Raw genomic sequence first — 117500 nt, forward strand, 5'->3', positions numbered from 1 at the left:
GAAAGCACCGTGGGGATCAGGTAACCGCCGACATCCACGTGAGCTCCAGCGGAATTCGGCTCGGCCATCGAACCGGGCGCCGTCGTGCGGCGCTTCCGGACGCGCCACGCCCCGGCCGTCTGGAACGCTCTCTTCCGTTCCGACGCTACGAAGCGCGCCGGGGGCTGTGCGACTCATCAGCTAGATTGACAAACGGCGTTTTGTGTTGAGTTTAGTTTGTCGTCATTCCCCCGCACCTCTCGATTAGCACGGTTGTCGACATATACGGTGGCGCCTATGTACGTACGTACATAAGCGCGGAGATGCTAACTACACCTGACTCTGCTCTTCGTCGTCGTCGTCGTCATCATCCCTCTGAGGTCGATACAATCGGTACCGCTTTGCGGGAGGTCAACAGCGACGGGAAATGTTTCACCAGCGGCCCGGCGGAAACCCGACGTGCATTTCAACGGTGGGGCGAGTTCACCGTCAGCGGCGCGGTTCTGATCTTTGGCCATTGCCGCGGCGTCAACAAACCGCTCGGCGCAGAGAAACCACTTCGCGTTGGCCGCTTCGATGTCCTGGGAAGCGGCACGGGCGGCACTACGGGGTCCGCTGTGGTCACGAGCTTTGATCGGAGAGCGCAGAGGCCCCGCTCCGAACGCAGAACATCGGCCGACGCGGCTTCTCCGCGCGAATCACGCGTCGTTATGAAGCCTCTTCTTGGTTCTTTCGGTAAAGTCACGTAGAATGGAAATAATAAAATAATAAAAATAAAACAAAATAAAATACAATTCTCACGACGTTTCGGCCACAACGCAAGCAGCCGTCCTCAGGTGAAGAACAGGTCTGTCGGAAAGACAGCGTCTGACAGACCTGTTCTTCACCTGAGGACGGCTGCTTGCGTTGTGGCCGAAACGTCGTGAGAATTTCATTTTGTTATATTTTTATTATTTTATTACTTCCCTTCTACGTGACTTTACCGAAAGAACCAAGAAGAAGATGAATCCCTGCGGTCACGAAAGAAGCTTTCGATGGTTATGAAGCCGTTCGCTTCGGCTGATGGTGCAGATCATGGTGGGCGGGTGTGGTGGGGGGTGGGTGAGAGTGCGAGGGGTGGACATGTGTGTAAAGTGTTGTTGTAGTTTGCAAAAGCAAGCTTTACCACCGCCACCATCACCACCACGAGGAGGATGAGGATGATGAGGAGGGGGAGGAGATTCCACTTTAATCCGGCACGGGAAGAAGCGGCTGGAGCCCATGTTCGAAGTCTTCGGGCTCAACGCCGGCTCATCTGAGTAAAGCAAGTCTACAGCCCCTTGAGCGTCGGTCATCGTGCCGGGCTGCATTCTCGTTTAGCTCCCCGGGGTGGGCGAAAAGTTCTCTAGATTTGAAGCTTTCGTGACGGCAAGGATTCATATTCTTAGGTGTTTTTTCGGTAAAGTCACGTAGGTAAAAAAGTTAAAATGAAATTTAATAAAAGTAAAATGAAATGTAAAAAAATATATATAAAAAAAAAAGCTTGTGTTGCCTCCGAAACGTCGTGATTTAGATTTAGATTTTTATTTTATTTTACTTTTATTCATTTTAATTTTTTACCTACGTGACTTTACCGAAAAAACCTAAGAATATGAAAAGTTCTCTCTCAAGGCTGATCCCCGGGGGGGGTGTGAGTTGTGAGTTGGGCGACAATAATCCCCTCCGTTCGTACGGATTAACAACGACAGATTAAAGATGCAACTTTTGCATTTGTTATCCATTCACTCGCTTGTTCGAAAGGCTGAGCGGATGTCGTCCGCTCCTCCTTAAAAGGAGTCAAGGATGGTGGCAGCAGCAGTAAGCAGCAGCAGCAGCAGGTGAGTGTTTGCGATGCGGGCCGACGAATCTTCGAAGCGCCGTTTCGCGCAAAGACGTCGTCGCCCGTTCCGCGAACGCCGCTCGCCAAAGCGGCCCGACTCACCGCACGGACGCTCATCGCCGTCCTCCGCAAGTCCACCCGCGTCTCCCGCGCCGGGCGCACCCGCGTCCGAGGGAGAAGCCGCCGCATATATCCCATCGTCCCCCAGCCTCCGCGCGCACAGCAGCAGCTCCCGGCTCAGGCCGCTGAACAGAGCGAGCAGCGCGTCCACCAGCCCTCCCAGCGTCACGTCGCCAGGGTAGGAGGCGGCCGCATCATCGTCGTGGTGGTGCCCGTCGCCCCGCAGGGCCTTCACCACCTGCCGCAGCACGGCGTAGAAGCCGAAGGGCAGGCGGTCGCGCGCCGCGGCCAGCAGCTCGGCACGCACGAGGCCGTCCCCGACGCAGGCGCGCAGGACCCCGTAGTCCCGGATGCCCAGCTCCGAGTCCATGGCCCGGGCCACCTCCTCGTTCACGCCCTGCGCCTCCAGCCACGCCGGGAAGTCGTCCGTCGGCTCGGGGGGCACCGGGGCGGACACCGCGCACGCCATGCTGGCGGTGATGCTGCGGGGAGATGATGGGTTTACACTATAGAGCGGTAGTTGGATGTGAGAACGTCTTGCGTGCGAGATGCTGTCGCCAAAGTTGCTCACGGTGACATTGGAAGATACATTTGCACACGGCGTTGGTGTACGGTGATTTTCCTGCAATATTTTGCTGTCTTTTCTTGGATTTTCTATTTGCGCTCAGTCACATATTCACTTTAAGATGTTTTTTTGTTCGTGTTTTAGTTTTTTGTTTGTTGCGGTTGCACCCGATTCAAGAGCCAAATGGCTCACAGGGCTACACCTAATAAATGAAACTTGAAACTTGAACAAGGCTGAGGCATGAATATTATTGGAGACATCTTCTTGGTTCTTTCGGTAAAGTCACGTAGAAGGGAAGTAAAGTAGCCGAAACGTCGTGAGAAATGTATTTTATTATGTTTTATTTTTATTATGTTATTACTTCCCTTCTACGTGACTTTACCGAAAGAACCAAGAAGATGAATCCCTGCAGTCACGAAAGCAGCTTTAAATCGAAATTATTGGAGACATCGGTCATCTTAGATGTGCGCATGTATGTGCACGCCATGCTGGCGTAGAGGCGGACCGACGAATTTAGGGGGGAGAAGAATGAAACGGCAAGTGGATTTTCACCGCTATCGCCTCGTCCGAGGGTTTTTTTTATCTTGGGCAACGCAGCCCGACGAAGAGAGATTGCGAGGGTTCGTGACCGGCTGGGCGGATCTGTCGGACACGAACTTTCTGTTTTTTTTTCTTGGTTCTTTCGGTAAAGTCATCACGTAGAATGGAAATAATAAAATAATAAAAATAAAACATTAAATAATTCTCACGACGACGTTCCGGCCACAACGCAAGCAGCCGTCCTCAGGTGAAGAACAGGTCTGTCGGAAAGACAGCGTCTGAATGAATAAATATACGCTGCCAAGCTTGGTGGTGTTTCATTCAGACGCCGTCTTTCCGACAGACCTGTTCTTCACCTGAGGACGGCTGCTTGCGTTGTGGCCGAAACGTCGTGAGAATTGTATTTTATTATGTTTTATTTTCATTATTTTATTATTTCCCTTCTACGTGACTTTACCGAAAGAACCAAGAAGATGAATCCATGCTGCAGTCACGAAAGCTTTACATCGAAATTTGTTCTGTTTCGATTAAGACATTTTAATAAATACGTGTTGGGAGCAATTCATGTCTTTTAAGTTTTCATCGTACATCGTGCTACTCATTGACATGCTAATTTCTCTAACCCCTCCCTCTCTCCCCGCCCCCGCCCCCCCCCTTTCTCTATTTAAGGCCTCGACACAGAGGCAAGTTTCTCTGTGTGCCTATGTTTGCTCTCTCTCTATGTATCTCTGTGATATCTGTTTCTGCTTATATGTCTGTCTATATGTCTCTGGTTCTAGCATTCTCAGGAAGGACGTAATCAACCAGGTAGGGTGTTGACTGTTATGTTATCCAAATCTCTCTGTTGTATTACATTACATTTCTAAGTACACTAGATTTGTGTTTCTATTTCATTTATACCTGATAATGATGATGATTGCTTGTGTTGCAATCGAAACGTCGCATGCTAGAATTTAATTTAATTTATTATTTTCTCTTTATACGTCACTTTACCGAAAGAACCAAAGAATACTCCCTTGCACAGATTCATTCAATTCTGTCACAGGCAGGAGGAGAGGGGGGGGCTCCTACAGCAATGCCTCACACGCCCCAGCAGGGGCGTGTAGCGAGCAGTTGCAGGGGCTGCGCCTTCAACCCTTGAACTCTCATCGCAGAGCCACTCATGTCTCTCACCTGGCGAAGGGTGGGGGGTGAGGGGGTGGGGGGTGGGGGGGTGAGGGTGGAGGGGGGACGGGGGGTGGGGGCTCGTGCTGCAGTTGGCCACCTCGCCTCACCTCCTCTCCTCCCCTCTGCAGATTCCACACGGGAGGGACCGCGCGCATTTGACTCGCGCGGAGGAGCGGGCGGGGGGGGGGTGACGTGAGCTGAGGCTGCAGGGTCCGCGGCGATGTCCCCGCTCAGTGGGCACTCGCGAGCCCCGGTCCATGATTGACAGCGCGGACAAGCGGCGATGTCTCATCATCATCATCATCACTCATCATCACTCATCATCATCACTCATCATCATCATCACTCATCATCATCACTCATCATCATCATCAGTGATGATGATCATCATCATCACTCATCATCACTCATCATCATCACTCATCATCATCACTCATCATCATCATCAGTGATGATGATCATCATCATCATCACTCATCATCATCACTCATCATCATCACTCATCATCATCACTCATCATCATCATCACTCATCATCATCACTCATCATCATCATCAGTGATGATGATCATCATCATCATCACTGATCATCATCATCACTCATCATCATCACTCATCATCATCATCAGTGATGATGATCATCATCATCATCATCATCACTCATCATCACTCATCATCATCACTCATCATCATCACTCATCATCATCATCAGTGATGATGATCATCATCATCATCATCACTCATCATCACTCATCATCATCACTCATCATCATCACTCATCATCATCACTCATCATCATCACTCATCATCATCATCAGTGATGATGATCATCATCATCATCATCACTCATCATCACTCATCATCATCACTCATCATCATCACTCATCATCATCATCAGTGATGATGATCATCATCATCATCATCACTCATCATCACTCATCATCATCACTCATCATCATCACTCATCATCATCACTCATCATCATCACTCATCATCATCATCAGTGATGATGATCATCATCATCATCATCATCACTCATCATCATCACTCATCATCATCACTCATCATCATCATCAGTGATGATGATCATCATCATCACTCATCATCACTCATCATCATCACTCATCATCATCACTCATCATCATCATCAGTGATGATGATCATCATCATCATCATTACTCATCATCACTCATCATCATCACTCATCATCATCACTCATCATCATCACTCATCATCATCATCACTCATCATCATCACTCATCATCATCATCAGTGATGATGATCATCATCATCATCACTGATCATCATCATCACTCATCATCATCACTCATCATCATCATCAGTGATGATGATCATCATCATCACTCATCATCACTCATCATCATCACTCATCATCATCACTCATCATCATCATCATCAGTGATGATGATCATCATCATCACTCATCATCACTCATCATCATCACTCATCATCATCACTCATCATCATCACTCATCATCATCATCACTCATCATCATCACTCATCATCATCATCAGTGATGATGATGATCATCATCATCATCACTCATCATCATCATCAGTGATGATGATCATCATCATCATCATCACTCATCATCACTCATCATCATCACTCATCATCATCACTCATCATCATCATCAGTGATGATGATCATCATCATCATCATCACTCATCATCACTCATCATCATCACTCATCATCATCACTCATCATCATCACTCATCATCATCACTCATCATCATCATCAGTGATGATGATCATCATCATCATCATCATCACTCATCATCACTCATCATCATCACTCATCATCATCACTCATCATCATCATCAGTGATGATGATCATCATCATCATCATCACTCATCATCATCACTCATCATCATCACTCATCATCATCATCAGTGATGATGATCATCATCATCACTCATCATCACTCATCATCATCACTCATCATCATCACTCATCATCATCATCAGTGATGATGATCATCATCATCATCATCACTCATCATCACTCATCATCATCACTCATCATCATCACTCATCATCATCACTCATCATCATCATCACTCATCATCATCACTCATCATCATCATCAGTGATGATGATCATCATCATCATCACTGATCATCATCATCACTCATCATCATCACTCATCATCATCATCAGTGATGATGATCATCATCATCATCACTGATCATCATCATCATCACTCATCATCACTCATCATCATCACTCATCATCATCACTCATCATCATCATCAGTGATGATCATCATCATCACTCATCATCATCAGTGATCATCATCATCACTCATCATCACTGATTATCATCATCACTCATCATCACTGATGATCATCATCATCACTGATCAACATTGATCATCATCATCATCACTCATCATCATTGATCATCATCATCACTGATGATCATCATCATAAATCATCATCACTGATAAGCATCACTGATTATCATCATCACTCATCATCACTGATGATGATAATCATCATCACTGATCATCATCATCATTGATCATCATCACTCATCATCACTCATCATCATCACTGATGATGATCATCATCATCAACATCATCTCTGATGATCGTCATCATCATCATCATCATCATCTCTGATCATCACTGATCATCATCATCATCACTGATCATCATCATCATCTCTGATCATCAGTGATCATCATCACTGATGATCATCATCATCAACATCATCATCATCATCACTGATCATCATCACTGATGATCATCAACATCATTGATCATCATCATCACTGATGATCATCATCATCAACATTGATCATCAACATCATCACTCATCATCATCACTGATGATCATCATCATCACTCATCATCACTCATCATCATCACTGATCATCATCACTCATCATCATCACACTCATCATCACTCATCATCATCACACTCATCATCACTCATCATCATCATCAGTGGTGATCATCATCATCATCATCAGTGATCATCATCATCACTCATCATCATCATCAACATTATCATCATCATCACTGATCATCAGTGATCATCATCACTGATGATCATCATCATCAACATCATCATCATCACTGATCATCATCATCACTCATCATCACTCATCATCATCACTGATGATGATCATCATCATCAACATCATCTCTGATGATCGTCATCATCATCATCATCATCTCTGATCATCACTAATCATCATCATCATCACTGATCATCATCACTGATCATCATCATCACTGATGATAATCGGCTATCATTTGTGACGGACGGGTCACTGCTGAGAAAGAGCTAAATAGGCTCAGTTGAGCCTTAATTGATCAAATTACAAAAAAAAAGTTTAGTTTCGTGAGCAGTGTCAGCGCTTGTAGAGGAAAGGCCGTCGTACCGGGTCGTACCGGAGCACGTACCGTTCAGATCATGGGCTTTGAACGTGAACGGCCTCGCCTGGCACGCAGAGAAAGGAGGTCGTGGGGCAGAGGTCGCAAATGGGTTTTGATTCCTTACCCGTACCCGTACCCGGCCGCACCAGGGTCGCAAACGGGTACCCGTACCCTACCCGTACCCTACCCGTACCCTACCCCTACCGTACCCTACCCGTACCCTACCCGTACCCGTACCCTACCCGTACCTTACCCGTACCCTACCCGTACCCGTCCCCGCACCCCTACCCGTACCCTACCCGTACCCTACCCGTACCCTACCCGATACCCGTACCCTACCCGTACCCGGCCGGGTTTGCTTTGCAACCTCTGGGATGAAGCCATGTTGCAGGCGCGGGTGGGTTGATTCTAGGAACTTGAATTGTGAGAAGAGACAAGACGTTGGGAGATGAGTGACAAACGGTGACTCACCAGTGACTCACGGCCTACCCGTACCCGTACCCGGCCGCACCAGGGTCGCAAACCGGCCGGGTACGGGTAGCCGGGTATCGGGTAGGGTACGGGTAATCGGGTACCCGGTTGCGACCTCTGTGACGTAGGGTTTAAATTTTGTTCACAAAGCGCCGCAAGTTCCTAGTTGGGCCACGGGGAGGCGCTGTGGTGGCGGTTTCAACGCAGTGGGGCCTCCATAGGAGTATTATTCTAGGGTTTTGTCGGTAAAGTCACGTAGGTAAAAAATAAAAATAAATAAAAGTAAAATAAATAAAATACAATAAAAATAAAAATCACGACGTTTCGGAGGCAACACAAGCTTCCGTCTTCAGGTGGAACCGTCACAGCACAATTGCTGTATCAAGTAAATGAGAAATCCCAGGAGACCCGACCCCGTATATATACTGGTTGAGGTGTGGCTGAAACTACGGCTAGTCTACATCGGAGGAGGGCTGAGCGATGAATCGATCTCAAATCGAAATCGCAATTTGAAACGAATGCGATCAGCAAATCTCGCAAAGGCTGCGATTTTTTTTGGCGATTTTAAATTGTCTTCATTACTTTTCTTATTGGAATTGTTTTACTTTTTTGTTGTTATAACTTTATTAATTTGACTTGTTTCGATTTAAAGCGTTCGTGACTGCAAGGATTCATGTTCTTGATTCTTTCGGTAAAGTCACGTAGAAGGGAAATAATAACAGAGCTGTCGGAAAGACAGCGTCTGTTTTTCACCTGAGGACGGCTGCTTGCGTTGTGGCCGAAACGTCGTGAGAATTTTTATTATGTTTTATTTGTATTATTTTATTATTTCCCTTCTACGTAACTTTACCGAAAGAAGCAATTATATTAACAATTGTTCTATGTTTGATTGTTCTATGTCAATTTAGACATTTTAATGAATGCATCTTGGAAACAATTCAAATCTTTTAAGTTCTTATCCTTGCATTAGAATAGAAATAGCGGTTCATATTTTGATGGTATCACGTGGTAATGCTCCATCACGTGTTTTAAATCTGTGACACAGCGAATATTGAACTGCAACTTGACTTTAAAAAAGATGTAATCGCAAATTAAATTGCATCGCAATGTCGGTCTGAAACATCGCAACTAGGGGACTGTCCATAAATGACGTCACGCACCTAGGGGGTGGGGGTCAGACATTTGTGACGATGTGTGACGAGGGGGGGAGGAGGTTTGAGAAATGTGACGTCACATCAAAATGCGCAACTTTAAATAAATATAAACAACACGTTCTACTTAATTAAATAGAGTTGTTATAACAACACAAATTTGGATTAATTTTCACTATTAACTATTTGATTATTAAAATTTACTAAGGTCACCTTTCATTTATTCCATGAAGGAGCATCTTGCTTTTCCATGGGAGAATGGAGAAGCTTACATTTTGTAAATGTTTTGAATGATTGTTACACTGGTCAACACACTTTTTCTGGCATAAGGTATTCCAACGGTTTTAAGGTAATTTTGGGGGTGCCGACTCCGAATCATCTGGCATCAGTTTTAGTCTATCACATCAGGTTTTTGAGATATCAAATATTGCATTTTCAATGAAAACTGCAGAAGAAAAATATTAAATAAATGTGGATATCTACATTAAATTATATTATAAACACACTATCCTAAACATACAGCGCCATATTTTTTTAACACTAAAGCAGTCACTGACTCGCAACAACTTGCAATCATAAGTGACAGAGTCAATTTCGGGGGAAATCAATGAAAATGGGATATGCCGATAGCATAAAAATGAGATGTGATAGAGAAAATTTGAGATCAGATTTGGAATCGGCACCCTGAAATTAGTCTAAAACAGCTGCAAAAGTCCAGGCCAGAATTTTTTGTTTGTTGACCAGTGTTATTAAACATTTTAATTTTAATGATTCTACCAGGGCTTTTCATTCTGTGGAATGAATATGCGATTGTTATAATTATACTCTCCATTTTGCTTTGTTCTACTACAAAGTTTCAAGTGTTTTTGTTATAGTTATAATTACTTTAATGTTATATAATTATAAGAGAATTTCAATGTAATATTCTGAACATCTGCAGTTTTAGTTAGACGTTGAATATTTTCAAGTGAATTTTATGCTAAATTTCAGCTTTCCAACGCCTCCTTTTTAATACATTTTTTCTCCTACAACATCAGAGTGCAGCGCCACATTAAATACGCACTACAATGACAATAGTTTCGATTTAAAGCTTTCGTGACTGCAGGGATTCATCTTCTTGGTTCTTTCGGTAAAGTCACGTAGAAGGGAAATAATGAAATAAATAAATAATAATATAATAATTCTCACGACGTTTCGGCCACAACGCAAGCAGCCGTCCTCATGTGTAGAGGCAGACGCTGTCTTTCGACAGCTCTGTTATTATTTCCATTCTACGTGACTTTACCGAAAGAACCAAGAAAATGACAATAGTTTAAAGCGATTTGAAGCATGTTTATTTATTTTGGGGGGGGGGGGGGCGGCAGAGAGCTTTGTGACGTCATATTTGAGGGGGGGGGGTCTGACTTTTTGTGACGCCGTGTGACGAGGGGGGGTTGGGGGGGGGGTCAAAAATCGTCCAAAATCGCGTGACGTCATTTATGGACGGCCCCTTAAACATTTCCCCCATTATCGTTCAGCCCCTACTGCAGAGGGACAAGTCATCTTCGCTTCACCCAAGACATCCACAAGGTTTCATCTTCTTGGCTCTTTCGGTAAAGTCACGTAGAAGGGAAATAATAAAATAAGAAAAATAAAACATAATAAAATTAAATTCTCACGACGTTTCGGCCACAACGCAAGCAGCCGTCCTCAGGCGAAGAACAAGTCTGTCGGAAAGACAGCGTCTGAATATGAATCCCTGCAAGACAGCGTCTGAATATGAATCCCTGCAGTCATTTCAGACGCTGTCTTTCCGACAGACCTGTTCTTCACCTGAGGACGGCTGCTTGCCTTGTGGCCGAAACGTCGTGATAATTATTTTACTATGTTTTATTTTTATTATTTTATTATTTCCCTTCTACGTGACTTTACCGAAAGAACCAAGAAGATGAATCCCTGCAGTCACGAAAGCTTTAAATCGAAACATGCACACGGCTCGAAAACAACTCCAGCCTCCAACTCTGAATATCCAGCACGCTGTCTCCCCTCTCTGTCTCTCTCTCTCTCTGTGGCGTCTCTGTTCAACGCCGAGAGTAGTAGTAGCAGGCCTCTCGCGACCAATAGCACATTCCTGCAGAGGGAGCTGGTAGGAACGTCGGGTTGCTCGGTCAATGGCCTGCAGGGTCAACGGCCAGGGCGTGGTGTATTCCGCAAATATGGCCGACTGTGAGGGCGGGCACAAGCCGGCGTGAGTAGGTTAAACGTTGAGTTTTATAAGGGCACCACGGGGTGACCAGCCCCCTCCACCCAGCCCCACCCTTCCCACCCAGCCCCTCCCCACCCTCCCCACCCAGCCCCACCCTCCCCACGCAGCCCCTCCCCACCCTCCCCACCCAGCCCCTCCCCACCCAGCTTCACCCCTCCCCACCTAGCCCCTCCCTGCACGACGGACACAATAATCCCGTGGGCTGGTGTAACCAGGAGGTTCCGACCAGTATTATCCATCAATATCGATATTTTTACATAGTGTAAGGGGCCATCCATAAATGACGTCACGCGATTTTGGACGATTTTTGACCACCCCCCTTGTCACACGGCGTCACAAAAAGTCAGACCCCTCCCCCTCAAATATGACGTCACAAAGCTCTGCCCCCCCCCCTCCCCAAAAATATAAAACATGCTTCAAATCCTTTTAAACTATTGTCATTGTAGTGCGTATTTAATATGGCGCTGCACTCTGATGTTGTAGGAGAAAACATTTATACTGGTAGGAACCTCCTGGTTACACCAGCCCACAGGAGATTATTGTGTCCGTCCGTCCGTCCGTCAGTCGTGCATCCAAAAATGGGAGGGGTGGGGCTGGGTGGGGAGGGGCTGGTCACCCCGTGGTGCCCTTATAAAACTCAACGTTTAACCTACTCACGCCGGCTTGTGCCCGCCCTCACAGTCGGCCATATTTGCGGAATACACCACGCCGCCGTTGACCCTGGCCATTGACCGAGCAGCAATCCAACGTTCCTACCAGCTCCCTCCGCAGGAATGTGTTTAAAAAGTCTATTTAATTAAGTAGAACGTGTTGTCTATATTTATTTCAAGTTGCGCATTTTGATGTGACGTCTCATTTCTCAAACCCCCCCCCCCCCCCCCCCCATTACCCCCCCCCACTCCTCCTCCCTCTCCCACACCCCATTACCCCCCTCACTCTCCCACACCCACTCCCCCCCCCACACTCCCCCCACTCCCCCCCCACTCTCCTACACCCCATTACCCCCCCCCACACCCCCCCCCACTCCCCCCCATTCTCCTACGCCCCATTACCCCCCCCCCACACCCCCCTCCACACCCCCCCCCACTCCCCCCCCACTCTCCCACACTCCATTACCCCCCCCCACACACCCCCCCCCACTCTCCCACACCCCATTCCCCCCCTCACCCCATTACCCCCCCCCACCCCCCCCACTCTTCCACACCCCATTACCCCCCCCACACCCCCCCCCCACTTCCCCCCCCCCACTCCCCCCCCCCCACTCTCCCACACCCATTACCCCCCCCACACCCCCCCCCACTCTCCCACACCCCATTACCCCCCCCACACCCCCCCACTCCCCCCCCCCCCACTCTCCCACACCCCATTACCCCCCCCCCCACACCCCCCCCCACCCCCCCCCACTCTCCCACACCCCACTCCCCCCCTCACCCCATTACCCCACCCCCCACCCCCCCACTCCCCCCCCCCACCCCCCCACTCCCCCCCCCCACCCCCCCACTCTCCCACACCCCATTACCCCCCCCACCCCCCCACTCCCCCCCCCACTCTCCCACACCCCATTACCCCCCCCCCACCCCCCCATTTCCCCCCCCCCACTCTCCCACACCCCACTCCCCCCCCAGTCCCCCCCCTCCCCCCCCCAGTAAGTGACACAGCGGAGTAGAATTGACAACAACAACAGCAGCAGCAGGAGAAGGAGGAGAAGAAGGATGATTGTTGTGGATGGACGCACGTGTCACTTTAATTATTTTAACAAAACAAATCAACGCGAACGACGCTCCTCGCCGGACCGGGGGGCGGGGGGGGCACGGGGTGAAAGTGAGACGATACAAAAATACGAAAAATCTCGACCAAAACAACAACAACAAAAATCGTTTACTGCTGAATGTCACGTCAACACACAACAACAACAAGAACAAGAAAACGAGCGATTCGCTTGCACGCAAAGAGGGGAAGGATGACCCAGGTGACCCCTTAAGACGCGAACGCACACATCCACTCGTTCCGTGCGTGCGCGCACCCCGAACGATGCTTCTGGTGTGTGTGTGTGTGGGGGGAAGACAAAGGCGGCCGGGCGTGGTCGCTGGCCACCCACCCACCCACCCATCCCTCTTCGTGTGCCACAATGCCGGCCGTCATAGGCGCTGCTACCCGCTAACGGCGCGTGCCCCCAACCATCTGCTGTACGGGGGGGGGGGGGGGGGGGATCTTTGTCTTGTGTTTAGGTCGGCTCAGCCTGAAACGAGTACCCGGTGCGGTGGTGTGCGTAGCAAACATCGCCACTGGGAGAGACAAAGGCGGCCGGGCGTGGTTGCTGACCACCCACAGGGGTGCTGCTACTCGCTAACACCAGCGATCCCTAACCCCCGGGTCGCGGAACCGGTACCGATCCGCGGCCTGTGAGGAACCGGTCCCATGACCTGGGGTAGGATCTTATAAAAGGTGGACGCACAATGCCCCCACACACCACCCCCCTTGGGGCTACCGGTTAGCGTGGGGGGGGGAAGGGGAGGTGAGGGGTGAGGGGTGAGGGATTTTACACCGAGGGGGGGGGGGGGGTGAGTAGGTACGTGGGTGAGAGGAGCGTTACGCGGATGATGAGACGTAAGAGACATCGCAGCGACTGTGGGGGAGAGTTAAGTGAGCGGGGGCTCGTTCGGGACGCGTCGCGGTCAGGAGGGGATGACGATGACGATGACGATGATGACAACAATGACGACGACGATGGTGATGACAATGACGATGATGACGACGACGACAATTACGATGACGACGATGGTGATGACAATGACGATGATGACGACGACGACGACAATTACGATGACGCACGATGGTGATGACAATGACGATGATGACGACAACGATGATGATGACGACAACGATGATGATGACGACAACGATGATGATGACGACAACGATGATGATGACGACAACGACAATTACGATGACGACGATGGTGATGACAATGACGATCATGACAACGACGATGATGATGACGACAACGACGACGATGACGACGACAACGACGATGATGACAACGACGACGGCGGGTGGATGGCCGTCGACCGCTCAAGACGATTCAAAGGCGTCCAAAACGCGTCCCCAGGTGGGAACGTCCGGCCCCTCGGGAGATGGAGCGGATTGAATCGGCCCGCGTGGCAGGCGGATCGTCGGGGTGAGAGGTGACAGCGGTCAGGGAAGGTCTCCATCCAGCAGCGGATCGACCGTGGCTCAATGTCGTGGCGGTAAATGCCAATGGACGAGGGGTACAGTGGCATTGTCACGATGACCTTTTGACCTTGGAGACTGGCAGAGGGAAGGAAGCGATGCCCTTAGGGTGGGGTACAGTGGCATTGATGACCTTTTGACCCTGGAAACTGGCAGAGGGAAGGAAGCGATGCCAATGGCGGGGGGTACAGTGGCATTGTCCACGATGACCTTTTGACCCTGGAAACTGGCAGAGGGAAGGAAACGACCCCAATGGCGGGGGGTACAGTGGCATTGTCCACGATGACCTTTTGACCCTGGAAACTGGCAGAGGGAAGGAAGCGATGCCAATGGACGGGGGGTACAGTGGCATTGATGACCTTTTGACCCTTGGTGACAGACCGTACGTAAAATACAATTCGGTAACGGGATTACAGTCTACGGTACAGTACGTCACAGTCCTACGGTATATGTACAATGCAGTACAGTTGTATATGGAATATTGACATTGTAACAAACAAAAAATGTACATGGTACCGAAAGGTGAGAGACGGGTTTCAAAAAGCTCACGTTTAAAATTATACAAAACGGATTTCTCATTATCAACAGTACAAAATAATTATTTTTTGGTAAAAAAAAAATGTAGTGAATAACACGATCGTAATACTGATACGCCGGCAATACTGAAATTATAGTGCGAGGAGGATGATGATGACGACGATGATGACGATAATGATGGTGACAATGATGATGACGACGATGATGACAATGATGATGACGATGATGATGACGACGATGATGATAACAACGACAATGATGACGATGATGACGACAATGATGACGACAATGATGATGATGATGACGATGATGATGACGATGATAATGATGACGACAATGATGACGATGATGACGACAATGATGACGACAATGATGATGATGATGATGACGAAAATGATGATGATGACAATGATGATGACGACAATGATGATGACGACGACGATGATGATGACGATGATGACGACGACGACGACGATGACGACCTCGTGCTGCTGATGATGTACTCCTTAATTCACTTCCTGATGATGACGACGACGACAATGATGACGACGATGACGACAATGATGATGACGATGATGACAACAATGATGACGATGATGATGACGACGACGTTGAAGCAGCTGCTGATGACGTGTGTGCGTACGTAGGTCGAACCTCCTTCACACCGCACGTAGCTAAACGTGCCGCCGATGATGATGATGATGACGATGATGACCGCATGCTGCTTCTGCTGCTGCTGTACTCCTGGAGTCCACTTGCTGCTGACGATGATGGTGTTGCTGATGATGATAATGCTGATGATGCTCATGCTGATGCTGTTAATGCTCAAGATGATATCGAAGCTGCTGCTGCCGCTAACGCTAAAGATGATATGGACTCCGCTAACGCTAAAGATGATATGGACTCCGCTAATGCTGCGGCTGCTAAAAATTCCACCAACGGCACTGCCGCTTCGTACGCCACAACCGCCGCAACCGTCGCAACCGCCGCAACCATCGCAACCGTCGCAACCGCCACCGCCATCATCGCCGCCACAACCGCCACAACTCGCCGCCGCCATCTCCACGGGGTCTGAGCGTGGAGCTGGGGGTGGAGCTGGGGGTGGAGCTAGGGGTGGAGCTGGGGGTGGAGCTGGGGGTGGAGCTGGGGGGGTTCTCACACGAAGGAGTGCTCCTTGCTCAGCGCGGCGGCTGCGGCGGCGGCGGCGGCGTTGACATTGACGGGCGCCACGAACGAGTGGTTGGTGACCGCCGAGGAGGAGACGGATCGCTCCGCCTTGTCGGCCGCCCCGTTGTTGGCGGCGACGCTGGCGACGCTGGCGGCGCTGGCGGCGTTGACGCTTGTGCTGTTGGCGTTGGAGGCGTCGACGCGTCGGCAGCAGAGCAGCCGCTTGAAGGTGGAGAGCATCTCCTTGTCGCGGAACGAGTAGATGACGGGGTTCATGGCCGAGTTGAACTCGGCCAGGAGCAGGAAGAACTTCTCGTAGGCGAGGATCTCGCACGACGGGCAGAACACGTCTAGCAGCAGGATCACGAGGCCCGGGGTCCAGCACACGATGAAGGCGCCTGTGGGGGGGGGGGGGGGGAGTGGGGGGGGGCGGTGGTGGAGGGGGGGTGGGGGGTGGAGGAGGAGGAGTGGTGGGGGGGGTGCGGTGGGGGGGGTGCGGTGGGGGGGGCGGTGGGGGGGGGTGGAGTGGGGGGGGAGGTGGGGTGGAGTGGGGGGGGGCGGTGGGGGGGAGGAGTGGGGGGGGCGGTGGGGGGGGGCGGTGGGGTGGGGTACGGTGGGGGGAGGAGTGGGGTACGGTGGGGGGGGGGGAGGGTGGAGGAGTGGGGGGGGGGCGGTGGGGTGGAGGAGTGGGGGGGGGGTGGAGGAGTGGGGGGGGGCGGTGGGGTGGAGGGGTGGGGGGGGAGGAGTGGGGGGGGGAGTGGGGGGGGGCAAAATAAAACAGCCGAAAGTTAACAAAAGGCGACCGAGACGGACGAAGTAAGGGGGGAAACGCTCGATCCCACACGGGCACTTACAAAAGAAGTAATATATAAATATAAAAATTATGAACACGCTTTTTAAGATATACTGGTAATGGAAGAACTCCACGACTCCAGTAAGTGGCCCCGAAGCTTGCCATCTGAACAGTTTGTGTTCAGACGTTCAAACATGAAGCTGAATCCTTTTTGCAAGGGATCACGTCTGCATTCACCGCAATGCATTGTGGTGAACATGCCAACAAACTGAACGCTCTGGTAGTGTGTGTGGTGATGGCATTGTCTTTGAAACTGATTGGTGGTGTCCACACCAGAAACAGCTTCGCCTGTTGACCTCTGGTCTAACACCGAGACGTGGCTCTAAAGAAAGCTGTCTTTGGTGTGGGCCAATGAGTCTCAAAGACAATGCCATCATACATTCATTACACTGGTCAACACACCTTTTCTGGCTTAAGGTATTCCGACGATTTTAAGGTAATTTTTTTACAGAGTTAGACTGATGGCCTTAATCTAAGTTGTCTTGTGCTTGTTGTTGTTTGACTTGCATCCCACTGGGATTTTTGCACACAGTGTTGGTGTACGGTGTTTTTTTCCTGCAATATTTTGCTGTCTTTTCTTGGATTTTCTGTTTGCACTCAGTCACATATTCACTTTAAGATGTTTTCTTGTTCATGTTTTAGTTTTTTGTTTGTTGCGGTTGCACCCGATTCAAGAGCCGAATGGCTCACAGGGCTATACCTAATAAATGAACTTTGATGAACTTTGAACTTTGGGTGCTGATTTCAAATCTGACATCAGTTTTTTTCTATCACATCAGGTTTTTGAGATATCAAATATTGCATTTTAATTAAAAACTGCAGAAGAAAAACATTAAATAAATGTGGATATCTACATAAAATGATATTATAAACACACTATCCTAAAAATACAGCGCCATATTTTAACACTAAAGCAGTCACTGACTCGCAACAACTTGCAATCATAAGTGACGGAGTTAATTTCGGGTAAAATCAATGATGATAGAGAAACACCACAAACTACAAACATACAGCAGCAGGCGTCGTCAGGGTCGGGATCGAACCCACGATCTCCTGCGTACCAGGCGAGGTAGTCAACATCTCGGTGGGTGGGGGGAGGGGCAGAGGAGTGGGGGGCACAAACCGTCGGCACGCCCCCCCGAACCAACATTCCCCCCGCCCACCTCCTACGCATTCCACAAGTAGTGACTAATCCCATATCTGCATTTCCCATAAATATGTTAAATTCCTCTTGATATGAAAATTCATTTGTCAAGGCGCTCTTCCCCCTCCAACCCAGCAGCTTAAATATAAGCTTGGTGGTGTTCATTCAGACGCTGTCTTTCCGACAGACCTGTTTCTTCACCTGAGGACGGCTGCTTGCGTTGTGGCCGAAACGTCGTGAGAATTTAATTTTATAGTGTTTTATTTTTATTATTTTATTATTTCCCTTCTACGTGACTTTACCGAAAGAACCAAGAAGATGAATCCCTGCAGTCACGAAAGCTTTAAATCGAAAAGTAGTGACTAATCCCATATCTGCATTTCCCATAAATATGTTAAATTCCTCTTGATATGCAAATTTCTTTGTCAAGGCGCTTTTCCCCCTCCAACCCAGCTTAAATATACGCTCCAAGTCTGGTGGTGTTCGTTCAGACGCTGCCTTTCCGACAGACCTGTTTCTTCACCTGAGGACGGCTGCTTGCGTTGTGGCCGAAACGTCGTGAGAATTGAATTTTATAGTGTTTTATTTTTATTATTTTATTATTTCCCTTCTACGTGACTTTACCGAAAGAACCAAGAAGATGAATCCCTGCAGTCACGAAAGCTTTAAATCGAAAAGTAGTGACTAATCCCATATCTGCATTTCCCATAAATATGCTAAATTCCTCTTGATATGCAAATTCCTTTGTCAAGGCGCTCTTCCCCCTCCAACCCAGCTTAAATATACGCTGCCAAGCCTGGTGGTGCTCATTCAGACGCTGTCTTTCCGACAGACCTGTTTCTTCACCTGAGGACGGCTGCTTGCGTTGTGGCCGAAACGTCGTGAGAATTGTATCGTATTATGTTTTATTTTTATCATTTTATTATTTCCCTTCTATGTGACTTTACCGAAAGAACCAAGAAGATGGATCCCGTCTGTCCGTCCCACGACACCCCCCCTCCAACCTCACGCCCGCCCAGGTCAATGGAGCATTAACGGACCACGTGCTCCCTCGCCCACCACGGCGTCTCGTTAGCAGGAGACGGCTGCTGCCGCTGCTGCTGCCGCCCGAGATAGCGAGGCACAGATGTTGGTTGGTTGGTGGTGGTGGTGGTGATGGCGGTGGCTCGTGTGGTAGCAATTAGGTCCCGCGTCGCACAGACGGACAGACGCGATCCGCTGGGAGCTCTCTCTCTCTTCTCTCTCTGCTCTATTTTTTTTTTTACGATCGGAGGAAACAAGAAGATGCTCTTTAAATTTCGATTTAAAGCTTTTCGCGACTGCAGGGATTCATATTCTTGGTTCTTTCGGTAAAGTCGCGTAGAAGGGATAAAATAATACAAATATAAAACGATAAAAATATTCTCACGACGTTTCGACCGCAACACAAGCAATCATCGTCAGGTGTGAAATCCACAGCAAGAAAATGTGAAAAATTTGAAAAGCCACTTTTTTCAAATTTTATTGCCGTGGATTTCACACCTGATGACGATTGCTTGCGTTGCAGTCGAAACGTCGTGAGAATTTTTATCGTTTTATATTTTTATTATTTTATTATTTCCCTTCTACGTGGCTTTACCGAAAAAAACAAGAATATTAATAAGAAGATGCTCGTTTTATTCAGCACTTTGCTTCGTTCATCATTTCGTTTTTTTTCCCCATTGCTTTGCTCAATGTGCTCCCCTACCCCCCACCCCACACCGTGTTTAATTGGAAGATTTTAGCTATTTTGCCATTATGCAACAACATCAATCTGTGCTACTTTCTTCGTAGACACAAAACATCAACACGGAGAATCACGCCAGAGGTCGCAACCGGGTACCCGATACCCGTACCCTACCCGATACCCGGCTACCCGTACCCGGCCGGGTACGGGTAGACCGTGAGTCACTGGTGAGTCACCGTTTGTCACTCATTTCCCAACGTCTTGTCTCTTCTCACAATTCAAGTTCCTAGAATCAACCCACCCGCGCCTGCAACATGGCTTCATCCCAGAGGTCGCAATCAGGTACCCGTTACCCGTACCCTACCCGTACCTAGCCGGGTACGGCCGGGTACGGGTACGGGTACCCGTTTGCGACCCTGGTGCGGCCGGGTACGGGTACGGGTAAGGAATCAAAACCCGTCTGCGACCTCTGCATCATGCTCTGCTCCTCTCGCTTACCCCTTCCCTCTTACAAGTCTCCCCCGTAGCCAAACGCTGCGGTGACCTCCAGTGGAGGTTGGCACACTGCGCGTTGCCATCGGCCGCGTGGCTCAGCCGAATCTCGCCAGGGGTAACAGACTCGTGCATTTCCCGCGGTGCCAGGGAGGATCTGCCCCACCGGTACTTACGCTGCCAGCGGCTCAAACCAATGTTCCGCCTTTTGGGGGACATCTTCAGGAAACTGGAGGTGCCCTTCTACAATAGCAGCAGCTTCGTATATGGGTTGGTGCCTTACCTGGCTAACAAGCGCCATGACTTCGCCATCTTCACCTGTGCTCAGGCGAAGATGGCGGTGTACAGAACGAGGAACAAGTATAAACCGTAAAAACAAAGTTTTTCACTATAAATCCTTTATATGCGTGGCGGTTAGAGTCCTCTCGTCCTCTGGCTTGAGATGGCTGCCACCTATGGTCAGATGATTGCATGGCACCATTAAGCAATTGGTAATTAAATATAATATTTTTGTCCTAAAAAGTGTAAAATTTTGGAATTTTTTTTTTCACGAACATTAATTGTCACGCACAACGAGTCTGTGTGCAAAATGTCAGCTCGATTGGATCACGGGAAGTGGGTTAAAAAACGACCGAAAGATTTGCACGGTCCTAAGTAAGCAAGCAAGTGAACTTAATATAAAGGATTTAAAAAGATGCTGGAGGGTGACACTGACGGCTGCTCTGTGCTTCCAGTGTTCAGGGGCCTGCTCAAGGCGCGGCTCCGGCTGGAGCACGCCATGTACCACACACATGCCGGTGATGTGCGCGTCTTCTTCGAACGCTGGGGAGCCGGACAAGCCCCTCTCTGCACCAGCGTGGACGGCACCCTCGTGGTGTTCACCTTCTGAAGCGCTCGCTCGTCACCGTGGCGTGCGCGATGACCACCACCACCACCACAACCACCACCACAACCACCACCACCACCACCACAACCACAACCACCACCACAACCACCACCACAACTACCACCACAACTACCACCACAACCACCACAACCACCACCACAACTACCACCACCACCACCACAACCACCACCACCACCACGTGGCTTTTCTTTCGTGTTGTGCGCGGTGCTTTTAGCGTCATGACAGCGCGTGGATTTATTACATCGTTTGTTTATTTGGTTGCTGGTGACTTTGTGTATTTCGTATCGGATCTCCTCCACTGCTGTTGCTGCTGGCGGCAATAAAAGTTGTTTAAAAGTCAAAAGTCTCCCGCCCCCCTCCCCGTGTCTCTCTGTCTCCCCCTCCCTCTCCCACCTCTCGCTCCTCCACCCCCCACTCCTCCACTCCCCACTCCTCTACTACACATGTACGACTACATGTGTAGTAGCTACTACACAAGTAGTAGCTACTACACAAGTATCTACTACTACACGTGCAGTAGCTACACAAGTAGCTACTACAGTGTAGTAGCTACTTCACAAGTAGCTACTACACGTGTAGCTACTACTACACGTGCAGTAGCTACACAAGTAGCTACTACACAAGTAGCTGCTACTACACGTGCAGTAGCTACACAAGTAGCTACTACACAAGTAGTAGCTACTACACGTGTAGCTACTACACGTGTAGCTACTACTACACGTGCAGTAGCTACACAAGTAGCTACTGCACGTGTAGTAGCTACTTCACAAGTAGCTACTACACGTGTAGCTACTACTACACGTGCAGTAGCTACACAAGTAGCTACTACACAAGTAGCTGCTACTACACGTGCAGTAGCTACACAAGTAGCTACTACAGTGTAGTAGCTACTTCACAAGTAGCTACTACACGTGTAGCTACTACTACACGTGCAGTAGCTACACAAGTAGTAGCTACTACACAAGTAGTAGCTACTACACAAGTAGTAGCTACTACACGTGTAGCTACTACACGTGTAGCTACTACTACACGTGCAGTAGCTACACAAGTAGCTACTACACGTGCAGTAGCTACACAAGTAGCTACTACACAAGTAGTAGCTACTACACAAGTAGTAGCTACTACACAAGTAGTAGCTACTACACAAGTAGCTACTACACGTGTAGCTACGACTACATGTGTAGTCGTAGCTACGGGCCCCGAACTTTCAAGGCTCCCCCTCCGCACGCTAAATGCTTCCAAGCTATCAATTCCGGTTCAGTGATCCTGCACTTGCTCTATCACTACAGTACTATACCGCCTTCGACTTTTACGAACGACCGGGTTGTTAAAGCGTCGCGATTTGTCGTGTTACCTGGCTGTGGAGAAAATAGAAAAAAATACAATTACTTTACTGCGCAAGTGGAAGTGAAAAATGCACGTGTTTTAATATTTACGTGTTTTTTTTATTTTTTATTCAGGGCCCCTTTCTAACATAACGCTACAGGCACCTGCACCAGCTTCACCCGGCACTGGTACCACCTCCACCGCCGTAGCCGCCCGGCGGCTCCTCCGCCAGAGGTCGCAAACGGGTTTTGATTCCTTACCCGTACCCGGCCGCACCAGGGTCGCAAACGGGTTCCCGTACCCGTACCCGGCCGGGTAGAATACTCTTGATGATTCCAATTTTACACGCTTGTTATTGTTATCGTTGTTGTTGTTGTCGCTGTCGTATCCTCAAATCTTGTAACTAAATTTTAACCCACTTCCTAATGTGGTATCGACTGCAAACTTGGTATACTTACATCATACTGATGACAATACTATATTCTATCATAAAAATGTATATTTTTTTAACATTCTTCTTTATATGTTATGTTTCGGCTTGGGTCTAATTGTCCACGCTCAACTGACGTTGGCTGTAAATCACCACGGCCCCTTACGTTATACCAAGCTTCGGGGGCCACTTCCTGGAGTCGTGGAGTTCTGCCATTACAAGTACATTTCATAAAAGCGTGTTCAAAAAAAAAGTTTTTAAAAATATTACTTATTAAATGGAGGCCACGGACTGCGCCACGGAGCTTTTAGCGGTAAACAAGGCACCGTATTTACCGGGTAAAACTTCGCGCTACCTTTACCCTACCGGGTAATTCTTCCGAGCTACGTTTACCCTACCCTTTACCTTACCCCTTGGCATGTCGACACCTTTACCCTTTACCTTAACCCTTTTACCCGGTAAAAAGGGTATATTAACCTTACTTGGCCGAGACCTACCACCAATGTCAGAACAGAGAATGACGCCCAAAAGTGAACAGCACAGAGACAATGCCACACGTATCGGAGCATTTATAGCTCAGAGTGAGCAGCTGTATCGTGAGATACATTACATTTTTTGCCAGTGGTACGAAAAATGAGAATAGCCTGTTTTACCCTTTGCTGGAAATAGAACGGCCGTTGTGTTTAGATGTTCAGACAACCAAATAAACGATACCTTTTTGCAAAGAATCGAAGACTGCACATTAACCACGCACAGTACTAATGGTGACCATCCAAAGAAACCCTGATAATAATGTATGGTAAAAAAGTGAAATAAATTAAAAATGAAAACAACTAAATTAAATCACGACGTTTCGGGCGCAACACAAGCGCCCTTCTTCAGGTGAATTATATAGTTGTAGGGGAGGGGCATGCTGAGTGTGGGGGCGGGGTGTGGGCTGGGAGGTAAGGCATGGAGTTCAAACTGAAGCTTTGTGATGCAGGGGCGTAAGTAGATAAGAAAGCGAAGCTAAGCCATTTACATCCTTCCAATGTTTTGATGCTTTCGTGACTGCAGGGATTCATCTTTTTGGTTCTTTCGGTAAAGTCACGTAGAAGGGAAATAATAAAATATTAAAAATAAAACCTCAGGTGAGGACGGCTGCTTGCGTTGTGGCCGAAACGTCGTGATAATTGTATTTTATTATGTTTTATTTTTATTATTTTATTATTTCCCTTCTACGTGACTTTACCGAAAGAACCAAGAAGATCCTTCCAATGATTGCTCAATTTGAATCCATCCTCTCGGTTGAAGTTGTGCCTATGTTTGTGTATCTGGATGGCTTCATGGACAAATCTTTGGTGGTATCCAGGAGGCTTGCAGAGTACTTTGGTATCGGAGAACACGATATCACGAGAGCCCGCAGTATTATAACAGTGGTCAGCTACGGCCGAAGAATTAGTTCTACCATGTTTCAGATCTGACTTGTGCTCGCGAATGCGGTCAGAAAAATGTCATTTCGTTTCCCCGATATAACAATCGCCACAGGTGCAACTCAGTTTGTAGACATCAGGGTACTGTAAGTCAGGAATGACATCCTTTACGGATGGGATTAGATCACGGATTTTGTGTACTGTACTGAATCGGACCTGGATCTTGTGTTTGTTTAGAATTTTGGAAATCTCTTTGGTAACGCCTGCTATGTGTGGCAACGTAATGATTTTGATCGGAGACGACTCACACAGAGACCCATAGACTACTCGCACAGAGACCCATAGACTCACACAGAGACCCATAGCCTACTCACACAGAGACTCAGATTCACACAGAGACCCATAGACTACTCACACAGAGACACATAGACTCACACAGAGACCCATAGAATACTCACACAGAGACCCATAGAATACTCACACAGAGGCCCATAGACTACTCACACAGAGACCCATAGACTACTCACACAGAGACCCACAGACTACTCACACAGAGACCCATAGACTACTCACACAGAGACTGATAGACCACTCACACAGAGACCCCTAGACCACTCACACAGAGACCCATAGACTACTCACACAGAGACCCATAGACCACTCACACAGAGACCCATAGACTACTCACACAGAGACCCATAGGCTACTCACACAGAGACCGATAGACCACTCACACAGAAACCGATATACTCATCACATAGAGACCCATAGACTACTCACACAGATACCCATAGACTACTCACAGAGACCCATAGACTACTCACACAGAGACCCACAGACTACTCACACAGAGACCCATAGACTACTCACACAAAGACCCATAGACTACTCACACAGAGACCCACAGACTCACGCAGAGACCCATAGACTACTCACAAAGTGACCCACAGACTACTCACACAGAGACTCAGACTCACACAGAGACCCATAGACTACTCGCACAGAGACCCATCGTGTGTTGTCCTTCCCCCGCACCTCCGATACGCTGGCCACGTACGGTGCGAGAAAACAAAAAGTTCAACGCACGTACGAGCCCTCGGCTCCGGAGAGCAACACGCGGCGTGAGAATGCGGATTTTAAATCGTGTTCGACCCAAAAAAAAGACAACCATCGGAATCTCGGCAATGCCAGCCGGGCTTTAGTGGGTCCGTCACGGCCGTCGTGAACTCCCCCATGCCTCACTTCGGCAGCCAGCGTGTGCCTTGACCCCGAGCCTTCAACATCTGTCGCTGGAAAATTGTCTTTTTGTTCCGGAGGCTTTGGTAGTCGAAAAAAACACAACAACCCATTCCTGGCGTGCCAACGGGTGCAGCGCTGTTCTTCCCGTGGCGTGTTTAACATTTTGTTTACAGATAGGGCCCCGGGTCTCTCTCCCCCCCCTCCCCACACTCCACCCCACACTCCACCCCACACTCCACCCCGCCACCGCTTGTGTCGTGCAAACCCGCGTCCCACTTTCTGTTGCTTTATTTGTTCCCGTTGGGGCGGGGATTTCATCCGCAAGTTCCGCCATCTGAAAATTGCGCCCTCGCGTTTGGATGAGGAAGCTCCCAGGATCGTGGCCGGACAGCCGTGAGCACGCGAACTCGCTAACACGCGGACTTCGCAAACTCGCTGACTCGCTGACTCGCGAACTCGCGACCTCACGAACTCGCGACGTCGCGAACTCGCGAACTCGCTAACACGTGAACTTTGTGAACTCGTGAACTTCGCGACCTCGCAACCTCGCGACCTGGTGACCTCACGACCTCGCGACCTCATGAACTCACGACCTCACGAACTCGCGACCTCACGAACTCACGACCTCACGAACTCGCGACCTCACGAACTCGCGACCTCACGAACTCACAAACTCACGACCTCGCGAACTCGCGACCTCACAAACTCACGACCTCGCGAACTCGCGACCTCACAAACTCACGACCTCGCGAACTCGCGACCTCTTGAACTCGCGAACTCACAAACTCGCGACCTCACGAACTCGCGACCTCACAAACTTGCGACCTCACGAACTCGCGACCTCACAAACTCGCGACCTCACGAACTCACGAACTCGCGACCTCACGACCTCGCGACCTCACGACCTCGCGACCTCGCTAACTCACGAACCCGCGAACTCGTGCAAACGTGCGCCCTCCGCACGGCCTTCCCGGTCCCCAGAAGTTGACACCGCAGAACAACCTCATGGGCCCTCACTTTGCGCACCGACAGTGTCAATCAGAACTCCGTTCGGTGACTCCGCATATAAATGTAAACAAATACACGTACACGTTTACAGTAGCATGAAGTCGTTGGAACCCATTGATGAATATCCACATCGATTCACCCGCATCGATTCACCCCAAACTCCGGAGCCGGATTTGACCTTCTGAGTCTCAACGACAGAGTCGTGCGCATTCGGTCAATAACTGCTGCTGCTGCATTGCCAGATGTTATTGGCAAAAATGGGCTGCATGTAATCTCCGGCGCCCTGGTGGCTGTCGACATTGGGACGCAGGAACCAAACGCTCTCTGAACGCGTGGATGTCGATTCGAAATGTGGAGGGAAAACCGGAGAAAAATCCATGCAACCACGGGGACAGAGAGAGACACCGCAAACTTCAAATACACAGCAGGTGTCGTCAGGTTTGGGATCGAACCCACGACACCTCCTGTACACCAGGCGAGGTAGTTAACATCTCCTAGCCACCGTGATGATGATTAGAAAGAGACACCACAAACTCCAAATATACAGCAGTAGGCGTCGTCAGGGTCGGGATCGAACCCACGACACCTCCAGCACACCAGGCGAGGTAGTCAACATCTCCTAGCCACCATGATGATGATGATTAGAGAGAGACACCGCAAACTCCAAACATACAGCAGTAGGCGTCGTCAGGGTCGGGATCGAACCCACGACACCTCCAGCACACCAGGCGAGGTAGTCAACATCTCCTAGCCACCGTGATGATGATGATTAGAGAGAGACACCGCAAACTCCAAACATACAGCAGCAGGCGTCGTCAGGGTCGGGATCGAACCCACGACACCTCCCGCACACCAGGCGAGGTAGTCAACATCTCCTAGCCACCGTGATGATGATTAGAGAAAGACACCACAAACTCCAAATTTACATCAGCAGGCATCGTCAGGGTCGGGATCGAACCCACGACACCTCCCGCACACCAGGCGAGGCAGTCAACATCAGTATAACACGTGGTCAGCTCTCGCTCGTGACCGATACGATCATCCGCAGCGCAGGATTTTTGTTCTTCGTGAGTCGACATCTCCTAAGCCACCGTGGCGCTCCATGTAGAAGAGTGAGCAACAGGGCTCCCCCCCCCCCCCATTGCACCCCCCTCCCTGCCCCCCCCCCCCCATTGCACCCCCCTCCCTGCCCCCCCCCCCCGGGAAAGGCTCGTGCCTTGAGACAGCTGTTTGGTTGCGTGCGAAGGAACCATCTTCACTGTCGGTGCAGCCGCTGCAAGACGCTGACCCCCCACCCCCCACAAGTCCACCCCACCACACCACACCCACAAATGACAACCAGATGTAGCAGCAGAAAGCCCTCCCCCATCATACCCCAATACTATACAATTCTACACAATCCTACACAATTCTACACCATCATACACAATCCTACACATCATACCCCCAATCCTACACAACACTACACAATCCTACACAATCCTACACAATCCTACCCCAAATCCTACACAATCCTACACAATCCTACACAATCATACCCCAATCCTACCCCATCATACCCCATCATACCCAAATCCTACACAATCATACCCCAATCCTATCCAATCCTACACAATCCTACCCCCAATCCTATACAATCCTACCCCCAATCCTACCCCCAATCCTACACAATCCTACACAATCCTACCCCCAATCCTACACAATCCTACCCCCAATCCTACACAATTCTACCCCATCCTACACAATCCTACCCGATCATACCCCAATCCTACACAATACTACCAATCCTACCCCCAATCCTACCCCCAATCCTACACAATCCTACCCAATCCTACCCTACCCTACCCAATCCTACCCAATCCTACCCAATCCTAGACAATTTTACTCCATCCTACCCAATCCTACCCCAATCCTACCCCATCATACCCCCAATCCTACACCATCCTACCCAATCCTACCCAATCCTACACAATCATACCTCAATCCTACCCCATCCTACCCAAGCATACCCCATCATACCCAAATCCTACACAATCATACCCCAATCCTATCCAATCCTACACAATCCTACTCCATCCTACACAATCCTACCCAATCCTACCCCATCCTACACAATCCTACCCCACCCTACCCAATCCTACCCCATTCTACCCAATCCTACCCAATCCTACACCATCCTACCCCATCCTACCCAATGGAGGGCGACTGCTTCCAACTGCCCAGTAGCGTCCTTCACGAGCCTCCTCCACAGAGGCCGATCTTGACACCGCTGGTACCAGTCATCGGCAAGTCCACTCAGCTCCACATCCTCCTGTACCACATCACTCCATCTCTTCTCTAGCCCGTGCCGCGCCCGTTTAGCCCCCTCGATTCGGCCAAACAAAAGCTGTTTGGGCATGCGGTGATTGGGCATGTGGGCTACATGGCCCAGGCAACGCAGCCTTGCCTGCATGAGGAGCTCACCGATGGGACTTTGCCCAGATCGTTCAAGGATTTGTGAGCTCCTCACACAATCCAGCCTGGTTAAACCCAGGATGGATCGTAGGCAGGCCAGCCTAAATGTTTCTAACCAGCGAAGATGCTCCATTAGGGGGGGGGGGTCCACGTTTCGCAAGCGTAGAGAAGGGAGGGAATGACCGTGGCCGAGAAGACCCGAAGCTTCGTGCGGAGCGACAGACCAGGTAGCTTCCACACAGCGTTACGCAACCGATGAAAAGATAATGCCGCTCGACTGATTCGGAGCGAAACCTCTGCTGTCAAACCGGAGCCGGTCATGAGTACACTGCCCAGGTATGGGAAACTCTCCACTCTCTCCACAACTACCCTATCACCAATTGGGAGTTTTGGGGGTGGAGACACACACAACCACCACACACACACACAACCACACACACACACGTACGTACGATATAAGAATCGGTTTTACCCTTTGTGGCAATCAAACACTTGTGTTATGATGTTAAAACGCCAAACTGAAACCTTTGACAAGGAATCAAGTCTGCATCGACCACGCGTCCTTGTGGTGAACATGCAAACTTACAACACGCTCAGGCAGTGTATGATGACATTGTCTTTGAAACGGATTGGTCCACACCAAAGACAGCTTTCTTTAGAGCCACCTCTCGGTGCTAGACCAGAGGTCAACAGGTCAAGCTGTCTCTGGTGTGGACCACCAATCAGTTTCAAAGACAATGCCGGATAAAATAATACCAATTATAGATTTGAAGTTTCCATACTCTTTGGTTTTTTTCGGTAAAGTCACGTAGGAGAAAAATAAAATAAATAAAAATGAAAACAACTAAATAATAATAGTGATGCAATTCAGGATTATAACAATAATTATGGATTATAACAATGATTATGGATTAAAACAATGATTATGGATTATAACAATGATTATGGATCATAGAGCCATCGTCTCAGTGTTAGACCAGAGGTCAACGTCAACAGGTCAAGCTGTTTCTGCTGTGGACACCACCAATCAGTTTCAAAGACGATGCCATCATCACACACTAGCAGAGCGTTCAGTTTGTTGGCATGTTCATCACAAGCATTGCTCAGTCCCTCCAGAAAAACGCGGAGTTTTTTGGTGATTGTTGCGGGCAAAAATCGTTGATTATGCGGCACGTTTTCTTAAAAAATGCGATGGAATATGCGGGATATTTATGCAATTTTATGCGATTAAATTGCGGGAACTTGCAAAAATTGCGGGAACTTGCAAAAACTGCGGGAACTTGCAAAAACTGCGGTTTAATGAAAAAGAGAAAAAAAAGTGATTCCCCCAACACCCTATTCACTAGGCTACTACTTTAATGTAAAGAGTCATTTCTTATTACTTCCTATGATAAGCAAGCATACTACATCACAGAAAGTGCTGGGAATATTTAAGTTCTCATCTTGTTTTATTTCAGACCTTAACAGATGGCTCAAACTTACAAAACATTGAGTCGAACAAGTTCTCTAGCTTTACAAAATGAATATGCTACAACTTCTGTAAAAATGAATAAATAAAATATTAAAAAATAAAATGTGTGCTTCCTGTTTTACAGAGGTAGCTATACAAAACAGACATCTTCTGTTAAAATAAGTGTTTTCAGTGCACAGTAACGTCAGCAATACAGTAACAGTACAGTCTTACAGTAATGTAAATTTACATACTACTAACAAAAAAGTGCAATCTTACAACTGCTTTGCGCGGTCTTTTGCGCTTATGTTTGTTGGCAAATGAGAAAGATTTGCGGGCTTCATCATGGTTTCATTGGCATCGCGGGGTTTGCAGCTTTTCAATGATGTCGCGTAATGAGTGACATCACTTCATAACGTTCCCATGGCAACAGGGGAAATGGCTGCGCTTGTGTGAAGTAAACGCAACATTTTTCAACTTTCTGCTAAGATATATGTGACTTTTTGCAACGAAAATGCGGGGATTATGAAATCATGCAAGCCCGCATATTTTGCGCGCGGAAATCTGCAATTTATGCGGCGAAAGTGCGGCGTATTTGAAAAAACGCGCCCCCCGCATAAATATGCGGACTTTGGCTGATTTTGCGTGGAATCATGCGATCGCATAATCGCGTTTTTCTGGAGGGACTGATTGCTGTGAATGCAGACGTGATCCCTTGCAAAAAGGGTTCATCTTCTTGGTTCTTTCGGTAAAGTCACGTAGAAGAGAAATAATAAAATACAAAAAATGAAACATAATGAATATTTTTTTTATTCAGTTATTTTATTATTTCGATTTAAAGCTTTCGTGACTGCAGGGATTCATCTTCTTGGTTCTTTCGGTAAAGTCACGTAGAAGGGAAATAATAAAAGAATAAAAATAAAACATAATAAAATAATTCTTTTATTTTTTTTTACTATATTACTTCTCTTCTACGTGACATTACCGAAAGAACCAAGAAGATTTATTATTATTATTTTATTATTTCCCTTCTACGTGACGTTACCGAAAGAACCAAGAAGATGAATCCCTGCAGTCACGAAAGCTTTACATCGAAAAAAGGGTTCAGTTTGGTGTTTGAACATCTTACCACAAACTGTTTTATTGCCACAAAGGGTTCGAAACCCACTCGTATATTTCGATGCACTGCCATTCTCCCTCTCTCCCTGCCTCTCTCCCTCTCTCCCCTTCCCTCCTCACGCACCCCACGAGTACCAGAGGGATGTATCTGACGGTCTGGAAGAGGTAGGGGGGGGTAGAGGTTGTGGCCAAACTTTTGGTGAACTGGGGGGGGAGAGAGGGCGTGGGTGCAGAGCCTTGGACTGAGAGTGTGTGTGTGTAGTGTGTGTAGTGTGTGTGTGTAGTGTGTGTGGTGTGTGTGTGGTGTGTGTGTAGTGTGTGTGTGTAGTGTGTGTGTGGTGTGTGTGTAGTAGTGTGTGTGTGTGTAGTGTATGTGTAGTGTGTGTGTGTGGTGTGTGTGTGTAGTGTGTTTGTGTAATGTGTGGGTGTAGTGTGTGTGTGTAGTGTGTGTAGTGTGTGTGTGTAGTGTGTGTAGCGTGTGTGTGTAGTGTGTGTAGTGTGTGTAGTGTGTGTGTAGTGTGTGTAGCGTGTGTGTGTGTAGTGTGTGTGTAGTGTGTGTGTAGTGTGTGTGTAGTGTGTGTGTAGTGTGTGTAGTGTGTGTGTCTAGTGTGTGTGTAGTGTGTGTAGTGTGTGTGTCTAGTGTGTGTGTAGTGTGTGTGTAGTGTGTGTGTAGTAGTGTGTGTGTAGTGTGTGTAGCGTGTGTGTGTATTAGTGTGTGTGTGTGTAGTGTGTGTAGTGTGTGTAGTGTGTGTGTGTAGTAGTGTGTGTGTGTAGTGTGCAGGGATTTGTGTGTGTGAGTTCTGGTCTATGTGCTGGTTTGTGTGTGTGTGTAGAGGTGTGTGTGTGTTGAGGTGTGTGTGTGTGTAGAGGTGTGTGTGTGTGTTCTGGTGTGCGGGGAGCGGTGGTGTAGTGGTTAGCGCGCTGCGCTACGAACCCGGCGACCCAGGTAAAGAACAGGGCTGTCATTCGGACGCTGTCTTTCCGACAGACCTGTTCTTCACCTGAGGACGGCTGCTTGCGTTGTGGCCGAAACGTCGTGAGAATTGTATTATTTTATTACGTTTCATTTTTATCATGTTATTATTTCCCTTCTACGTGACTTTACCGAAAGAACCAAGAAGATGAATCCCTGCAGTCACGAAAGCTTTAAATCGAAAAATAAAACTGTTGTTTAAAAAAAAAACCCCTATTTTTAAGGAGTTTATTTTTAGAATGCATCTCACCGTGGGTCTCATTTGTTAATACTCGTCATTGTTATTGTTACCCGGCCAAGATAACTTTCCCGAACCGATGATTACGCAGTGCTTGTTTTTTCTTCCAAAAATCAAATCTCCCGGTTGTTGTTGTTGTGATGATGATGATAACAACGAAGACGCTGTACGCGACCTGACGAAATTGGAGCTAGTAATAGGTTTTTACCCTTTCAGACTGGTACAAAACTGACACCTTTATAAAAGGCATCATGTTTGCAATAACCACAACACAAGCAGTCAAAATGCAAACAAAAAGAAACAACTCTGATAATGGTAATGATAAAGGTGTCAGTTTTGCCACTGGTAAAGGAGGTCTCATAGTGTAAATGCTTACCCCGGGCTCTCAATACTCTGAGAGTGCGCTGTTTTTTGAGTTGTACGCCTTTTGGCGTCATCTGGTCCAACACCAATGGAGACTAGGCTCTAAGAAAAGATGTCTCGGGTGTGGACCAATCAACTTCAAGGACAGTGCATATCATTACCATTATCAGAGTTGTTTCTTTTTGTTTGCATTTTGACTGCTTGTGCTGCGGTTATTGCAAACATGATGCCTTGTATAAAGGTGTCAGTTTTGTACCAGTTTAAAGGGTAAAAACCTACTACTATATTTTGCCACTGGTAAAAGAGGTCTCATAGTGAAATCGGAGCTTTTAGGTAATAAACCCCAACGGAAAATTACGTTCGTTTTCACGCAAGAATTGGGTTTTTTCTTTTGTAACCTTTTTCTGTCCCATCAAACAGTCGCGTTAAGTCTCGACTCAAAGCTTTCGTGACTGCAGGAATTCTTATTCTGTCCTGATGACGATCGCTCGCGTTGAGATCGAAACGTCGAAATTGTTTTTGTTATTTCCTTTGAACCTTTCTACACGTGACTTTGCCGAAAGACCCAAAGAATATATCGTTAAGATGTTTAAAAACCACCAAACAGAAACGCGCTTTGCAAGGAATCACCGCATGCACCGATGGCGAACATTCAAACAACAAGATACCTTTGCATCATGGGACCTCCTTTGCCAGTACCAAAATATACTAATAGGGGTTTTCCCCTTTTTTCTGGCTACAAAACTGATACCTTTTGCAAGGAATCATGCTTACATTAACCACAATACTTGCAGTCAAATGCAAAAAAAAAAATCAGAGTATTGTTTTTTTGTTTGCATTTGACTGCAAGTATTGTGGTTAATGTAAGCATGGTTCCTTGCAAAATGTATCAGTTTTGTATCCAGAAAAAAGGGGAAACCCCCTATTAGTATTAAGATACCTCTGGGCTGAGAATATGGGTTTCCCCTTTTTATCTGGCAACAAAAACAGTTGTGTTGAGTTGATCAAACGCCAAACTGAAACCTTCTTACGAGGAATCGTGTCTGCATTAAGCACAATGCTTGTGGTCAGAATGCAAAAAAAAACATACTCTGTCATTCAGACCCTGTCTTTCCGACAGACCTGTTCTTCACCTGAGGACGGCTGCTTGCGTTGTGGCCGAAACGTCGTGAGAATTGTATTATTTTATTACGTTTCATTTTTATCATGTTATTATTTCCCTTCTACGTGACTTTACCGAAAGAACCAAGAAGATGAATCCCTGCAGTCACGAAAGCTTTAAATCGAAAAATAAAACTGTTGTTTAAAAAAAAAAACCCTATTTTTAAGGAGTTTATTTTTAGAATGCATCTCACCGTGGGTCTCATTTGTTAATACTCGTCATTGTTATTGTTACCCGGCCAAGATAACTTTCCCGAACCGATGATTACGCAGTGCTTGTTTTTTCTTCCAAAAATCAAATCTCCCGGTTGTTGTTGTTGTGATGATGATGATAACAACGAAGACGCTGTACGCGACCTGACGAAATTGGAGCTAGTAATAGGTTTTTACCCTTTCAGACTGGTACAAAACTGACACCTTTATAAAAGGCATCATGTTTGCAATAACCACAACACAAGCAGTCAAAATGCAAACAAAAAGAAACAACTCTGATAATGGTAATGATAAAGGTGTCAGTTTTGCCACTGGTAAAGGAGGTCTCATAGTGTAAATGCTTACCCCGGGCTCTCAATACTCTGAGAGTGCGCTGTTTTTTGAGTTGTACGCCTTTTGGCGTCATCTGGTCCAACACCAATGGAGACTAGGCTCTAAGAAAAGCTGTCTCGGGTGTGGACCAATCAACTTCAAGGACAGTGCATATCATTACCATTATCAGAGTTGTTTCTTTTTGTTTGCATTTTGACTGCTTGTGTTGCGGTTATTGCAAACATGATGCCTTGTATAAAGGTGTCAGTTTTGTACCAGTTTAAAGGGTAAAAACCTACTACTATATTTTGCCACTGGTAAAAGAGGTCTCATAGTGAAATCGGAGCTTTTAGGTAATAAACCCCAACGGAAAATTACGTTCGTTTTCACGCAAGAATTGGGTTTTTTCTTTCGTAACCTTTTTCTGTCCCATCAAACAGTCGCGTTAAGTCTCGACTCAAAGCTTTCGTGACTGCAGGAATTCTTATTCTGTCCTGATGACGATCGCTCGCGTTGAGATCGAAACGTCGAAATTGTTTTTGTTATTTCCTTTGAACCTTTCTACACGTGACTTTGCCGAAAGACCCAAAGAATATATCGTTAAGATGTTTAAAAACCACCAAACAGAAACGCGCTTTGCAAGGAATCACCGCATGCACCGATGGCGAACATTCAAACAACACGATACCTTTGCATCATGGGACCTCCTTTGCCAGTACCAAAATATACTAATAGGGGTTTTCCCCTTTTTTCTGGCTACAAAACTGATACCTTTTGCAAGGAATCATGCTTACATTAACCACAATACTTGCAGTCAAATGCAAAAAAAAAAATCAGAGTATTGTTTTGATTCCAAATCTGGCATCAGTTTTTGTCTATCACATTAGGTTTTTGAGATATAAAATATTGCATTTTCAATAAAAACTGGAGAAGAAAAATATTAAATAAACGTGTCTGCATTAAGCACAATGCTTGTGGTCAGAATGCATAAAAAACACACTCTGTCATTCAGACGCTGTCTTTCCGACAGACCTGTTCTTCACCTGAGGACGGCTGCTTGCGTTGTGGCCGAAACGTCGTGAAAATAATTTTATTTTGTTTTATTTTTATTATTTTCATTATTTTATTATTTCCCTTATACGTGACTTTACCGAAAGAACCAAGAAGATGAATCCCTGTAGTCACGAAAGCTTTAAATCGAAATTTATACTCTGATAATGAATGCATTGTCATTGAGACTGATTGGTCCACACCAGAGACAGCTTTCTTTTGAGCCTAGTCTCAAACGGTGTTAGACGCCAAAAGGCGCACACAGCACAAAGACAACAGCACTACCAGAGTAATGAGAGCTCGGGGTGAGAAGCTACATCATGGGACCTCCTTTGCCGGTACCAAAATATGAGAATAGGTTTTCCCCCTTTTATCTGGCAACAAAAATAGTTGTGTTGAGTTGATTAAACGCCAAACTGAAACCTTCTTACGAGGAATCGTGTCTGCATTAAGCACAATACTTGTGGTCAGAATGCAAACAAAAAAAACACGCTCTGATAACACCGGTCAACAAAAAAAAAGTGTTATTCTGGCCTGGACTTTTGCAGCTGTTTTAGACTAATTTGAGGGTGCTGATTCCAAATCTGATCTCAGATTTGCTCTATCACATCTCATTTTTATGCTATCGGCATACCCCATTTTCATTGATTTTACCCGAAATTAACTGTGTCACTTATGATTGCAAGTTGTTGCGAGTCAGTGACTGCTTTAGTGTTAAAATACGGTGCTGTATTTTTAGGATAGTGTGTTTATAATATCATTTTATGTAGATATCCCCATTTATTTAATATTTTCTTCTCCAGTTTTTATTAAAAATGCAATATTTTATATCTCAAAAACCTGTTGCCAGATTTGGAATCAGCGCCACAAAATTACGTTAAAACCGTTGGAATACCTTATGCCAAAAAAAGTGTGTTGACCAGTGTAATTGATGCAATGTCCTTGAAACTGATTGGTCCACACTAGAGACAGCTTTCTTTTGAGCCGAGACTCAAAACGGTGTTAGACCAGAGGACGCTAAAAGGCGCACACAGCACACCGCTGGTAGTATACGTGAACAATTCTTACATTTCGAAAACTATCAAGAAAGAAAGGTCCCGCGATTAGTTTATATTTGTTACCAGCTTGACTAGCCGGCTTAGATCAGAGGTCGCAACCGGGTACCCGATACCCGTACCCTACCCGATACCCGGCTACCCATACCCGGCCGGGTACGGGTACCCGTTTGCGACCCTGGTGCGGCCGGGTACGGGTACGGGTAGGCCGTGAGTCACTGGTGAGTCACCGTTTGTCACTCATTTCCCAACGTCTTGTCTCTTCTCACAATTCAAGTTCCTAGAATCAACCCACCCGCGCCTGCAACATGGCTTCATCCCAGAGGTCGCAATCGGGTACCCGGTACCCTACCCGTACCTGGCCGGGTAGGGTACGGGTACGGCCGGGTACGGGTACCTGATTGCGACCCTGGTGCGGCCGGGTACGGGTAGGCCGTGAGTCACTGGTGAGTCACCGTTTGTCACTCATCTCCCAACGTCTTGTCTCTTCTCACAATTCAAGTTCCTGGAATCAACCCACCCGCGCCTGCAACATGGCTTCATCCCAGAGGTCGCAATCGGGTACCTGATACCCGTACCCTACCCGATACCCGGCCGGGTACGGGTAGCCGGGTATCGGGTAGGGTACGGGTGTACGGGTACCCGTTTGCGACCCTGGTGCGGCCGGGTACGGGTACGGGTAAGGAATCAAAACCCGTTTGCGACCTCTGGCGTGACGTCAGCAGGCACACTGCGTGACGTCAGCAGGCACACTGCGTGACGCTGCCGCATGCGGGTGACGTCACATCACAGATATGACGTCACCGCTCACTTTCCCGTGCAAAATATATATCCATTATTGCGGCCCTCCCCCAAAAAAATATTTACAAAAGTCTATTTTTATATTTAGATTTAAAGCTTTCGTGACTGCAGGGATTCATCTTCTTGGTTCTTTCGGTAAAGTCACGTAGAAGGGAAGTAATAAAATAAATAAAAATAAAACACAATAAAATAATTCTCACGACGTTTCGGCCACAACGCAAGCAGCCGTCCTCAGGTGGTAGTATATTCTATTACGTTTTATTTGTACTATTTTATTATTTCCATTCTATTTTTATACTTTTTTATGCATTGTGTAGAGTGTGGAAGCTACGCACATGGCAAATTTCAAGTTTGTTGCACGCCGGGAAGTACGCTAAACATGTCGAACAGACACACGCACATTCACAAATTTCCCTTTTATTCCCGTAGATTTCAGAAACCTATCGCCGTGCGTTCTGACGAAATGACCACCACGACGACGACGACGATGATGATGATGACGCTGGCGATGATTATTATTATTTACGATGGGTAATTCATGGAGCGGCAGGAAGTTAGATGTTGTGGGAGTGGATGGGTGGGTGGTTTACATCTGGCTGGATTGGAGTACGTGCCACAACTCTCGCACACAGAGCGCGCGCGTGTGTGTGTCTGTGTGTGTGTGTGTCTGTGTGTGTCAGTGTGTGTGTGTCAGTGTGTGTCAGTGTCTGTGTGTGTGTGTGTCTGTGTGTGTGTGTGTCTGTGTGTGTGTGTGTCTGTGTGTGTGTGTGTCTGTGTGTGTGTCACTGTGTGTGTGTGTCTGTGTGTCTGTGTGTGTGTCTGTGTGTGTGTGTCTGTGTGTGTGTGTCTGTGTGTGTGTGTCTGTGTGTGTGTATGTGTGTCTGTGTGTGTCTGTGTGTGTGTGTCTGTGTGTGTGTCTATGTGTGTGTCACTGTGTGTGTCTGTGTGTGTCTGTGTCTGTGTGTGTCTGTGCCTGTGTGTGTGTCTGTGTGTCTGTGTGTGTGTGTCTGTGTGTCTGTGTGTGTCTGTGTGTGTCTGTGTGTGTCTGTGTGTGTCTGTGTGTGTGTATGTGTGTATGTATGTGTGTCTGTGTGTGTCTGTGTGCGTCTGTGTGTGTGTGTCTGTGTGTGTGTGTCTGTGTCTGTGTGTGTCTGTGCCTGTGTGTGTGTCTGTGTGTCTGTGTGTGTGTCTGTGTGTGTGTGTCTGTGTGTGTCTGTGTGTCTGTGTGTGTCTGTGTGTGTGTCTGTGTGTGTGTATGTGTGTATGTGTGTCTGTATGTGTGTGTGTCACTGTGTCTGTGTGTGTCTGTGTGTGTGTGTCTGTGTGTGTGTGTCTGTGTGTGTGTCTGTGTGTGTGTGTGTCTGTGTCTGTGTGTGTCTGTGCCTGTGTGTGTGTCTGTGTGTGTGTGTCTGTGTGTGTGTGTGTGTCTGTGTGTCTGTATGTGTGTCTGTGTGTCTGTGTGTGTCTGTGTGTGTGTCTGTGTGTGTGTGTCTGTGTGTCTGTGTGTGTGTGTCTGTGTCTGTGTGTGTGTATGTGTGTCTGTGTGTCTGTGTGTGTGTATGTGTGTCTGTGTGTCTGTGTGTGTGTCTGTGTGTGTCTGTGTCTGTGTGTGTGTCTGTGTGTGTGTCTGTGTGTGTGTGTCTGTGTGTGTGTGTCTGTGTGTGTGTGTCTGTGTGTGTGTGTCTGTGTGTGTGTGTCTGTGTGTGTGTGTCTGTGTGTGTGTGTCTGTGTGTGTGTCTGTGTGTGTGTCTGTGTCTGTGTGTGTCTGTGTCTGTGTGTGTCTGTGTGTGTGTGTGTCTGTGTGTGTGTGTGTGTCTGTGTGTGTGTCTGTGTCTGTGTGTGTCTGTGTGTGTGTGTGTCTGTGTGTGTGTGTGTCTGTGTGTGTGTCTGTGTGTGTGTGTGTCTGTGTGTCTGTGTGTGTGTCTGTGTGTGTGTGTCTGTGTGTGTGTCTGTGTGTGTGTGTCTGTGTGTGTCTGTGTGTGTGTGTGTCTGTGTGTGTGTCACTGTGTGTGTCTGTGTGTGTGTGTCTGTGTGTGTGTGTCTGTGTGTGTGTGTCTGTCTGTGTATCTGTGTGTGTGTCTGTCTGTGTGTGTATCTGTGTGTATGTGTGTGTCTGTGTGTGTGTGTCTGTGTGTGTGTGTACAGCTGTCTGTGTGTGTGTGGTAGTGTAGCGGTCAGCGCGCTGCGCTATGAACCTGGCGACCCGGGTTCGATTCCCGCTCACGGCCAACACCAGTGACGATTATCTGAACCGGTCCTGGGCCTCCCCTAGGTCGACTCAGCCTTAAATGAGTACCTGGTGCGGTGTGTAGTAAACATCGCCACTGGGGAGACAAAGGCGGTCGGGCGTGGTGCTGGCCACCCACCCCCCTCGTTCGTGTACCGTGCCGGCCTTCATAGGTGCTCGCTAACAGCACTTGCCCCCTACAGTCTGTTAAGGCTATACGGGGATCTTTGTCTTTTGTATGTGTGTACACACACAGACACACACACACGTGTAAACACGCACGCACGCACACGCGTCATCATAGAGTAGACGATGCTCACACGCACACCACATGCATTACACACGGACACACAAAGACAAAGATCCCCCGTGTAGCCTGTAACAGGCTGCTGGGGAAAGTGCTGTTAGCCAGCTCCCCACACACTCTCACACTCACTCACTCACACACACTCTCACACACTCAGTCACAGTCACACACTCACACACACTCGCTCACACACACTCACACCCACACGCACTCACAACTACTCACTCACACTCACTCACACACACTCACTCACACACACTCACACACTCACACACTCACACTCACTCACTCACACACTCACACACACACACTCACTCACACGCTCACACACTCACACACACTCACACACTCACACACACACTCAGTCACACACACACACTCACACACACTCACACGCTCACACACACTCACACGCTCACACACACTCACACACACTCTCTCACTCACACACACACTCAGTCACACTCACACACTCACACACACTCACACACACACACTCACAGACTCACACACACTCACACACTCACACACACGCTCACACACACTCTCACACTCACTCACACACTCACACGCTCACACACACTCACACATTCACACAAACACACTCACAGACTCACACACACACTCACACACACTCAAACACACTCACACACTCACACACACACTCACTCACACACTCACACACACACACACACTCACTCACACACTCACGCTCACACACACACACTCACACACACACTCACACACTCACACGCTCACACACACACACTCACACACACACTCACACACACTCACACGCTCACACACACTCACTCACACTCACACACACTCACACGCTCACACACACTCACTCACACACTCACACGCTCACACACGCTCACACACACTCTCTTACACTCACTCACACTCTCACACACACACTCACACACTCACTCACAGACTCACACACACACTCACACGCTCACACACACTCTCTCACACTCACTCACTCACACTCACTCCCACTCACTCACACGCTCACACACACTCTCTCACACTCACTCACTCACACTCACTCCCACTCACTCACACGCTCACACACACTCTCTCACACTCACTCACACTCACTCACACTCACACGCTCACACACACACTCACACACTCACTCACACGCTCACACACTCACTCACACACACTCGCTCACACACTCACACACACTCGCTCACACACTCACACACACTCACTCACACACTCACACACACTCACTCACACACACACTCACACACACACACTCACACGCTCACACACACTCATTCACAAGACTCACACGCTCACACACGCTCACACACGCTCTCTCACTCACACACACACTCAGTCACACTCACACACTCTCTCACTCACACACTCACACACACAGACTCACACACTCACACACACTCACACGCTCACACACACTCACTCACACACTCACACGCTCACACACGCTCACACACACACTCACACACACACTCACACGCTCACGCTCACACACTCTCACACTCACTCACACGCTCACATGCTCACACACACTCACTCACACACTCACACGCTCACACACACTCTCTCACACTCACTCACACACTCACACGCTCACACACACACTCACTCACACGCTCACACGCTCACACACACACTCACTCACACACTCACACACACTCAGTCACACACTCACACGCTCACACACACTCACACACACACTCACACACACACGCTCACACACACGCTCACACACACTCACACGCTCACACACACTCACTCACACGCTCACACGCTCACACACACTCACTCACACCCTCACACGCTCACACACACTCACACACTCACACACTCACACGCTCACACACACTCTCACACACTCACACGCTCACACACACTCTCTCACACTCACACGCTCACACACTCACACACACTCACACGCTCACACTCTCTCTCACACACACTCACACACTCTCTCACTCACACACTCACACACACGCTCACGCACGCAGCACCCTGACCGTGTTTATTGTGAGAAGTTGTTGGTAGCTAGCAATTAACTTGTCGGGATGCGGCGCGCGGACACACAACGCCCTCCCTGAATCACGCCGCACACCCACACCCACCATACACACACTCACCATACACACCATACACACACACACTCACCATACACACACTCACCATACACACACACAACGCCCTACACACACACACTCACCCTACACACACACAACGCCCTCCCTGAAGCACCCCGCACACCCCACACCCACCATACACACACTCACCATACACACCATACACACACACTCACACCATACACACACACACCATACACACACACACACCACACACACACTCACCCACTCACTCACCCTACACACACACACCCTACACACACCCACTCGCTGACCCTACACACACACCATACACACACACACACTCACCCTACACACACCCACACTCACCCTACACACACTCACCCTACACACACCCACTCACTCACCCTACACACACACCATACACACACACACCCTACACACACACACTCACCCTACACCCTCACCAACCATACACACACACACTCACCCTACACTCACCCTCCACACACTCACCATACACACACACACACTCACCCTACACACACACACACACATCCTACACACACACACACACCCTACACACACACACACACCCTACACACACACACCATACACACACACACACCATACACACACACACACTCACCCTACACACACACTCACCATACACACACACACCCTACACACACACACCATACACACACACACACACTCACCCTACACACACACTCACCATACACACACACACCCTACACACACACACACACCATACACACACACTCACCATACACACACACCCTACACACACACACCATACACACACTCACCCTACACACACACACCATACACACACTCACCCTACACACACACTCACCATACACACACCCTACACACACACACCATACACACTCACTTTACACACACACACACTCACCCTACACACACACTCACCATACAGCATACACACACACACTCACCATACACACTCACCCTACACACACACACACTCACCCTACACACACAAACACTCACCCTACACACACACACCCTACACACACACACCATACACACACTCACTTTACACACACACACACTCACCCTACACACACACTCACAATACACACACTCACTCACTCACCATACACACACACACTCACTCACCCACCCTACACACACCCACTCTCCACACACTCACCCACTCACTCACTCACCCTACACACACACTCACTCACCCTACACACACACACTCACTCACCGACTCACTCACTCACCCTGCACCCACTCACCCTACACACACACACTCACTCACCCTACACACACACTCACTCACCATACACACACACTCACTCACCATACACACTCACCCTACACACACACTCACTCACCCTACACACCCACCCACTCACCATACACACACTCACTCACCCTACACACACTCACTCACCCTACACACACACACACTCACCCACTCACTCACTCACCCTACTCACACACACACTCACCCTACACACACACACTCACCCTACACCCACTCACCCTACACACACACACTCACTCACCCTACACCCTCACCCACCCTACACACACACACTCACCCTACACCCTCACCCACCATACACACACACCATACACACACACACCATACACACACTCACTTTACACACACACACACACTCACCCTACACACACACTCACCATACACACTCACTTACTCACCATACACACACACACTCACTCACCGACTCACTCACTCACCCTGCACCCACTCACCCTACACACACACCCACTCACTCACTCCCCTACACACCCACCCACTCACCATACACACACTCACTCACCCTACACACACACCATACACACACACCATACACACACTCACCCTACACACACACCCTACACACACACCCTACACACACACCATACACACACCCACACTCACCCTACACCCCCACCCACCATACACACACTCACTCACTCACCCTACACCCTCACCCACCCTACACACACACACTCACTCTACACCCTCACCCACCCTACACACACACACTCACTCACCCTACACCCTCACCCACCATACACACACACACTCACCCACTCACTCACCCTACACACCCACCCACCATACACACACTCACTCACCCTATACACCCACCCACCATACACACACACACTCACTCACTAACCCTACACACCCACCCACCATACACACACCCACCCACTCACCCACTCACTCACTCACCCTACACCCACTCACTCACCCTCCACTCACTCACCCACTCACTCACTCACCCTACACACCCACCCACCCTCCACCCACCCACACTCACCCTCCACTCACTCACCCACTCACTCACTCACTCTACACACCCACCATACACACACCCACCCACTCACTCACCCTACACCCACTCACTCACCCTCCACTCACTCACTCACCCACTCACTCACTCACCCTACACACCCACCCACCCTCCACCCACTCACCCTACACATCCACCCACTCACCCACTCACTCACCCTACACCCCCACCCCCCATACACACACTCACCCACCCTGCACCCACCCACCCTGCACCCACTCACCCTGCACCCTCACCCTCCATACACCCTACACAGCCACCCACCATACACCCACCCACTCACCCTCCACCCACCCACCATATACCCCCACACACTCACCCTCCACCCACTCACCCTCCACCCACCCTCCACCCACCCACTCACCCTCCACCCCCACCCACTATACACCCACTCACTCACCCTACACCCCCACCCAACCTACACCCCCACACACTCACCCTACATCCACCCTCTACGCACTCACCCTCCACCCACCCACTCACCCTCTACCCACCCAACATACACTCACTCACTCACCTGACACCCCCACCCACCATACACCCCCACCCACTCACCCTATACCCCCCCACCCACTCACCCTCCACACCCACCCACTCACCCTCTACCCACCCACCATACACTCACTCACCTTACACCCCCACCCACCATACACACCCACCCACTCACCTTCCACCCACTCACCCTATACCCCTATACACTCACCCTCCACCCACTCACCCTACACCCCCACACACTCACCCTCCACCTACCCTACACCCACTCACCCACCCAACCACTCACTCACCCAGGCAGCCACTCACTCACTCACCCAACCACTCACTCACCCAACCACTCACTCACCCACCCAACCACTCACTCACCCAACCACTCACTCACCCAACCACCCACCCACCCACCCACTCACCCAACCACCCACCCACTCACCCACCCAACCACTCACTCACCCAACCACTCACTCACCCAACCACTCACTCACCAAACCACTCACTCACCCAACCACCCACTCACCCAACCACCCACCAACCCACTCACTCACCCAACCACTCACTCACCCAACCACTCACTCACTCACTCACCCAACCACTCACTCACCCAACCACCCACCCACTCACCCACCCAACAAACTAAAAGTGAAGTGTCCGCTGGAAGTGCTGTTTGTTGTTGTTGGGGGTTCGATGGCTTCAAGTATGAACGTGGTCGTTAAGCCCGTTGCCGCAAAACCCACCACAGCCAATCAGTAGTCAAGGTTTCGTCACGTGAGCAACACGCGGGGAGCGGTGGTGTAGTGGTCAGCGCCCTGCACTACGGACCTGGTCACCCGAGTTCGATTCCCGCTCACGGCAAACACCCGGTGACGATTATCTGAACCGGTCCTGGGCCTCCCCTAGGTCGACTCAGCCTCAAATGAGTACCTGGTGCGGTGTGTAAACATCGCCACTAGGGAGACAAAGGCGGTCGGGCGTGGTGCTGGCCACCCACCCCCTCGTGTACCGTTCAGGCCTTCATAGGTGCTACTCGCTAACAGCACTTGCCCCTACAGTCTGTTAAGGCTAAACGGGGGATCTTTGTATCTTTGTGTTGGAGAGTTCAACCCACGACCTTTAGAATTCAATCTCCAGCACACACACACAGACAAGTCGTGTGTGTGTGTGTTGGAGAATTCAACCCACGACCTTTACAATTCACTCTCCAGCACACACACACACAGAGATGTCGTGTGTGTGTGTGTTGGAGAATTCAACCCACGACCTTTACAATTCAATCTCCAGCACACACACACACAGAGAGGTCGTGTGTGTGTGTGTGTTGGAGAATTCAACCCACGACCTTTACAATTCACTCTCCAGCACACAACCTCCTCCACGATGTCTCTGCCGCTTCTCAGCCGCTTCGACGAATCGTGCCGGGTAAGGCAGACAGATGCTGAAGGTTCAATCCGCTCGAGATTCTGCTCGAGATTCCGCACATTCACACCGGGGCGGCGCTTTGATTGCCGAGAGGACAGAGTCGGGATCAGAGGTCGCAAACGGGTTTTGATTCCTTACCCCCCGTACCCGTACCCTACCCGATACCCGGCTACCCGTACGAGTACCCGATTGCGACCTCTGGGATGAAGCCACGTTGCAGGCGCGGGTGGGTTGATTCTAGGAACTTGAATTGTGAGAAGAGACAAGACGTTGGGAAATGAGCGACAATCACGGTGACTCACCAGTGACTCACGGCCTACCCGTACCCGGCCGCACCAGGGTCGCAAACGGCTACCCGTACCCGGCCGGGTACGGGTAGCCGGGTATCGGGTAGGGTACGGGTATCGGGTACCCGGTTGCGACCTCTGGTCGGGATTGATTCGCGGCAAATGAAGTCCAAACCGCCGATTTCGCATTTAAACAAAAAGAGAATCAATGCCACGCGCAGCGGCCCGTCGTAATTCGAGTCAAATGCGAGAAACAGCTGAGTTGCGGATGTTGCCAGAGGCTGCATGGGCAGATGGAGAAAGGCCGACGGACAAATGAAATAATAGAATCCAGAGACTCACAAGCAGATCTGTAGATTCACACAGAGACCCATTGACTCGCATAGAGACCCACAGACTCACACAGAGACCCATAAACTCGCATAGAGAGCCATAGACTACTCACACAGAGACCCATAGACTCACACAGCGACCCATCATAAACTCACAATGAGACCCATAGAGTCACAATGAGACCCATAAACTCACAATGAGACCCATAAACTCACACAGAGACCCATAAACTCACAATGAGACCCATAAACTCACAATGAGACCCATAGACTCGCACTGTGACCCATAGACTCGCATAGAGACTCATAGACTCACACAGAGACCGATAGACTCACACTAGGACCCATAGACTCACGCAGAGACCCATAGACTCACACAGAGACCCATAGACTCACACAGAGACCCATAAACTCACAATGAGACCCATAAACTCACACAGAGACCCATAAACTCACAATGAGACCAATAGACTCACACAGAGACTGATCGACTCACACAGAGACCCATAAACTCACAATGAGAGCCATAAACTCACACAGAGACCCATAGCCTCACACTGAGACCCAGAGACTCGCATAGAGACCCATAGACTCGCACAGAGACCCATAGACTCATACAGAGACCCATAGACGCAAACAGAGACCCATAGATTCCCACAAAGATCTACAGATTCACACTGTGACCCATAGACTCACTCTGAGACCCATAGACTCACACAGAGACCCATAGACTCACACTGAGACTCACACGAAGATTTCTCGATTCACAGACAGACGTACACGATAGACAATCGTGACGACAGCCGGGCCCACCGGCCCGGTTAGTGATTCCAGTGTTTAAAAAAAAAATTGGTGCGCGAATTATATTTCACAAAAAAAGAGTTCACCCAAAAAAATATTGTTCACGACGAACTTATAATCCACCAAAAAAATTCTGCTGACCAAATAAATAACACTGGTCAACAGAAAAAAAACATTTTTTTCTGGCCTGGACTTTTGCAGCTGTTCTAGACTAATTTCACAGGGTGCTGATTCCAAATCTGATCTCAGATTTGCTCTATCACATCTCATTTTTATGCTATCGGCATACCCCATTTTCATTGATTTTACCCGAAATTAACTCGGTCACTTATGATTGCAAGTTGTGGAAGGAACGTTTGGACGAAAACGGGATGAGGTTCAACATCAAAAAGACGGAGTATATGGAGTGTGGCCCCCAAACCGACGGCACCATCAGTATTGACGGAGAAGATCTGAAGAAAGTGACGGACTTTAAGTACCTGGGCTCCACCATCAGCTCAGATGGTAGCATCACGACTGATGTGAGGTCACGAGTCAATGCGGCGTGGATGAAATGGAGGCAAGTCACCGGAGTCCTCTGTGATCGGAAAATTCCGGATAGGCTGAAGGGAAAAATATACAAGACCATCGTCCGACCGGTGGCACTCTATGGATCCGAGTGCTGGCCAGCCACAACTGTACACGAACAAGCTCTCCACACCATGGAGATGAGGATGCTCAGATGGAGCCTCGGGCTCACTCGATGGGATCGTGTCAGGAACGAAGACGTTCGGAAGCGACTTGGTGTGGCCCCCATTGCGGACAAGATGCTTGAGGCAAGGCTTCGGTGGTACGGCCATGTGATGCGAAGTGAAGAGTCATCAGTGGCCAAGACTGCCATGCGTATTGAGCCAGAGGGCCGCCGTCCACGCGGGCGTCCGAAGAAGCGATGGATGGACCGAATAAAGGAAGACATGAAGACGGTCAACGCATCCCCTGAAGATGCCCTGGACCGAGCCAAATGGAGAAGACAATGCCGAAAAGCGGACCCTGCGCCACAGCGGGAACAACGCTAGGAAGAAGAAGAAGACTTATGATTGCAAGTTGTTGCGAGTCAGTGACTGCTTTAGTGTTAAATATGGTGCTGTATTTTTAGGATAGTGTGTTTATAATATAATTTTATGTAGATATCCACATTTATTTAATGTTTCTTCTGCCGTTTTTAATGAAAATGCAATATTTGATATCTCAAAAACCTGATGTGCTAGACAAAAACTGATGCCAGATTGGGAATCAGCACCCCCAAAATTACCTTAAACCCGTTGGAATACCTTATGCCAGAAAAAGTGTGTTGACCAGTGTAATAAATGCATTGTCATCTTCTTGGTTCTTTCGGTAAAGTCACGTAGAATGGTAATAATAAAATAATAAATATAAAACAATACCATGGCTTTCGTGTGAGAATAATTTTATTATGTTGTATTTTTATTGATAATTGGTTCTTTACCCTTCTATCTGGCAACAAAACTGACACCTTTTTACAAGGAGTCATGTTTGCATAGACCGCAATACCTGCAGCCATAATGCAAACAAAAGAAGATAACTCTGATAATGTGCACTGTCTTTGAGTGCATTGTCTTTGAGTTGTGCGCCTTTTGGCGTCATCTGGTCCAACCCATATGAGACTAGGCTCTAAGGAAAGCTGTCTCGGGTGTGGATCAATCAACTTTAAGGACAGTGCACATTATCAGAGTTATGTTCTTTTGTTTGTATTATGACTGCAGGTATTGCGGTCTATGCAAACATGACTCCTTGTAAAAAGGTGTCAGTTTTGTTGCCAGATAGAAGGGTAAAGAACCAATTATCATATTTTTACTGGCAAATGAGGTTCCCATAGTGTATTTTTATTATTTTATTATTTCCATTCTACGTGACTTTACCGAAAGAACCAAGAAGACGAATCCCTGCAGTCACGAATGCTTTAAATCGAAAAAATGCATTGTCCTTGAAACTGATTGGTCCACACTAGAGACAGCTTTCTTTTGAGCCAAGTCTCAAAACGGTGTTAGACCAGAGGACGCAAAAAAAAAAAATCACCAAAAAATAAAAGTTCACCCAAAAAAAAAATGTACGTGGACAAAATTTCGAATTTCCACGTCAACTTTTTTGGCTTTCCCCAAATCTGTCGGCGGTAAAAAACCAAAAAAAAAAATCCCTCGCTCGGTGCGGCCTCACCGCAACACCTCCGCGTCACCGCAACCGCCGTATCACTGCTCAGCCGCGCGGCTCGAGAAAGTAGATCCGCGCTGCTACGGGGGGAGGGGAGGGGGGAATTCCGGTGACGTGTGTACACACGTCAACAAATTAGGGACCGTCCATAAATGACGTCACGCGATTTTGGACGATTGATTTTTGACCCCCCCCCCCCTTCGTCACACGGCGTCACAAAAAGTCACTCCCCCCCCCCCTCAAATATGACGTCACAAAGCTCTGCCCCCCCCTCCCCCCCAAAATAAAAAAACATGCTTCCAATTGCTTTAAACTATTGTCATTGTAGTGCGTATTTAATGTGGCGCTGTACTCTGATGTTGTCGGAGTGTTGTTCTAACAATTAGTGTTGTTATAACAATTCAATATTTATTTAAAGTTGCGCATTTTGACGTGACGTCACATTTCTCAAACCCCCCCCCTCTCGTCACACATCGTCACAAATGTCTGACCCCCCTCCCTCCCTAGGTGCGTGACGTCATTTATGGACGGCCCCTTAGACGCAAGAAGCAGTTCTGAAGACGTGAGTTTGTCGCTCGAGATGATGATTTCAAAGTTGCGTCGCTCCGGTGTGCTTCCGAATATCGGCAGGAAAGAGCGTTCCAGACGGCCCCATCATCGACATCACCATCACCACCATCAACGTCACCATCCCTCACTTCCTCATCACGCAGCTACCACCCCTCAGCATCACCACCATCAACATCACCACCATCAACATCACCACCATCAACATCATCACCATCAACATCACCACCATCAACATCATCACCATCAACATCACCACCATCATCATCATCATCACCACCATCAACATCACCACCATCATCATCATCACCACCATCATCATCATCACCACCATCAACATCACCACCATCAACATCACCACCATCATCATCATCATCACCACCATCAGCATCACCACCATCAACATCACCACCATCAACATCATCACCATCAACATCACCACCACCATCAACATCACCACCATCATCATCATCACCACCATCAACATCACCACCATCAACATCATCACCATCAACATCACCACCATCAACATCACCACCATCAACATCACCACCATCACCACCATCAACGTCACCATCCCTCACTTCCTCATCTTGCAGATACCACCCCTCAACATCACCACCATCAACATCACCACCATCACCACCATCAACATCACCACCATCAACATCACCACCATCAACATCACCACCATCAACATCACCACCATCAACATCACCACCATCAACATCACCACCATCACCACCATCAACGTCACCACCATCAACGTCACCACCATCAACGTCACCACCATCAACGTCACCACCATCAACATCACCACCATCAACATCACCACCATCAACATCACCACCATCAACATCACCACCATCAACATCACCACCATCAACATCACCACCACCATCATCATCACCACCATCAACATCACCACCATCAACATCACCGCCGCCGCCATGACCACCGTCATGTACGTGTGTACGCTAAACTTCTTTCGCACCGTACGTAGCCAACCGCGGCTAATCGGAGGTGTGTGGAGTGAAGGGTTACAAACTAACACGCAAGAAGCAGATCTAAAGACGTGAGTTTGTCAATCTAAACGATGATTTCAAACACACTCGAGTGGTTTCTTCGGTAAAATCACGTAGGTAAAAAAATACAAATGAAAACAACTAAATTAAATCACACGTTTTTTTCGTGATTTAATTTTAAAATGAGAACAACTAAATAAAATCACATTTTTTTAAATATTTTTTTCGTGATTGAATTTAGCTGTTTTCATTTTATTTTTTTTACCTAAGCGACTTTACCGAAAAAACCAAAGAGTATGGATCCTTGCAGTCACGAAAACTTCAAATCTAGGATGATTTCAAAGTTGCGTAGATCCGGTGGGCTTCCGAATATCAGAAGAAAAGAGCAATCCAGACGGCCCCATCATCATCATCGACATCACTAACACACAAAAAAGTGTTGTAAAGATATCAGTTTTCAGTCCAGATGATGTAAAAGTTGCATAGCTCCAACGGGCGTCCGAATATCGGAAGGAAAGAGCGTTCCAGACGGCCCCATCGTCGTCATCATCGACATCACTAACACACAAAAAGTGTTGTAAAGAAATCAGTTTTCAGTCCAGATGATTTAAAAGTTGCATAGCTCCAAAGGGCTTCCGAATATCGGAAGGAAAGAGCGTTCCAGACGGCCCCATCATCATCATCGACATCACTAACACACAAAAAAGTGTTGTAAAGAAATCAGTTTTCAGTCCAGATGATGTAAAAGTTGCATAGCTCCAACGGGCTTCCGAATATCGGAAGAAAAGAGCATTCCAGACGGCCCCATCATCGTCATCATCGACATCACTAACACACAAAAAAGTGTTGTAAAGAAATCAGTTTTCAGTCCAGATGATGTAAAAGTTGCTTAGCTCCAACGGGCTTCCGAATATCGGAAGGAAAGAGCGTTCCAGACGGCCCCATCATCATCAACGACATCACTAACACACAAAAAAGTGTTGTAAAGAAATCAGTTTTCAGTCCAGATGATGTAAAAGTTGCATAGCTCCAACGGGCTTCCGAATATCGGAAAGAAAGAGCGTTCCAGACGGCCCCATCATCATCATCATCGACATCACTAACACACAAAAAAGTGTTGTAAAGAAATCAGTTTTCAGTCCAGATGATGTAAAAGTTGCATAGCTCCAACGGGCTTCCGAACATCGGAAAGAAAGAGCGTTCCAGACGGCCCCATCATCATCGTCATCGACATCACTAACACACAAAAAAGTGTTGTAAAGAAATCAGTTTTCAGTCCAGATGATGTAAAAGTTGCATAGCTCCAACGGGCTTCCGAATATCGGAAAGAAAGAGCGTTCCAGACGGCCCCATCATCATCATCATCGACATCACTAACACACAAAAAAGTGTTGTAAAGAAATCAGTTTTCAGTCCAGATGATGTAAAAGTTGCATAGCTCCAACGGGCTTCCGAATATCGGAAAGAAAGAGCGTTCCAGACGGCCCCATCATCATCATCATCGACATCACTAACACACAAAAAAGTGTTGTAAAGAAATCAGTTTTCAGTCCAGATGATGTAAAAGTTGCATAGCTCCAACGGGCTTCCGAATATCGGAAGGAAAGAGCGTTCCAGACGGCCCCATCATCATCATCATCGACATCACTAACACACAAAAAGTGTTGTAAAGAAATTAGTTTTCAGTCCAGATGATGTAAAAGTTGCATAGCTTCAACGGGCTTCCGAATATCGGAAGGAAAGAGCGTTCCAGACGGCCCCATCGTCGTCATCATCGACATCACTAACACACAAAAAAGTGTTGTAAAGAAATCAGTTTTCAGTCCAGATGATGTAAAAGTTGCATAGCTCCAACGGGCTTCCGAATATCGGAAGGAAAGAGCGTTCCAGACGGCCCCATCATCGTCATCATCGACATCACTAACACACAAAAGTGTTGTAAAGAAATCAGTTTTCAGTCCAGATGATGTAAAAGTTGCATAGCTCCAACGGGCTTCCGAATATCGGAAGGAAAGAGCGTTCCAGACGGCCCCATCATCATCATCATCGACATCACTAACACACAAAAAGTGTTGTAAAGAAATTAGTTTTCAGTCCAGATGATGTAAAAGTTGCATAGCTTCAACGGGCTTCCGAATATCGGAAGGAAAGAGCGTTCCAGACGGCCCCATCGTCATCATCATCGACATCACTAACACACAAAAAAGTGTTGTAAAGAAATCAGTTTTCAGTCCAGATGATGTAAAAGTTGCATAGCTCCAACGGGCTTCCGAATATCGGAAGGAAAGAGCGTTCCAGACGGCCCCATCATCGTCATCATCGACATCACTAACACACAAAAAAGTGTTGTAAAGAAATCAGTTTTCAGTCCAGATGATGTAAAAGTTGCATAGCTCCAACGGGCTTCCGAATATCGGAAGGAAAGAGCGTTCCAGACGGCCCCATCATCATCATCATCGACATCACTAACACACAAAAAGTGTTGTAAAGAAATTAGTTTTCAGTCCAGATGATGTAAAAGTTGCATAGCTTCAACGGGCTTCCGAATATCGGAAGGAAAGAGCGTTCCAGACGGCCCCATCGTCATCATCATCGACATCACTAACACACAAAAAAGTGTTGTAAAGAAATCAGTTTTCAGTACAGATGATTTAAAAGTTGCATAGCTCCAACGGGCTTCCGAATATCGGAAGGAAAGAGCGTTCCAGACGGCCCCATCGTCATCATCAACATCATCACCACCACCATCACCACCGTCATGTACGTGTGTATGCTAAACTTCTTTCGCACCGTACGTAACCAACTGCGGCTAATCGAAGCTGCCGGGGGAGAAGGACGATTTTTGACCCCCCCCCCCTCGTCACGTGGCGTCACAAAAAGTCAGACCCCCCCTCTCAAATATGACGTCATAAAGCTCTGCCCCCCCCCCCAAAACAAAAATTAAACATGCTACAAATCGCTTTAAACTCTTGTCTTTGTTGTGCGCGTTTAATGTGGCGCTGCACTCTGATGTTGTAGGAGAAAACATTTATTAAAAAGTCGATTTAATCAAGTAGAACGTGTCGTCTATATTCATTTCAAGTTGCGCATTTTTACGTGACGTCACATTTCTCAAACTCCCCCCTCCCCCCCCTCGTCACACATCGTCACAAACGTCTGACCCCCTCCCCCCCCCTCCCCTTTAGGTGCGTGACGTCATTTATGGACGGCCCCTTTCACGCGCGCGTGCGTGCACAAAAACAACACACGTGGATATTTTACACCATTGGAACCTCATTTGCCAGTAAAACATATGATTATTGGTTTTTAACCCTTCTATCTGGCAACAAAACTGACACCTTTTTTTTCCAGGAGTCATGTTTGCATAGACCACAATACCTGCAGTCGTAATGCAAACATGACTCCTTGTAAAAAAAAAGGTGTCAGTTTTGTTGCCAGATAGAAGGGTAAAACAACTATTATCATATTTTTTACTGGCAAATGAGGTTCCAATGGTGTAAATGCTTTACCCCGAGCTCTCATACTCTGATGGTTCATTGTCCTTGAGTTGTGCGCCTTTTGGCGTCATCTGGTCCAACACCATGTGAGACTAGGCTCTAAGGAAAGCTGTCTCGGGTGTGGACCAATCAATTTCAAGGACAGTGCACATACATTATCAGAGTTATGTTTTATGTTTGCATTATGGCTGCAGGTATTGTGGTCTATGCAAACATGACTCCTGGTAAAAAAAGGTGTCAGTTTTGTTGCCAGATAGAAGGGTAAAAAAACAATTATAGCACCACGTGGCTTTCTTATTCGTGGCACCGATCGTTGGTTTGACGAAACAAAGACCACCACCATCACCACCACCACCCCCACCACCACCATCACAACCACCACCACCCCCACCACCACCACCATCACCACCACCACCACCCCCACCACCACCCCCACCACCACCATCACCACCACCACCCCCACCCCCACCATCACCACCACCACCACCACCACCACCCCCACCACCACCACCACCCCCACCACCACCACCACCCCCACCACCACCACCACCCCCACCACCACCACCACCACCCCCACCCCCACCACCACCACCACCACCCCCACCACCACCACCCCCCCCCACCTCCACCACCACCACCCCCCCCCACCCCCCCCACCACCACCACCACCACCACCCCCACCCCCACCACCACCACCACCCCCACCCCCACCACCACCACCACCCCCACCCACACCACCACCACCACCCCCACCACCACCACCACCACCCCACATGGCCTCGAACAGACTGTTGGGGGGCAAGACGCTGTCAGCGAGTAGCAAGCAACCTGTGATGGGGGGTGGGTGGCCAGCACCACGCCCGGTCGCCTTTGTCTCCCTCGTGGCGCCGTTATGACGCGGAGAGAGCCCGCAGGAAACCCCACGCGGAACAGGGGGGGGGGGGAATACATGCAGCACCCAAGACGCCAAGGTAAAGGTCCCCCGTGTAGCCTCCAACAGAGTGTTGGGCAAGTGCTGTTAAGGAGCAGCACCTATGGAGGCCGGCACTGTGGCACACGAGGGAGTGGGTGGCCAGCAACACAAAGACAAAGGTCCCCCGTATAGCCTGTAACATACTGTTGGGGCAAGTGCTGTTAGCGAGTAGCACCTGTGTGAGTCTCTGGCTGGGTGGGTGGTTGGGTGGGTGGGTGGTTGGGTGGCTGGGTGGATGGGTGGTTGGGTGGCTGGTTGGTTGGGTGGATGGATGGGTGGTTGGGTGGGTGGCTGGGTGGTTGGGTGGGTGGCTGGGTGGTTGGGTGGCTGGGTGGTTGGGTGGCTGGGTGGCTGGCTGGTTGGGTGGGTGAGTAGTTGGGTGGGTGGTTGGGTGGCTGGGTGGTTGGTTGATTGGGTGGGTGGTTGGTTGATTGGGTGGGTGGTTGGTTGATTGGGTGGGTGGTTGGGTGACTGGGGGGTGGGTGGATGGCTGGCTGGCTGGTTGGGTGGATGGCTGGCTGGTTGGGTGGGTGGTTGGGTGGTTGGGTGGGTGGTTGGTTGGGTGGGTGGGTGGTTGGGTGGGTGGGTGGTTGGTTGGGTGGGTGGGTGGGTGGTTGGGTGGGTGGGTGGGTGGTTGGGTGGGTGGGTGGTTGGGTGGGTGGGTGGGTGGGTGGTTGGGTGGGTGGGTGGGTGGTTGGGTGGGTGGTTGGGTGGTTGGGTGGGTGGTTGGTTGGGTGGGTGGGTGGTTGGGTGGGTGGGTGGTTGGTTGGTTGGGTGGGTGGGTGGGTGGGTGGGTGGTTGGGTGGGTGGGTGGGTGGTTGGTTGATTGGGTGGGTGGTTGGGTGACTGGGGGGTGGGTGGATGGCTGGCTGGCTGGTTGGGTGGATGGCTGGCTGGTTGGGTGGGTGGTTGGGTGGTTGGGTGGGTGGTTGGTTGGGTGGGTGGGTGGTTGGGTGGGTGGGTGGTTGGGTGGGTGGGTGGTTGGGTGGGTGGGTGGGTGGTTGGGTGGGTGGGTGGTTGGTTGGGTGGGTGGGTGGTTGGGTGGGTGGGTGGGTGGGTGGGTGGGTGGGCGGCTGGCTGAGTGGCTGGCTGAGTGGCTGGGTGGGTGGCTGGGTGGTTGGGGGGGTGGGTGGATGGGTGGTTGGTTGATTGGTTGGGTGGTTGGGTGGCTGAGTGGGTGGGTGGCTAGGTGGCTGGGTGGCTTGAAACGAATCACAGAGACACACACACCTCACTCACACCGCCACCACCGTCACCACCACCACCACCGCACAAACCGCACGCACGCACGCTCGCTCACCCAGCACGATGGTGACCGTCTTGAGCAGGCTCATGATGGTCTCGCGGTTGCGTCGTGCTCCGCACGTGTGTCGCGACATGCGCATGGCTCGCGAGCGCACGTACACGAAGATGTGGCCGTAGAGGCCCACCATGATGAGGAACGTGGACAGGTTCGACACTGCCCAGAAGATGACGTAGCTGACGCTGTAGAGGGGCGCCATCGTTGAGCAGGCCCCGATGTCGCAGAGGCAGTTCCATCCCATGCTCGGGATGGCGCCCATGAGGATGGCGACGAGCCAGATGAGGGCGATGACGACGACGACCCGCCGCTCGCTCATGCGCGTGTGCAGCTGCATGCGGAACACGGTGATGTGGCGCTCGATGGCGATGGCGAGCAGGTTGGCGACCGACGCCGTGAGGCTGGTGTCCATGAGGCCCTGGCGGAGCATCCACGTGTTGACGGTGAGCTTGCGCGTGTTGGGGCCCGTGTTGAACATGAGGTAGCAGTAGGCGGCGCCGGCGAGGAAGTCGGCCGCGGCCAGGTTCGCCATGAGGTAGTAGATGGGGAAGTGGAAGCGGCGGTTGGCTCGCACGGCGGCCATCACCAGCAGGTTGGCGAGCATGATGAAGACGCAGACGCCGATGCCCAGCGCCATGACCACCTTGTGGCCCACCGTCCAGCCGTCGTACAGCGTCTTGTTGCTGTTGTTGTAGAAGAAGGCCACCGTCTCGTTGTGGTGGCACTGCTGCGGCGGCGGCGGGGACATGGCGGCGGCGGTGGTGGTGGTGGTGGTGGTTACGGTGATGGTGGTGGCGGTGGTGGTTACGGTGATGGTGGTGACGGTGGCTGTGGTGACGGTGGCTGTGGTGTTGGTGGCGGCGGTGGTGACGGTGATGGTGGTGACGGTGGTGGTGGCGGTGACAGTGATGGTGGCGGTGACAGTGATGGTGGTGGTTATGGTGGTGGTGGTGTTAGTGGTGGTGGTGTTAGTGGTGGTGGTGGCGACAGTGGTGGTGATTATGGTGGTGGTGGTTATGGTCGTGGTGGTGGTGTTAGTGGTGGTGGTGGTGGTGTTAGTGGTGGTGGCGGCTCCCGCCGCACGGCAGTGGTGGTGGTCGTGGTGACTCCGAAGCTGCCTGTCCACACCTGGCGGAGTGCGTGAGTGTGTGTGAGTGAGGGCGTGTGAGTGTGTGAGTGAGTGTGTGTGAGTGAGTGAGTGTGTGAGTGAGTGCGAGTGAGTGTGTGAGTGTGCGTGTGTGCATGTGTGTGCATGTGTGTGCGTGTGTGAGTGAGTGCATGTGTGTGAGTGTGTGTGTGAGTGTGTGTGTGAGTGTGTGTGTGCGTGCGTGTGTGTGCGTGCATGTGCGTGTGTGTTTGGTAGGGTGGGTTGGAAAGACAAGGGAGCGGTTAGCAGAGTTCCCACAGCATCGCGATCCACGATTTCAAGTTTTACCAGCGCCGCGATTCGTTCGCTGTCCTTTCCCCCCACCTGCGATGAGCACGGATGTCTACGGACCGTGCGAGAAGGAGTTCAGCGCACACACACGCGCACACACACGCACGCACACACACACACACACACGCACACACTCGCACGCACGCGCACGCACACACGCGCACACACGCACACACACGCGCACACACACGCACATACACGCACGCACACGCACATGCACGCACGCACACACGCGCACACACACGCACATACACGCACGCACGCACACACACACACGCGCACGCACACACGCGCGCACACACACACACGCGCACACGCACACGCGCGCACACGCACGCACACGCGCGCACACGCACACACACGCGCGCACACACGCACGCACACACGCACACGCGCACGCACACACGCACGCACACGCACACGCGCACACACGCACGCACACACGCACGCACACACGCACACGCGCGCACACATGCACACGCACGCACACACACACGCACACACACGCACACACGCACACACACGCACGCACACACGCGCACGCACACACGCGCGCACACACGCACACACACGCACACACACGCACACACACACGCACGCGCGCACACACACGCACACACACTCACACGCACACACACACGCACGCTCCCGATCCTGAACAGAATTAGCAATTTGCAAAATGGGTGAAAAACTAATTTTGTATTCTTCCAGCTCAGGTAGCCACTGAGCCGTGTAGCTCTTCTTCAGAAGCTACCTGTCGATCACAGACGGTAGCCAAACGCAACGACGGCTTGTTGTTGTTGTGGTCGCCGCGTGGACGTGTAGAGCGGCAGACGAATACCACGAACGCGTTGAGACGTCGATTCTAAACGTGGAGGGAGAAGCTGGAGGACTCCGGAAGACAAATCCACGGCGAGAGAGAGAGAGACAGAGAGAGAGACAGAGAGAGAGACAGAGAGAGAGACCGCAAACTCCGAAATATACGGCAGAAGGCATCGTCAGGGTCGGGATCGAACCCACGACCTCCTGTGTATCAGGCGAGGTAGTTAACATCTCGCAACTGTGATGATGATGATGAGAGAGAGAGAGACACGCAAACTCCAAATATACAGCAGCAGACATCGTCAGGGTCGGGATCGAACCCACGACTTCCTGCGTACCACAGCCGAGGTAGTCAACATCTCCTAGCCACCGTGATGATGATGTGAGAGAGAGACACAACAACTCAAAATATACAGCAGCAGGCATCGTCAGAGGTCGGGATCGAACCCACGACACCTCCTGTATACCTGGCGAGGTAGTTAACATCTCCCAACTGTGATGATGATGATGAGAGAGAGAGAGAGACACGCAAACTCCAAATATACAGCAGCAGACATCGGCAGGGTCGTGATCGAACCCACGACCTTCTGCGTACCAGGCGAGGTAGTTAACATCTAGCCACCGTGATGATGAGAGAGAGACACGCAAACTCCAAATATACAGCAGCAGGCATCGTCAGGGGTCGGGATCGAACCCACGACCTCCTGCATACCAGGCAAGGTAGTCAACATCTCCTACCTGTGATGATGATGGTGAGATGGACACACAAACTCCAAATATACAGCAGTAGGCATCGTCAGGGTCTGGGATCGAACCCACGACCTCCTGTGTATCAGGCGAGGTAGTTAACATCTCGCAACTGTGATGATGATGATGAGAGAGAGAGAGACACGCAAACTCCAAATATACGGCAGAAGGCATCGTCAGGGTCGGGATCGAACCCACGACCTCCTGTGCATCAGACGAGGTAGTTAACATCTCGCAACTGTGATGATGATGATGAGAGAGAGAGAGAGACACGCAAACTCCAAATATACGGCAGAAGGCATCGTCAGGGTCGGGATCGAACCCACGACCTCCTGTGTATCAGGCGAGGTAGTTAACATCTCGCAACTGTGATGATGATGATGACAGAGACACCGTAAACTCCAAATACACTGCAGCAGACGTCGGCAGGGTCGGGATCGAACCCACGACACCTCCTGTATACCAGGCGAGGTAGTTAACATCTCCTGTGATGATGATGATAGAGAGAGACACCGCAAACTCCAAATATACAGCAGCAGGCGTCGGCAGGGTCGGGATCGACCCCACGCCCTCCTACCATACCAGGCGAGGTAGTCAACATCTCTTAACTGTGGCGTCCGATGTAATGGGAGCTGGAGACTAATGCTTCCTTACGATACCTAATCCCACACCATGGGAATGTGGAATTTCCACCACACGCATTATGACTTGCCTGGTAGGGTGCGGGTCAGAGGGGACATCCCTCAAGTTTTTTCACGTTCTGACCCCGTTGTTCCGCTGCCCGGACATCCGTGAAAAGAGCTTTGTAGCTCTTCGGATTCCTCCTGCGGTACTGAACAAACATTCCGATGGCGGTTTAAGTTAATGACGAATCCTCCTCCTCACTCCTCTCTAGCTTCTCCATCCCCTCACCCTTCCTCCCTCCTCCTCATCCTCCTCATCATCATCCTGTTCCCCTCCCTCCTCCTCCTCCTCCTCCTCCCTCCCTCCTCACCTCCTCCTCCCTCCCTCCTCCCTCCTCCCTCCCTCCTCCTCTCTCCTCCTCCTCCTCCCCCCTCCTCCTCCCCCTCCTCCTCCTCCCTCCTCCTCCCCCTCACTCCTCCCCCCTCCTCCTCCTCCCTCCTCCTCCTCCTCCTCCTCCCCCTCATCCTCCCCCCTCCTCCTCCTCCCCTCCTCCTCCTCCTCCTCCTCCCCCCTCCTCCTCCCCCCTCCTCCTCCTCCACTCCTCCTCCTCCCTCCTCCCTCCTCCTCCTCCCTCCCTCCTCCTCCTCCCCCTCATCCTCCCTCCTCTCCTCCTCCTCCTCCTCCTCCTCTCCCTCCTCCTCCACCTCCCTCCTCCTTCCCCTCCTCCTCCCTCCTCCTCCTCCTCCTCCCTCCTCCTCCTCCCTCCCCCGCTCGCTATCAGCCACAGCCCACACACACCACACACTCCAGATGGAGGCTGTTTGTTTTTACTCGTTACTATGTGCGTGCGTGCGGTCGTGTGATGATGACTGTCTCTGTGTGGGTACGTGTTTGTGACTGGTATGTGTGGGTACGTGTTTGTGTGTGTGTTTGTGACTGGTATGTGTGGGTACGTGTTTGTGTGTGTGTGTGTTAACCAGGTTATGTGTGTGTGTGTTGACCAGGGCACGTGTGTGTGTGTATGTGTGGGTACGTGTTTGTGTGTGTGTGTGTGTTGACCAGGGTATGTGTGGGTACGTTTCTGTGTGTGTGTGTTGACCAGGTTATGTGTGTGTGTGTTGACCAGGGCACGTGTGTGTGTGTATGTGTGGGTACGTGTCTGTGTGTGTGTATGTGTGGGTACGTGCGTGTGTGTGTGTGTGTGTTGACCAGGTTATGTATGTGTGTGTTGACCAGGGTATGTGTGTGTGTGTGTTGACCAGGGCACGTGTGTGTGTGTATGTATGTGTGGGTACGTGCGTGTGTGTGTGTGTGTGTTGACCAGGTTATGTATGTGTGTGTTGACCAGGGTATGGGGAGCGGTAGTGTAGCGGTGAATCAAACCCGGCGACCCGGGTTCGATTCCCGCTACGATTATCTGAACCGGTCCTGGGCCTCCCGTGTCACAGTGCCAGTGGCCTTCATAGGTGCTGCTACTCGCTGTGTGACGCTGTGTGACGCTATGCAACGCGCCGCATTCGATCGTTGGCATGTGCCTCCTTCGCGATGTGGGCCGCCTCGCACATTTCAGTCTCTGCTTTCTCTATCGTGTGTTTTTATTTTGCGTCATTAGACCAGCCAAGAAGCAAAGACTAATTCTCCTCCTCCTCCAACACACTCACACACACCCCCACACACACACACCCAGACCCGCCCCGTGTGTTTATTTTGGCTTTGTTTTAAACGGGGGAAAAACCAGGGGGTCGTTTTTCTTTTTTTGTTGAGACGACGACTTTTAAATAAACACGCCGGGTCCCGTGGAGGTCGCCAGCTTCAACCGACTCAAGCAAACCACCAACAAGTCCTGGCATAGTCAGGGTCGGGATTGACCCCACGACACCTCCTGCACACCCCGGCGAGGTAGTCAACATCTCGCAACTGTGATGATGATGATGAGAGAGGACACCACAAACTCCAAATATACAACAGCAGGCATCGTCAGGGTCGAGATTGACCCCACGACCTCCTGCACACCAGGCGAGGTAGTCAACATCTCGCAATTGTGATGATGACGATGAGAGAGAGACACGCAAACTCCAAATATACAGCAGCAGGAATCGTCAGGGTCAGGATTGACCCCACGACCTCCTGTATACCCGACGAGGCAGTCAACATCTCGCAACTGTGATGATGATGATGAGAGAGAGACACTGCAAACTCCAAATATACAGCAGCAGGCATCGTTTGGGATCAGAACACACAACCTCCTGTATACCAGGCGAGGTAGTCAACATCTCGCAACTGTGATGATGATGATGATTAGAGAGACACCGCAAACTCCAAATATACAGCAGCAGGCATCGTCAGGGTCCGGATTGACCCCACGACCTCCTGCACACCCGGCGAGGTAGTCAACATCTCGCAACTGTGATGATGATGATGAGAGACACCGCAAACTCCAAATATACAACAGCAGACATCGTCAGGGGTCGGGATCGAACCCACGACCTCCTGTACACCAGGCGAGGTAGTCAACATCTCGCAACTGTGATGCTGATGATGATGAGAGAGAGACACGCAAACTCCAAATATACAGCAGCAGGCATCGTCAGGGTCAGGATTGACCCCACGACCTCCTGCACACCAGGCGAGGTAGTCAACATCTCGCAACTGTGATGCTGATGATGATGAGAGAGAGACATAGCAACGTGGAAATTCCACGTTGCTATGGCAGGTGAGCTGGGGGGGGGGTCAATTCCATCCATACAGGACTACAACCTCCGTTCACAACCCTGGTGGAAATTCCACGTTGCTATGGCAGGCGAGGGGTGGGGGTGGTTTTTTACTCCCGCAAAGCGTCAAGCAGGGACACAGTTCCTCCGTAGCGAATTAAAAAAAAATTAACCCGTAAAAACAAAGTTTTTCACTATAAATCCTTTATATGCGTGGCATCGGTTTTATTTTATTATTCATTTCTGTTTTTCTTGAGTAAGAGTTTCATTTTAATCACATTGGTATTTTAAATTAAATATGAAAAAAAAAATTCCTAAAACGTGGAAAATTTTGGAAATATTTTTTTCACAAAAATAAATTGTCACGCACAACGGAGTCTGTGTAGCAAAATGTCAGCTCGATTGGATCACGGGAAGTGGGTTAAAAAACGACCGAAAGATTTGCACGGTCGTAAGCGCGCAAGCAAGCAAGTGAACTTAATATAAAGGATTTAAAAATGGAGAACTCCGTGCCGATGGTTGAACGCAGTGGGCCTGGCCTGGAATTACAAATTGCAAACTCAGAGCCCCCCCCCGCCCCCCAGCTTCACGGCGACGATGACGAGGAAGGGCTGGGAAAGCCAAACGGAGGTCACACAAAAGTCACAAACAACAGAACACCTCCTCCCTCTTTCTCCCTCCCTTCTCCTCCCCCCTCCTCCTCCTCCCTTCCCCTCCTCCCTCCCTCCTCACTTCTCCTCATCATCCTCCTGCTCCCTCCTCCTCCCTCCCTCCTGCTCCCCCCTCCTCACTCTCTTCTCCTCCTCCCCCCTCCTCCTCCTCCTCCCTCCTTCCTCCCTCCTCCTCCCTCCCTCATCCCCTCCTCATCCCCCCTCCCCCCTCCTCCCCCCTCCCTCCTCCTCCCTCCTCCTCCCTCTCTCCCTCCCTCCTCCTCCCTCCTCCCTCCCTCATCCTCCCTCCTCCCTCCCTCCTCCTCCCTCTCTCCTCCTCCCTCCTCCTCCCTTCCCCCTCCTCCATTCTCCTCCCTCCTCCTCCCCCCCCTCCTTCCACCCCCTCCTCCCTCCTTCCCCCTCCTCCCTCCCCCCTCCTCCCTCCCCCCTCCTCCCCCCCTCCTCCCTCTTGCTCCCTTCTCCCCCTCCCTCCTCCCCCCTCCTCCTCCTCCCTCATGCCCCCTCCTCCCCCCTCCTCCCTCCTCTTCCCTCCTCCTCCAAGATCTGTAAGATCCCTGACCACGATCCTCCACCCGCGTAACTCACAGGGGCCCCGCAAAACCATCCGACGTCCACGACTGCGGCTCCGGCTGTGGTGATGGTGGTGATGGTGCTGATGGTGGTGATGGTGGTGATGGTAGTGGTGGTGATGGTGGTGATGGTGGTGATGGTGGTGATAGTGGTGATGGTAGTGGTGATGGTGGTGGTGGTGATGGTGGTGATGGTAGTGATGGTGGTGATGGTAGTGGTGGTGGTGATGGTGATGGTGGTGGTGATGGTGGTGATGGTGGTGGTGCTGATGGTGGTGGTGGTGATGGTAGTGGTGATGGTAGTGGTGATGGTGGTGATGGTGGTGATGGTAGTGGTGATGATGGTGGTGATGGTGGTGGTGATGGTGGTGATGGTGGTGGTGCTGATGGTGGTGGTGATGGTGGTGGTGATGGTGGTGATGGTAGTGGTGATGGTAGTGGTGATGGTAGTGGTGATGGTGGTGCTGATGGTGGTGATGGTAGTGGTGATGGTAGTGGTGATGGTGGTGCTGATGGTGGTGATGACGATGAGCAAATGGAAAATGGAAGTTAAAACAAATCTCTCTCTCGAACTCTCTAAGGCGCACCCGACCTATTAGCTATTAGCCGCCGAGCTATTAGACGGATCCGAAGTGGTTCGTTCGTCACGGCGGATGATGATGATGATGATGATTTTTTTTCTTGCGTTGTTGCGTCCACTCCGATGGTCGTTCGAGACGAAAACGAAAGTGCGATCCAGCTGAAATAACGGCAGTGGGTCGGCGGCTCTCCGATGAAAGGTCGCGGCGATTGAGCCGCCGTTTGAAGGTCGGGGATTAGGATCGGTATTGGGGGGGTGGGTGACATCGGGTCTGGGGAATTCGCCGTTGTGTGGACGCAGGGAGTTTTGAGGTTGTAATTCTGGATAGAGGAATGGGAGATACGATTCTGACTTTTAGCGTTTCAACTCGGGCGGTTGTGGATTGAGCTTGCGTTTGAAACTCGGGGATTAGGATCGGAATTGGGGAGTAACATCGGGTCTCAGGAATTCGCTGTTGTGTGGACGCAGGGAGTTTTGAGGTTGTAATTCTGCATAGAGGAATGGGAGTTACGATTCTGACTTTAAAGGTTTCAACTCGGGCGGTCGTGGATTGAGCTTGCGTTTGAAACTCGGGGATTAGGATCGTTATTGGCGAATGACATCGGGTCTGGGGAATTCGCTGAAAATGTGGTTACAAGGAGTTTGAGGTTGTAATTTTGGATAGAAGGATGGGAGTTACGATTCTGACTTTAAGGGTTTCAACTCGGGCGGTCGTGGATTGAGCTTGCGTTTGAAACTCGGGGATTAGGATCGGGATTGGAGGGGGGGAGGTGGGTGACATCGGGTCTCGAGAATTCGCTGAAAATGTGGATACAAGGAGTTTGAGGTTGTAATTTTGGATAGAAGGATGGGAGTTACGATTCTGACTTTAAGGGTTTCAACTCGGGCGGTCGTGGATTGAGCTTGCGTTTGAAACTCGGGGATTAGGATCGGGATTGGAGGGGGGGAGGTGGGTGACATCGGGTCTCGAGAATTCGCTGAAAATGTGGATACAAGGAGTTTGAGGTTGTAATTTTGGATAGAAGGATGGGAGTTACGATTCTGACTTTAAGGGTTTCAACTCGGGCGGTCGTGGATTGAGCTTGCGTTTGAAACTCGGGGATTAGGATCGGAATTGGGGAGTAACATCGGGTCTCAGGAATTCGCTGTTGTGTGGACGCAGGGAGTTTTGAGGTTGTAATTCTGCATAGAGGAATGGGAGTTACGATTCTGACTTTAAGGGTTTCAACTCGGGCGGTCGTGAATTGAGCTGGCGTTTGAAACTCGGGGATTAGGATCGGGATTGGAGGGGGGGAGGTGGGTGACATCGGGTCTGGGGAATTCGCTGAAAATGTGGATACAAGGAGTTTTGAGGTTGTAATTCTGGATAGAAGGATGGGAGTTACGATTCTGACTTTAAGGGTTTCAACTCGGGCGGTCGTGGATTGAGCTGGCGTTTGAAACTCGGGGATTAGGATCGGGATTGGAGGGGGGGGGGGTGGGTGACATCGGGTCTGGGGAATTCGCTGAAAATGTGGATACAAGGAGTTTGAGGTTGTAATTCTCGATAGAAGGATGGGAGTTACGATTCTTACTTTGAGGGTTTCAACTCGGGCGGTTGTGAATTGAGCTGGCGTTTGAAACTCGGGGATTAGGATCGGAATTGGGGAGTAACATCGGGTCTCAGGAATTCGCTGTTGTGTGGACGCAGGGAGTTTTGAGGTTGTAATTCTGCATAGAGGAATGGGAGTTACGATTCTGACTTTAAGGGTTTCAACTCGGACGGTCGTGGATTGAGCTGGCGTTTGAAACTCGGGGATTAGGATCGTTATTGGCGAATGACATCGGGTCTGGGGAATTCGCTGAAAATGTGGATACAAGGAGTTTGAGGTTGTAATTTTGGATAGAAGGATGGGAGTTACGATTCTGACTTTAAGGGTTTCAACTCGGGCGGTCGTGGATTGAGCTTGCGTTTGAAACTCGGGGATTAGGATCGGGATTGGAGGGGGGGAGGTGGGTGACATCGGGTCTCGAGAATTCGCTGAAAATGTGGATACAAGGAGTTTGAGGTTGTAATTTTGGATAGAAGGATGGGAGTTACGATTCTGACTTTAAGGGTTTCAACTCGGGCGGTCGTGGATTGAGCTGGCGTTTGAAACTCGGGGATTAAGATCGGGATTGGAGGGGGGGAGGTGGGTGACATCGGGTCTGGGGAATTCGCTGAAAATGTGGATACACGGAGTTTGAGGTTGTAATTTTGGATAGAAGGATGGGAGTTACGATTCTTACTTTGAGGGTTTCAACTCGGGCGGTTGTGAATTGAGCTGGCGTTCGAAACTCGGGGATTAGAATCGGTATTGGAGGGGGGTGACATCGGGTCTGGGGAATTCGCTGAAAATGGAGATACACGGAGTTTGAGGTCGTAATTCTGGATAGAAGGATGGGAGTTACGATTCTGACTTTAAGGGTTTCAAGTCGGGCGGTCGTGGATTGAGCTGGCGTTTGAAACTCGGGGAATAGGATCGGTATTGGGGGGTGGGGTGACATCGGGTCTGGGGAATTCGCTGAAAATGGAGATACACGGAGTTTGAGGTCGTAATTCTGGATAGAGGAATGGGAGTTACGATTCTGACTTTAAGGGTTTCAAGTCGGGCGGTCGTGGATTGAGCTGGCGTTTGAAACTCGGGGATTAGAATCGGTATTGGGGGGGGTGGGTGACATCGGGTCTCAGGAATTCGCCGTTGTGTGGACGCAGGGAGTTTTGAGGTTGTAATTCTCGATAGAGGAATGGGAGTCGGGGCGGGGGAGGTTACGATTCTGACTTTTAGGGTTTCAACTCGATTGCCGTTGAAGGGGCCGTCCATAAATGACGTCACGCGATTTTTGACGATTTTTTTACCCCCCCCCCCCCCCATCGTCACATGACGTCACAAAAAGTCAGACCTCCCCCCCCTCAAGTATGACATCACAAAGCTCTGCCCCCCCCCCCCCCCCAAAACAAAAATTTCCATTTTGAAAATAAAACACGCTTCAAATCGCTTTAAACTATTGTCATTTTCTTGGTTCTTTCGGTAAAGTCACGTAGAAAGGGAAAAAATAAAATAATAAAAATTAAACATAATAAAATACAATTCTCACTATTTTATTATTTCCCTTCTACGTGACTTTACCGAAAGAACCAAGAAGATGAATCCCTGCAGTCACGAAAGCTTTACATCGAAACTATTGTCATCGTCGTGCGTATTTAATGTGGCACTGCACTCTGATGTTGTAGTTGAGTGTTGTTATAAACAATCAGTGTTGTTATAACAATCGTATATTTATTTAAAGTTGCGCATTTTGATGTGACGTCACATTTCTCAACCCCCACCCCCTCCCTCGTCACACATCGTCACAAATGTCTGACCCCCCCCCCCCAGGTGCGTGACGTCATTTATGGACGGTCCCCTAAGGTTCGTAGCCGATCCGTTTTCGGGTGAGGCTGGACATGAAGAAACTCCTTACTCACTAACAAGTCCTTACTCACTAACAACTCCTTACCTACTAACAACTCCTCCTAACAACTCCTTACTCACTAACAACTCCTCACTAACAACTCCTTACTCACTAACAACTCCTCACTAACAACTCCTCACTCACTAACAACTCCTCACTAACAACTCCTTACTCACTAACAACTCCTCTATATGCGTACGGCGTGAAAGAAGTTCGGCACAAATCTTGACTGCGGGAATCCATATTCTTAGTTTCTTTCGGTAAAGCCACCGATTGCTTGTGTTGCGATCGAAACGTCGTGATATGTTGATGATTTTTTACTGTCCACGTGGCTTCACCGACAGGACCAAACAAAATGAGTTCAGCACACGCACCACTTGCAACGCACGTGGCGGCGGTGACGTCGCCGCGGGCACCCGTGCCAGGCTAGGTGCACTCTGGGGCAGTGCCGGATGATCCCAGTAGCACAAAAGTAGCTACTACACATGTGTAGCTACTGCACGTGTAGCTACTACACGTGTAGCTACTACTACATGTGTAGCTACTGCACGTGTAGCTACTACACGTGTAGCTACTACTACACGTGTAGCTACTACACGTGTAGCTACTACTACACATGTAGCTACTACACATGTAGCTACTACACGTGTAGCTACTACACGTGTAGCTACTACACGTGTAGCTACTACTACATGTGTAGTAGTAGTAGTAGCTACTACACATGTAGCTACTACTACATGTAGCTGCTACTACATGTGTAGCTCCTACTACACGTGTAGTAGTAGCTACATGTGCAGCTACTACACATGTAGGCTTTACCGAAAGAACCAAGAAGATGTGACCCATCGCTCCACTCGCGATGGGTTCCCGCAACGCGTGGAGGAGGTACGCGCGCGTGTTCGTGCGTGTGGTGGTGGTGGTATTAGGTCAACTCAGCCTTAAATGAGTACCTGGTGCGGTGTGTAAACATCGCCACTGGGGAGACAAAGGCGGTCGGGCGTGGTGCTGGCCCACCCACCCCCTCGTGTACCGTTTCGGCCTTCATAGGTGCTCGCTAACAGCACTTGCCCCTACAGTCTGTTAAGGCTATATGGGGGATCTTTGATTGGTGGTGGTGGTGGGTGGAGGAGCGGTGGTGCAGCGGTCAGCGCTACGGTCGGCGCTACGAACAGCCGACGATTATCCGACACGCCGGGGAGACAAAGGCGGACGTGCGCAGAGCCGGCTGGCCACCCCGTACCCCCTCGTGTGCCACAGTGCCGGCAGCCTTCGTTAGGAGCTCGCTAACAGCACTTGCCCCAACAGTCTGTTAGAGGCTACACGGGGGATCTTTGTCTTTGTGTGTCTCTGTTAGAGGCTACCTGGGGGAGCTTTGTCTTTGTGTGAGTGTCTCTGTTAGAGGCTACCTGGGGGAGCTTTGCCCTTGTAAGTGTCTCTGTTAGAGGCTACCTGGGGGAGCTTTGTCTTTGTGTGAGTGTCTCTGTCAGAGGCTACCTGGGGGAGCTTTGTCTTTGTGTGAGTGTCTCTGTCAGAGGCTACCTGGGGGAGCTTTGTCTTTGTGTGTGTGTCTCTGTTAGATGCTACCTGGGGGAGCTTTGTCTTTGTGTGAGTATCTCTGTTAGATGCTACCTGGGGGAGCTTTGTCTTTGTGTGAGTATCTCTGTTAGATGCTACCTGGGGGATCTTTGTCTTTGTGTGAGTGTCTCTGTTAGAGGCTACCTGGGGGAGCTTTGCCCTTGTAAGTGTCTCTGTTAGAGGCTACCTGGGGGAGCTTTGTCTTTGTGTGAGTGTCTCTGTTAGAGGCTACCTGGGGGAGCTTTGTCTTTGTGTGAGTGTCTCTGTTAGAGGCTACACGGGGGACCTTTGTCTTTGTGTGTCTCTGTTAGAGGCTACACGGGGGACCTTTGTCTTTGTGTGTCTCTGTTAGAGGCTACCTGGGGGATCTTTGTCTTTGTGTGAGTGTCTCTGTTAGAGGCTACCTGGGGGACCTTTGTCTTTGTGTGTCTCTGTTAGAGGCTACCTGGGGGATCTTTGTCTGTGTGAGTGTCTCTGTTAGAGGCTACACGGGGGATCTTTGTTTTGTGTGTGTGTCTCTGTTAGAGGCTACACGGGGGATCTTTATCTTTGTGTGTGTGTCTCTGTTAGAGGCTACACGGGGGATCTTTGTCTTTGTGTGTGTGTGTCTCTGTTAGAGGCTACCTGGGGGAGCTTTATCTTTGTGTGAGTGTCTCTGTTAGAGGCTACACGGGGGATCTTGTCTTTGTCTTTGTGTGAGTGTCTCTGTTGGAGGCTACACGGGGGACCTTTGTCTTTGTGTGAGTGTCTCTGTTAGAGGCTACACGGGGGACCTTTGTCTTTGTAAGGAGCGGTGGTGCAGCGGTTAGCGCTACGCTGCGCTACGAACCCGGCCACCCGAGTACGATTCCCGCTCACGGCCACCAACGCACGCTGTGACGATTATCTGGACCGGTCCTGGGCCTCCTCCCCTAGGTCGACTCAGCCTCAAATGAATACCTGGAGCGGCGGTGTGTAAAAACATCGCCACCGGGGAGACAAAGGCGGCCGGGCGTGGTGGTGTGTGTACTGTGTGTGTGCTGTATGTGTGTGTGTACTGTGTGTGTGTGTGTACTGTGTGTGTGCTGTGTGTGCTGTGTGTACCGTGTGTGTGCTGTGTGTGTACTGTGTGTGTACTGTGTGTGTGCTGTGTGCGTGTGTACTGTGTGTGTGCTGTGTGTGTACTGTGTGTGTGTGCTGTGTGTACTGTGTGTGTGTGCTGTGTGTACTGTGTGTGTGTGTGCTGTGTGTGTGTACCGTGTGTGTGCTGTGTGTACTGTGTGTGTGCTGTGTGTACTGTATGTGTGTGTACTGTGTGTGCTGTGTGTACTGTGTGTGTGCTGTGTGTACTGTATGTGTGTGTACTGTGTGTGCTGTGTGTGTGCTGTGTGTGTGTGCTGTGTGTGCTGTGTGTGTACTGTGTGTGTACTGTGTGTGTACTGTGTGTGTGTACTGTGTATGCTGTGTGTGTGTACTGTGTGTATGATGTGTGTGTACTGTGTATGCTGTGTGTGTGTACTGTGTGTGTGCTGTGTGTACTGTGTGTGTGTGCTGTGTGTGTACTGTGTGTGTGTACTGTGTACTGTGTGTGTACTGTGTGCACTGTGTGTGTGCTGTCTGTGTGTACTGTGTGTGTATGCTGTGTGTGTTCTGTGTGCACTGTGTGTGTACTGTGTGTCCTGTGTGTGTACTGTGTGTCCTGTGTGTGTACTCTGTGTGTACTGTGTGTGTGTACTGTGTGTGCTGTGCGTACTGTGTGTGCTGTGTGTACTGTGTATGCTGTGTGTACTCTGTGTGTACTGTGTGTGTGCTGTGTGTGCTGTGTGTACTGTGTGTGTGTACTGTGTGTGTACTGTGTGTGCTGTGTGTGTACTGTGTGTACTGTGTGTGTACTGTGTATGTACTGTGTGTGTGTTGTGTGTGTGTGCTGTGTGTGCTGTGTGTGTACTGTGTGTGTGCTGTGTGTGTACTGTGTGTGTGCTGTGTGTTCTGTGTGTGTACTGTGTGTACTGTGTGTGCTGTGTGTGTGCTGTGTGTGATGTGTGTACTGTGTGTACTGTGTGTTCTGTGTGTGTACTGTGTGTACTGTGTGTGTACTGTGTGTATTCTGTGTGTGTACTATGTGTACTGTGTGTATGCTGTGTGTGTGCTGTGTATACTGTGTGTGTATGCTGTGTGTACTGTGTGTGTGCTGTGTGTGTACTGTGTGTGCTGTGTGTGCTGTGTGTGTACTGTGTGCTGTGTGTGTGTACTGTGTGTACTGTGTGTGTACTGTGTGTGTACTGTGTGTGTGCTATGTGTGTACTGTGTGTGTACTGTGTGTGCTGTGTGTGTTCTGTGTGCTGTGTGTGTGTACTGTGTGTGTACTGTGTGTACTGTGTGTACTGTGTGTGTGCTGTGTGTGTACTGTGTGTGTACTGTGTGTGCTGTGTGTGTGCTGTGTGTGTACTGTGTGTGTACTGTGTGCTGTGTGTGTACTGTGTACTGTGTGTACTGTGTGTATGCTGTGTGTGTACTGTGTGTATGCTGTGTGTACTGTGTGTGTACTGTGTGTGTACTGTGTGTGTGTGCTGTGTGTACTGTGTGTGTGTGCTGTGTGTACTGTGTGTGTACTTTGTGTACTGTGTGTGTACTGTGTGTGTGTACTGTGTGTATGCTGTGTATGCTGTGTGTGTGTACTGTGTGTGTACTGTGTGTGTACTGCGCTCTTTCGCCAAATACCTCTCGAGACGAAGCCGACGTGGTTCCCCAGGAACTCCCCCGAACCGAGGGTCACGGGAACTCGCTGGGTCCCCTTCTCTCTCTCCTCTCTCTCGTCGAGAGCGGTCCGGCAAAAGTTCCAATCCCACACCGCCACCGCCGCCTTCTACCCCTTCTTCTGCTGTTCCTCTGGCGAAAGGGTCTCCTCGCTGCTGCTGCTGCTGCTGCTTCGAGTTTCTCCTCGAATGCCCGATATCGACAACGTCGGCTCCACAACAACCACCACCACCACAACCACTACCACAACCACCACCACCACTAGCACAACCACCACTACCACCACCACAATCGGCGTCCACCTCGATCTTCTTTGGCCACCTCCCCCCCGCGGTTCCTCGGGGGTCGAAGGAAGGCGACTCACTGACCCCTCCGCCACGCAGAGAGAGACAGAGTGGGGAGAGTGGGGAGAGAGTGGGGAGAGTGGGGAGAGAGAGAGACAGAGAGACACAGTGGGGAGAGTGGGGAGAGCGTGGGGAGAGCGTGGGGAGAGTGGGGAGAGGGCGTGGGGAGAGAGAGTTGGGAGAGTGAGCAGAGAGACAGAGTGGGGAGAGTGGGGAGAGAGCGTGGGGAGAGTGGACAGAGCGGGGAGAGCGTGGGGAGAGAGAGCGTGGTGGGAGAGAGAGAGAGAGTGCAGGAGGAGTTGTAGAGAGTGGTGGAGGAGGGGGAGTGAGAGACACAGAGTGGAGAGAGAGTGGGGGGTTTGAGAGGGAGGAGAGGGGGAGGGTGGAGGAGGGGGAGACAGAGTGGAGAGAGAGTGGGGGGTTTGAGAGGGAGGAGGGGGGGAGTGAGGAAACGAGAGAGTGCAGGGGGAGTTGGAGGAGAGAGAGAGTGGGGGGTGAGATGAAGGAGAGGGGGGGAGGGTATCGAGAGATTGGAGGAGGAGGAGTGAGAGAGAGAGAGGAAAAGAGAGGGTGGAGTGAGTGAGAGACAGACAGAGTGAGGAGAGAGTGGAGAGAGAGGGTGGTGGTGGTGGTGGTGGAGGGAGTGAGAGACAGACAGACAGAGTGGGGAGAGCGTGGGGAGAGAGGAAAAGAGAGGGTGGTGGAGGATGAGTGAGTGAGAGACAGACAGACAGAGTGGGGAGAGCGTGGGGAGAGAGTGGAGAGAGAGGAAAAGAGAGGGTGGTGGAGGGTGAGTGAGAGACAGACAGACAGAGTGGGGAGAGTGGGGGGGAGAGAGTGGAGAGAGAGGAAAAGAGAGGGTGGTGGTGGAGTGAGTGAGAGACAGACAGACAGAGTGGGGAGAGTGGGGGGGAGAGAGTGGAGAGAGAGGAAAAGAGAGGGTGGTGGAGGGTGAGTGAGTGAGAGACAGACAGACAGAGTGGGGAGAGCGTGGGGAGAGAGTGGAGAGAGAGGAAAAGAGAGGGTGGTGGAGGATGAGTGAGTGAGAGACAGACAGACAGAGTGGGGAGAGCGTGGGGAGAGAGTGGAGAGAGAGGAAAAGAGAGGGTGGTGGAGGGTGAGTGAGTGAGAGACAGACAGACAGAGTGGGGAGAGTGGGGGGGAGAGAGTGGAGAGAGAGGAAAAGAGAGGGTGGTGGAGGGTGAGTGAGTGAGTGAGAGACAGACAGACAGAGTGGGGAGAGCGTGGGGAGAGAGTGGAGAGAGAGGAAAAGAGAGGGTGGTGGAGGATGAGTGAGTGAGAGACAGACAGACAGAGTGGGGAGAGCGTGGGGAGAGAGTGGAGAGAGAGGAAAAGAGAGGGTGGTGGAGGGTGAGTGAGTGAGAGACAGACAGACAGAGTGGGGAGAGTGGGGGGGAGAGAGTGGAGAGAGAGGAAAAGAGAGGGTGGTGGAGGGTGAGTGAGTGAGAGACAGACAGAGTGGGGAGAGTGGGGGGGGGAGAGTGGAGAGAGAGGAAAAGAGAGGGTGGTGGAGTTGGAGTTGGAGGAGAGAGAGGGGGGTGAAAGGAAGGAGAGGGGGAGGGTGGAGGAGGAGGAGGTGAGCGAGAGAGTAGAGAGAGATGGGGCTGGAGAGAGAACGTGGAGCAGACACGGGGGGTGAGAGTGGTGGAGGGGTGAGGGTGGTCGAGGGGTGAGGGTGGTGGAGGGGAGAAGGAGGGGAGAGAGTGGTGGAGGGGAGAAGGAGGGGAGGGGGAGATGGGGGGGGGCAGAGAACACGAGGGGAGCGAATGGTGATCCAATAGGGGGAGCGGTGCTGAGAGAGTGGGGGGAGAGTGTGTGTGTGTGTGCGTGTGTGTGTGCGTGTGTGTGTGTGCGTGTGTGTGTGTTTGACAGTGTGTGTGTGTTTGAGTGAGTGTGTGTGTGTTTGAGTGAGTGTGTGTGTGTTTGACAGTGTGTGTGTGTTTGAGAAAGTGTGTGTGTGTTTGAGAGAGTGCGTGTGTGTTTGAGAGAGTGTGTGTGTTTGTTTGAGTGAGTGTGTGTGTGTTTGAGTGAGTGTGTGTGTGTTTGAGTGAGTGTGTGTGTGTTTGAGTGAGTGTGTGTGAGTTAGAGAGAGTGTGTGTGTGTTAGAGAGAGTGTGTGTGTGTTTGAGTGAGTGTGTGTGTTTGAGTGTGTGTGTGTTTGAGTGTGTGTGTGTGTGTGTGTTTGAGAGAGTGTGTGTGTGTGTTAGAGAGAGTGTGTGTGTGTTTGAGTGTGTGTGTGAGTGTGTGTGTTAGAGAGTGTGTGTGTGTATTTGACTGAGTGAGTGTGTGTGTAAGTGAGTGTGTGTGTGTTTGAGTGAGTGTGTGTGTTTGTGTTTGAGAGAGTGTGTGTGTGTTTGAGAGTGTGCGTGTGTGTTTGAGTGAGTGTGTGTGTGTTTGAGAGTGTCTGTGTGTTTGACTGAGTGAGTGTGTGTGTTTGACTGAGTGTGGCAGAGTGTGTGTGTGTGTGAGTGTGTGTGTGTTTGACTGAGTGAGTGTGTGTGAGTGTGTGTGTTTGAGTGAGTGTGTGTGTGTGTTTGAGTGTCTAGTGCTGTGCAAACTTCGCCATTAGGGAGACAAAGGCGGCCGGGCGTGGTGGTGCTGGTCACCCACCCCCTCGTGTGCCACAGTGCCGGTAGCCTTCATAGGTGCTCGCTAACAGCACTTGCCCCTACAGTCTGTTACAGGCTACACGGGGGACCTTTGGCTTTGTCTGTGTGTGTGTATGTGGAACTCGCTAACAGCACTTGCCCCTACAGTCTGTTACAGGCTACACGGGTGACCTTTGTCTGTGTGTGTATGTGTAAGTGGAGCTCGCTAGCAGCACTTGCCCCTACAGTCTGTTACAGGCTACACGGGGGACCTTTGTCTTTGTCTGTGTGTGTATGTGTATGTGGAGCTCGCTAGCAGCACTTGCCCCTACAGTCTGTTACAGGCTACACGGGGGACCTTTGTCTTTGTGTGTGTGTGTATGTGGAACTCGCTAACAGCACTTGCCCCAACAGTCTGTTACAGGCTACACGGGGGACCTTTGTCTTTGTATGTGTGTGTGTGGGGAGCGCGCTAACAGCACTTGCCCCTACAGTCTGTTACAGGCTACACGGGGGACCTTTGTCTTTGTGTGTGTGTGTATGTGGAGCTCGCTAACAGCACTTGCCCCAACAGTCTGTTACAGGCTACACGGGGGACCTTTGTCTTTTTTTTCATTGTTGTGTCGATTGTTTGTCAAGCGGAAATGTTAAGTGGGGGGGGGGGTGGAAGCGAACCTCTCAAAGATCACCCCCCCGAGATCGATTCCTCGCTCGCGACCACAAATCCTCATGGTACTACTGTTCATACCATAGTATTACTACTATTATAGTACGGGTACTATAGTAGTAGGTACTATAGTAGTAGTACTACTACTATAGTACACATGCTGTGGTATGACTGCATCACGGACATTATGCGAGAGCCGGGGTCAATCTGGTACAGCACTTGTCCCAATAGGCTACACGGGGGGCCTTTGTTTTTGTGTGTGTTTGAGAGTGTGTGTGTGTTTGAGAGTGTGTGTGTCTTTGTGTGTGTTTGAGTGAGTGAGTGTGTTTGAGTGAGTGTGTGTGTGTGTTTGAGAGAGTGTGTGTGTGTTTTGAGTGTGTGTGTGTGTGTTTGAGAGTGTGTGTGTGTGTTTGAGTGAGTGAGTGTGTGTGTCGATGAGAGTGTGTGTGTTTGAGAGTGTGTGAGTGTGTTTGAGCGAGTGTCTATGAGAGTGTGTGTGTTTGAGAGAGTGTGTGTGTTTGAGAGTATGTGTGTGTGTTTGAGTGAGTGAGTGTGTGTGTCGATGAGAGTGTGTGTGTTTGAGAGTGTGTGAGCGTGTTTGAGCGAGTGTCTATGAGAGTGTGTGTTTGAGAGAGTGTGTGTGTGTGAGAGTGTGTGTGTTTGAGTGAGTGTGTGTGTTTGAGTGAGTGTGTGTGTGTGAGAGTGTGTGTGTTTGAGTGAGTGTGTGTTTGAGAGTGTGTGTGTGTGAGAGTGTGTGTGTTTGTGTTTGAGTGAGTGTGTGTGTTTGAGTGTGTGTTTGAGTGAGTGTGTGTGTTTGAGAGAGTTTGTGTGTTTGAGTGAGTGTGTGTCTATGAGAGTGTGTGTGAGAGAGTGTGTGTGTTTGAGAGAGTGTGTGTTTGAGAGTGTGTGTGTTTGAGTGAGTGTGTGTCTATGAGAGTGTGTGTGAGAGAGTGTGTGTGTTTGAGAGAGTGTTTGTTTGAGTGAGTGTGTGTTTGAGTGAGTGTGTGTTTGAGTGAGTGTGTGTTTGAGAGTGTGTGTGTGTGTTTGAGAGTGTGTGTGTGTGTGTGTGTTTGAGTGAGTGTGTGTGTTTGAGAGAGTGTGTGTGTTTGAGAGTGTGTGTGTGTGTGTGTTTGAGAGTGTGTGTGTTTGAGTGAGTGTGTGTGTTTGAGAGTGTGTGTGTGTGTGTTTGAGAGTGTGTGTGTGTGTGTGTTTGAGAGTGTGTGTGTGTGTGTTTGAGTGAGTGTGTGTGTTTGAGAGAGTGTGTGTGTTTGAGAGTGTGTGTGTGTGTGTTAGAGAGAATGTGTGTGTTTGAGAGAGTGAGTGTGTGTGTGTTTGAGTGAGTGTGTGTCTATGAGTGTATGTGTGTTTGTGTTTGAGAGTGTGTGAGTGTCTTTGTGTGTGTGTGAGAGTGTGTGTTTGTGTCTATGTGTGTGTTTAAGAGAGTGAGAGAAAGTGTGTGAGTGTCTTTGTGTGTGTTCGTGTGGGGGAGCTCGCTAACAGCACTTGCCCCACGAGTCTGGTCAGACTACACGGGGACCTTTGTCTTTGTATGTGTGTGTGTGTGTGCGGAGCTTGCTAACAGCACTTGCCCCAGGAGTCTGTTACAGGCTACACGGGGGGCCTTTGTCTGTGTGTGTGTGGAACTTGCTAACAGCACTTGCCCCGACAGTCTGTTACAGGCTACACGAGGACCTTTGTCTGTGTCTGTGTGTGGAACTTTCTAACAGCACTTGCCCCACGAGTCTGTTACAGGCTAAACGGGGGGCCTTTGTCTTTGTCCTGCCAGTTAACTGAACCCCCGCGAGGTTGCGGGCAGATCGCGGTGCGAGTTCTGTTACAGAGACAAAGGTCCCCCGTGTAACCTCAACAGGCTGTCGGGGCAAGTGCTGCTAGCGAGCTCCACACACACACAAAGACAAAGGTCCCCTGTGTAGCCTGACCAGACTGTCGGGGCAAGTGCTGTTAGCGAGCACCTATGAAGGCCGTCACTGTGGCACACGAGGGGGTGGGTGGCCAACACCACGCCCGGCCGCCTTTGTCTCCCCAGCGGCGATGTTTTACACATCGCACCAGGTACTCATTTGAGGCTGAGTCGACCTAGGGGGAGGCCCCGGGACCGGTTCAGATAATCGTCACTGGGTGTTTGCCGTGAGCGGGAATCGAACCCGGCTCGCCAGGTTCGTAGCGCAGCGTAGCGCTAACCGCTGCACCACCGCTCCCCATACACTCCACGTGCACAGACTACGACTATTAGTAATTCGATCTATTTCGCCAGCATTGACCGGGTTGTCGAAACCGGCCCAAACCTTCGTATCGAATCGACGGCTGCTGAAAATTGTTATCGCCCAGAACCCCCCTCCCGCAGATAAGGCCGTGCGGATGATGGGATGTGTTAAAAAGAAAATGTGTAAAAAAAAAAACTTTAGATTCATGATTCAAACTAAAAACGATAGACCATTGGAACCTCATTTGCCAGTAAAAAATATGATAATTGTTTTTTCACCCTTCTATCTGGCAACAAAACTGACACCTTTTTTTTACAAGGAGTCGTGTTTGCATAGACCACAATACCTGCAGCCGTAATGCAAACAAAAAACATAACTCTGATAATGTATGCACTGTCCTTGAAGTTGATTGGTCTATACCAGAGACAGCTTTCCTTAGAGCCTAGTCTCACATGGTGTTGGACCAGATGACGCCAAAAGGCGCACAACTCAAAGACAATGCACCATCAGAGTATGAGAGCCCGGGGTAAGCATTTACACCAATTGGAACCTCATTTGCCTGGGGTGTTTCATTCAGACGCTGTCTCCCCGACAGACCTGTTCTTCACCTGAGGACGGCTGCTTGCGTTGTGGCCGAAACGTCGTGAAAATTATTTTATTATGTTTTTATTTTTATTATTTTATTATTTCCATTCTACGTGACTTTACCGAAAGAACCAAAACGATCTTTGTCTTTCTTTTTCCTTCGGCCCAATGAATGTCACCTCTATGCAAGTCCCCGTGTATGTTCGTACACACAGGCAAGCCTCTGTGTGTGCTGCTGCTGCTCATGCAGCCCCATACACCCCTTAGTGTGCCACAGTGACGGCCTTCATAGGTGCTGCTGCTACTCGCTAACAGCACCTCGCCCCAGCCGTCTGTTAAAGGCTACACGGGGGGTCTTTGTCTTTTTCTGTGTGTGTGTGGGGGGAGCTGGCTTACAACAGCACTTGCCCCAGCCGTCTGTTAGAGCTATACGGGGGGTCTTTGTCTTTGTGTGTGGGTGGGGGGGAGCTCGTTAACAACAGCACTTGCCCCAACAGTCTGTTTGGGCTACGCGGGGGACCTTTGTCTTTGTGTGTGTGTGTAACTCGCTAACAGCACTTGCCCCGACAGCCTGTTGAGGCTACACGGGGGACCTTTGTCTTTGTGTGTGTGTGGGGGGAGCTCGCTAGCAGCACTTGCCCCAACAGTCTGTTCGGGCTATACGGGGGGCCTTTGTCTTTGTGTGTGTGTGGGGGGAGCTCGCTAGCAGCATTTGCCCCAACAGTCTGTTCGGGCTATATGGGGGGCCTTTGTCTTTGTGTGTGTGAGGGGGAGCTCGCTTACAACAGCACTTGCCCCAACAGTCTGTTTGGGCTATACGGGGGGCATTTGTCTGTGTGTGTATGTGTGGGGGGAGCTCGCTTACAACAGCACTTGCCCCAACAGTCTGTTTGGGCTATACGGGGGGCCTTTGTCTTTGTGTGTATGTGTGGGGGGAGCTCGCTAACAACGGCACTTGCCCCAACAGTCTGTTTGGGCTATACGGGGGACCTTTGCCTTTGCGCGGTCAGCGAGTTGGATTCCCACCCGCGACCAAACAACAGACGGCGGCAAACGTTTCGCAACCGGTCCCTGTGCTTCCCTTAGGTCGACTCGGCCTAAAAAAAATCAGTTGCTTGGTCGCGTTCACCACTTAATTTCAATGTAATTCACCCGGGTGGCGGATTAAGCTGGTGCGGGTTCCTGCAGCATATGTTATAAAGGTGCCCAAAATTAAATTAAAAATAAACAAGTGAATATTAAAACAAACATTTGTAAATCTTGATTTCAAGCTTTTTGTGACTGCTGGAATTCATACGCTTTGGGTCCTTCGTTAAAGTCAGGTAGGTAGATCACGACGTTTCGATCGCAACACAAGCAATCGTCTTCGGGTGAAAGAGCTGATATGATCTACCCGTCGGAGGCCGTCGGCCTGCGAGAAGGGCTGCGTGCAGAACGAGAGAGTGAGCGAGAGAGCGAGCGAGTGAGTGAGAGAGTGACCGAGAGAGACAGCGAGAAAGTGACCGAGAGAGCGAGCGAGAGAAAGAGCGAGAGAGTGAGCGAGTGAGAGAGCGAGCGAGAGAGTGAGCGAGAGAGTGAGCGAGAGAGTGAGCGAGAGAGTGAGTGAGCGAGAGAGTGAGCGAGAGAGTGAGAGTGAGCGAGAGAGTGAGCGAGCGAGAGAGAAAGCGAGAGAGTGAGCGAGCGAGAGAGAAAGCGAGAGAGTGAGCGAGAGAGAAAGCGAGAGAGTGAGAGAGAGAGTGAGCGAGAGAGTGACCGAGAGAGTGAGCGAGAGAGTGAGCGAGAGAGTGAGCGAGAGAGTGAGCGAGAGAGTGAGCGAGAGAGTGAGCGAGAGAGTGAGCGAGAGAGCGAGCGAGAGAGCGAGAGAAAGAGCGAGAGAGAGAGCGAGCGAGCGAGAGAGTGACCGAGAGAGTGAGCGAGAGAGTGACCGAGAGAGTGAGCGAGAGAGAGAGAGCGAGAGAGTGAGCGAGAGGTGGAGGTTTACATAAAGCAAAGTAAAAAAAAAAATTACGAAATGATGAACGAAGCAAAATGCCGACTACACCGAGCATCTTCTTGTTTCCACTGATCGTAAAAAAAAGAGAAAACTACTGAAACACGAGGCCTTATGTAGGCCTGAGATGGTACATGCAGCCTCAGGGTAAGATGGCGGGGCTAAAGATGGTCTCCCTGAGGCTATGGAAGTTGGCTTCGTATTGTGAGAGATCAGCATGGCAATGTACGAGCTTATAATGTCAATGCATCGGTGACTTGCCTCAATTTGTACCCATCTTGGGGTAGAAATTGAGCCGTCATTGGAAGGACGTGATTAACCAAGTGAAGTCTTTGCCTGCTGCGATGTTTCCATCCTTCCTGCCGATGTTAGCTGACTCTCCGAGTTGCATTGCTAGGTTGGATGCCTTTGTATTGACGGGCTGGGATGTCCTTCTCGCTCAGTCACCGATGCATTGACATGACGAGCTCGTACATTGCCATGCTGATCTCTCACAATACAAAGCCAACTTCCAGAGCCTCAAGGAGACCATCTCTAGTCACGCGCTCGTACCCTGAGGCTGCATGTGTAATGTAGTAACTCGGCGGGAGACGACTTCACGGGTAACACACTCTTTATTTTACCAAACTCGTTCACAGGTGACTAACACCTACTTTGTATCTCGGGTGACAACCACCCACTTAGTATCTCGGGTGACAAACACCCACTTAGTATCTCGGGTGACAAACACCCACTTAGCTACCCTGGCGACTAACGCCCACTGAGCTACTCGGGTGACCAACACCCACTTAGCTACTCGGCGACTAACGCCCACTGAGCTACTCGGGTGACCAACACCCACTTAGCTACTCGGCGACTAACGCCTCCGAGCTACTCGGGTGACCAACACCCACTTAGCTACCCTGGCGACTAACGCCCACTGAGCTACTCGGGACACTCCCTGCCCGGGGTGTCCGTCTTGACTGTGGGTCCCCAGCCCGACCCACGTGGGCGTCGGACCCTGGGTCCCACAGTCTCGCCTCCGAGCCACACAGGGCCCCGGTCCCCACAAGGACGGCGGGACTAGGGGTCTCGGGGCACTAGGTCTTCAGCTCCGTCTTCTGGTCTTCAACTGGGTAACTTCTCCCCGAGTGCTCTCGCGCGTCCCCCTTTATACCCCACCTGCGGACGTCGCTGCGAGCACCCATCCTATTCGACCAATCACTGGGCGCTGGCTACGATCCTGTTTTCCCACATCTCAGCGTGCCCCAGCACCCACGCCGCGCCGCCCCGTCATCTGTCACTCCCGGCGCGCGCGTCCACATCACGCCCACAACGCGTGCCCAACCCCGCACCTCGCGCCGCCCCGTGATCCACCACTGTCACAGTCGGCGCACGTCAACACCACCACTACATCACCCCCTACCACATAGCTCGCAGCCGACCCGGCTGCTATAAAAATATACAAACCCCCCTGTGTGCCCCGTAACACAACACAACAACAAGAACAACAACTAACGTAACAACACAACACGACGCGAACACTACCATCCGCAACCATCAACCAATGCCACCGCGACAATAGAACAATATATACAATCCGGCGAGTGACAATAGCAATGTGTACGCAGAAAGAAAAATAAATGGAATTTTTTTTTTTTTTTTTCCTTCTCGACTCGTGCAGCGTCCCATTCTTTTCGAGCGTCCCTACAACGGGACATTACCCCGGCAGAGGGGAACACCGGGCGAGCTCGGTGTCGAGAAAAAAAAATGTCGTCATGAAAATTGTTGTGCCCTAGCCCGAGTCCGCCTTGCCGGTCCGTCGTACGGCACCAGACGCGGTTGTGCCGGCAGTTCAGGAAGACCTCGGCCAGGCATCGAGGACCCGTGCGTGCCGCGGGGTTCAGGTTCCCGACGGTCAGCAGCCGTCAAGCCCGAGGCACCTGGGGGTGGGTCAGGTGGAGACACGTGAGGATCAGCCTGCGACACCTCCCTCCCCGAGTCGACGGTCACATCACACGCCCGGTCGTTACGGCACAGAACGGGGTCACACGGTGCCGCATAGGGCTTCAGTCGGGAGGGGTGCACGTACCAACGGCGTTTTTCCCATTTAATCTGTATACTCTGGGGTCGTGCAACCCGCACAATTTCCACCGGTCCCCTCCAAGGTCTCAACAACTTGGGGGACGTAGCCAACGGTGCATGTGGACAATGCAGCCAGGCCTTATCGCCTGGTTTCCAATCATGCGTATGCACCCTCCGCCCATGCAATCTCTCGTTCGTGATTTGCCGAGACCGCGAATTCAACCGCGCCGCCTCCCGCGCTTCAGTCAATTTGGCGATATTAAATTTGATGTGGTCTGCCAATTTAGATTTTGTACGTGGCTGGGAAATCCCCAGTTGGACGTCCATGGCCGGATCGGCCTCCCGCCCATACATAAGAAAAAATGGGGAAAACCCCGTCGCCGCATGAGGGGCCATTCGATAGGCCGCGAGTACCCCTGGCACCTGTAAGTCCCAATCAACCTGATCGTCGCAGACCTGTTGGCACAACATAGACGTAATCGTCCTGTTCAGACGCTCAACCATCCCGTCAGTCTGCGGGTGGTAGGGGGAAGTACGCACTTTCTTTGTACCCAACAGGTCGCAGACCTCGCGCAACAAAATGCTCGAAAAATTCTTTCCTTGATCCGTCAGCAAGCGTTCGGGGGCGCCCTTGTCCAAAACATAACCCTGGACGAAGGCGTCCGCCACCGCTGCAGCCGACTGGTTGGCGAGTGGCCATGCCATGGGCCATCGGGTGAAGTATTCTACGCCAACCAGCAGGAACCTATTTCCCCTTGGTGTAGCAGGAAAGGGCCCCAAGATGTCCAACGCAACCAATTCGTTTATGCGCGAAACTTGAATGGATTGCAGCGGTGGATTAGCTGCCAATGGTGGCGGTTTTCTTTTGGCGCACCCTACGCATCCCTTAAGAATATTCGCCACGTCGTTACCCATCCCCGGCCAATAATAGTCTCGCTGGATTAGGGCGAGCGTTTTGTAAAAACCCAGATGCATGAGCCGTTCATGAGCTGCCAGAACGACCCTACCCCGCATAGCAACAGGCACAACGAGCACGTGACGCCGGGACATGTTGTCCCACTTCATCAAAAGGCCCTGTCTGCACACCCAGGAACCAACCCGCGCATCCCCTACCTCGGGAGCGCCAACTTTTCGACGTAGCGTAAGTAGGGAGCTGTCGGACATTTGGAGACGGCCCCACTCAATGAGGGGCAATGACAACAGCGAATCCCTCCCCGTGGGGGCGTCGACTCCCGGGGTGTCAGTGGCGGCGAGCGCAACTCCCTGGGTGCCGGCGACCGGGGGTTTGCACCGCGCCGATCCCAACAAACATGTGCAGTCCGTGCACGGTGGCAACCGCGACAAGGCGTCCGCATTTGAGTGTCGCAATTCCTTGCGGTAAATCGTCGTGAATTGGTAGTCCTGAAGGACCTCCAACCATCGGGACAATTGGCCCGATGGCTGTGCCATGCGCATAGCGTATTGTAGAGCCGCATGGTCCGTACGGACCGTAAAATGACGGCCGTAAAGATACGGCCTGAATTGCTGTGTAAAAAACACAATCGCTAACAATTCACGACGAGTTACGCAATAGCGTTGTTCGGCGGGGGAAAGAACTCTACTACCGTAGGCGACCACCCGTTCAACCCCCCCGACCACCTGTGAGAGCACCCCCCCGATACCCGTGTTGCTGGCATCTGTGTCAAGCAAAAACGGTTGTGTGAAATCGGGGTAACACAAGGGGGGAGCCTGCACCAAGGCGTCACGAAGGGAGCAGAACGCAGCCTCCTCTTCCGCCCCCCAGTGAAACCGCACACCCTTAGCCGTCAAAGCGTGCAGGGGCCTGGCTATGGTGGCAAACTGCTTGACAAAACGACGGTAATAGGAGGCGAAACCAATGAAACTGCGAACCTCCGTGACCGAGGTTGGCGTTGGCCATGAGCTGACGCAGTGCGTCTTAGCAGGGTCCGTCGAGATCCCTGAACGACTCACGATATGGCCCAAATACCTGACCGATTCCCGAAGCAGAAAACATTTAGCCGGTTTAAATTTAAGCTTAGCGGAACGCATCCTGAGGAACACCGCTCTCAGTCGCTGGAGGTGCTCCTCAAAAGTCCGACTGAAGACGATGATATCGTCGAAATAAATCAAACAGGTATCCCATTGGAGGCCCGACAAAACCAATTCCATGAGTCTCTGGAACGTGGCGGGAGCGGAATGTAAGCCCATGGGCAAACGGTTGAATTCAAATAGGCCACCAGGTGTCCGGAAAGCGGTTTTAGGTTTAGACTCGTTATCGAGTGGCAATTGCCAAAATCCGGAAAGCAGATCGAGTGTGGAAAAAAACTGTGCTCCCGCCAAGGCATCCAGCGACTCATCCATCCTGGGGAGCGGATACGCATCCGCCATCGAGATTTTGTTTAAGCGGCGGAAATCGACACAAAACCGCAAGGACCCGTCCTGTTTTTTTACTAGGACAATAGGAGCACCCCACGGACTAGAAGAGGGCGAAATGATATCGGCCGCCAACATATCATTAACCGCCGATTGCACATGCTCCTTCTCGGCTGGGCTGAGCCGGAAGGGATTCTGACGAATAGGGGCCGCGTCCCCTGTAGCTATGTGGTGGCGCAACAGGTCAGTGCAGCCGATATCGTACTTATGTTTGCTGAACACGTCAGCAAACTCGAGTAGCAAACCCCTCAATGCTCCCAATTGCACCTTGGACAAGTTAGCAGAACCGGCACACAACGAGTCCAACCACTCAGTCCCCTCATCACTTGGAGGATGTGACTCGACAGTGAAATCTGCTTGAGCCACGAGCCGTTCCTCAACGGGTAGCGGCGCGGCGTGAGCCAGCACCGTTCCCTGCACAATTACGGCCGGCCGCGACCCCGTATTCAGGACCATTACGAACGGCTCACTGTCCCCTCTCACCATGGTTTGAGCAACCGCTAAGTCGAGGCCCCTTCTGGCCCTGTTAGACGGCCCCAACAGCACCCCCTGTGCCTCCGCACCCACCTCGAGTGGTTTCCTCAACCGAAGGGGTACCAACATTTGCGATCCCGGAGGCACCCGTACAGTGTGAGTTGCCAGCGCCTGCACCGTCGCACAAACCGTGCGTATTTTGGTAGGGCTCGACAAGAACGCAACCCGCCGACCTGACGGAAGCTCAATGCAGGCCTGATCTATAAGAATTTTGATGGGCATTTTGGACAAAAAGTCCGTACCTAGCAAACAGGGAACGGCCAGCGATGATGATACAAAAATAGGGCCCGCCAATTTGATGTCACCAATGCAAATAGTCGCCCGAATCTGGCCGATGATCCCCAGGGATCCCCCATTCGCCGCATAAAATGGCACGTCTACTGGCAGAAGGGGTCTACTTTGGATGGGAAGAATGTTATAAATAAGGTCCGAGATGATAGTGGCCGACGCACCCGTGTCCACAAGCACCCGGACCTCAACCCCGTCAATAAACCCCGTTACCACGGACGACCCGGCCGACGCAGCCACTATCCTGTGGGCCAATTCGGACCACTCGACTGCTTGCGGGCCGTGTACGGACCCCCCTCGCCGAAGTGAACCCCCGGCACCCAGCCGCGAACCCCCCACCGCCAAGCGGCGACCCGAATGTGCCGTGTTTGTGGACCGAACGTGTGAGGTGCCGCGACTTGCCAGGTTTTGTTGGGATGACTTGTGGGCCTGGTCGTCGTCCCGACGTGGTCCTGTGGCGCGCTGACGCGGGGCCCGGCACCCGGCTGCGACGTGACCCCGAAGGCCGCAGTTGTAGCAGACGACGAGGGACGTCGTAGGTTTCGGTTGCTCCAGCTTGCGGGATGAACGTGTGGGCGAACGACCTCCCGTTCTCCACTCCCCCAGACGCGATGCAGCGAAGGCCTGCTCCTGATCCGCAGCTGGCTGAGGTTCGGCGATCGTGGCGGCCAGTGCCGCGTTCCCCGCCCATTTGCAGACGACCCCCGGCTTGCGTTTGAGGACCTCGTACGCGTGAATGCTCGTGGCGATCGCCAGGGAGCAGATATCCATCTCGTCCGCCACATTGATGGGGACCCCCAACTCGTGGGCCAATGCCAGCAGCTGCTCCGTCACCATGGCGTCCTTCCCCTCCTTATCCATGCGGGGAAAAGCTGCGTCCGCCAAGGCGAGCAGTGCCGTGCGATAGGCGAGCGTCGTTTCTCCAGCCACCTTCCGCCGATCGTAGAACTGGTGGCGACACGTGGAGGGCGGTCCGAACACCTTCGCCATCAGGTGTAGTGCGGCCTGGAGCGTAGAGCGGGACGACCTTGCAGCAGATGTGAAGGCTGCAAGCGCGTCGTCGTCGAGCATCGCTGGCAACGCACGCAGGGCAGTGGTGTCGGACCACCCCGACATCTCCTGATGAGCGAGGAACCTTCGTTGGAAGGCTCCCCAGTCGCCCCCATCCGCCTTGAACGCCGACAGCGCGGGCAATCTTTGCTGGAGGACCCGATCGTCGTCGACGTCGGAGAGATTTTCCCGCGCTCCGCTGTAGTTGTGTAAAATGTCGGCTCGGTTGTCAGGCGCAAAATGGAGAGCTCCGGCGCGCTCTGATGACGTGGGCTGCGCTGAGCGGAGGTCTCCGGCCACGTGGTGTCCGTGTTTCCCGCCAATCGATGGCGGCCCCTCAAAAACGGCGGCAACTTCCCGACTTTTGGCGCGAAGCGCCTTTTGGCAGGATCCCTCCAACGTCGCTTTCTCCACCAACCCCGCAGCCGTTTTTCCGCTCGCCGGAACGGAGATGTCCGCCAAGACAGCGGCGGCGGCGAGTAGCAACTCCGCCAACCGGGAGTGTGCGTCTTGGAGGCTGGTGTCGGAGGCGAGCGGAGCGTCGGCCATCACTGCGAAGTGCTGCATCGGCGGCAACTCCTCGTCCTCTCCTCCCGAGGTTGGTGTCCCCGGTACGCCGTCGTCGTCCCGACCTCGCTCGTGGGTACGGGTAGTCTTCCTCGTGTCCATACTTCTTGAAGACAGGTTTACTTCTGACGCCAGTTGTAATGTAGTAACTCGGCGGGAGACGACTTCACGGGTAACACACTCTTTATTTTACCAAACTCGTTCACAGGTGACTAACACCTACTTTGTATCTCGGGTGACAACCACCCACTTAGTATCTCGGGTGACAAACACCCACTTAGTATCTCGGGTGACAAACACCCACTTAGCTACCCTGGCGACTAACGCCCACTGAGCTACTCGGGTGACCAACACCCACTTAGCTACTCGGCGACTAACGCCCACTGAGCTACTCGGGTGACCAACACCCACTTAGCTACTCGGCGACTAACGCCTCTGAGCTACTCGGGTGACCAACACCCACTTAGCTACCCTGGCGACTAACGCCCACTGAGCTACTCGGGACACTCCCTGCCCGGGGTGTCCGTCTTGACTGTGGGTCCCCAGCCCGACCCACGTGGGCGTCGGACCCTGGGTCCCACAGTCTCGCCTCCGAGCCACACAGGGCCCCGGTCCCCACAAGGACGGCGGGACTAGGGGTCTCGGGGCACTAGGTCTTCAGCTCCGTCTTCTGGTCTTCAACTGGGTAACTTCTCCCCGAGTGCTCTCGCGCGTCCCCCTTTATACCCCACCTGCGGACGTCGCTGCGAGCACCCATCCTATTCGACCAATCACTGGGCGCTGGCTACGATCCTGTTTTCCCACATCTCAGCGTGCCCCAGCACCCACGCCGCGCCGCCCCGTCATCTGTCACTCCCGGCGCGCGCGTCCACACCACGCCCACAACGCGTGCCCAACCCCGCACCTCGCGCCGCCCCGTGATCCATCACTGTCACAGTCGGCGCACGTCAACACCACCACTACACATGCACCTGTAGGACTTGAGATAACACGCGTCAACGCGTTTGGTTGTGATACGAACATGCAGCGAACAGTGGGGGCAGTTGTTGTTGCGCCAATTAAGGGGGTGAGGTAATTAAGGGACGCTGAGGACGCTGGCGGGTGATTGGTCGAGAGGGTGAGTGGTTGATGACTGGCGCCGGGGTGTCTACGACAACAGCATCACGTGAGGCTGGGGGGCAGAGGTCGCAAACGGGTTTTGATTCCTGACCCGTACCCGTACCCGGCCGTACCAGGGTCGCAAATGGGTACCCGTACCCGTACCCGGCCGGGTACGGGTACCCGTTCCCTACCCGTACCCGGCCGGGTACGGGTACCCGTTCCCTACCCGTACCCGTACCCTACCCGAAATGAGTTACAAACGGTTACTCACCAGTGACTCACGGCCTACCCGTACCCGTACCCGGCCGCACCAGGGTCGCAAACGGGTACCCGTACCCGGCCGGGTACGGGTACCCGTTCCCTACCCGTACCCGTACCCTACCCGAAATGAGTTACAAACGGTTACTCACCAGTGACTCACGGCCTACCCGTACCCGTACCCGGCTGCACCAGGGTCGTAAACGGGTACCCGTACCTGTACCTGGCCGGGTACGGGTAGCCGGGTATCAGGTAGGGTACGGGTATCGGGTACCCAGTTGCGACCTCTGCTGGGAGGCCTGGGGGTGAGTAGCGAAGCGGGGGATGGCATAATTAATTGGGGCTGATTGGTTCGGGGATAAAGGCAGTGAGCGTATGGAGATACGGGAGTCATTGTTGGTGTTGGAGTCGCAGTTGGAGTTAGTGTTGGAGTTGGTGCCTGGGACAAGAATGTATAGTACAGGGTAGCAGTGGACAAGAGTGTATAGTACAGGGTAGCAATGGACAAGAGTATATAGTATAGGGTAGCAGTGGACAAGAGTGTATAGTACAGGGTAGCAGTGGACAAGAGTGTATAGTACAGGGTAGCAGTGGACAAGAGTGTGTAGTACAGGGTAGCAGTGGACAAGAGTGTATAGTACAGGGTAGCAGTAGACAAGAGTGTATAGTATAGGGTAGCAGTGGACAAGAGTGTATAGTACAGGGTAGCAGTGGACAAGAGTGTATAGTACAGGGTAGCAGTGGACAAGAGTGTGTAGTACAGGGTAGCAGTGGACAAGAGTGTATAGTACAGGGTAGCAGTAGACAAGAGTGTATAGTATAGGGTAGCAGTGGACAAGAGTGTATAGTATAGGGTAGCAGTGGACAAGAGTGTATAGTATAAGGTAGCAGTGGACAAGAGTGTATAGTATAGGGTAGCAGTGGACAAGAGTGTATAGTATAGGGTAGCAATGGACAAGAGTGTATAGTGTAGGGTAGCAGTAGACAAGAGTGTATAGTATAGGGTAGCAGTAGACAAGAGTGTATAGTACAGGGTAGCAGTGGACAAGAGTGTATAGTATAGGGTAGCAGTGGACAAGAGTGTATAGTACAGGGTAGCAGTGGACAAGAGTGTATAGTATAGGGTAGCAGTGGACAAGAGTGTATAGTACAGGGTAGCAGTGGACAAGAGTGTATAGTATAGGGTAGCAGTGGACAAGAGTGTATAGTATAGGGTAGCAGTGGACAAGAGTGTATAGTACAGGGTAGCAGTGGACAAGAGTGTATAGTATAAGGTAGCAGTGGACAAGAGTGTATAGTACAGGGTAGCAGTGGACAAGAGTGTATAGTATAGGGTAGCAGTGGACAAGAGTGTATAGTACAGGGTAGCAGTGGACAAGAGTGTATAGTATAGGGTAGCAGTGGACAAGAGTGTATAGTATAGGGTAGCAGTGGACAAGAGTGTATAGTATAGGGTAGCAGTGGACAAGAGTGTATAGTACAGGGTAGCAGTGGACAAGAGTGTATAGTATAAGGTAGCAGTGGACAAGAGTGTATAGTATAGGGTAGCAGTGGACAAGAGTGTATAGTATAAGGTAGCAGTGGACAAGAGTGTATAGTATAGGGTAGCAGTGGACAAGAGTGTATAGTATAGGATAGCAGTGGACAAGAGTGTATAGTATAGGGTAGCAGTGGACAAGAGTGTATAGTACAGGGTAGCAGTGGACAAGAGTGTATAGTATAGGGTAGCAGTGGACAAGAGTGTATTGTATAAGATAGCAGTGGACAAGAGTGTATAGTACAGGGTAGCAGTGGACAAGAGTGTATAGTATAAGGTAGCAGTGGACAAGAGTGTATAGTATAGGGTAGCAGTGGACAAGAGTGTATAGTACAGGGTAGCAGTGGACAAGAGTGTATAGTATAGGATAGCAGTGGACAAGAGTGTATAGTATAGGGTAGCAGTGGACAAGAGTGTATAGTATAGGGTAGCAGTGGACAAGAGTGTATAGTATAGGGTAGCAGTGGACAAGAGTGTATAGTGTAGGGTAGCAGTCGACAAGAGTGTATAGTATAGGGTAGCAGTGGACAAGAGTGTATAGTATAAGGTAGCAGTGGACAAGAGTGTATAGTATAGGGTAGCAGTGGACAAGAGTGTATAGTACAGGGTAGCAGTGGACAAGAGTGTATAGTACAGGGTAGCAGTGGACAAGAGTGTATAGTATAGGGTAGCAGTGGACAAGAGTGTATAGTATAGGGTAGCAGTGGACAAGAGTGTATAGTATAGGGTAGCAGTGGACAAGAGTGTATAATACAGGGTAGCAGTGGACAAGAGTGTATAGTACAGGGTAGCAGTGGACAAGAGTGTATAGTATAAGGTAGCAGTGGACAAGAGTGTATAGTACAGGGTAGCAGTGGACAAGAGTGTATAGTACAGGGTAGCAGTGGACAAGAGTGTATAGTACAGGGTAGCAGTGGACAAGAGTGTATAGTATAGGGTAGCAGTGGACAAGGGTGTATAGTATAGGGTAGCAGTGGACAAGAGTGTGTAGGGCTGTTACAGAGAGCCCGTTATGCATGGCAGCCTATGGTAAACAAGCACAGTGGGCGGGGCTACGTCAGTGCACGGGCAGGTGCCCTCTACGACGTCCGCGCTTCGGACGTTACGATCCCCCGGGGCCCCACCCCTCAGGGAGGGGGGTGTATAAAAGGGGAATGTATCGGGGGGCTCGGGAGTGATGTTTAGCTAAAGAAGAGGAGGCGGAAGACGTCTGAGATAGAGCCCTGGACTCCCCCTGGTACGCCGTCCTTATCAGGACCGCGCAGGCTCGAGCCAGTGGCGTGGTACCAGAGCCAGAGCCAGTGCTGGTCTGGACTCTGGGTACCGGGCCCGACTGACCAGTGTCGGGCCAAGATAGCCTCCCCTAGCCCATTAGTGGAGGACTCAGAGGCAGGCTAAGGTTAGCCTAGAGGTGTGTCCTCAGATAGACGGGTGAGGGGGCCGATACCCCCTCAATTGTGTATGTCACAAAGTTGGTATTCAAATAAACAAGTGTGCCTCCAACTCCGGTGTCAACGAGTCATAAGCATTACTACATCTGGCGTCAGAAGTGAAACAAAGTACGAACATGGATACACGCCGGACGACTCGAGTCGGAGTACCAGGAGCGGAGGACACCGCTGCAGTTGGAGAGCCCGAGACGGCTGAAGATGCCATCGAGCAGCCGGGGCTGGGTGCATCCACGCCACAGCAGCTGGAGGAAGGGGAGCCGTCGACGGAGGGGCTGAGGCAGGCGCACGCGAAGCTGGCCGAGCTGCTGTACGCCGCAGCCGCCATGCTCGATAACATCACACGGCTGGGGGCTGCGGGACCGCCACGAGGCGACAGCAGCCAACGACCACAGCGCCTTCCCGCCATTTCAACGGAGCAACATTTTGAAACTCCCGCCATCGCCGCAGCTGCTGTTGAGGGCATGGCCGCTCTAAGCATCGCGTCCAACGGCGGGAGTACAGTACCTGCCGCGTCACCACGGGTGCGACCGGCGATGCCATCGCTGCTTCGGGCCGACGCTGAGTCGAGTGAGGGAGACGAGGGAGCACGATCGTCCTCTGCAGCCGCTGCCTTACATCAGCGGCTGCCGCCGCTCAAAGAATTTGTGGGCGAGGAGGGCGACTGGGGCGGCTTCCAGCGGCGCTTCCTCGCTCACCAGGAGATGGCACAGTGGACAGACGCCGAGGCTCTCCGAGCACTGCCAGCACTCCTCGACAGCGACGCCCTCGCCACACTAACATCGGCAACGAAGGAGAGGCGTTCCACGCTGCGGAAGGCGATGCAAGTGCTGTCCGCTGTGTATGGGCCACCATCGGACTGTCGTCAACTCTTTTACGATCGCCAGCGGGGGACGAAGGAGTCGCCCCTGGCGTACCGTACAAGCCTCCTGGCGCTGGCAAAGGAAGCCTTTCCACGAATGGACGACGAGGGGATCGACGCCATGGTGACAGAAAAGATACTTTTGCTGGCGGACGACTTAGACATCGTCATTGTCGCACAGGACGATGCAGAAATGTGCTCCCTCCAAGCGGCCCGTCTCCTCCACGCAAACCTGTCCTCTCAACGACGGAAGGCCAGCAAGGCGGCGAGCGGGCGCGCCGTCGCTGCGGCCACCCTCCCGGCGGAAGAGGTTTGCGCCATCAACCATCGACGGCAGCACGGAGCGGGAGCGCGGGGGGACCGGGCCGGTTCAAGCCATCTACAACGTCCATCGTCGCCACCAGCGCTTCCACGCTGCTACAACTGCGGCATCCGGGGCCACGTCGCCTCGGGGTGCCGCTCTCCTCGGCAGCGCGGGACGACACCTCAACGGGACGCCGGCCCTCGTCACAAGCTCCACCATCATAATCCGGCGAGTCGCGGCACCCCTCACGTTTGGCCCACGCACACGCCCGTCGCACACTTAAACACCGCAGCGAAGGGGGGGCCAATATCGCGTACCATGGCACCAACACGCACCGCTCTGGGTACTCACATTGAACCCAGCCAGTGGTCCGTGTTGGCCCATCGGGTTGTAGCCGCGTCGTCGGGGTCGTCGGCCGTTGTGGGTCACATCGATGGGGTGGAGGTTCGCATCTTGGTCGATACAGGAGCATCGGCGACCATTATTTCGGAGTTGATTTATAACATTCTCCCTGCCCAGAGCCGTCCTTTGATGCCTGTTAATGTGCCATTCTTTGCTGCTAACGGGGGTTCACTTGGCATCATCGGACAAATTCGAGCCCAAATTTGTGTCGGGGATATTAAATTATCTGGGCCGATTTTTGTTTCCTCCTCGCTGGCGGTTCCGTGCCTGCTGGGGACGGATTTCCTGGCCAAAATGCCGATTAGGATATTAATCGACCAGGGATGCATTGAGCTCCCATCGGGCCGACGCATGGCGTTTTTGCCATCCCCCGCTACGAGCCGGACGGCGTTCGCGACGGTGCCGGCGTTCGTAGATAGAACGGTGCGCGTTCCTCCGGGGGCGCAAATGTTAATTCCTTTGAGACTTCGGCGGCCCTTTGCTAAGGGCATTGGGGCTCAAGGGGTTTTGCTGGGACCGTCTAGGGCCGGGGTCAGTGGACCTAATTTACTCCCGGCCCAGACCATAGTGAGAGGGGATGGAGAACCCTTCATCGCGGTCCTCAATGTGGGCTCGCAGACGGTGGTGGTCCCACAGGGGACCGTGCTTGCTCACGCAACGCCGGTGCCCTGTGAGGAACCCGTCGCGAGTCATGTCGGCGCTGCCCCTGCACCGCGACCACATTCAGACAGCGATGAAGGGTGGCTCGAGGCGCTTTGCGCGGGATCGACGGACCTGTCAAATTTAGAGCGCCAACGTCTTAAGACACTACTGAGGGAATTTTCCGACGTTTTCAGTCGGGATAAATACGATTTGGGCTGCACTCATCTGCTGCGTCACCATATTGATACGGGTGACAGCGCGCCAATACGCCAAAATCCTTTTCGGTTGAGTCCCGCCGAAAAGGACCATGTCAAATCGGCTGTTGATGACATGCTAGCCGCCGACATAATTTCTCCCTCCAACAGCCCTTGGGGAGCGCCGATCGTCCTGGTTAAGAAGCAGGACGGTTCGTTGCGGTTTTGCGTTGACTTTCGGCGCCTTAATAAAATTACGGTTGCCGACGCATACCCGCTCCCACGGATGGACGAATCGCTTGACGCCTTGGCGGGAGCGCGATTCTTCTCCACATTGGACTTACTTTCGGGATTCTGGCAGCTTCCTCTGGACGATGATTCAAAGCCTAAAACTGCTTTCCGTACTCCGCACGGCCTGTTTCAATTCAACCGGTTGCCGATGGGCTTACACTCAGCGCCGGCAACTTTCCAGCGGTTGATGGAATTGGTTTTGGCTGGATTGCAATGGGAGTCGTGCCTGATTTATTTGGATGACGTCATTGTCTTTGGCAAAACTTTTGAGGAACATCTCCAGAGGTTGCGGGCGGTTTTCCTAAAGATGCGGGCTGCTAATTTGAAATTTAAGCCCCAAAAATGCCATTTGTTACGCGAGTCGGTGCGTTATTTGGGGCACATCGTGGGGCGCTCAGGTATTTCTACCGATCCCGCCAAAACGCAGTGTGTAAGCTCCTGGCCGACTCCCACCTCAGTGGGAGAGGTTAGGAGTTTTATTGGGTTTGCGTCGTATTATAGACGCTTCGTCGCTAATTTTGCGACTATCGCCAAACCCCTACATGCTTTAACATCTAAAGGGGTTCGGTTTTGCTGGGGTCAGGAGGAGGAGGCTGCTTTTTGCTCCCTTCGGGATGCTTTGGTAAACGCTCCTCCCCTGATTTACCCTGATTTTTCAAAACCGTTCTTGCTCGACACCGATGCGAGCAACACGGGTATTGGGGGCGTGCTCTCCCAGGTGGTTGACGGCGTGGAACATGTGGTTGCGTACGGCAGTCGGGTGTTGTCTCCAGCGGAGCAACGGTATTGTGTCACCCGTAGGGAACTGTTGGCAATTGTCCATTTCGTCCAACAGTATCGCCCATATCTGTACGGTCGGCATTTCACCGTCCGCACAGATCATGCGGCACTGCAGTACGCCCTGAGGGTTCAACAGCCATCGGGACAATTGTCCCGATGGTTGGAGGTCCTCCAGGATTACGATTTCCAAACCACATACCGTAAGGGCGTTCGCCACACCAACGCGGACGCTCTGTCACGCTTGCCAACCACCTCCGAGTGTGCATGCCTCCTGGGGTCTGGACGTTGCAGGCCTCCAGGGGACACATCGGTACCTGTCTTGGCGGCCGCCAACGACGACGATGCAATGGTTCCTAATTCGATCGAACAACAGGGCAAAGATTCCCTGTTGGGGTTGCCCGTCATTGAATGGGGGCGCCTCCAGATGGAGGATGTCTCCCTCCTCGGGTGGCGACGTCGCGTTGGCGGTGCGGCGGGGGGAAAAAGAGGTGGTTCCGACGCATGGGAAATGTGCCAAGGTCTGCTAATGCATTGGGACGGGAAGTCACGTCGACATCGGCTGGTTGTCCCTACTGGGTTGCGGGGTAGGGTGGTATGGGCCGCTCATGAGCGCCTCCTACACCTGGGGACCCAAAAGACTCTCGCCTTGCTGCAACTTGATTTTTACTGGCCTGGCATGACGAGGGATGTGGGGGATTTGTTGGGATCGTGCCCTCAATGTGCACAACGCAAACCGCCGGCACGGGAGTCTAACCCGCCCTTGCAATCGATCAAAGTGTCCAGGATAAACGAGCTGGTCGCTCTGGACATTTTGGGACCATTCCCCGCCACCCCCAGAGGGAATAGATATTTGTTGACGGGTGTCGAGTATTTTACACGCTGGCCTATGGCCTGGCCTTTGGCCAACCAGTCGGCAGCAGCCATCGTGGAGGCCTTTGTTCAGGGTTATGTCCTGGACAAAGGTGCTCCGGAGAGGCTGCTGACCGACCAGGGCAGAAATTTTTCCGGTAAACTACTCAGACAAGTCTGCGATCTCCTGGGCACAAAGAAAATTCGGACCTCCCCATATCACCCACAAACTGACGGGATGGTCGAACGTTTGCATCGCACCATCTCGTCCATGTTATCACAACAAGTTTCGGACTCGCAAACGGATTGGGACCTACAAATTCAGGGGGTCTTGGCGGCGTACCGGATGGCACCCCATGCGGCTACGGGGTTTTCTCCCTTTTACCTCATGTACGGCCGAGAACCAGACCCGCCCTGTTCGTGCCCAGTTGCGGATCCCCGTGCCGCAGGGAAAAACTAATCTGGCTGACCACGTTAAATTTAATCTGGACAAATTGACCGAGGCACGGGATGCTGCAATGCAAAACTCTGACCTCCGTCAGAAGGCAAATGAGCGCCTCAGATTGAGTCGAGCGCACATGCTGCAGTGGAAGCCGGGGGACAAGGCATGGTTGCACTGCCCCCAGGTGCCACTGGCAACCTCCTCTAAACTTGTGCGGCCGTGGCGGGGCCCTGTGGAAGTGGTGGAGGTGTTACGTCCGCAGTGCGTGCGCATCAAGTGGGGGAAGCGGCGATGGTTCGTGCACCCCTCCAGATTAAAACCCTTCGCTGCGGTACACAACCCCACTTCACACGCGCGTGGCCAAACATGTGGGGGGTCGGCCGACTTGCTGGGTCCGTCTCTGTCGCTCTCACCTAATGCCTTGCCGGCTGTGCCACCTTCAGGAGCATCAGGAGTGACGGGCTCACGCCCGATCACCCCTCCTGCGGATACCGAGGGTCACGCGGAGTCAGAGGAATGCTCACCTCAAGACGGACAGTCGCCACCTGATGGTCCGCCACGCGGGGTTACCCCGTGTGAGGGGCCCGCTGCAAGGACGCGCGCTAAAATGCGCAAACTGTTGTGAGGCCGGAAAATGTGTACATAGCTGTTGTGTTTATTGGCTGTTGTGTGGATGGTGTGCTTCCCGCTCCTCGGATGTACATATGTTGGGTTCACCGTTTGTTGTGTGTGCGGGGTGGGTTCCCTGCTGGTTGTATATAAGCTGTTTTTTTTACGGAATTCGTATTTATTCGGGGGGGTGCGACGGGTTGTTTCTCATCTTGTTGTTGTGTCTTGTTCTGGTTCCTGTTATGGTTCAAAAATAGTGAGGCACACGTCAGGGGGTGAAGGCACCTTTATTGTCAAATTTTGTATGTTGGCAGCCGGGACGGCTGCATGCTATGTGGGGGGGAGTGATGTAGGGCTGTTACAGAGAGCCCGTTATGCATGGCAGCCTATGGTAAACAAGCACAGTGGGCGGGGCTACGTCAGTGCACGGGCAGGTGCCCTCTACGACGTCCGCGCTTCGGACGTTACGATCCCCCGGGGCCCCACCCCTCAGGGAGGGGGGTGTATAAAAGGGGAATGTATCGGGGGGCTCGGGAGTGATGTTTAGCTAAAGAAGAGGAGGCGGAAGACGTCTGAGATAGAGCCCTGGACTCCCCCTGGTACGCCGTCCTTATCAGGACCGCGCAGGCTCGAGCCAGTGGCGTGGTACCAGAGCCAGAGCCAGTGCTGGTCTGGACTCTGGGTACCGGGCCCGACTGACCAGTGTCGGGCCAAGATAGCCTCCCCTAGCCCATTAGTGGAGGACTCAGAGGCAGGCTAAGGTTAGCCTAGAGGTGTGTCCTCAGATAGACGGGTGAGGGGGCCGATACCCCCTCAATTGTGTATGTCACAAAGTTGGTATTCAAATAAACAAGTGTGCCTCCAACTCCGGTGTCAACGAGTCATAAGCATTACTACAAGTGTATAGTACAGGGTAGCAGTGGACAAGAGTGTATAGTACAGGGTAGCAGTGGACAAGAGTGTATAGTATAGGGTAGCAGTGGACAAGGGTGTATAGTATAAGGTAGCAGTAGACAAGAGTGTATAGTACAGGGTAGCAGTGGACAAGAGTGTATAGTACAGGGTAGTAGTGGACAAGAGTGTATAGTACAGGGTAGTAGTGGACAAGAGTGTATAGTACAGGGTAGCAGTGGACAAGAGTGTATAGTATAGGGTAGCAGTGGACAAGAGTGTATAGTATAAGGTAGCAGTGGACAAGAGTGTATAGTATAGGGTAGCAGTGGACAAGAGTGTATAGTACAGGGTAGTAGTGGACAAGAGTGTATAGTACAGGGTAGCAGTGGACAAGAGTGTATAGTATAGGGTAGCAGTAGACAAGAGTGTATAGTATAGGGTAGCAGTGGACAAGAGTGTATAGTACAGGGTAGCAGTAGACAAGAGTGTATAGTACAGGGTAGCAGTGGACAAGAGTGTATAGTACAGGGTAGCAGTAGACAAGAGTGTATAGTATAGGGTAGCAGTGGACAAGAGTGTATAGTACAGGGTAGCAGTGGACAAGAGTGTATAGTATAGGGTAGCAGTGGACAAGAGTGTATAGTACAGGGTAGCAGTAGACAAGAGTGTATAGTACAGGGTAGCAGTGGACAAGAGTGTATAGTACAGGGTAGCAGTAGACAAGAGTGTATAGTATAGGGTAGCAGTGGACAAGAGTGTATAGTACAGGGTAGCAGTGGACAAGAGTGTATAGTGTAGGGTAGCAGTGGACAAGAGTGTATAGTACAGGGTAGCAGTGGACAAGAGTGTATAGTGTAGGGTAGCAGTGGACAAGAGTGTATAGTACAGGGTAGCAGTGGACAAGAGTGTATAGTATAGGGTAGCAGTAGACAAGAGTGTATAGTGTAGGGTAGCAGTGGACAAGAGTGTATAGTACAGGGTAGCAGTGGACAAGAGTGTATAGTACAGGGTAGCAGTGGACAAGAGTGTATAGTATAGGGTAGCAGTGGACAAGAGTGTATAGTACAGGGTAGCAGTGGACAAGAGTGTATAGTATAAGGTAGCAGTGGACAAGAGTGTATAGTACAGGGTAGCAGTGGACAAGGGTGTATAGTACAGGGTAGCAGTGGACAAGAGTGTATAGTACAGGGTAGCAGTGGACAAGAGTGTATAGTGTAGGGTAGCAGTGGACAAGAGTGTATAGTATAGGGTAGCAGTGGACAAGAGTGTATAGTACAGGGTAGCAGTGGACAAGAGTGTATAGTATAGGGTAGCAGTGGACAAGAGTGTATAGTACAGGGTAGCAGTGGACAAGAGTGTATAGTGTAGGGTAGCAGTGGACAAGAGTGTATAGTACAGGGTAGCAGTGGACAAGAGTGTATAGTATAGGGTAGCAGTGGACAAGAGTGTATAGTGTAGGGCAGCAGTGGGCAAGAGTGTATAGTGTAGGGTAGCAGTGGACCAAGAGAATACAGTATACGGTAGCAGTGGATAGAGAGAGTACGGACGGAGTAGCAAGGACGGAGCGAGTAGAGCAGAGGTGGGACAAAGTCATTGTTATGCAAGTCCAAGTCGAGTCGCAAGTCATCAAATTCATGACTCGAGTCTGACTCGAGTCCAAGTCACATGACTCGAGTCCACATCTCATAGGTGGGACAAAGTCATTGTTATGCAAGTCCAAGTCGAGTCGCAAGTCATCAAATTCATGACTCGAGTCTGACTCGAGTCCAAGTCACATGACTCGAGTCCACATCTCATAGGTGGGACAAAGTCATTGTTATGCAAGTCCAAGTCGAGTCGCAAGTCATCAAATTCATGACTCGAGTCTGACTCGAGTCCAAGTCACATGACTCGAGTCCACACCTCTGGAGTAGAGCGTAGGATAGACGTGGATTAACGGATCTTGGTTGGCGAAAGAGAGGGTGAGCGGAGCGAGCGAACGGAGAGACATCGAGTGGGGTCGATGGGGAGTTGTGCGTTGAAGAGAATGGAGGAACATTGAGAGATACTGTCGGAGGAGATGTGAACTAGATGCGTTAATAAAGGGACGAGAAAGACAAAGAAGTTTTCGCGTCAGTAAGAGTCCTACACGCCCATCTCAGGCCTACACAAGGCCTCGTTTCAGCGGCTTTCTCTCTCTCTCTCTCTCACCTGAAGACGATTGCTTGTGTTGCGATCGAAACGTCGTGATCGATAACACAGGTCAACACACTTTTTCTGGCATAAGGTATTCCAACGGGTTCAAGGTAATTTTGGGGTGCTGATTCCAAATCTGGCGTCAGTTTTTGACTATCACATCAGGTTTTTGAGATGTCAAATATTGCATTTTCAATAAAAACTGCAGAAGAAAAATATTAAATGAATGTGAGACTCACAGAGGGAGCTTCGTCTGGCTCTGTGAGCCATTGACACTGAGTGATGAGACTCACAGAGGGAGCTTAGTCTGGCTCTGTGAGACATTGACACTGAGTGATGAGACTCACAGAGGGAGCTTAGTCTGGCTCTGTGAGCATTGACACTGAGTGATGAGACTCACAGAGGGAGCTTAGTCTGGCTCTGTGAGCATTGACACTGAGTGATGAGACTCACAGAGGGAGCTTAGTCTGGCTCTGTGAGCCATTGACACTTCGTTGTGAGACTCACAGATGGATCTTCGTCTGGCTCTGTGAGCATTGACACTGAGTGATGAGACTCACAGAGGGAGCTTAGTCTGGCTCTGTGAGCCATTGACACTTCGTTGTGAGACTCACAGATGGATCTTCGTCTGGCTCTGTGAGACATTGACACTGAGTGATGAGACTCACAGAGGGAGCTTAGTCTGGCTCTGTGAGACATTGACACTGCGTGATGAGACTCACAGAGGGAGCTTAGTCTGGCTCTGTGAGACATTGACACTGAGTGATGAGACTAACAGAAGGAGCTTAGTCTGGCTCTGTGAGACATTGACGCTGAGTGATGAGACTCACAGAAGGAGCTTAGTCTGGCTCTGTGAGACATTGACGCTGAGTGATGAGACTCACAGATGGAGCTTAGTCTGGCTCTGTGAGACATTGACACTGAGTGATGAGAATCACAGAGGGAGCTTAGTCTGGCTCTGTGAAACAATGACGCTGCGTGTTGAGGCTCACAGATGGAGCTTAGTCTGGCTCTGTGAGACATTGACACTGTGTGATGAGACTCACAGAGGGAGCTTAGTCTGGCTCTGTGAGACATTGACACTGAGTGATGAGACTCACAGAGGGAGCTTAGTCTGGCTCTGTGAGACATTGACACTGTGTGATGAGACTCACAGAGGGAGCTTAGTCTGGCTCTGTGAGACATTGACACTGCGTGATGAGACTCACAGAGGGAGCTTAGTCTGGCTCTGTGAGACATTGACACTGCGTGATGAGACTCACAGAGGGAGCTTAGTCTGGCTCTGTGAGCCATTGACACTTCGTTGTGAGAATCACAGAGGATGGATCTGCGTCTGGCTCTGTGAGACATTGACACGGAGTGATGAGAATCACAGAGGGAGCTTAGTCTGGCTCTGTGAGACATTGACACTGCGTGATGAGACTCACAGTGGGAGCTTAGTCTGGCTCTGTGAGACATTGACACTGAGTGATGAGAATCACAGAGGGAGCTTAGTCTGGCTCTGTGAGACATTGACACTGCGTGATGAGACTCACAGAGGGAGCTTAGTCTGGCTCTGTGAGACATTGACACTGAGTGATGAGACTCACAGAAGGAGCTTAGTCTGGCTCTGTGAGACATTGACACGGAGTGATGAGACTCACAGTGGGAGCTTAGTCTGGCTCTGTGAGACATTGACACGGAGTGATGAGAATCACAGAGGGAGCTTAGTCTGGCTCTGTGAGACATTGACACTGCGTGATGAGACTCACAGAGGGAGCTTAGTCTGGCTCTGTGAGACATTGACACTGAGTGATGAGACTCACAGAAGGAGCTTAGTCTGGCTCTGTGAGACATTGACGCTGAGTGATGAGACTCACAGAAGGAGCTTGGTCTGGCTCTGTGAGACATTGACACTGAGTGATGAGACTCACAGAAGGAGCTTAGTCTGGCTCTGTGAGACATTGACACTGAGTGATGAGACTCACAGAAGGAGCTTAGTCTGGCTCTGTGAGACATTGACACTGCGTGATGAGACTCACAGAGGGAGCTTAGTCTGGCTCTGTGAGCCATTGACACTTCGTTGTGAGAATCACAGAGGATGGATCTGCGTCTGGCTCTGTGAGACATTGACACGGAGTGATGAGAATCACAGAGGGAGCTTAGTCTGGCTCTGTGAGACATTGACACTGCGTGATGAGACTCACAGTGGGAGCTCAGTCTGGCTCTGTGAGACATTGACACTGCGTGATGAGACTCACAGAGGGAGCTTAGTCTGGCTCTGTGAGACATTGACACTGCGTGATGAGACTCACAGATGGAGCTTAGTCTGGCTCTGTGAGACATTGACGCTGAGTGATGAGACTCACAGAGGGAGCTTAGTCTGGCTTTGTGAGCCATTGACACTGCGTGATGAGACTCACAGAGGGAGCTTAGTCTGGCTCTGTGAGACATTGACACTGAGTGATGAGACTCACAGAGGGAGCTTAGTCTGGCTCTGTGAGACATTGACGCTGAGTGATGAGACTCACAGAGGGAGCTTAGTCTGGCTCTGTGAGACATTGACGCTGAGTGATGAGACTCACAGAGGGAGCTTAGTCTGGCTCTGTGAAACATTGACACTGAGTGATGAGACTCACAGAGGGAGCTTAGTCTGGCTCTGTGAGACATTGACACTGCGTGATGAGACTCACAGAGGGAGCTTAGTCTGGCTCTGTGAGACATTGACACTGCGTGATGAGACTCACAGTGGGAGCTTAGTCTGGCTCTGTGAGACATTGACACTGCGTGATGAGACTCACAGAGGGAGCTTAGTCTGGCTCTGTGAGACATTGACGCTGAGTGATGAGACTCACAGAAGGAGCTTAGTCTGGCTCTGTGAGACATTGACACTGAGTGATGAGACTCACAGAAGGAGCTTAGTCTGGCTCTGTGAGACATTGACACTGAGTGATGAGACTCACAGAAGGAGCTTAGTCTGGCTCTGTGAGACATTGACACTGCGTGATGAGACTCACAGAGGGAGCTTAGTCTGGCTCTGTGAGCCATTGACACTTCGTTGTGAGAATCACAGAGGATGGATCTGCGTCTGGCTCTGTGAGACATTGACACGGAGTGATGAGAATCACAGAGGGAGCTTAGTCTGGCTCTGTGAGACATTGACACTGCGTGATGAGACTCACAGAGGGAGCTTAGTCTGGCTCTGTGAAACATTGACACTGAGTGATGAGACTCACAGAGGGAGCTTAGTCTGGCTCTGTGAGACATTGACACTGCGTGATGAGACTCACAGAGGGAGCTTAGTCTGGCTCTGTGAGACATTGACACTGCGTGATGAGACTCACAGTGGGAGCTTAGTCTGGCTCTGTGAGACATTGACACTGCGTGATGAGACTCACAGAGGGAGCTTAGTCTGGCTCTGTGAGACATTGACACTGAGTGATGAGACTCACAGAGGGAGCTTAGTCTGGCTCTGTGAGACATTGACACTGAGTGATGAGACTCACAGAGGGAGCTTAGTCTGGCTCTGTGAGACATTGACACTGAGTGATGAGACTCACAGAGGGAGCTTAGTCTGGCTCTGTGAGACATTGACACTGAGTGATGAGACTCACAGAGGGAGCTTAGTCTGGCTCTGTGAGCATTGACACTGAGTGATGAGACTCACAGAGGGAGCTTAGTCTGGCTCTGTGAGCATTGACACTGAGTGATGAGACTCACAGAGGGAGCTTAGTCTGGCTCTGTGAGCCATTGACACTTCGTTGTGAGACTCACAGATGGATCTTCGTCTGGCTCTGTGAGCATTGACACTGAGTGATGAGACTCACAGAGGGAGCTTAGTCTGGCTCTGTGAGCCATTGACACTTCGTTGTGAGACTCACAGATGGATCTTCGTCTGGCTCTGTGAGACATTGACACTGAGTGATGAGACTCACAGAGGGAGCTTAGTCTGGCTCTGTGAGACATTGACACTGAGTGATGAGACTCATAGAGGGAGCTTAGTCTGGCTCTGTGAGACATTGACACTGTGTGATGAGACTCACAGAGGGAGCTTAGTCTGGCTCTGTGAGACATTAACACTGCGTGATGAGACTCACAGAGGGAGCTTAGTCTGGCTCTGTGAGACATTGACACTGCGTGATGAGACTCACAGAGGGAGCTTAGTCTGGCTCTGTGAGCCATTGACACTTCGTTGTGAGAATCACAGAGGATGGATCTGCGTCTGGCTCTGTGAGACATTGACACGGAGTGATGAGAATCACAGAGGGAGCTTAGTCTGGCTCTGTGAGACATTGACACTGCGTGATGAGACTCACAGTGGGAGCTTAGTCTGGCTCTGTGAGACATTGACACTGAGTGATGAGAATCACAGAGGGAGCTTAGTCTGGCTCTGTGAGACATTGACACTGCGTGATGAGACTCACAGAGGGAGCTTAGTCTGGCTCTGTGAGACATTGACACTGAGTGATGAGACTCACAGAAGGAGCTTAGTCTGGCTCTGTGAGACATTGACACGGAGTGATGAGACTCACAGTGGGAGCTTAGTCTGGCTCTGTGAGACATTGACACGGAGTGATGAGAATCACAGAGGGAGCTTAGTCTGGCTCTGTGAGACATTGACACTGCGTGATGAGACTCACAGAGGGAGCTTAGTCTGGCTCTGTGAGACATTGACACTGAGTGATGAGACTCACAGAAGGAGCTTAGTCTGGCTCTGTGAGACATTGACGCTGAGTGATGAGACTCACAGAAGGAGCTTAGTCTGGCTCTGTGAGACATTGACACTGCGTGATGAGACTCACAGAGGGAGCTTAGTCTGGCTCTGTGAGACATTGACACTGAGTGATGAGACTCACAGAAGGAGCTTAGTCTGGCTCTGTGAGACATTGACACGGAGTGATGAGACTCACAGTGGGAGCTTAGTCTGGCTCTGTGAGACATTGACACGGAGTGATGAGAATCACAGAGGGAGCTTAGTCTGGCTCTGTGAGACATTGACACTGCGTGATGAGACTCACAGAGGGAGCTTAGTCTGGCTCTGTGAGACATTGACACTGAGTGATGAGACTCACAGAAGGAGCTTAGTCTGGCTCTGTGAGACATTGACGCTGAGTGATGAGACTCACAGAAGGAGCTTAGTCTGGCTCTGTGAGACATTGACACTGAGTGATGAGACTCACAGAAGGAGCTTAGTCTGGCTCTGTGAGACATTGACACTGAGTGATGAGACTCACAGAAGGAGCTTAGTCTGGCTCTGTGAGACATTGACACTGCGTGATGAGACTCACAGAGGGAGCTTAGTCTGGCTCTGTGAGCCATTGACACTTCGTTGTGAGAATCACAGAGGATGGATCTGCGTCTGGCTCTGTGAGACATTGACACGGAGTGATGAGAATCACAGAGGGAGCTTAGTCTGGCTCTGTGAGACATTGACACTGCGTGATGAGACTCACAGTGGGAGCTTAGTCTGGCTCTGTGAGACATTGACACTGCGTGATGAGACTCACAGAGGGAGCTTAGTCTGGCTCTGTGAGACATTGACACTGCGTGATGAGACTCACAGATGGAGCTTAGTCTGGCTCTGTGAGACATTGACGCTGAGTGATGAGACTCACAGAGGGAGCTTAGTCTGGCTTTGTGAGCCATTGACACTGCGTGATGAGACTCACAGAGGGAGCTTAGTCTGGCTCTGTGAGACATTGACACTGAGTGATGAGACTCACAGAGGGAGCTTAGTCTGGCTCTGTGAGACATTGACGCTGAGTGATGAGACTCACAGAGGGAGCTTAGTCTGGCTCTGTGAGACATTGACGCTGAGTGATGAGACTCACAGAGGGAGCTTAGTCTGGCTGTGTGAAACATTGACACTGAGTGATGAGACTCACAGAGGGAGCTTAGTCTGGCTCTGTGAGACATTGACACTGCGTGATGAGACTCACAGAGGGAGCTTAGTCTGGCTCTGTGAGACATTGACACTGCGTGATGAGACTCACAGTGGGAGCTTAGTCTGGCTCTGTGAGACATTGACACTGCGTGATGAGACTCACAGAGGGAGCTTAGTCTGGCTCTGTGAGACATTGACACTGAGTGATGAGACTCACAGAGGGAGCTTAGTCTGGCTCTGTGAGACATTGACACTGAGTGATGAGACTCACAGAGGGAGCTTAGTCTGGCTCTGTGAGACATTGACACTGAGTGATGAGACTCACAGAGGGAGCTTAGTCTGGCTCTGTGAGACATTGACACTGAGTGATGAGACTCACAGAGGGAGCTTAGTCTGGCTCTGTGAGCATTGACACTGAGTGATGAGACTCACAGAGGGAGCTTAGTCTGGCTCTGTGAGCATTGACACTGAGTGATGAGACTCACAGAGGGAGCTTAGTCTGGCTCTGTGAGCCATTGACACTTCGTTGTGAGACTCACAGATGGATCTTCGTCTGGCTCTGTGAGCATTGACACTGAGTGATGAGACTCACAGAGGGAGCTTAGTCTGGCTCTGTGAGCCATTGACACTTCGTTGTGAGACTCACAGATGGATCTTCGTCTGGCTCTGTGAGACATTGACACTGAGTGATGAGACTCACAGAGGGAGCTTAGTCTGGCTCTGTGAGACATTGACACTGCGTGATGAGACTCACAGTGGGAGCTTAGTCTGGCTCTGTGAGACATTGACACTGCGTGATGAGACTCACAGAGGGAGCTTAGTCTGGCTCTGTGAGACATTGACACTGAGTGATGAGACTCACAGAGGGAGCTTAGTCTGGCTCTGTGAGACATTGACACTGAGTGATGAGACTCACAGAGGGAGCTTAGTCTGGCTCTGTGAGACATTGACACTGAGTGATGAGACTCACAGAGGGAGCTTAGTCTGGCTCTGTGAGACATTGACACTGAGTGATGAGACTCACAGAGGGAGCTTAGTCTGGCTCTGTGAGCATTGACACTGAGTGATGAGACTCACAGAGGGAGCTTAGTCTGGCTCTGTGAGCATTGACACTGAGTGATGAGACTCACAGAGGGAGCTTAGTCTGGCTCTGTGAGCCATTGACACTTCGTTGTGAGACTCACAGATGGATCTTCGTCTGGCTCTGTGAGCATTGACACTGAGTGATGAGACTCACAGAGGGAGCTTAGTCTGGCTCTGTGAGCCATTGACACTTCGTTGTGAGACTCACAGATGGATCTTCGTCTGGCTCTGTGAGACATTGACACTGAGTGATGAGACTCACAGAGGGAGCTTAGTCTGGCTCTGTGAGACATTGACACTGAGTGATGAGAATCACAGAGGGAGCTTAGTCTGGCTCTGTGAGCCATTGACACTGAGTGATGAGACTCACAGAGGGAGCTTAGTCTGGCTCTGTGAGACATTGACACTGCGTGATGAGACTCACAGATGGAGCTTAGTCTGGCTCTGTGAGACATTGACGCTGAGTGATGAGACTCACAGAGGGAGCTTAGTCTGGCTTTGTGAGCCATTGACACTGCGTGATGAGACTCACAGAGGGAGCTTAGTCTGGCTCTGTGAGACATTGACACTGAGTGATGAGACTCGCAGAGGGAGCTTAGTCTGGCTCTGTGAGACATTGACGCTGAGTGATGAGACTCACAGAGGGAGCTTAGTCTGGCTCTGTGAGACATTGACGCTGAGTGATGAGACTCACAGAGGGAGCTTAGTCTGGCTCTGTGAAACATTGACACTGAGTGATGAGACTCACAGAGGGAGCTTAGTCTGGCTCTGTGAGACATTGACGCTGAGTGATGAGACTCACAGAGGGAGCTTAGTCTGGCTCTGTGAAACATTGACACTGAGTGATGAGACTCACAGAGGGAGCTTAGTCTGGCTCTGTGAGACATTGACACTGCGTGATGAGACTCACAGAGGGAGCTTAGTCTGGCTCTGTGAGACATTGACACTGCGTGATGAGACTCACAGTGGGAGCTTAGTCTGGCTCTGTGAGACATTGACACTGCGTGATGAGACTCACAGAGGGAGCTTAGTCTGGCTCTGTGAGACATTGACACTGAGTGATGAGACTCACAGAGGGAGCTTAGTCTGGCTCTGTGACACATTGACACTGAGTGATGAGACTCACAGAGGGAGCTTAGTCTGGCTCTGTGAGACATTGACACTGAGTGATGAGACTCACAGAGGGAGCTTAGTCTGGCTCTGTGAGACATTGACACTGAGTGATGAGACTCACAGAGGGAGCTTAGTCTGGCTCTGTGAGCATTGACACTGAGTGATGAGACTCACAGAGGGAGCTTAGTCTGGCTCTGTGAGCATTGACACTGAGTGATGAGACTCACAGAGGGAGCTTAGTCTGGCTCTGTGAGCCATTGACACTTCGTTGTGAGACTCACAGATGGATCTTCGTCTGGCTCCGTGAGCATTGACACTGAGTGATGAGACTCACAGAGGGAGCTTAGTCTGGCTCTGTGAGCCATTGACACTTCGTTGTGAGACTCACAGATGGATCTTCGTCTGGCTCTGTGAGACATTGACACTGAGTGATGAGACTCACAGAGGGAGCTTAGTCTGGCTCTGTGAGACATTGACACTGAGTGATGAGAATCACAGAGGGAGCTTAGTCTGGCTCTGTGAGCCATTGACACTGAGTGATGAGACTCACAGAGGGAGCTTAGTCTGGCTCTGTGAGACATTGACACTGAGTGATGAGACTCACAGATGGATCTTCGTCTGGCTCTGTGAGACATTGACACTGCGTGATGAGACTCACAGAGGGAGCTTAGTCTGGCTCTGTGAGCATTGACACTGAGTGATGAGACTCACAGAGGGAGCTTAGTCTGGCTCTGTGAGCCATTGACACTTCGTTGTGAGACTCACAGATGGATCTTCGTCTGGCTCTGTGAGCATTGACACTGAGTGATGAGACTCACAGAGGGAGCTTAGTCTGGCTCTGTGAGCCATTGACACTTCGTTGTGAGACTCACAGATGGATCTTCGTCTGGCTCTGTGAGACATTGACACTGAGTGATGAGACTCACAGAGGGAGCTTAGTCTGGCTCTGTGAGACATTGACACTGCGTGATGAGACTCACAGAGGGAGCTTAGTCTGGCTCTGTGAGACATTGACACTGAGTGATGAGACTCACAGAAGGAGCTTAGTCTGGCTCTGTGAGACATTGACGCTGAGTGATGAGACTCACAGAAGGAGCTTAGTCTGGCTCTGTGAGACATTGACGCTGAGTGATGAGACTCACAGATGGAGCTTAGTCTGGCTCTGTGAGACATTGACACTGAGTGATGAGAATCACAGAGGGAGCTTAGTCTGGCTCTGTGAAACAATGACGCTGCGTGTTGAGGCTCACAGATGGAGCTTAGTCTGGCTCTGTGAGACATTGACACTGTGTGATGAGACTCACAGAGGGAGCTTAGTCTGGCTCTGTGAGACATTGACACTGAGTGATGAGACTCACAGAGGGAGCTTAGTCTGGCTCTGTGAGACATTGACACTGTGTGATGAGACTCACAGAGGGAGCTTAGTCTGGCTCTGTGAGACATTAACACTGCGTGATGAGACTCACAGAGGGAGCTTAGTCTGGCTCTGTGAGACATTGACACTGCGTGATGAGACTCACAGAGGGAGCTTAGTCTGGCTCTGTGAGCCATTGACACTTCGTTGTGAGAATCACAGAGGATGGATCTGCGTCTGGCTCTGTGAGACATTGACACGGAGTGATGAGAATCACAGAGGGAGCTTAGTCTGGCTCTGTGAGACATTGACACTGCGTGATGAGACTCACAGTGGGAGCTTAGTCTGGCTCTGTGAGACATTGACACTGAGTGATGAGAATCACAGAGGGAGCTTAGTCTGGCTCTGTGAGACATTGACACTGCGTGATGAGACTCACAGAGGGAGCTTAGTCTGGCTCTGTGAGACATTGACACTGAGTGATGAGACTCACAGAAGGAGCTTAGTCTGGCTCTGTGAGACATTGACACGGAGTGATGAGACTCACAGTGGGAGCTTAGTCTGGCTCTGTGAGACATTGACACGGAGTGATGAGAATCACAGAGGGAGCTTAGTCTGGCTCTGTGAGACATTGACACTGCGTGATGAGACTCACAGAGGGAGCTTAGTCTGGCTCTGTGAGACATTGACACTGAGTGATGAGACTCACAGAAGGAGCTTAGTCTGGCTCTGTGAGACATTGACGCTGAGTGATGAGACTCACAGAAGGAGCTTAGTCTGGCTCTGTGAGACATTGACACTGAGTGATGAGACTCACAGAAGGAGCTTAGTCTGGCTCTGTGAGACATTGACACTGAGTGATGAGACTCACAGAAGGAGCTTAGTCTGGCTCTGTGAGACATTGACACTGCGTGATGAGACTCACAGAGGGAGCTTAGTCTGGCTCTGTGAGCCATTGACACTTCGTTGTGAGAATCACAGAGGATGGATCTGCGTCTGGCTCTGTGAGACATTGACACGGAGTGATGAGAATCACAGAGGGAGCTTAGTCTGGCTCTGTGAGACATTGACACTGCGTGATGAGACTCACAGTGGGAGCTTAGTCTGGCTCTGTGAGACATTGACACTGCGTGATGAGACTCACAGAGGGAGCTTAGTCTGGCTCTGTGAGACATTGACACTGCGTGATGAGACTCACAGATGGAGCTTAGTCTGGCTCTGTGAGTCATTGACGCTGAGTGATGAGACTCACAGAGGGAGCTTAGTCTGGCTTTGTGAGCCATTGACACTGCGTGATGAGACTCACAGAGGGAGCTTAGTCTGGCTCTGTGAGACATTGACACTGAGTGATGAGACTCACAGAGGGAGCTTAGTTTGGCTCTGTGAGACATTGACGCTGAGTGATGAGACTCACAGAGGGAGCTTAGTCTGGCTCTGTGAGACATTGACACTGAGTGATGAGACTCACAGAGGGAGCTTAGTCTGGCTCTGTGAGACATTGACACTGAGTGATGAGACTCACAGAGGGAGCTTAGTCTGGCTCTGTGAGCATTGACACTGAGTGATGAGACTCACAGAGGGAGCTTAGTCTGGCTCTGTGAGCATTGACACTGAGTGATGAGACTCACAGAGGGAGCTTAGTCTGGCTCTGTGAGCCATTGACACTTCGTTGTGAGACTCACAGATGGATCTTCGTCTGGCTCTGTGAGCATTGACACTGAGTGATGAGACTCACAGAGGGAGCTTAGTCTGGCTCTGTGAGCCATTGACACTTCGTTGTGAGACTCACAGATGGATCTTCGTCTGGCTCTGTGAGACATTGACACTGAGTGATGAGACTCACAGAGGGAGCTTAGTCTGGCTCTGTGAGACATTGACACTGAGTGATGAGAATCACAGAGGGAGCTTAGTCTGGCTCTGTGAGCCATTGACACTGAGTGATGAGACTCACAGAGGGAGCTTAGTCTGGCTCTGTGAGACATTGACACTGAGTGATGAGACTCACAGATGGATCTTCGTCTGGCTCTGTGAGACATTGACACTGCGTGATGAGACTCACAGAGGGAGCTTAGTCTGGCTCTGTGAGCATTGACACTGAGTGATGAGACTCACAGAGGGAGCTTAGTCTGGCTCTGTGAGCCATTGACACTTCGTTGTGAGACTCACAGATGGATCTTCGTCTGGCTCTGTGAGCATTGACACTGAGTGATGAGACTCACAGAGGGAGCTTAGTCTGGCTCTGTGAGCCATTGACACTTCGTTGTGAGACTCACAGATGGATCTTCGTCTGGCTCTGTGAGACATTGACACTGAGTGATGAGACTCACAGAGGGAGCTTAGTCTGGCTCTGTGAGACATTGACACTGCGTGATGAGACTCACAGAGGGAGCTTAGTCTGGCTCTGTGAGACATTGACACTGAGTGATGAGACTCACAGAAGGAGCTTAGTCTGGCTCTGTGAGACATTGACGCTGAGTGATGAGACTCACAGAAGGAGCTTAGTCTGGCTCTGTGAGACATTGACGCTGAGTGATGAGACTCACAGATGGAGCTTAGTCTGGCTCTGTGAGACATTGACACTGAGTGATGAGAATCACAGAGGGAGCTTAGTCTGGCTCTGTGAAACAATGACGCTGCGTGTTGAGGCTCACAGATGGAGCTTAGTCTGGCTCTGTGAGACATTGACACTGTGTGATGAGACTCACAGAGGGAGCTTAGTCTGGCTCTGTGAGACATTGACACTGAGTGATGAGACTCACAGAGGGAGCTTAGTCTGGCTCTGTGAGACATTGACACTGTGTGATGAGACTCACAGAGGGAGCTTAGTCTGGCTCTGTGAGACATTAACACTGCGTGATGAGACTCACAGAGGGAGCTTAGTCTGGCTCTGTGAGACATTGACACTGCGTGATGAGACTCACAGAGGGAGCTTAGTCTGGCTCTGTGAGCCATTGACACTTCGTTGTGAGAATCACAGAGGATGGATCTGCGTCTGGCTCTGTGAGACATTGACACGGAGTGATGAGAATCACAGAGGGAGCTTAGTCTGGCTCTGTGAGACATTGACACTGCGTGATGAGACTCACAGTGGGAGCTTAGTCTGGCTCTGTGAGACATTGACACTGAGTGATGAGAATCACAGAGGGAGCTTAGTCTGGCTCTGTGAGACATTGACACTGCGTGATGAGACTCACAGAGGGAGCTTAGTCTGGCTCTGTGAGACATTGACACTGAGTGATGAGACTCACAGAAGGAGCTTAGTCTGGCTCTGTGAGACATTGACACGGAGTGATGAGACTCACAGTGGGAGCTTAGTCTGGCTCTGTGAGACATTGACACGGAGTGATGAGAATCACAGAGGGAGCTTAGTCTGGCTCTGTGAGACATTGACACTGCGTGATGAGACTCACAGAGGGAGCTTAGTCTGGCTCTGTGAGACATTGACACTGAGTGATGAGACTCACAGAAGGAGCTTAGTCTGGCTCTGTGAGACATTGACGCTGAGTGATGAGACTCACAGAAGGAGCTTAGTCTGGCTCTGTGAGACATTGACACTGAGTGATGAGACTCACAGAAGGAGCTTAGTCTGGCTCTGTGAGACATTGACACTGAGTGATGAGACTCACAGAAGGAGCTTAGTCTGGCTCTGTGAGACATTGACACTGCGTGATGAGACTCACAGAGGGAGCTTAGTCTGGCTCTGTGAGCCATTGACACTTCGTTGTGAGAATCACAGAGGATGGATCTGCGTCTGGCTCTGTGAGACATTGACACGGAGTGATGAGAATCACAGAGGGAGCTTAGTCTGGCTCTGTGAGACATTGACACTGCGTGATGAGACTCACAGTGGGAGCTTAGTCTGGCTCTGTGAGACATTGACACTGCGTGATGAGACTCACAGAGGGAGCTTAGTCTGGCTCTGTGAGACATTGACACTGCGTGATGAGACTCACAGATGGAGCTTAGTCTGGCTCTGTGAGTCATTGACGCTGAGTGATGAGACTCACAGAGGGAGCTTAGTCTGGCTTTGTGAGCCATTGACACTGCGTGATGAGACTCACAGAGGGAGCTTAGTCTGGCTCTGTGAGACATTGACACTGAGTGATGAGACTCACAGAGGGAGCTTAGTCTGGCTCTGTGAGACATTGACGCTGAGTGATGAGACTCACAGAGGGAGCTTAGTCTGGCTCTGTGAGACATTGACGCTGAGTGATGAGACTCACAGAGGGAGCTTAGTCTGGCTCTGTGAAACATTGACACTGAGTGATGAGACTCACAGAGGGAGCTTAGTCTGGCTCTGTGAGACATTGACACTGCGTGATGAGACTCACAGAGGGAGCTTAGTCTGGCTCTGTGAGACATTGACACTGCGTGATGAGACTCACAGTGGGAGCTTAGTCTGGCTCTGTGAGACATTGACACTGCGTGATGAGACTCACAGAGGGAGCTTAGTCTGGCTCTGTGAGACATTGACACTGAGTGATGAGACTCACAGAGGGAGCTTAGTCTGGCTCTGTGAGACATTGACACTGAGTGATGAGACTCACAGAGGGAGCTTAGTCTGGCTCTGTGAGACATTGACACTGAGTGATGAGACTCACAGAGGGAGCTTAGTCTGGCTCTGTGAGACATTGACACTGAGTGATGAGACTCACAGAGGGAGCTTAGTCTGGCTCTGTGAGCATTGACACTGAGTGATGAGACTCACAGAGGGAGCTTAGTCTGGCTCTGTGAGCATTGACACTGAGTGATGAGACTCACAGAGGGAGCTTAGTCTGGCTCTGTGAGCCATTGACACTTCGTTGTGAGACTCACAGATGGATCTTCGTCTGGCTCTGTGAGCATTGACACTGAGTGATGAGACTCACAGAGGGAGCTTAGTCTGGCTCTGTGAGCCATTGACACTTCGTTGTGAGACTCACAGATGGATCTTCGTCTGGCTCTGTGAGACATTGACACTGAGTGATGAGACTCACAGAGGGAGCTTAGTCTGGCTCTGTGAGACATTGACACTGAGTGATGAGAATCACAGAGGGAGCTTAGTCTGGCTCTGTGAGCCATTGACACTGAGTGATGAGACTCACAGAGGGAGCTTAGTCTGGCTCTGTGAGACATTGACACTGAGTGATGAGAATCACAGATGGAGCTTAGTCTGGCTCTGTGAGCCATTGACACTGAGTGATGAGACTCACAGAGGGAGCTTAGTCTGGCTCTGTGAGACATTGACACTGAGTGATGAGACTCACAGAGGGAGCTTAGTCTGGCTCTGTGAGACATTGACACTGCGTGATGAGACTCACAGAGGGAGCTTAGTCTGGCTCTGTGAGACATTGACACTGAGTGATGAGACTCACAGAGGGAGCTTAGTCTGGCTCTGTGAGACATTGACACTGCGTGATGAGAATCACAGAGGGAGCTTAGTCTGGCTCTGTGAGATATTGACACTGCGTGATGAGACTCACAGAAGAAGCTTAGTCTGGCTCTGTGAGACATTGACACTGTGTGATGAGACTCACAGATGGAGCTTAGTCTGGCTCTGTGAGACATTGACACTGAGTGATGAGACTCACAGAGGGAGCTTAGTCTGGCTCTGTGAGACATTGACACTGCGTGATGAGACTCACAGAGGGAGCTTAGTCTGGCTCTGTGAGACATTGACACTGAGTGATGAGACTCACAGAGGGAGCTTAGTCTGGCTCTGTGAGACATTGACGCTGAGTGATGAGACTCACAGAGGGAGCTTAGTCTGGCTCTGTGAGACATTGACACTGAGTGATGAGACTCACAGAGGGAGCTTAGTCTGGCTCTGTGAGACATTGACACTGCGTGATGAGACTCACAGAGGGAGCTTAGTCTGGCTCTGTGAGACATTGACACTGAGTGATGAGACTCACAGAGGGAGCTTAGTCTGGCTCTGTGAGACATTGACGCTGAGTGATGAGACTCACAGAAGGAGCTTAGTC

General features: G+C 50.8%; 2 protein-coding genes across 2 annotated transcripts in view; both read right to left on the minus strand.

The window, feature by feature from the left end:
• Positions 1-2426, minus strand: part of LOC144947847 (proteasome adapter and scaffold protein ECM29-like) — a 77957-nt gene extending 75531 nt beyond the window's left edge. Inside the window, 3 exon segments of the mRNA XM_078877201.1 lie at positions 9-145; positions 467-607; positions 1940-2426. Of these exon segments, the coding sequence (XP_078733327.1) occupies positions 9-145; positions 467-607; positions 1940-2426 (765 nt within the window).
• Positions 2427-13222: 10796 nt separating this feature from the next.
• On the minus strand, positions 13223-74527 carry LOC144952354 (lysophosphatidic acid receptor 1-A-like). The gene is made up of 3 exons (XM_078882736.1): positions 73946-74527; positions 58035-59162; positions 13223-16839 (listed from the first exon to the last, which is right to left on the minus strand). The coding sequence occupies exons 2-3, from the start codon at positions 58780-58782 to the stop codon at positions 16430-16432; spliced, it is 1158 nt and encodes a 385-aa protein (XP_078738862.1). The 5' UTR covers positions 58783-59162; positions 73946-74527; the 3' UTR covers positions 13223-16429.
• Between the last annotated feature and the right edge of the window lie 42973 nt (positions 74528-117500).

This window comes from Lampetra fluviatilis, chromosome 3, assembly GCF_964198595.1.
Source record: "Lampetra fluviatilis chromosome 3, kcLamFluv1.1, whole genome shotgun sequence".
Classification (NCBI taxonomy): domain Eukaryota; kingdom Metazoa; phylum Chordata; class Hyperoartia; order Petromyzontiformes; family Petromyzontidae; genus Lampetra; species Lampetra fluviatilis.

What these genes read in the sequence shown, in the direction of transcription:
- LOC144952354 (XM_078882736.1), bottom strand. Translation starts at nt 58,782, where the DNA reads ATGTCCCCGCCGCCGCCGCAGCAGTGCCACCACAACGAGACGGTGGCC. An exon ending in GACGGTCACCATCGTGCTGG is followed by an intron (nt 16,840 to 58,034) that starts GTGAGCGAGCGT and finishes CCCCCCCCACAG; the next exon opens with GCGCCTTCATCGTGTGCTGG.